This window comes from Tauraco erythrolophus, chromosome Z (assembly GCF_009769465.1).
Source record: "Tauraco erythrolophus isolate bTauEry1 chromosome Z, bTauEry1.pri, whole genome shotgun sequence".
Classification (NCBI taxonomy): Eukaryota; Metazoa; Chordata; class Aves; order Musophagiformes; family Musophagidae; genus Tauraco; species Tauraco erythrolophus.
Window position 1 is genome coordinate 62,159,595 of NC_141496.1, and position 142,506 is coordinate 62,302,100.

Sequence of the window (142,506 nt, forward strand, 5' to 3'; positions counted from 1 at the left end):
TGCAAAGAGAGGTTAACTGTTTAAATTTCCAGACGTACTGTATTAAAAGATACTTTTGTGGTTGAGTTTGTGCACTCTGAGAAACGAGTACCTCTGTGGCACTGGCACACTCACCGGCCATGCTGTGTCCTCCTCTTTTGCTCCAACACGGAGTACACAGGGTGATTTTGAACTACTGCTTGGATGCTCTGAGGAGCAGCAAGCTGTCAGAAGAGCACATCTGACTGCGCACATGGAAAAATTAATGCTGGTGAATGAGGATGGATTGCACTGTGCTCTGCATCTCGGCTGCCTGAGGTGGAGTGGAGCTGTCTTGCTGTCTCTCCCTTTGGATTTCTGAGTCCTGCTTCCCAAAGCTGAGCGAAGCCAGGGCATGCTCCGGAGCTGTCAGGTGTGGCGTGACGGATGTCTGGGTTTCCAGTCCCAGGGAAAGGAAAACCAAAGGGGTGTGAGGCATTATGCTAAGTCCCTAGCTCGGCAGGAGGAAACTGGATGTCCTGTGACCCGCACTTGAAAGCTGGGTAGTTCAAGTTATCATAACCTACAGCTGCAGGGAGGAGATTACCACATCCTCGACTTGGTAAACAACAGAGTTGTTTGAAGGCCAAGGGTTTAGTGCAAATAATCGCTAACACACAGGCTGTTTGTTTATTGTTTTTTAAAGGTGCAGAACTAAGCACTTAGAAGTTAGGAAATGCCGCAGTTAAGGCAGTAAATACTTCCCTGGTTGTGGGCTGTTGGCCGGAGCTGAGAACTGTGCCAACGTGAGTGCACAAGTATTTCGGGGCCTGGTGATGCTGGCAGCCCCGTTGACGGTATCTGGCCACTTCAGATGCAATGTCCAAGTGGAGACCGGTCACAAGTGGCGTCCCTCAGGGGTCCGTGTTGGGCCCGGCCCTCTTCAACATCTTTGTCGGTGACGTGGACAGTGGCATGGAGTGCACCCTCAGCAAGTTCGCCGATGACACCAAGCTGTGTGGTGCCGTCGACACGCTGGAAGGGAGGGATGCCATCCAGAGGGACCTTGACAGGCTGGAGAGGTGGGCCCGTACCAACCTCATGAAGTTTAACCAGGCCAAATGCAAGGTCCTACATCTGGGTCGTGGCAATCCCAGGCATAAATACAGACTGGGTGGTGATTGGATCGAGAGCAGCCCTGAGGAGAAGGACTTGGGAGTACTGGTGGACGAGAAGCTCAATATGAGTCGGCAATGTGCTCTTGTGGCCCAGAAGGCCAACCGCGTCCTGGGCTGCATCAAGAGGAGCGTGGCCAGCAGGTCGAGGGAGGTGATTCTCCCCCTGTACTCTGCCCTCGTGAGACCTCACTTGGAGTACTGCGTCCAGTTCTGGAGTCCCCAACATAAGAAGGACATGGACCAGTTGGAGAGGGTCCAGAGGAGGGCCACGAAGATGATAAGAGGGCTGGAGCACCTTTCCTATGAGGACAGGCTGAAAGAGTTGGGGCTGTTCAGCCTGGAGAAGAGGAGGCTCCGGGGTGACCTTATAGCGGTCTTCCAGTACCTCAAGGGGGCCTACAGGAAAGATGGGGAGAGGCTGTTCAGGAGGGCCAGTTATGATAGGACAAGGGGTAATGGTTTTAAAATAGAGGGAGGTAGGTTCAGGTTGGATATTAGGAAAAAATTTTTTACTATGAGAGTGGTAGAACACTGGAACAGGTTGCCCAGAGGGGTGGTGGATGCTCCATCCCTGGAGACGTTCAAGGCCAGGTTGGACAAGGCCCTGAGCAACCTGATCTAGTTGGAGATATCCCTGTTCCTTGCAGGGGGGTTGGACTAGATGACCTTTGAAGGTCCCTTCCAGCCCTAACCATTCTATGATTCTATGTGGTGCGGGCTGAGCTAAGCTGAAGCTGGCAAGGCTCAGAAACGCTTTCCCAGAGGCACCCTGGCCCTTCCCTTCCATCAGGCAGATGGAAAATGATGCGTCCAGGTCAGTGGGCAGGACAGGAGAAGCTCAGCCAGCTGACTTGGCCAGCTGTAGGTGGGTATGGTGGGGCACAGCTGCATTTTATGCTTGTTGTCACTGTGGGCTCCTCTGCTCTCCTGGGCTTCAGCCCCATCGCCTGGTGAGACGGGCAGCACGCCAACACAAGCCCTCCATCGTGCCGTAGCCTTGATTAATCTCTGAAGCTTTGCAAAGGAAAAGGTGCATGTTATCCTGGTGCTGGAGATGGCTTGATAATGAACATAGAGAAGACGTTTAATTTTAATTATGTGGGTAGATGCAGTTCTGGCCTGGTGTCGCACTGGAAAAGTGTAACACAGGGTACAGCGTTTTTCCTTTTCGCAGTTCACCGCTTTAACAAGTGCCTTCTGCTCTAGACTCCCCTGTTGTTTATGTAACTGTGTCCAGCTTCCTGAGGAAGGGAATCTCATTCACTGTACGAGCTTGCTGAAAAGTTACCATCTGATGTCCAGCTGCACCTTCAGCCGCAAATACTCAGGAGCCTGGGAGATGCACGTGTCCTTCTGTGCCCTATTTTTGTTTTAGCTGGGTGCGTAACTCCATATCCCGCTCCTGGGGTGCTTTGAGAACTGCTTAGCAAGCTTTCTTGTAGCCTGTCTAATTGGTCCCGAACCCTGAAATGCAGTAAAGGACATCCTTTTTCGCAGATGTGCCTAGTTTCTTCAGCAGCTGCTGCAAAGATCCAGAGTTTCTAAGATCTATGTGTAGTAGCATGGTGTTTTTCAAGCCATTGCTGCTTGCTCAAGGTTTGGCAATGTATTTTTTATCTGAAGAGATCTTCCTATTTGAAGGACTTTTTGAGGGTTTTAAAAATATTCTTTAAATATGTAACATTAAATTAATTAAACAGGTGGATTCAGAGAGGCTGTGAAGTCTTTGTAGATGCTGCAAGTGTGAAAGCAGCTGTGGGCTGTCATTGCTCCAGAAATTTGCTCCTTCAGTTGAAGGCTCTTGGGGAGCTTTTAAAGTAATTCTTGCTATCACTGTGTGTATCTGCACTTAGAAACTATCACCTGTGAGCCACTGCCTTTCTAAATCACAGTAGTGGAAAAATAGTAAATTTCAGATTTTATTTTTTTTGATCCGTCTTTTGAATCTTAGGTTTAAGACTTTAAGATAAGTCCAAAGATAAGTCTTAAACCAAAGTTTGAGATTTTCACAGCCACGTCACTCCAGGGGGTGAGGCTTTAAGGAAGAAAAGTGCATGAAATATAGTAAGTCTCACGCCCACTTTTACATCAGGATAAAGAGCCCTGATACTCCCTTTGTATTCCCTCCGGTTCCCGCTCACGCTAGCAGCTGTTTCGCTCTACCCTTTTGCTTTCCAGGGTAATGACTCTTGGGACCGAGCTATCTCACTGACCATCTGTGGCCTGTACAGCAATTTGTAGTGGATAATCCCTCACACTAAACCCTCCCAGCACGTGCTGCGTGTTAGTTTTGGACTTTGTCCTGTTCCGAGCTCGCTGCAGGCCTGTGAGTCACTGTGGCAAGGTACCATCCTTCCCACAGCCAGGGAAAAGGTGTGGGGCTACCCCAGAGGACTCTTAGTTCGGTGCAGTGGGGGTCACCCAAGTGCTCTCCAGCCCTGCTCACCACTGGGAAATAGTTAAAATCTGCGGAGGAAGAAAAATACATGACCAAGTCACAGCATTGCTTACTTAAGGCTTTCCAACAGGAACAGGGTTAGAAGATTTGCAAACCAGCCTCCCCCCCGCCCTGCCCCCGGCCTAAACAGACACGCAGTGGCCAGGCTATTTTACAGGCTGTTTTGGTCATTGCTTTTTAACGGACAGGATTTACACTCTTAACCTAGCAGCTTTTCTCACTCTGTTTTTCAAGCTGTGACAACTCGGGCATCACGTCACCACCCGACTCCAGGCGGTGGGACCTGGCTAGCAGGACGAATTTACTTAGTGTGGGCATGGCTGTCCTGTGGCAGATGGAAGATTCGAAGGTTCACCTAACACAGCCTCTGGTTGCCCCAAAACCCTAGAGTTTAGGGAACTGTGCAAGAGCAGCAGCAAGCAGTACTTCTCTCGTGACTTCTTCCAGCGTGCAGTGGCGAGCCATGAGCGTGGGATTTCCCGGGCGACACACCATCCCTGGGTGCTTGCAGGGGGATTATTTTCTTCCCTGAAGCGGTCAGTTTAATTTCTGGGTAACCCTGAGCCACCGGCTGCCACGCTGTCGCCTGGCTGTTCAAGCTGCCGGCACACGCTGCTGGGTCTGTGTCAGACCTCCCGCTGATGGCAGCAGGGACCCCCTCCGGTCGTCTGTTTTTGGGGTGAGGGATCTCAGCCAACACAATCGCTTTTTCTGCCTAGGGTCTGCTGTACCTCTGGTCCTCCACCTTCCCTGCGTGTTCGCTAAGGCAGCAGAGGCATTTAGCCAGGGTTTATTTTCTAGGCAACTCTCCCCTACCTCTTCCCTCTGCTCCCTCCCCGCCTTTGCTCAGCTTGTCGGTTTCCACCAACTCGTTGTTTTTACGTGATGCTGGTGTAACTTTGCAGGGATGAAGGCCTGGCTCCGCTTCCCCCAGCAAGCAAACTGCCTGAAAGCCTGGAGCGGCTGCAAGCTGCAGAAAACTCCGCGCCCACTCTGGCACAGACGTTTGCAGTCCAGTTACAAAAACACGGTCCTTGCATTATGCTAATCCCCCGCCTTTGGCTAATGAAAGACCTCTGCCGGCCAGGCAGGACCGATCGCGGCACGGAGAATGACATCATTTGGAAAAAGGGCTGCTGCGCAAGGCTGCCAGGGATTTGCAGCATCCCTCCCCTCTCATAGCGGGAGGCCGCTCTGTCTCGGTGTGCGCCGGCACTGCTTTATAATAATCAAAATAGTTTTAGTTACCCCAGAAGTTGTAACTTGAGGGAGCGCAGGACAAGGAGACACGCGTGATCCCCTGTCTCTGGCAGGCTGCAATAATGATACAATGCTGTAACTCCTGCGCTTTGCTCGTTAAGCTCTGTCACCTAGAGATTCGTTTCCTCTTAACGCACGCACTGTTTTCTCCTGCCCTAATTCGCCTTTTATAAAAAATGGCAAGAAACGCCGGTCCCAAGAAAGCGTAACTGGTGTGACGCTGCATGCAGGCTCACCCACGTGCTGCTTGCGATCGGCGCAAGGAGCTGCGGGGAAATAAAATGCAAGATGACTGGGTTGCTTGCTTTGTGAAACCTTCCGGCTCCGTCATGCCAAAACGCCGTCGGGCGCCCGGCACTCTGAAACCAGCACACGACTCTCAGCATCGCCGTTCTTCCCGTTTCTTCCCTTACGGACGCGGTTATAATAAAGGGCAGCTAAGCACAGGCATCTCCTTAGCATGCCGTCAGGCAGCCTTGCTGGAGGAAATTTTTTTTCCCCCCTGCAAGCTGCCAAGGTGGACTCCTTAGCTCCTGCGATAGACTGAATGAGACTGCAGTTCCCCCATCAGTTTCATAATACTGAGAAAGCATCCATTTACATCATTGTGTGCAGTGCAGGGCAGCAGCTGCCAGGAAATTTGAAACTATTTTGATTCCAGTTGACTAGAACAGCAGCAATTGAATTAGCTGGTTTCGCTATAGATAAACTGATGATCTGTGCATTTTATTTCTTTGACCAATGGGTAACTGCTGGAGCTACAGTAACCTCTGTGAGTAAGGAGACTGTTCAAGAAAATATATCTAATTTCTCGAGCTAGCTTATATATATATATATATATATACTGTCTAGAGAGAGACACTCACACCATTGTTTTGTGAAATGTAGCTGTAAACAAAATGTCTGTCTATGCTTGTAACTTGTGTTTTGCTTCCTAGAATTTCCTTTTATTATGCTGTAGACAAGCTTGCTTGACATAGCATGGTTATTTACCTATGAAATAGCATATCTATGCCTGATTTAAGTAATGAATTCTTTCAACGTCTAGTCATCAGAAAAGGCTGCCAACTGCTGTTAGGTTATATTTGCCCAGTCTCAGTTTTCTAGCCACTCACCCCCTTTCTATTTTAGCTTTTTCTCTCTCCATTTAATTATTTTTTCCTTTTTGGCTTTCTTGAAAGAAGCCACCTTCAATGCAAAGTAGAAATCGGTGTTACCTGAGAGTGTGTGTCCTTTCTTTGTTTGTTTGGTGATGGGTGTTTTTTTTCCCTGCTCATCTTCAGTGCGGTCCTTAAATTTTGTTGTTGCCTTTCTAGCCTTGTTTGTAATGCAGTCATATTGGGGGATGGGGTCGGACAGGATATGCCAGTAGCTGCAGCAAGACATGATGCTGTGGTGGTGGATGGGAATAAGGGAGGAGTTTCCCTTAAAGAGCTCAAGCTCCTCCAAGGTCTGGTACCCGAAATAGCTCTCTGAGCAAAGGGAAAGGCTTTGCACCTTTTGGGAGCAGGGGAGAGGGGGCAATCGGTGGTGGTTTACCGCAAGGAGTGCAGACCTGGGCAGTCGTGTGCATGGTGGTACTTAAAGTAATGGGGACAGGCTGCTGCTTTGGTGCCATGTGTGATTATTTTATTAATTGGGCAGTGACTTAGGTGATATTCCTGCAGGGTGCCGTGAAGGCGAGAACCCCGCTGACTTGTGCTCGCATACACCAGCGGCAGCAGTGATCCTTCCAGAGCAGGGCTGCAGGAAAGACCTTACATTTCTGCTGTGAAAGTGCTCATCTCTTGCCTGCGTGAAATATGGCTTGCAAGCACAGCAGAGAGGAGTACCTGTGTGCACTCTCCCTCCTCCTGCATGTCTCTCTGTGCCCCGTGTATGCGTGTATGTGCTCTGTGTGTGTACCTCTTCTGGAGCTGGCTGTGCGTGCCAGAGGGTAAAGTTTGCTTGGGATGAAGTTCAAGAGGAGAAGTAAAGCAGAAACTTGCTGGGAGTTGCTCACGGCCGTCGGCAGCGGCCGTCGGCGGCAGATGGGGACACGCAGCAGGGCGTTGGGCATTCGCTGCCAGAAATAAGGCTGCCTCTGTTCCCCTTGTGTCGGTTCAGAAGCTAAGATAGCAATTAGCAGAAACGAGCCTGGCCCCTTGGCAGGGTCTGTGTGCAGTGCCTTGTCAGGGCTTGGCCTCCAGCACGCGTTGGCTGCGTCCCAGCCCCATGGTGAGCCAGGGGGGCAACGCTCCGGGCTTCCTTCCAAGGAGGCAAGGTGTGTGGGTTGGAGGGAGGCAAGGGGGGTCCCAGCTCCCAGGGTGTTACGTATCGCCTTCCTTCGGGATGCGGCCAGAGCATGCAGCCCAGGCAGTGAGTGGCATGGCCAAGCGCTGCCCCGTGGTGCTGGGGGCATGAGGTGATCCCAGCTGGGGCACCTCCGGATTGCAGGTCTGCATGGTGGGAGTCGCTGTAGGTGGAGCTGCGTCCAGCGAGAAGGGTTTACCTTAGCATCTGCAGTGATGGCTGCCTGTCAGCAGTTCTTCTCTTTTGAAAAAACCCCATCTTTGGACAAGTGCTGAGAGAGCAGCAAGCACTAGTGCCGCTGCATTAGAGCAGACCAGGGCTGCGGGGTGGGGAACTGCGGCCTTTTGCTGGCTTGGGCTGGTCCTGGTGCAGATGTACGGACGTTGCAGCCACACAGGATTGTCCTCATCTGCGAGTCCATCCTGGTGGAAATGTGTCCCAATGGCAACCTGGCACCTGTGCCATGGAGAGAGTGGGCTTGGGATGCACCCAAGCACTGCGTGGCAGAATTGTGTGCAAAGGGAACTGTTTGTCTGGGGCTTCGGGCACTTAGAAAAAGCACCATGCCTGGAAACACTCATCTGAGGACAGAGACCTCACTGTCTTCTTCAAAGTCTTCCTGTGCACCCACGCCTGTGTGTTGGAAACCCTGCCCTGAAGGCAGGCTGATGATACAGAAATGGACAGGGCGTCCATGCTCCTCACAGCTCCCTGGGACCTTGCAGCAGAGAAAAGGTCCCTGCTTTGTCCAGTCGCTGTCCTCAACAGCAACCAACTCATCGAGGTGGTACGTGACCCACTGACAGTTTATTATGAAGTGATGAAATCGACAGCATGGCGATATCTGGAGAACCTACTGGGGAAGAGGCTGTGGTTTGGCATGGTCTGAGTCTGTCACTTTGATCCTCCAGCACACACAATGTGCAGTATTTACCCGGTGGATAGATGTACTGGATAACGAGCTGGCAGGTGTGAGCTGCTGCTCCTCTTTACAAACCGTGGGCAGATAGATAGCCACGTTAGTGCAGTGCTGAGCTCGCATTGACTTATTCTCCCTTTCACCTGGAGCTCAGCCTGTCATTAACCACAGCCACATGGCTTCCTCCTCAGAAACAGCTTGTGGCCAGCCTGCTCAGAGTGGAGTCAGGGATTGGTTTGCAATGCAGCACCTAGAGATGCACCTCAAGTGTGGCAAAGCATCCAAATACAAGTTGGTGTCTGGTTTCAGAGCTGTTACCCCTGATATTTTTTGGAGTAGGTGTTTGGATCTGGCCCCTCCCTTGTTTGTTTTAAAACACTTTTATATTTCAGGCCATTTTTTTCAGAAAGGTGCACCAAATGCAGCTGTTGCTGTTTTTTTGTTTTGTTTTTTCAAAACGCTTGGTTCCTCCCTGGGCTGTAATATAAGGTGGCCAAGTATCTGTCATTGTGTCATCTGTGAGGTCCCTCTGAGGACAGCTGATTCTCTGTTAGCCCACAACAATGGGAGCCACTGGGTGCTGGGCTCTTGGAAAATGGGACTATCCGTTTTCACTCCTGCTTTGTTTACATTAGTTGGAAAAGAAGCATGAGGAGGAGAGAGGTAGCAAGCTTTTCATGCAGTGGTGAATTTGCTGCAACAGAAAACGTGAACTGCTCGGTATGTGTACATGACTGCAACATGACCTTCAGTTACCTGAGCTGTTAAAGGAAGAGAGTAGTGCCAGCAGAAGGTTGAATTGCTCATTAATTGCTTTGTAATTTAGCTAATTGGTTTGTCAAGGCTGTGGAATATACGGGGCGTGGCTGGTTATCTTCCCAGTGTTTCACTTTTACAAGTGAAAATGACCTAAACCCACTTTTTTTTAAATAAAACCAACACGTGTGGGGCATGCTGCAGATGGATGTCAGACCTCTGAATATCTGCTTTCTTTAGACTTTGTGCCTGGCCAGTGGCCTCAAACTGTTCATGGGCCACTGAGACCCTTTCTGAAGTGTAGCAGACATTTCTGGCATTCCCTCCCTGGCAGTGCACACTCCCAAAGTAGGGCTGCCCAAAAACTCCTGTGTAAAAGGACCAGCTCTGGATAACTGCAGCGTGAGAGCTTGCAGAAGTGAGGTAAATGGAACGGTATTTTCTCTGCAGGGGAGAGCGTAGTTGCTCTCTTAGGAAAGGGCTGGGAAGGGAGGTCAGGCTTTTCGCTTCTGCGTGTGGTAGATAAACCCGCGCTTTCTTTTCTTCTTTGCAGGTAGTGGCCATGGAAGCAGCACGTTGCTCCCTCATACCATCATCAATGAATTTCCAGAGTATGGCACTGTAGAGCCCAGCGGAGGCGCACCGAGGGCTTCATCGCCGTGCCAGGCAGAGCCTGTGACACGCAGTCCAGAAAGGCGGGACGGTCACCACCGGGTACCAGGCAGGCCACTTCCTCAGTGTGCGGCTCCTGCGGATGGTTCCAGACCTGATGCTGGGGCCGTGCAGCCGTGTGCCCTAGAAGAAGGTTTGCAACCTGCGGGTAACCTGCCAGAGATCATGAAAATCTCTCGGTGGCTGGAAGCAGCAAAGGTGGAAGAGAGAGCAAATACTTCTCTTGATTCAGAGACGCAAATGGAAAAAAAGAGCGTTACTGGCAGCCGAAATGTGCAGGCAGCCAGAGAACCAGTTCCAGCAGGCCAAGAAAAACCCTCAGACATGCCTCTTCCATCTGAACGAACAGCTGAGGGAAAAATGCGTTTGATTGTAGAGAAAGATCCGGCTGCAAGATGGACTGGAGAAAAGCAGTCTGAGTCCTTGCAAGCCATCAGTAATAAAGCCGAGGAGGTCCACGCAGCGCAGGAGACAAGCTGTCATAGACCATCTGTGACAAACCTGGAAGCAGCCAGCAGAGTGGAGGGGTGGGCGCGTTTTGAGGAGTTTTCAGTGTACAGTCAAGGCAAAATGCAAATGGGTCCTGAGAGGAGGCTCTCTAAAGAGGCAGCTGTGAGCAAACATGTAGAGTTTCAAGGGGTGGAGATTTTATGGCTGCAAAAAGCTGAGGAGCAGAGAAAGAAGAAGCAGTTGCTGCTGGAGACTGTGTCTGTGGAGAGGAAGGCGTTCCCCAAAACATCCGGCCACCCTGTGCCACTGATGGTCTCCCCAGGCTTGGTCTCCTCGCCAGACAATGCTTGGAACGAAGTCTGTGAGGACCTGAGGGTGGGACCTGCTGCCTCTGGAGCCACTCCACTGGCGCTGCTCGATGACAGCGGGGAGGATGAAGTTTTTGTGAAGGACAAGAAGAACCGTGGTGAGGAGGAGACGGCTGTGCTAACGAGAGGCCAGGGAAGGTGAGATGGCGCGTGGGGTAGCGCAGGGGTCAGATTGAATTTCTCTCATCCCAAGCATGGGACTTGTGCCTACTGCTTCAGGAGCTAATGACAAGCAACCAATGTTTGCCTGCTGCCTGCGGGGTGGTGGCAATGGCAGCAGTTCGTGCCTGGTGGTGGCTGGTGCATGGAGTTGGGACCAAACCTCGTCCACACCACCTTGCTGAAGTTTGAAGCCCATCAAAGATTTGGAAATGTAAAAATGTCTCTTGCTGTTTGCAGAGTAATGGCTGTGTGATGAAGCACCTGCAGCAGGTGTAGTTGGGATCCGGATGGGGTATGTGATTAAATATAGGCAGCAGGCAGGCCTGGCCATATGCGCCTGGCCAGATTTTCTGGTTTCCCGCACAGCCTGTGCAAAAACGACGCGAGCACCTCTGAGAGATGGGATAATAAAGATGTTTCACCCAGGGCCTTGTACCTTATAAGAGGGTGAATGCTATGATGTGCTTTCTATATTATCTATCTGTGTTTATATAATTTTAGCTATGTATATCGCAAAAATTGCACACTGCTTTTTACAAGAGCACCCCGATTTGCTCACTTTTCTTTCCCATTCACATCTTTGACAAAGCAAAGGGTCCCACCAGTGTGCTCCGAGCAAACCGTGCCTGCTCTGAGATGGCGGGGTGTTTGCTGCTGGAACGACAGGATCTGAGCGAGTGAGGTGCTCCTGCCTCTGCACCTCAGGATCTGCGGAGCTTTGCTTTGGCTGGCATGTGGGATCACTTGGTTGGGCAGCCCTGACACCCGGCACGTGCTATAAGTAGCCCCACGGTATTTGGTGCGGCAGAGAAGAAAACTCTCCACAGGGGGATGCGACACCTTCCCCTGTGCACCCCCAAGCTGGCCAAGTCTTCTCTGTTCAAATCTGGTTCTCAGGCTCTGGATTTTTAATTGCATTTGCTTCTTCTTGTGTTTTGGAGGGATTTCCTCCAACCTTTTGCCGAAGACCCCAGCCCTTACGACTGCAGAGCGAACAAACTGTCCCCCGGAGGCAGAGGCTCCACCTGGGTGCACATGTCCGACCATGGCAATGGTGCTGGCAAAGACCTCGTGTTTGTGAGGGCTCTTCTCCTTTGCACACAAGCAGCTGATGTTATCTTTTAGGCAATATTAGGCTTTCCCTCCGCCCCCCTCTTTTACCCAGAGGACTGTTTCCTTTTATGTCCCCAGAGAGGGAGATGATGCCAGTCATGAACAGAGGTGGTGCAAGGAGAAGCTGGCATTTTAGCTGCAGTGTCCTCTCCTGCACGAAGCTATGTTGACCTTTCTGTTCGTAAAGGTGGAAGGTGAGGAGGTTCACCCAGAGGTCTAGACCTTGCCCCTGAGCTGAAATGAGCTGTTTCTGATTAATTTACAGGATGATGGAGGAGGGGGAAGCAGCCACGGCAGGATATGAAGATGTCCTTGGGCAGAGGCACTCCGACATCTCCACTGATCTGTACAGCTCACAGTTTGAAAACATCCTAGACAATGCATCTTTATACTACAGCGCGGAGTCGCTGGAGACGTTGTACTCGGAGCCCGATAGCTACTTCAGCTTTGAGATGCCACTCACTCCCATGATCCAGCAGCGCATGAAGGAGGGCAGCCAGTTTTTAGATCGAACGTCAGCCCTGGGGCAGCCAGATGTCCTGCAGCTTCCCCCAGATGGGGAGGTGAAGGGCTGCAGTGAAGGCATCACCAATGGTTTAAGGGATGTAAGCGAAACACTCTTCAGAGGAGACGTCACCGAAGTTCCCCGTTTGGAAAGGTAAAAGCAGCGGGTGAACTTTCTGTGTGCCCGCTGATTTTTCCCTGGTGTCTCTTTACTTCAGCAGAGTGTCACAGAGTGTAGTTTTGCCTCTTTCAGCACTGCGTGTTTTCTACACAGAATAATTACCAGCATAACAGAGTGAGCTGCAGGAGAGAAGTGAGACGTCCAAACCTGCTGTTCGTTAGAAAATTGCAAATTTACTTAACGAAGGCTTTGTAGGTGATACTTCTGTTGCTAAAAGGCTAGCCGGTATTGTCACATCCCTGGGACCTGTCCCTGGAGGAGTGTTACTGGTTACGGATGTATGGGTGAACCTTGTTCAGCTGTAGTTATACATGGATTTGTTAGCAGCAGGTTTGGGAACAATAACACCCTGTGCACACGGACGAGTTTTCCAAGCGCAGTTTGTGATTTGGATGTTGAAGGTGTGTTTCTGGGCACGGCTTTTCTTCTCTTGAGGTCAGTGGGAGTTCTGCTGGTGACTTAAGTCAGCTGGGACGAGGTTTTTGCTCCCACCAGATTCCCAGGGTTAGAGACTGTTAGCTGCTGCTTTTGTTTGTGCACTAGTTACTGATTGAGAGAGAGTGTTGCAAAAATGTTGATAATTTCCATTTAGATAAAGGGAGCTATAAGAAAACCTATTAAGAGAAGAGTCATGCGAGAAGCAAAAACTAGGCTAAATGGTCAGAAAATACTGTGTAGTTGTAGAAACTCACTCTATGAGCAAACTTTCCTCATCGAGTGTTGTCAAGGAGGGTGAGGAGAGTGAAAGGCAGCGACAGGCAAAGTGGAGGATCGAGCCAAAAGTAGTAATCTGCGGAGGGGTGAGGGACCTTGTGAGTGACAAAGATGCCTCAGTCTCCATCCTCCAGGGACAGGACGTTGTCTAAGAGTCCTTAGGCTATTCCCTTAGATGGGACTATTCTAGTCTGAGTTTTCCTGGGAGTCAGTAGTGGGATGTCCTTTATGTGTTTTATTCCTTTTGTGCTAGTATGAAAGAAGTCCTTTAAGCAGAAGTAGTTTTGCCAACTTTACGGGTTAAGGTACAGTTTGCCCTTAAAAGAACAGGCAGAAGGACTTACTAGTTTAGAATGTTTTTTTCCATCAATCCTACTGGAAAAAAAGATGTTTAAATCTTGTACAACCCTGAGCCAACAGGCAATAAGTGACTGCTGATCTGCTATGACAGGTATGGAGCGAGAAACTGAGGTCAGTCCTGACACTTGCAGCTCCTTACTTGTACTGAGACCAGAGGTTTCGTAAAACTGGGCAGTGGACGACAGGCACAGCACGTACAGACCCTGATTCTGTTACCCTGTAGTTGCAGCATCTAGTATCTAAAAAGTACTGTCAAGTAAGGCCCACAGCAGCACATCAAGATAGAAATTAACACTAAGACAAGGTGTGCTTAGATAATGCTTAGAGACATGTTAGGTGCTTGTCTAGAGTGGATTTCATTAGGAATTAAGTTAATTTTAGTTTAAATTTGCAGCCATAGTGATAAACCAGAAGGGTATTTTTAAATTATTCTTTTTTTCCCCCGTAATAAAAAAAGAAGAAATGTCCCCAACTGTGGGTTTGTTGAGAAGCTCTGCCATTGTAGTCTGCAGGGCTCTGTTATGAGCCCCGAGGGCTCGCTCTGTTAAGGTAGGTGCCAATAAAAAGTGTAGCTGCAGCAATACAGCCAGCCATGGATGTGCCCAACAGGGTAGTCCTCCGGACAAGAACCATGCTAACCACCCCCCCACCCCCGGTATTCGAATATCATGTTCTATTGCACCAGGGTGCTGGTGACCAGTGGATGATGTGTACTATGTTATTGGGGCTGGCGATGTGAGGGTGATGATTGGCTGTGAGTGAGGAGCACTGCGTGCGTGCTGGGGGCTGCGCGGGATCCATCTGCAGAGGGGTCAAGGTGGTGCGTCACTGTGATGCACAGGTGAGCTGGGAATAGCCGCCTGAGCCATGGGTACCATTTCTGAGAGTTTACATGTGTGGTTGTGGAAGCAATCCCAGACTTGTTTTTTCAACTGAAAGTCCACACATACGATACGTGTTGTGGTAGCCACCGCGGCACCTTTGTGCCTTCTGCTCTAGGTCCTTGTTTCCTACGGTGCCGCAAGCCTGCGCTTGCGTTGGGGCCGTGGTCTCCCATGCACAGCACCTGCCCGCCGCCGCGGAGCACCGAGGGGCACCGGCTGAAGCGGTCCGGCCCCCGCCGGCGCACGAGGAGGGCGAAGCAAGCCCACCGGGCTCCCCGCCAGACCCGGGCAGCGCTCCCCGGCCCTGCATCCCCGCAGCCGCCGGCGGGAGCCCGCGGGCAGCAGCTTGCCTGCCGTGTCTGGCAGAGCCACCGGAGGTCCCCGCGCCCGCTGCGGCGGCTCCCGCCGCTCCCTCTGCCCGCCCTGCGGCTTGGAGCCACGGGAGGGCGGGGGCAAGCAGGGGGACAGCGGGAGGACCCGTTGCTCTCGGGACGGGGGCGGGCGTGGGGTCTCAGCGTGTGAACAGCGGCAAGCGCAAAGCGAAGTGAGGGAATTTGGGATGCGGAGGGGGCTTGGGAAGCCAAGCAGCGCGACATCGCAATGTGGCACAAGAAGCAGCGAACCCTCCCTCTTCCAGGATCCGTGCTGCCAATCCAAGTGAACAAAAACCGAAAGCGAAATCCTCAGCAGCTCCCTGCGCCGCGGTATTCCGGTGACATGAAAAAAAAAAAAAAAAAAAAGCGTGGGAAAGCGTATGGGGAGAAAGTACACTTCCAAATACCAGCAGTAATTTATGGGGGAACAGAGCGTGAAATACTGGCAGTTCTTCACGGTCCGGTACAGAAGGGGAGGGTGGATGTGAGAGCAAAGAGTTAATGGTTTACACTTGAATATTGAAAGCCCTGTGCTAATTAGGAAAAGGAGGAGCAGGTGCTCCCCGTGGCCATGCCGTCCTGGAAGCAAGTAGCTGAGCACCATGGCACCTTTTGCATCTCTCTGGCGGGGTCCTGAGCCCAACTGGCAGGCGGACCATAGAGGCAGACATAGAGTGTGAGGTTTTAATGAGTAACAGCAAGGAAACCTAGTCTTGTAATGAATAAGCAGGAGAGTAACATCCTTCTCTGCTCTTAGGAAATCGCTGGCTCTGGGAGGGGTCAGCTGTGGTATGTGAAGGCCAGTCACATGCTTTCAGAACTGGAAAAAAAAAAAGGAGAAAAAAAAATGATTAGAGGCTTGTGGACTGCAAGTTCCTATGGGCTCCTGGGTGTCTGGATGTTTCATCCGTGCTGTCCTCCCTGTCCAGCTGCTGGCCATGGTTAAACGCAGTAAGTCTTGGTGAGAGCTGAGTGACATGTCCTCTCTGACAGCCACCCACCCTGCTTCCTTAGGGCAGGGGGATGTCAGCTGGCCCTGGGGTTTTCTTGCGGGACAGGTTGGCTTGCTTTTGCAAGTAGTTCTTTCCTGGCACAGCTGAGGTGCCCTTAGTGTCTGGCCGGTGGAGTAGGGATGTTTGGGGAGAAGGGCATGCAGCTTGCCTGCCTTTGGGAATGGTTCCAGCTCTGGGTGTCTTTTGAGGGGGTTAATCTCTTTCCTAGGTATATAATGATCATCTCTCTGGGGGAAAAATACAATTTCTGGAGCTGAAGTAGCCTTAAGTTTCCCCAGGTGAGGGTGGAAGAACTGGGGGAAGAGTGGGAGCGTGTGAGGTTTCAGAGTGGAGGGACAGCCTCGCTGTGTATCAGGGCACCGTGGGGTCCCCATGAAATGTGCTGAGCCACAGGTTGCCGGCATAATGAAGCTTTGCAGTAGCAGTAAAGATATTGCCTCTGAGCTGTGTTTGGTCCTCTTGCCTCTGTGTTATCCCCGCAGAGGTGTGCGGTCTCCGCTGTCATCCCTGCACCCCAGGTACTGTGCTCCTCCCTTCTCCTGCTAGTGGGTTGTATTGAGACAGAGCAAGGCTCCACCTCGGTGTATGGGAACTTAGTCTTACTCGCAAAGGCGGTAAAGAAGGATGTTTGCAAGGCATCGAGCCTGAGTTTAAATCACCTGAACTAGGTGTATTCGTTTACATCAAATCAGAGTGGGAGGAAGGGGGCATATTTCCAAAGCAGTTAATATATACCTGAGGGAAAAGTGAGTTATCTTTGCTGTGTATACAGTGAGCGACAGAGCATCAGTGTGTCTAAAGGCAACGTATGAAGTTCTCTCAGTGATGATCTCCATCTTTTTTTTTTCTACTTTCAGACTTTAAAGACAGAATTTCTTTCAATCTTTTTCTTTATTCTTTGTAGCAGACATCCCATTCCCTCTTCCCTTGTATGCTACAGACAGAACAAGAGGTTAAAAAAACCCAAAAAACTTCTGGCATTTCTTTTCCTGAATTGTGTTGGAAGGTGTGGTCTCTGTTGGTAGGACATCGCCCAAGATTTTTCTAAGTCCAGAGACAAAAAAAAAAAAAAATCTGTATTGCAGCTCCTAATCCTCAAAAATGTTAAATATTTGCCACCTGCCATCAACTTCAAAGAATTGCTGATGCTCAGCAAATTCTATAAGTCCTGTTATTTTGTTTTATTTTCCTAGAGATGCGAACGCAAATTTAGTCACGTATATATTCTTTTGTGATTCAAGGGGGGAAGAGAACAAACTCCCTAAAGCAATCTGGTGATTCTCAGAGTAAATGCACAAGGATGTAGACTGCAGTTCCCAGTGGCTGCCAGGTTACTCTTAATGGTTTGTGCCTCTCACAGTAGTTACTGTGGTTGTTTTCTTTCTTCTGCATATGGGCCGTTTCCAGCAGTTTCTTAGTTGACGCTCTGTGTATTCCTTCTTTGAGACAATAAACTTTGTTGACAGATAAACCTAGTTTTGATCCCTTTCTCTGGGTTGATTCTCTAAGCCTCCTACGAAGTTCATCAGTATCCTGCATGCCAGTTTTACTCCTGGTTTTCAGTTAGCGCTCTGGTGTTTTTGTCCAAGGTACCTTGTATTTGATTTTCAATGTAGATGTGAGACTCAGTACTTACGTGTCGAACACATAACCTTTATTCATTCATTTTATTAGTATGCCCCAACAGCAGTCTTGTAGAACTTTTTTGCCCTTTCAAGACTCACCTTACGACCTGATTGAATTTTTTCATTTAGTCTGAAATCTGCAGAGATCCCTGAGTTCCAGAGCGGACTTTTTTTGGCCTTTGGACATACCTCAGCTCGTGACAAACTCTGGGACCTAGGAGAGGTCTGTCTGAAGGTGATACTTCGTATTTGCTGCTGTCTGTATTCCCAGGATAAGGAAAGTTACTCAGAGAAATGCCACTGGTTGTTGTCTTAGAAGAGCAAATGGCTCAAGTGCATCTGCAGCCTGGTGAGCTGGCAAATGCGTGCTGGAGACCTTTTGCCTGCACATGGGCTACCGCATCTGTCAGTTGTAAGCACAATATGCTGGCATGGCTATGTTAAATTTGGGTAAAGACGAAGTGGCATAATCTGCAGGAGTAAGTTTCTGAAACCAGTGGTGTTTTGGTAGCTGATGATTTGCCCCTTTATGGCACAGCTTAGTAACTTTGAGAATGTTAAACCGTGCTTATCGTCTCAATATTCCCTGCAGGAAGGTGGCGTCACTTTATCAAGGCTCTGGAAATACAGTGTGTAAGTTTGCCTTTGCTCTGGCTAACGAGGTGCTTGCGACACCAGTTTAGTGAGAGTTTGTAAAACTGCTTTTAGTTCCTAAATAAACTGTTGTTTTAGGGAAAAAAGGGCTGCTGACTTTTCGCCTCTTCAGTTCCCAGCCTCCCCTGAAAATAAAACAAACAAAGCAAAAATCCAGGAGCTGACAGAGACAGAAAAGAAAATGAAAAAAAAAAAAAAAGAAAAAAAAAAATGGAGCAGCTGATCAGTTCACTGCACAAAGCGCCTCAGTATAAAGCTGTCAGCAGCTCAGCTTCTAAGCTGGCATCTGTTGGCATACCTCCATTAAAGTCAAAGCCATTTAGGTCAGGAAGCCTTCATTCACCGAAACCGAGGCATCGCTGCCAGCTCCAAGTCAGTCCTGTAGTGCAGCCTGCCATCTCATCCATTTGCCACGACTGGCTGCCAGTCAAGCCCCTCTCCACGTTACTGTTGGTTAACTGTCTTCTTCCTCCATCCGTCTGTCTGTTGGGATAGAGAGAGGCAGAGCTTGGCAGCTGGCAGGGCGGCGTGGAGTCATGTATAGCTTCGGATGTGATGCGGGAGCACCAGTGGAGAAGAACAGGGCACGTAGCGTGCAGACTCCTTGCTAGCACAGCTGGGTGAGCTGTGGGTTGGTCGGTGGTTGTTTTTCCTTTATTGCGGAAGTCTGTCTTTTATTATTATTAACTATTCTTTTTGAGGACAGGCGGTTCGTTTCGCTGCACGGTTGCAATGTAAAGCTCTTGTGCGATACTACTGCCAGTGCTGAAACGCTCCGTCTGCGTGTCTGCAGGGGAGCCTTTACCAAAAGGTGTAAACATTTTATGCATCCGTTTTGCTCCCTGCCGGGGAGGACTAGCTGTGCCATTAATATACACTCCCTGGGCCAGTCTCCAAACAGTTAAACCAAGTGAGGGGGAAAGCACTCTGCTGGCTTCCCCCTTCTGCTCCTGTCTCAGCGGACCCTGCAGGAGCCCTATGGGGAAATGTCATGCTGGTGAGGAGCTAGAGGATGGCTCTTGGCACCTGCAGCATGCGAGGGACGGATGGGCTCAGGGGAGAGAGCAGGAGAGCTCCCAAAACACTCAGGGGGATGAGCGTTTTCTGAGCAAGGTTATGGGCATGCAGTGCCTTCTCTGGGTCTGGCTTTTGTGCCTGTCTCAGGGCATGTGGACCAGATCCTGAGTGTGGGACTATCCTGGTGTATCCAAAAGACTGGTCTACATGGCAGTGCATCTGTCAGAAATATGCATTTTGGGGGGAGCCCTTGGATACCCTCTGTGGCGAGGGGCAGGTTTTTGCTTTCCAGGCATGGGGGCATTGATGTGGTGAGAGTCCCTTTGTCATTGCTAATCCCCACCACAGGGATGTAAGGAGCCTGAGGTCGAAAGCGAGTCAAACCTGAAGTATTTTTAGCAGAATGTTTGAACTTCAGGTGGCAATAGGCCAGCGTGTCTGTGTAATAAAGGACACACTGTCTCTCGGAAGGGCTGCAATCCTGTCCCTGCGTGTGGCGGGACTTCTTGTCCTAATGCTGTGATCCCATAACGATAGCGTTTGCGTTCGCTGTAATGCAAGCCTACCAGAAATGGCATTTTCTGAACACTTTAGCTGTTAGCTCCCTAGTTACGATCGGCAGGAATTCTTTTAATCAAAGAAAAAGGCAGATGATTACAGGGAGCAAGAGGTTATTTTTAAGCGGCAGCACACATTTCAGCCCCTGAAATTGACTTTGCATATGCATTTTGCTGATAACCAATAGGTGATTACAGGGCTTGTTTGTTTATTTTCTTACTTTTCTCCTCTCTGTGTGACATGACAAGGCTGAGGTACTTTTTAATGGATCCTCGGTGGGTACTCAGGATTGTAGAAACCGTCCTCCCTTCATGTGTCCTGGCTGACGCCGTGCTCATGAGACACCCACTGAATCGAGTTGCAGCAAAGTGCAGCTGTGTCGGTCCTCAAAGAGGGATCTACTTCAAAGTGTGTCTTTGAAGAGAATCCATACGTAGGACTTCAAAGCTGATTAAACCATTCAGAGTAAAATAGCACAGTGAGTCATCTGCTAGGAAAGGGCATTATTTTTATTTTTATTTTTATTATTTTTCTTCCCTTCCTGCAGTTGTATCTTGGAAGAGCCCTGGAGCTGGAGGTAACTGGCAAGGTAAATCGTTGCTGGACGTGATTTTGTGCTTGCTCTCTCCTGGCCCTGAAGAAGCTGGTTCAGAGCTGCAGCAAAGCTGCAGCAGAGCTGCTCCCAGCCCATCTGTGTGGTCGGTCGTTTGTAGCAGGAACTGACTCACTGCGTCCTGCTGCTGCTGGGATTTCTTCGCTTTCTCCTGTGGGGCTGCTCCTTTCAGAGCCAGGCTGCTCAAGCATGGCTTTTCAGCTCCCTTGAAACAAAATTAAGCCTGTGCCACCGATCCTTTCTGTTCAGCTCTGAAATGCGGAAGGGTGTCACTGGCTGAGCATCCACATCTCTCTGAAGGGTTGTAGGGCAGAGATTTGTTCCTTTGGGGCAGGACTTTTTGCAGAGGGAAGTCTGCTTCCCTCACCTCCACCATCCCGCAGTCCAAGCTGATGTCAGGGGCATCTGAGTGCTTCTGTCTTTCTGATATCCCTGCCATGCTGCGCGGTGAGAACCGCTGCTGAGGGACTGTTCAATTAGAAATAGAGTGTGCTTTTCACAGCCAGAGCTGCTGGTGTTGTTTGAGGGGATGGTGTCCTCTGTTTCAGAACCAGGAGGAGAAGGCGGCTCAGAGTGAAGGCATTTAAAACAACAGAGCCGGCACAGTGCTGCAGAGGGTGATGATCAGCTCCAGCATGGCTCCCCTGGGGATGCTGTACCCCTCCTGAAAACAACATTTGTTCTGGCCCTGGCTTCAGTGCGCCAGAATGCCTCTCCACCCTTCCTTGTTTTTAATCATTGCTGCGGTTTGCTCTGATGGACTTTGCTGGGAAACGCCTGACTTAGCCTGCCTTGAAGTAAAGCTGATGTCGAAGGCGTGCGGACTTATTTGAGAGAACTTTATTTGCCTCCTGTTTCCTCCTCCTCTCTTTTGAAAAAGAGACAGGGAGATCCCAGACCTATCTCATCCAAGCCCTCCCTGAAACTGATGCACCCAGTGCACTCCAGATGTGCACACCGGGTGGATTAGTGTTCCCCAGGGAAGGGTCTCATGTGCATCCAGAGAGACTGTGTGCCATGGAGCTTATGCTACGCTGGCAAAAGCTGCAGGCGGTGGCAAGCTGGAATTGCTGACGTGGCTGGGCTGAGGACAGCATTTAGGCTGAGTTGTCACACTCTGCCACTCAGTGTCAACTCTGAACATCTTCTCCTTGTGAGCGGCTGGATCTTGCTCCGTGCCAGGTCTCAGCTATTGTGCTGGATCTGAGCTATTCTCCCATAAAGCAAAACGCTAAGGTGCTTTTCTTCCTTGGGACAAAACGGATAATTTTTTCCCGATGGATTAGCTAAAAGATGAAGAGCACCCCAAGGTTTAAGTCACCTGAAACTGCACTTACTCATGCCAAGGTTTCCAGTTGCAGGCTAGTAGACTGGGAGAGTGGACCACTGAGCTATGAGGTGCCTGTATCTTTACCGTTGTGTTACTGGCATTGCTCTGTTTTTGTCTGGAAGTTGCAGCTGTTGCCCAACCATATGTTGCCGCAGAGGGTTTCAATTTTGGTGAAACCCAGAATGGGGTGAGGAGGAACAAGTAAATCCAGAATATTCTCAGGCAGATGAAGCATGCTAAGTGCTGAGCACGACACGATTGAGATAACGTGGCGCTGAGAGCTAAATCACTGTAGACTTGGTTGATAATGGAATAAGCCAAGAAAACAGTATACAATGTTTCAGACTCTGCTTAGCTGTTACACTGCGTTACAGGAAACCAGCTTTACAGATGTTAACAGTCTGCCCATGTTTCATCCCTGAGCGTGGAGGGGCAGCTGCTGCTGTTAGAGGGTATTGAATTTACCATAGCAGCTGTTTATCAAATTGCTGTTATTTCTGCTGGATACGGTGGTCACAGCCTCTGTGCATTTTCTGTGAACCTGGGGATGCTTTGGCAGAACGAGGGAGGATGTGTCAGGAGTGTGTTGCTGGGGATAGAAATAAGAAGGTCTAAGGACCTGATTTCTGGCCACAGCTCGTGCACTGTGAGACCAAAGGCGTCTGTCTTTTTGTAGCTTCTGTTTTCTGTGTTTTCTGAAAGCAGAGATTGATGTAAGAGTCTGTGGATGAAAATCAGCAGCCGTTGCTGTACAGGCGATTACCAGTAGTATCGTTACAGTCCCTTTTGGCCTTGAATACAGGATTAGGGGGAATATAATCTATTACATTTTCAGCCTACTTTTGTCTGCGGAGGTTTCTCATTTTTATGTGATAAAGAGTAAAGCTGTGTGAGAAATCCGTGTCCAGTCTTGCTCTGCATCACAAAGCCCTTTGTTGGCTCTGTTTAGCTGGTGGACTCTTTACATGTAGAAGCTGTAGACTGCAGAAGACAGACCTATTTGCAGCCTTAGTTGCTCCTAGCCCTTGATTAGAGTCCCTTATAAGCACATTACAGAGGGAGGCAAGTATTACTGTGTTGAGCTGCTGGGGAAAGTGAGGCACGAAAGGAAAATCGTGTACCCGGAGAGACTCGGAGGTAAGAAGAAATGTCAGCCTTTCTGCTGAGTAGCAACCCCCAGACCTTGCTAAAATGACCTGTCCAGAAGGCAACTTGCAGTCGTTGTGCACAGGGTGTCCATATTTCCTAAGCCTTCAGTGACGTGGGCGCTGAGTCTTCTCACCACCTAAAAAACTTGAGAACTGAAGTCTCACTTCAATGTTAACAATCAGATGTTTTCCCTGAACAAGAGGCTTACATTACAGGCAACCTGTGTTGTTGAATTGATTGCCTTACAATTATTAAGTAATAAGCTAATTAACTGTCAGAGTAACTGAAGGAAGCATCCCTTATTCTTTGACCTGATACATGTATGGGGACCCTCCCCATCAGGATGAAGTTTTATACTGGGGAGATTGGAAGATGAGGTTTCTTATGCAGCCCCGTTGGGTAGTTTTGGTGAGCATGTGAAAGAGCACCCTCTCCTTCTTGCTGGGTGTTCCTCCTTGACATCCCAGCCGCTGCTCCGAGAGGCAAAACAGAAGCTGGGAGCTGCCGTGCTGTTTATTTGACTAAGTGGCAGATGCTGGCACTGCCTTTCTTTCTAAACTCATGGTGGTTTGCGGTAACATTGACTCTCGTAGTGCACTGGTTCCTAGCAGGGTGCAGATGTTTCTTGTCAGCTTTGGCCATCTTTCAGAGCTATAAATATTGCCTTTAATAAAGAGCAGTGGTGAAACAGGGCTGTGATTTATGAGCTAGGCTCTGCAAGTTGGCATGGCTTTCAAAGCAGCATTTGTACGTGCAAGGCTCTGTAGATGTGTTAGCTCACCTAGTTATCCTTTGCTCTTGTCCATCGTTAGAGCTGGGAGTTTGAAACCAGCCGTGCCTGATTTGAATGGACAAGGCGTTGCGTGGGGCATGTGTCAGAGGACTCTGGAATTTGCTTTCTTCACAAGTTTGGAGTAGACCAGATTTAGAGAATTTCGGACATTGGCTAGTGCATTTGGAGAAGGCAGAGGAGGCATTTCCCACAATAATGGTATCAGGAAGGGCTTTTTTTTTCCTAGGGTCTGGTGGTCAGTGATGTTAATACCGTTGAAATTGTATTTACAGTATTAATGCCCTACTAGAGGACTGAGACTGAGCCCCTTTTGTTATGCCACCTTATTATTTATACTGAAATGCAAAATCTAGTCCCCAATACCTGTAGGAACAGTTTGGATGTCTGTTTTACCCAGACACTTAATTTAAAAAGCTATGCCCACCGTGTGGATGTGTGATACTTTAGATGTTCTAGCAGCCGTAGGAGGATGGCAACAGGTCAAATGGGTAAATCTCCTTCCCATAGGACCACCGCACACCTTCTTCTCTTAAACCATGCGTAGGAAGAGAGGTAGGGCACAGGTGATGATCTGTGTGGAAGGAGGCATACAGAATAGCAAAGATCTTTATTTTAAACTCACGTTGTATGAAAATCTCATCTTTAAAGGGTTAATAAGTGTCTAGCAGACATTTCAGTAAACGGCTAGATAATTGTTACTGGAGCTCTGCGATCGGTTGTCCTAACCATGGCTTGTCAAGCCCAAAGATTACAGTGGTGTATGAAACTGTGGTACATTGAATTGTTGTGTTTAAAATCATCTTTAACTCATTCCACTCGTATCTGCCCTGTGCATGACCCCTGCTGATCATCCATTAGCCCTGTGTAAACAAGGATTTAGTGGAATTTCTGTATATATTTTTTTTTTTTTAATAGAAATGCTGTCTCACACACAGACCTGAGATTTTGCAAGAAAATTCACGGCAGTGTCAGGGAAAAGCTTTTCCAAAGTTAAAAGCCTGCTTGTGTGCAGGGGTGTGTATGTGGGGGTGCGCTTTCTCATTTGGAGAGCTCTTGCCTCTTTGAGGAAAGAAGGAGAGCAGGCACACAGCTCAGCCAGAGCTTTCTTACTGTAGTAGAGGTGGGAGGAATCTATAAATGCTTGATTTATGTAAAGTGCCCTGGGATTGCCATGCTGAACATCCTGTCTTTGAGCAGCTGGAGAGGGAAATTATTGCCACTGTGAGGGAGCAGGGGGAAAGCAAGGAGTTCTCCAAGCCGGCCTGGGTGCCTTGTGTCTCTCTCCCATTCCCCAAACTGGATTCCTTGCTCCGAGTCTTGCTTTTTCTAGTGGTGCCTCCTCGTGGGATGCCTGCTGCTCATGGCACGGAAGCCGCTGAGGCTTCTGTGCATGTTATTTTAGATTTGTGGAGTTGTATTGTTTCTAGGACAACTGGGGAAGAATGAGGAAGGGGCTTGTGCCGAGTCAGCTTGGAGCTACTGAACACCCTGGCTTGCTCGCTGCCTTTTCTCCTGGAAAATGGCTAACGGCCTACTTTTACGGGGACCTCTTCAAGCCAAGCAAGTGATTGGGTTAAAAAAATGCTGGTGCAGGAAGCAAATGGGGAGGTAGTGTTGTCAGGTGCAGCTGTAGGCTGATGATGGCAAACAGCTCTCTCTGAAGTGAGCACAAGTTGTGGACATTCAGCACACTCAGAAGGTGAGTGCAGAGCAGAATGTGTTTTTGGGCTGGAAAAGCCCATATTTGGGTCTCCGTGTTTAACTCTCTTAACCTCTGATGACTGCTAAATAAATGTCCCTGTTCTACACAGCTCATTCAATTAACTGGAATTTGCTGTATTGTGTAATCTTGCCTCTGTAACATTAATTACCTTCTATTCTAAGAGGAATTAAATCCTTCTTGAAACCGTAACGTCATCTCATTTTTCTTCTTTCCGTATTCTTTCCATCTCATAGCAATGCTGAACTGCAGAATATGGTGTTAGGCTCCAGTGCTGCCATGGGGAGCAATGAACTTCAGGAGAAAGGTGCCACTGGAGCCCTTGGCCACGATCTCAGCAATGGCAGCAGCAGCAATTTGGAAGCAGCCAGGCGCCTGGCTAAGCGCCTCTACCATCTGGACAGATTCAAACGCTCCGATGTGGCAAAGCATTTGGGTAAAAAGTACGTGCTGATACGAGGCCTTTGGCCACGTTGTTGTTCTTGCTGGTGTTCTGGAGGGGTTCACTCTCAAATGATAACCTTTACTTATTTATTTGTTTGTTTAAAGCAACGAATTCAGCAAGCTTGTGGCCGAAGAATACCTTAAGTTTTTTGACTTCACAGGCATGACGCTGGACTCCTCGCTCAGGTACCTGCCCGCTTGCAGACCTTGTGTTCTTGTTTTAGTAACGGAGCTGTTTACTATGTTGTCCTGATTGAAGTGGTTGCGCTGTGGGGGCTTAAGAGGGTGAAGAGAGGGCTGTAATGCGTTTTTGGGATGGAGCTTTTCTCTTCTGTTTGGCTTGGCGTGCTGCCATACTCCAGAGTGCTATTGGAGCGGTGGCATTTCCTGGAGAGGGAAATCTTTGGGTGGACCTGCTTAGAGGTGGTCCTTGATGCAGAGATGGAGAAAAATGACCAGTCACTTGGTAAGCAAGAGACTTGTAGTCTGCCAGGTGCTGCCGGGGAATGAAGGTGTCACAGCTGAGCCGCACAGACATTTTGGCTCATGCCTTTTTAGAACTTGCTCTGCCCAGCTGCTGTGCACAAAGTCAGGACCAGGGTTTGATGTGGCTCGGCAGCCCTCCTTGCCGTGTCCCTCTGAGGCACCCAAAAATGTGCAGAACAGCAAAAGCTTCCACATGGAAAACGCCGTTGAGAGTTTGGTAGCTGCCAGCGTGGGTGTTTGAAAACCCAGACCTTCAATTTTCCTTCCTTTTTACACTGGAATTAGGCCTCAACAATGTTTGTTTTCAGTATTTCTTTTTCTTAGGAGGCAAAACATCAAGTTTGTGTAGCAGTGGCCTGTTAGCATGGTTGCTGGTGTTCTGGTATTTAAAGAGATTTAAAGTGAGTTTAAATCGTCCGGCTGAGGTTACTTAAGTGCGTTATTGTTTTTTTCTAACAATACAAAACCAGGAGGTCTGCAAGCACTTGCCAGCCCCCATGGAAATGCAGTTCCAGGAGGCTGACTCCAGGAGACCGTGGCAGACCCTAAGGAAAGCCCAGAGTCCTGCCTTCTGAAGGCAGTGGAAAGGAAACCTGCCAGCAGAAGAGTGAACCGCCTGCTCCCATGGCAGAGGGATCGGAGCCGAGCTGGAGCACCCACTCGGCACCGGGTGGGAGCTGCCAGGGCGGTGAGAGGTGTGCTGCTCGTTCCCGGTTTCAGCCGCCCTGAAGCACGATGCTAAATATACCCGTCTTTTAAATTGTGAAATCCAACACCTAATTGCTTTGTGGCACATATTTAGGAGGTCTCTGCTCCCGGTAGATCTCCCGTTAATATTAATAGTCATGACCTTCTCTAAAATATGCCCTGGCTCCTGTGGGGCTTAGACACGCCAGGGGTTTGCTGAGGTTTCAGGAGCAGCCGCAGAGACTGCTGGTTGCGCGCCCTGAGCGTGGAGCAGAGGCCGGGGACAGAGAGCATCGTCCTGGAGCAGCCGAGAGAGGTCCCGGGAGGGCTGCAGAGAGCGAGACCTGACGGCCCTGTTGCTGCTGGCTCGCTGGTGAGCTGCAGTTTGCTGAGTGTTTCAGAGCTAGTGGCAGCAGCCCAGACCCATGCTACCCCCATCATCCTGCTCTGCTTCCGCACCCGGGACCCATGTCGCCCACACATCTCCTGAGTGCATCTCTCGTGTCCTCCGCAGGAGAGGAGGAGGTGGGACTGCTGCTCCAGCCCCTCTCCGAGTCTGTCCTCATTCTGCCAGTGGGCAGAGACGTGCTCCCCTGGCCCTCGGCCGCAGCATCGTGCTCTCAGGGCGAGGAACCTGCCTTGTTTGTTTACCAAATGTTGTTTCATCTGTTGCCTCTCCGAGGTAGCTTCCAGCAGGGTAGAGGTGCTGAAGAGGAGGAGAGGGTATAGGTCAGTGGTACCTGGCGTGGGCAGGGGGTGTCACTGGAAGGAGCCCAAGCTGCAGGCGGAGGAAAGATGACTGGTTGTCAAAATGTCCCACGGGGGCATTGGGTAGGAAGGGAAGAGAAACTCTGCGAAGACTCAGTTGTATCTACTTGTGAATTGGGTTATTTGCAGTAAGCTACATGTGAAATTAAGTTATTACCAGGCAGATCGCACTCCGTATGGATGTGAGATCATCGAGTACAGCCCGTCTCTGACCTTAGATCGAAGAGGGAAAATTAACGTTTATTTGTCCAGGCTAGGTAGATGTGAATGTTCCAGCAACATGTTCCATGCCTGTCAGATCTGGTGTTAGTTTCAGTCTCGTGGGGTATTTAAAACTTGTGTGTTAGGCACTCATTCTGTATGCCGTCTTGCTTCGGTCCCGGAAGGCTTGTTTTTTCAGGCTTTTCTTAGAAGCACCCTAACAAATGAGTGCAGGCTGATACTGCTGAGGTCATCTCTTGGCTCCAGGATGTGGGGATTTTGGGAAGTGCAGAAGTTCTTTGGCTGCAGGGTGAGTTTTTCTAGCAGGAAGAATAGTGGTGTGGTTAAGAGGCGGGGTGGTTAGGTGTCAGATGAAGAGTGGAAGGGGTGTGTGTGTGTCCCACCTGTTTGCACAAGCTGGCTGGCTGCATCTAACCAGTGCGCCCAGGTGTGCACCAACCCTGCGCCCTGGGCTGGCGTGAGCAGGAGCCCACCCAGGTTGGGAGCCCAGGCCAGGTTGCTCCTCCCGCTGTTGAAGCTCAGTGGGAGACATTGCGACTCTTCTGCCCTCTTCCCCAGATGTTTTCTGCGACTGGTGTGGTCCTGGCCACTCTGATAGGTGAACCTCCAGAAGAAGGACTCTAGGTTTGTTGTGACCTCTGAGTCTGCTGTGCACCTGCTTGACTTTGCCACCTGGAGTAGCTCCTCTGATTTGGATGGGAAAACTAATGAGCGTTAGGTTAAAAGGTGTAGGGGTGACAGACAATTAGAAAAGGACAGAGAACACCCTGGGTGTCTGTCATGCATAAACACCTGGTCCAGTTACTTCCCCTAAGAAAAAAAAAATATTAAGAATAAGAACAACTCTTTCAAATGGTGTAAATTGCTTATTAGTTTGTGTATTCTGTGGCTTGAGCTAGTGGTAATTTAACTCCTGCTTCATTTACTATAGCGTTGGGATTAACTGCGTACGGGATAATAGCCTGTTTTCCTAGAAAGGCTTCTTGGAACCAAATGTCTGGCGTGTGCTTATGTACTTCTTACTGTGAAGTGTGCTTTGCTCTGTGCACTGAGGCAAAAGGAGATTTATGACTTTAATTTCACCTTTTTCTGCTCTTGTTTTAGGAGTTTCTTTAAAGCCTTTTCACTTATTGGAGAAACTCAGGAACGAGAGAGAGTTTTAATCCACTTCTCCAGCCGATACTACCAGTGCAACCCAAACACCATTTCTTCTCAAGGTAACTTTGTTTCTGATACGAAAATCTTTGGTTGTCTCCCTCTTCCTTCGTTTTCACCTTCAATAGCATGTATGGCGCGTGTCTGGAAACAGAAGGTGTGTAACTGCCGTGCCACGCTTTAGAGACTGCCTGTGGTGAGCATTGAAACCTCCACGTTCTCCGCACATAATCATGACAAGGCAGTGAAAAATCTGTATTTACCCCCAGTCAGGAAAGGTGCTTAGGCCTCCTTAGTGTGAATCCTCAGTTGTAGCATCTACAGATTTGAATGTCCTCAGTTGTGGTTTCTGATCCTGCTGGCCTCGAGCATGTGTGGGTACCCGTATGCTAGCTGCATGCACGTGAAAGAGAATAGGTCCCATCTCAGGTAGAAGAGAAGCTTCCGTGCTCCGTTCAGTGCCGGTGTCCCTACACACACTGGCAGCAGGCATGTCAGTTCTTGCCAGTTGTGGGGGTGAATTTTGGGCACTGTATCCAGACCCTGGCATGGTTTCATCTTGGCTAGCTAACATCAGTCAGAGTGTTGCCTCCTTGCTAATGATTTCAGTCATTTTGGAAACGGATGAGGGAAACAAACAAGCACACGGATGGAACCTGAGAAGGCTGGCACTGGGGAAGAGGGCAAAGTATCTGCTGGCATAGCTGTTCCGTTCAGCCAGCCGTGCCGGTGGAGGCACGCGGCCCTGCGGCTGCGGCGTGGGCTGATCACACGTGGAGGAAGGGAGGAGGGCGAGAATGGACGTAAGCATGGGCTAAGCTGTGCCTCTAGTCTAAAGCATAAGGGAAAAGGAGCTGCTACGCTTAGAGGTGCTGCCACACATCTTCACCCCTTTCTTTGTGACCTGCCCCCGTTGCAGTGGTGTGGTGTTTGTCCACTTTGTACCTGTTCAGCTTTACCTTACAGCTGGCATGCCAGGGAGGGGAACAGGTAGCAGTAAGATAGGATCTGCTCCCATGCTATCTCTGTCCTCTTCCTAGTGCCTTTCTTGTTTCAGGACACCACAGGCAGTCAGGTAGAATGTCAGTCAGGTGTCATGTCCAGACTGAAATAATGATTTGCACGTCGATGTGGCAACCTTACTCTGGTCCAGGGTGTGGGAGGGACCTTGCCACTTCTGTGCCTGAGTAAGCATTTAGATTAAAATGAGTCCTGTAGACTTTGCCCAGGTTTCTACATAATTTCCATGCTTTATTTCTACTGTCAGTAGCCGAGTGCTACACTGCAGAAATACGATGGTCGTTCCTTGCAATGGAAATCTAGGCTTGTGTTTGCCTTTCTCTTTTCTCCTTCCCCTTCTTCATTCTCTGGATGCATTTGCAGTTTGGAAAAGAGAGGGCAGGCTACTCTAGAGAAATGCATAGACCTGAACTGGAGCACCACGGCCCTAGATTCAAGCTGCTTCAAACTAACTACTAATAGTGATAATAGTTCTTCTCTCATTTCATACTCTGCTACAGCTTGGCCACATTGCTTGGGTGCTACGGCCTGTACAAACACTGTAAGAAAAACATGGTCCTTACCTTGAGGAGCATCTTTTTGTAACGGCTTCGTCTTGCACAGATTCAAGCCTGTGATAGTCACACTGATTGTGAGATACATCTATCCTCATCCTCCATTCCTCTTCCTTCACAGCACAGAGGGACCTGTGCATGGTCATTATCCGATCTCAGCTATGAAGGTTTTTATGTACATCTTCCTGCAGTGTGTGCATGTCTCATAAATGACTCCGTGTCTTTATGACACCCCTGTGAGAGAAGGGAAGGTGACACCATGTGTTTATGAAGAAGAAATGGAGTTTATGGAGAAAATATTTTTTCTACTAAGTTCCTAACATTTGAAAACTGGCTAGAGGCATTTGGCTTTTCAGAGGTGATAAATGACACCCTGGGCACTGTCACCATCGTCTGGATTTGTGCACAGCCAGTACATTTTGGGTTTTGAAAGGGGTGGCTGGAAAATAAGGAATATGAAATTGGTGTCCACTTTTGCAAATGACAGTCTACACTCACTTTCCCAAGTCTGACACAGTGTCTCCAAGGATGGAGCTAGGGATACAGTCTGCCTCTTGTGGCTCATTATTGAGAGCCGTTGCTACAGGACCGCCTTAGGAATTGCTGGAGCACTCTCTACCCAGTATGGAGCCAAGGCAGCATAAACAGCTCACTGAAGTTCTCCAAAATTTGGTCTGATTGAGCCCTGAATGAGGATGGGGCAAGAGGGGGAGGAAAACAGGATACTGTGCAGTATCCACTCTGCACACAAGAATGGGAGTATTCTACTCTTCCCTTTCTGTGCTGAAATAAGTGAAGAAGAGGGAGCTGATTCAGGCTGTGGTATTGATATTAGTAAGCAAAGGGTGACAGTGTGGTTTCCTGTCTAGTTTGCCTCATCCATGGGTGCTGCAAGATAGTTTTGACAGTCATTAAAAGATGAAAGAAAAGCTGTTCTGGCTTGGCAGCTGCGGGATGACCTCACTGTTCGTTTATCTAATTATGTGTATTTCTTGATAAAACAGATTCTCATTAAGGGAACAGACTCAGTTAGGTTATGAGGCTCAGTTTCAGCTGTTCTTAAAGGTTCACTTGTGGGTTTGCGTGTGACTCTGGTTATGTCTCTTTCTGCAGATGGAGTTCACTGTCTCACGTGTGCCATGATGCTCCTGAACACAGACCTGCATGGCCACGTGAGTATGCACAGCTTTGTGTAGATGGCTACCATTGACACTGGACTTGGAGGGGGTGGTCTTCTGGCAGCAGAGTCCCCTGTCTGGTGACCTGCTCCTAAAGCACCCTTGCAGATAGCAAACAGTGAGAATGCTGCACTGCCAGGCTGTCATCCTGGGCAGGGCTTTCCAGCGTGCCCAGATCAGTCATCTGTAAGGCTGGCATTGTGCCTGCCATAAGGTGTGAAGATGCTCCTTGTCCTCAGGTCCCTGTCTTTCTGATGTGCTTCCCACCCTTCCTTGGTTACAGCAGCTGACCCTGGCTGGGAAGCTGTGGTTGGGATTGGCTCCCCCTTTCCAGTGTGTAAAAACATTTGAGAAGGCAGAAGAAAGAAGAGAGGTGAAGAGGTGCTAGGAAGGTCACAAGGGGAACGTGATGTTTGCAGGCATTCGGTTGCAGGGGGTGGATCTGGTGGAACCAGAGTTCTGCTCAGCCAGGGTAATGACGGGTGTGCCTGGAGCCAAGAATGCAGAGGGAGGATGTGGGCATCTTGAGCACTGTGTTCCCCCACTGCCTGCCCTGGGGGAAATAGTATTCCAGTTTGAGCCTTTTTAGTCACACTGGTACAGGGTGCCAGCAGCCCTAGGACATGTATTTCAGCACCCGTGGCACAATATGCCTGCTATGCACGGTATTGCCATGCTGATGGGAGGCTTCCTTAGTCCTGGAGTCAGGATGGAGAGGGAAAAACGCTGAGAGAATGACACAATAATATGCAGGAGTGGTGGCTTCAGCCACATGGCTTTGGGGCTTCTCTCTGGCTGAGATCCTCCACGGCCCTGCCTAGAGCTCTTCCATGAGAGCCTCAACTGGGAGCTCTTACGCAGCAAGGGTGGTGGGTCAGGCTACAGGATATGGAGGCACCCTGTGTCTGTCTCCAAGGGCTGCTTGGCCCCTGTGGATACAGCTCTGTGGTGGGTGCAGGTGATGAAGCCGAGGCTTGTGTGTGTTTCCCTAGGGGTTTTAAAATCCACCTCCCGTTAGTTGAGTGCCTTTGTCTGGAAATTGCAGAAGCAGGAGGTAGAAAGACGTTGGGCAGAGGATTTTGCAGGAGGGTGAGCAGACGTGCAGACACGTGCTCCTGTGTGCCTCTTGGTGTGCAGTGCTTCTCTTGAGCACACTTGAGGCTGCCTGTGCAGGTATCCCGCTCCCCAGAACAATGAGCAGCCTGGAGCACCTGCTTTCCAGCCTGCCTGGCCTTGCAGTCCAGGGAGAGAGACTAAATGGTTGTGCGTCAGCCTGATAGCATTTCCCCTTGCTCCCTGCGATGCTTCAGTGGCCCCCACTGTCTTCATTAGGGACTGGAGTAAACGATCTGGCTCTGACCCATTGTTGTGGATGGTGATTTGCATCTGAAGCTGGGGGGACTCTGGCTGTTGCAGTGTGTAACTTAAGTTGGGAGACTTACCCTACTGGCAGTCATTACTGTGTTGTTACATGTACACAGCTGTAACGTTTGACAGACTCCTGCATGTGTCTCCTCTCTCCCTTTCTCTCTCTCTCTCTCCCCCCAGCCCCCCACCCCACCAACTTTCCTGTAATTTTGTTCTTCCTCTTATTGCTTTGCATTTTTCCACATAGGTGGTAAGTTGGGCATTTTTTACTTGGAATGCAGCCCCTTGCAGATACGCACTAATTGCCTGTTTCCTAACAAAGATAATGCTCTGACCCATCCATAGCATGATTCTCCTGGAGCAGGAAGCACATGAATCACAGGGCTTGTCAACACTCAGCTCCTTTTGTTGCTAATGTACTGATCTTAAGTGTGGACTCTTTTATTTCATAATAAGCTCAACTGCTTGTAGGGCTGTGGCGCTGCTGCTCTGCCTTCAGTTCACACTTTCCCTTAGCTCTTTTAGCCAAACTCTAACTTATGCCTTTACTTATCCCTGTCTTGCCACATTTCGTCATCTTTGTAACTAAATCATTTTTGCTAGCTGTGTTTGGGAGATGCATACTCACTTCTCTGCAGGGAGGTCATCACTCAGACTGTGATGCGAGAGACTTTTAAGGTATCTCTAGACTGCCAGGCACATCTTCTGGAACCTGTGTGGCACTGTGTGGAGATGTTAGCTTTGGATTTGGAGCAAAACAGCCATTCCCCTGCAATGCCAGCTAGCTGAGTGCGTGAAATGAGCCACACTGGTCAGCCATGTGAAGGAAACAAACAGAAGCAGGCTGAATTCTGTCTCAGGAAGGAAGGGAAGCATTTGCAAGTCCAGTAGAACAGCCCCAGCCTGCACCCAAAGACTGCAGCTGTGAGCAGTGTTCTGCAGGCTTAGCAACCAGAGAGCCAGGGTTGCAGCCAGATTGTGTTGTCAGGAGCCTTCCTGATGTGGGAAGCTGTGCATCGTGTGCCTCTCCAGAAGTATCTCCTCTCTTGTGCAAGGCAGTGTTCCTGCCTGCCCTCTTTCTGCTGGTCTGTGCTGGCCACAGGCTGAGGGATCTTCCTTGTGACTAGTTGAGACTGACGGTCAAGGTTTGCTGGTTTTCCATCTCTCCATGATCATGCATTCTGGAGGGGAAGCAGAGGATGTGCAGACTGTGTTGTCACGTAACTAGAACATTGAATGGCCGGTATTACCGACTGGTGCTCTTCTTTGGACTACACTCCTGTGTTAATTTGGGCTCTTGCTCCAAGCCCAAGTCACTGTCTGTGCACAATGCTTTTCCACTGTGTTTCTGCAGCCATGGCATACCCTGACCATGGAGAAGTTGTCTTCACCCCCTTTTCCTGACTGGCAGCAGTGGCATCCCCAAAGATACCGTAGTCATCACAGGGACCTGTTTTCCCTCTGCTGTTACCCTGTCTCACAGCTCATCCCGGGCTGCTTGCTTCCCTTTCCTCATATCTCTCTGGGCTCCTTTTTCACCAGCTCAGCATTGTCGTTGCTGCCCGCTCACAGTGCTCCCTTGCATGCCAAGCATGGGACTCCTAGCAGCCAGGGGACTGAGTACAGACACCTTCTCTGAGGGATGATGGAGACTGAGATCCACAAGCAGTTTAGGGCAGCCTCAAGCCTCCAAATGAAGCAGTTTGGGTCCTTCACGAACATAGCCATTTCTTTCCTGTATGTGGCTCAGTTGGGCAACTTTCAGTCTGAGAATTATACAGAAAGAGAGAAAAAAGAGCAATCTCATGGAAATGTCAAGGCAGCCTCAGCCTGTGAATCAGAAAAGGTAATGGCTGCTCCTGGGCTTCTTACTCCAATTCAGGGCAGTTGCTACTGGAAGGGAGTGTTGGAAATGGTAAGAGAAAGGTCTGGAAAGGGCCTCAGTCGACTGCTTTTGAATGGCCCACAGCAGGATCAAGAAGAGCTTTTCTGTCAGAGGCTGATAGAACCTCTGGAGACATGGAGGTGTAAGGCACCATGCAGATATGAGGGAGCTTCATCATCACCCTCTTCATTACCCTCCAGTGTTTAGCTGTTTTTATTTTGAGATGGATGTATGGGAGTTGGGGTCCAAACACACGTTCTCTTTTCTAACTCTATTCACACAAGGATGCTTGTCTCTGAGCAATCTTGGGAATGCCATCTTGGTGCTGCCTGCCTTGAGCTTAAATGAGAGCAGGGAGATGCAATTCATCTGATGTTGCTTATTTATGTCATTTTGGAAAGCAGCATGAATATGATGCTCTGTTTCTGTGCCATCCCTTCCAGAACATTGGGAAAAAGATGACCTGCCAGGAGTTCATTGCTAACCTCCAGGGGATGAACGATGGCAAAGACTTCCCGAAAGGGCTGTTGAAGGTAAGGAATGAACTGTAGAACATGGGTTTTGTTTTTAGTGAGAAGTGTTTCAAAAGAGAACACCCTGCTTGCATTTTTTGAACCTTGGCTGTCAAACAGGACAAGCAATGGGCGTGTTTCTCCTGCCAGAACGTACATAATATACAGTCTTTACTCTGTTGTTTTCCCTCTTTCTTTCACTTGGTTGTGATCGAGACTGTCTACAGCGTGGAGGGGCGAGACCAAACTCCAGTAGGGCCAGGTCCAGAGCCATGTGTCTTCCAAGCTCATGCGCTCATGCCATCCCAGAGTGCTATCTCCTGATTAAAGTGGACAGAAGCAGCCAGTTGGTTGTGACTATTGAATATGTAAGGGCTAATCCTGAGCTCTGTGTATCTGGAAGGCGTGTGTGTTTTTTCATCAAAGGTGCTTTGGGGTTTTCACATTAGAGCAGGAGATGTAATTTCAGATTAGAATGTGTTGTCTGGCACAGGCTGCTTTGCTTCAGGTTTTGTTCATTAAGTTTGTGCTAGGAGTTAAATCTGAAGAACAGGGAAAGAGGCTGAGCAGAACAAATCTTGTTTCATTGTCAATAATAATGAGAATGTTTCACTTCTTTTATTTGTCTGATTGCTGGCACGAAACAGCAGTCTGTTTGAAAGAAGACAGGAGCGCATACGCTAGAGTTCATAATTTATTTTTTCTTGGTAATGGAAGTAAAAATGAGAGGTTGCTGCATCTGAGAGCTGACCCAAAGCCTACCTAAGTAAATCAAAAGAACAGCCGTCTCTTCCGTTGGTTTTGTGTCAGGCCCGTTGCGAAATGCAGATGTACCTGCACGGTTACAAGTAGCAGACTTTGTTTTCTAGTATTGGTAGTTCCTTCAGCCTCTTTGAGGAGCTTTCTGTTGGGCCCTCCTTCCTCAGTTCTTAGTAGGGAGTTAGGAATATAAACTCAACCCCCTTGTTTTTAGATTTAATATCTTTTTTTTTTTTTTTTAAATCTGGATACAGAGTATTCCTCTGTCAGCAGCAACACTTATAAATTTTTTTTCCTAAGGAATCTCATTTCTCACTCTGCCGTAGAGAGATGTGTTGAGATTAATTTGCAGGCTAATTACAGCCCTTATTGAATAAATAGGTCTCCAGACTCTGTTTAAATAACCTTCTGAGTGTACTGAGGAGAGACTTCCACTGGTGCTCACCTGCTGTTTATTTTCCTGCTGACAGAATTACGCAGTCGGGGCTGTATCTTGGTGTTCAGTGCTGACCTGCTAATGCTAAGGCTGCCTGGCTCTTCGCCAGCCCCTCCTAAGGCAAGGACCAGCGCTCAGGATTTTTCGGACGTAGCAGGATGAAAGAAGCCCAGCGTCGGCGTCCGGCCTCGTTGGAGGCTTTCTGCCCTTTTCCGCCTGCTGCCCTGGGGACAGAGGCAACATCCAGCTTCCGTCTCTCGTCTGACGATTTGCCGATGATCTGCCCCTTGTTTTTTGTTTGTTTGTTTTTAATTTACCAGCGGAAGGGAGCGGCGCGAGGGGCAGTAACTGCATTTCAGTAGCTGCATCCCCGCTCCGCCGCCGGGTTACGGAGGCTCCGCAGAAATTAGACCTGCCTGAGGCTCCTAAACCAAACTCGCAGAGCCCTCTTGCAGCGCGGTGCCGAGGGACGCCGGGCTGGCCGCGGCGGTGCCCACGGTGCCGTCTCCACCGGGTGGCAGTGTGCCCCCGCGGGAGCGGGGCCCGGGTGCCCGCCGGCGCGCCCGCCGGGAAGCGCGCCGGCTTTTCTGCCGCTCCGCTCTCTCTGCGCCCCCCTGCGCGAAGCCCTGCAGCTCTGCCGAGCCCCGGAGCACAGCTGAGCGGTGCTGGAGAGGGGGGAGATCTTCTGTCTCGGCAGGTGGCTTTCGCCCAGGGCTTGGGGAGCTCCGCGGCGTTTAATGTGGACTCGATTCGCAGAGCCAGGGGTGCAAACGCTGCTTGGGCTCTCCAGGACAGTCAGCAGGCAGGCAGAATTCACGCGTTACCTTCAGGTGATCCCACCACCCTGAGTGCTACTGAAGCGCGGAGTGTGACCCTCAGCGTTTGAAGTGGCCCTTCAAGGGGCAAACATGAGCATGTGAGGAGGGACGCTTCTGCCTTCTGTGTGATCAGCCTCAGAAGACTTCCCACTTGAGATCTGATCGCTCCTTTCCATTCCCATGGGGAAGCTATCTCTTTGTTTTGTTATTTTTTTTCCTGACAATAAGGAGGCTTTGGTAAACATCATGAGGCTTTCAGGACATGATTCTCAGTGTGTCACTGACTGTGCTTTGAGAACAGAGATTTTGCTCTGGCTGGAGATGGAAATGAGAAACGCTCATATGGACTTGCTCACATTGTGTCTTTCTGTCTCTTCATTAACGCTGAAGAGAGTTTCGCTTTTGTACACCCGTCCGCGCAAAAATTAATCTTTTTCTTCTTTGTTGTTCCTTTTGTCAGATCTGAGGTTGCTTTTAAAGTTGAGACCCATAAAGACAAATATGCCAAACTGCGATTAAAAGCATGATTCTCCCCATGGGATCTGCTTGCAGTATTCATATATTCAGTACTTTACCAGGAAGGAAGATAGGTGGACCTTCCCTTTTATTTCAGCTTAGCTCTGGTTAGACTGTCTGTCACACATCTCATAAATCTGCCAACAGCTGCTTGTAAAGACTAGATGTGGAAACAGTAGCCTAATTTCCGGTTATGTACTGTCAGTGCACGCTGACCTGAGAGTGGTAGTTTATACTTACTGCAAGGTTCCTGTATGCCTTCAAACTGGGGCAAGTTCCTTGTAAATGAGATCCAGCATCCCAAGCTGTGACTGTCTTCTCTGGTGTAAATCAGGAGCATCTATCTCTGTGGGTCTGGCTGGTGTAGAAGGTGAGTCAGGTCTGTCAAATCCAGGCAGATTAAAGTTACTGGAAGTGGAGTTTTTCAAAGGCAAGAAAACTTTCTGAAACTCTCATTCTTTGAGTCTGAGCTGTCACACTCCAAGCACACAAATAATTTTAATGTTGTATCAAGCTGTGATCAGGCAAGGTGATCCTGGGTTTCAGCTTTGATCTTATACTCTCCTGTAGCAGAGGTCCCTTTGTCCTGATGAGTTGAAGCCCTGGAAGGAGTGCTAAACACAAAGAGTTGTGACTGCCCGTGTTCTGGTTAGTGCAGCAGTACTCTGCTGTGGATGGGCTCAGTGCTCGCTACTAAGACTGATAGTGAATTACGCAGTTACCAGCATTTACAAGTGGAGATGACTGACAGGTTCACTGGGACTGAGAGAGACAAAGGAACCCAGCTGCAGCCTTCATCTCTTCCGAGCGAATCTACCTGACATCCTAGATCAGTTGCCAGCAGGTACTGCTGTGGCTGGTGAGGGAGCTGGAGGAGAGATGCAGCACCACGCATGAGCGAGGAAGAGCTGAGCTCATCAGAAGCAGTTAAAACAGCCAAGTCCAACCTGTGAGTAGTTAGCCTGAGAGTCACAACCAGAGCATTGTTCATTTATTCCTGTTGAAAGGGACGGTCACAGCTAGGGTCTACCTGCTTGAAAGGGAAACCAAATCAGTCTGAGGCAATGTCAGGAACCTCATGACTGCAGTGTAGAAGCAGTTTATCTGCAGGTTGGTTCCTTCCATCTGTGCTCGCACTAGCTTTAATCTGGTGCAGTGATACTGTCTTCACTGACGATACTCTGGGTTTGTGTTATGTGACTGTGCCCTTCTTTTAAGCTGGACTTCATGAGATTGTCTGGAATGAGACGAGGAGAAGATTGGCTTGGAAAGAGCCTAATTTTGGCCATGCATGCTTGCTTCATTTGCTATAGGCAGTGCGGTCCCCACAAATGAAGTGCTGGTACAGCGCTGGTCACTGTCTTCCTCTTGTCACCTGTGGCAAGGTGCATGAGACTCTGCTCAAGCAAGGTGGCAGTGCTGAGGCTTTTCTTATGCAAGGAGAGAAAATCATAGAATCATAGAATAGTTTGGGTTGGAAGGGACCTTAAAGATCATCTAGTTCCAACCCCCCTGCCATGGGCAGGGACACCTTCCACTAGACCAGGTAGCTCAAAGCCTCAACCAACCTGGCCTTGACCATTTCCAAGGATGGGGCATTAACAACTTCTCTGGGCAACCTGTTCCGGTGCCTCACCACCCTTGTTGTAAGAAATTTCTGCCTTATATCTAATTGGTATCTACCCTCTTTCAGTTTAAAGGCATTACCTCTTGTCCTATAACTACACATCCTTGTGAAAAGTCCCTCTCCAGCTTTCTTGTAGGCCTCCTTCAGTTACTGGAAGACTGCTATAAGATCTCCCCAGAGCCTTCTCTTCTCCAGGCTGAATAGCCCCAACTCTCTCAGCCTGTCTTCACAGAAGAGGTGCTCCAGCCCTTGGATCACCTTTGTGGCCCTCTTCTGGACCCACTCCAACAGCTCCATGTCCTTCTTGTGTTGAGGACCCCAGAGCTGAATGCGGTACTCTGGTGGGGTCTCATGAGGACAGAGTAGCGGGGCAGAATCACCTCCCTCAACCTGCTGGCCACGCTTCTTTTGATGCAGCCCAGGATACGGTTGGCTTTCTGGGCTGCCAGCACCCATTGCCGGCTCATGTTGAGCTTCTCATCAACCAGCACTCCCAAGTCCTTCTCCTCAGGGCTGCGCTCAATTCATTCTCTGCCCAGCCTATATTTGTGCATGGGATTGCCCCGACCCACATGCAGGACCTTGCACTTGGCCTTGTTGAACTTCATGAGGTTCTCACAGGCCCACCTCTCCAGCCTGTCAGGGTCTGTCTGGATGGCATCCCTTCCCTCCAGTGTGTCAACCACACCACACAGCTTGGTGTCGTCAGCAAACTTGCTGAGGGTGCACTCGATCCCACTGTCCATGTTGGCAACAAAGATGTTAAACAACACTGGCCCCAATACCGAACCCTGAGGAATGCCACTCGTCACCAGCCTCCACCTGGACATTGAACCGTTGACCACAACTCTTTGAGTGTGACCATCCAGCCAATTCCTTATCCACCGAGTGGTCCATCTGTCAAGTCCATGTCTCTCCGATTTAGAGACAAGGATGTCGTGCGGGACAGTGTCAAATGCTTTGCACAAGTCCAGGTAGATGGTGTCAGTTGCTCCTCCCTTATCCACCAACACTGTAACCCCGTCATGCAGGGTTACAAAATGTCTACGCTCACCCACAGACAGCCTGCAAGGAGTCACGTCGGAGGAAAGGACCCCTGCTTTTGTTAGACAGCGCCTTGGGAAGAGTACTCTGTCGTTAGGCAGTGTGCCAAGCACCATCTGCCCGTATTGTCCTGCGTAAGTAAATGTCCTCTGCATCTGCAGTGTCCGAGGAACCTCATTCATGGAGTCGAGGGCTTCACCCCACCTCTGACGCGGGCTGACTCTGGTTGCCCTGTAACATGAACACTGGGTGTGAGAGGGTCATACCTGGCTGTGTGTCTTCTGGTAGGATGTGGTAGCTCCTTGCTGACCCATTGTTCTGTCAGGGAGCCTCTGCATCATGCTGAGGGACCTGGGATGCTGTATGGGAACTTGGCTAGAGCCATCCTGGCAGGGGCTGCTGATGGAGATAAGACGCTAGTCCTTCATAAAAATCTGCGTTTTCTCAAAGGCTGTTTTCTGGCTAGGCCTTATCTCCTGGGGAAGCACTGTAACAAAGTGACCAAATTAAGTGGGAGTTGCTGATCCTGAACTCCTCTGAAGAACCAGTCCTCTTTAATTTCCTAAACAATCTGAATTCTTGATTAAGATTGCTGGGATACGCAATTTCCTATAGAAGCTGCTAGGTAGGGTTTATCTCATTCTGCTGTCAGTTCCCTGCACTTTAATTAAAGATTTTTAAATTTTTTTTTTCATACTCTCTGCTTCCTCTCTCCTTTTTTTTTTCTTTTTTTTTCCTTTCCTTTCTTTGCCCCCTTTAAAAGCTCCCCACAGCAAACGCTCAATTTAAAGAGAATCACTGGCACCTTGCTTCATCCATTCCAATAATTTCAGGTATTTAGCAGGCAGAAGGGACTGAGCATCAGGTGGCTAACTTCCCGCCACTTCCCGTGTATGCAGAGGGAAGCACACTAATCTATCTGCTGTGTACACCCTAATTGCTCTCATCTGCAGTCTCCACACTTCCTCCATTTCATGGCTGAGGCTCTTCACCAAGGAGTTCCCACCTTCCTGCTACTGCTGAATGAATACAGGGGACTGATGAATGCGGGGAGATGGGAGCGTGTGGCAGTGTGCCAGATGGGTCCCAGGAGGACGGCGTTGGCTGCTGGAGCACTCTGTGGCTGCGGGCAGAGGAGGGGGCCAGAGGGAACCAAGTGTCTCTGCTCCACTAAAGAAACCAGAGCTCTGCTAAGCAGGAAGAGAGCTTTTCTCCTTGTTTCTCCCCATAATTAAATTTTTTCCTGTTAAAAATCTTTCTGTTGAGATAATGTTTCTGGGGCAGCCTTTTCTTATCTGTTTGAAATGAAAAGTTCTGTTGCTGAAGGCCCCTTCCAGCAGCTGGGAGACAACAGAGTCTAATCTGGCAGTATAAAAGTGAAGGAACGTGGGATAAAATCTTTCATCCTTGTCTTAAGCAGTTGTTTGCAAAAGCATACTTTCCTTTCACTCTCTGAAGAGCCACAGAGCCATGGTGACTGGAGGGAACACCTGGCTTGTCTTTGCTCTCCTCCATCTTCAGCGAGGACCTTACTGCTGGGATGACCATTGTTTCCTTTGGCTTGCCATTTTTTGGGTGGTGGTGTTTGTCCTGGCTAAGAGTAATAACCAGTTAAAGCACACCTGTGCAGAACTGTGAATTAAACCAGGTTATGGTGGTGCGTGCATTGCTTTGTGTCCCATGAGTAACAGATCCTGACCGCCCCGCTGAAATGCAAATGTGTTTTCTTTTTCTGTTCCTGGAACTTACTTACAATTCATATAAAGAGAAAAATCTGAAATCTATGCATTGCTCTCAAGTCAAATAAGCCCAGGTATTATGTCGAGGAGAGCAACACAATATAATAGCAAAAGCCTAATACTCTCCATCAACTCTCTGTCCCTGACCAGGGAAGGCAGAAAAGGCTTAAAACATAAAATTTTGTAATGGTGATGCAGGAATAAGGATTACTCTGTGTGGTCTAGGGATGGTACTAGGAATTGCTTATCTTGCTAGGAAGCAGCTGTTACAGGCCAGGCCTGTTTCTGCTTTCGTGACCTGCAATTCTCTGAATTATTTTGGTCCTCCAACCTTTCATGTCTTTGCTTTCCAATTGTTATTCAAAAGATCTCACCTAGCCCACCAGGCTTTTGTGTCAGCAAGGAGTGAAACCCAAGGAGAGTCAGTTAAGAATTTCCGTTACTACTAGCTGCAATTATGTGGCTCAATACCAGGCTCCTAATGAATGTTTGGGGGTTTGATTTTCATTTGTGGAGGCATGGACTCCGTAGTGTCTTGTCCAGGTTGATCAGGCAAGTGAATCATTTCATGTTTAGCTTCTCCAGCTTGTCAAATAGTCAAAGCTGTCAGTAGTCCGGTTTTAACTGAAACGCTTAACAGCTCCCGAGGACGAATGTCACTGTTCAGAGCTTCCCATTTCTTATGCTGTCATTGTGGAGGATATAGGCTGGTAGTCTCCAGGAATGATGCACTCTGCCACTTTAAAGGAGGAATTTTGGGCTCTTTTCGAGCTGGGAAATCTCTAATACAATGTCACACATACATTTTGGTCCCTATGACATATTACTCCCACCTCCATGTAGGTAGAAAACAAATTCTGAAAAACATTCTTTGATCTTCCACCCACTGATCTGCTTGAAATTTAAGTTCTGTGCTGCAACTCAAGGGAAGGAGGAGTAGGAATATAATTTATACCATATTTAAAAAAAAAAAAGAGGAGAGGAGAAAAACATTACTTCCACCAGTTTTAGAATTATTGCTGTATAAATCTTTGGCATTCCTTCCTTCTCTTTGTCACTACACTTTTCAAATGACATTGAACTATTCTCTGTCTGACCCAGTTACACTGTTTTCTTTTAAGCTAGGTTGCTCCTTAAATTTTGATTCTTTTTTTTTTCCTCCTTTCCTGTGATGTTGGATGGAACATTTAGTTTCCTTCCGAGGTCATACTTCCTTAAGTGATGAAGGATTTGTAAGATCCTGATACTAACATGGGACAAATCCCAGCCACCTGTTTTCTCCCCTACTGACAGATAGGTTCTGGCAAGAGTGGTGAGGGTTAGACAGGATTATGCCTGCTTTTGGGCCAAGTCTGGAGCTGGCCATCACTCCATATATACCTGCATTTGTGGAGGAAAGGGATTTCAAAGGTTATGCCTGTTTTAACCCCTGGAGCTGCTGCTTCAATGGGGCAACACGTGCAAGTGACACCCACATGAAACCTGTGTGGTTCTCAGAGCGGCCTGGATTCTTTTTTCCCCTTCTTTTTTCCCCTTCTTTTTTCCCCTTCTTTTTTCCCCTTCTTTTTTCCCCTTCTTTTTTCCCCTCCTTTTTTCCCCTCCTTTTTTCCCCTCCTTTTTTTCCCCTCCTTTTTTCCCCTCCTTTTTTCCCCTCCTTTTTTCCCCTCCTTTTTTCCCCTCCTTTTTTCCCCTCCTTTTTTCCCCTCCTTTTTTCCCCTCCTTTTTTCCCCTCCTTTTTTCCCCTCCTTTTTCCCCTCCTTTTTTCCCCTCCTTTTTTCCCCTCCTTTTTTTCCCCTCCTTTTTTCCCCTCCTTTTTTCCCCTCCTTTTTTCCCCTCCTTTTTTCCCCTCCTTTTTTCCCCTCCTTTTTTCCCCTCCTTTTTTCCCCTCCTTTTTTCCCCTCCTTTTTTCCCCTCCTTTTTTCCCCTCCTTTTTCCCCCTCCTTTTTCCCCCTCCTTTTTCCCCCTCCTTTTTCCCCCTCCTTTTTCCCCCTCCTTTTTCCCCCTCCTTTTTCCCCCTCCTTTTTCCCCCTCCTTTTTCCCCCTCCTTTTCCCCCCTCCTTTTCCCCCCTCCTTTTCCCCCCTCCTTTTCCCCCCTCCTTTTCCCCCCTCCTTTTCCCCCCTCCTTTTCCCCCCTCCTTTTCCCCCCTCCTTTTCCCCCCTCCTTTTCCCCCCTCCTTTTCCCCCCTCGTTGTCCCCCCTCCTTTTCCCCCGTCCTTTTCCCCCTCCTTTTTCCCCCTCCTTTTTCCCCCTCCTTTTTCCCCCTCCTTTTTCCCCCTCCTTTTTCCCCCTCCTTTTTCCCCTCCTTTTTCCCCCTCCTTTTTCCCCCTCCTTTTTCCCCCTCCTTTTTCCCCCTCCTTTTTCCCCCTCCTTTTTCCCCCTCCTTTTTCCCCCTCCTTTTTCCCCCTCCTTTTTCCCCCTCCTTTTTCCCCCTCCTTTTTCCCCCTCCTTTTTCCCCCTCCTTTTTCCCCCTCCTTTTTCCCCCTCCTTTTTCCCCCTCCTTTTTCCCCCTCCTTTTTCCCCCTCCTTTTTCCCCCTCCTTTTCCCTTCCCCTTTTTCTTTTTCTTGTTATTGTGTACCCGTGTGAATTAGAGGGAGGCATTGAAGAGTGATTGTTCTTCTTGTTTTATGCACATCTCTGGGGGAGTGCTGGGTGGTGAGGGGTTTATTTTGGTGTTGTTGACTCTAAGCATGCTTACTGCAGGGACAGAGGTAGGGGTTGTTTGCAGCTGATCTGAGAGAGTTGGTAGGCTTTGCACCAATGTTGGGTTCACCTCGCTGTGGGTTTATGTCACAGCCATGCAGAATTTTAGGGGTTTGGTGCTTTTATGGATTAGTTTCAGGTGCTGCTGTTTGTGTGGTACCTTTGGCAGCTTTAACTTAAGGAACTCGGTGGTCTGTGTTAGTTGGTGCCTACTATGTGGCTCACTTAATTTCTGTCAGCCCCATTGGCTCCTAAACAGAGGAATGCAAGAGGAGAAACTTTTTCCCCTGAAGACTATAGTGACTTGCCAGGAAACGCAACAGCTACTCTGTGACACAGAGCTGATTTTGGATATGCTGCGAGGAAAAGGAAGATGGTTAATGGCATCTCTTCACTTGCAGTGCTAATCAGGATAAAGGGGGCATGACTTCTCTGCATCCCTGTTATTACCAAAGAGCTTGTTTTCATTAAAACTGTGGTCTCCCACCATTCTCAGCAGCGCACTTATCTTAGGAGTGGTTTCTTTTGGTTCAAGATGCAGCATGGGTCCCAGAGAGGTGCAGTGATACCAGGATTGATTTGATGTTCCACCAGCCAATATGGTTTTGTCGCTCTGCTCACTTTTAAGGGATTACTGATGTAAAAAGTCAGTACTAAAGACTTGTGTCTGTGACCACAAGCCAGCTGGCTGTGGACCTGCTTTTAGCCTGCTTCTCATGTAAAATAAACCATACTGACTTTAGTTTTTTTCATGGGGTCATAGGAACAATGCCGATGTTTTCCTGGTGCTGAGTTGGTGTGCTTTGCTTCATGGTTGAGGTGGTCTAAAAGACGTGCTTATGCAGCTACAATAGCCTAGTTGACATGGGATAGCTTTCTGGGCTATGGTAATTTGACCGATTTCCATTGTATGGATTACTTTCTATATTGTAAGAGAAATCAGAGTAATCTACAGGGATTCCTTCAGAGCCTATAGCATAGGTGTATGTACTACAATATAAACCGTAAGAAAAGGATATTTCTTTCTCGAAGACATCAACAGATGTTTTCTGCTGGAAAATTCAGATTGAGATAAAACCCAGCATCTCTGTAAATGTCTGATAATAATGTACTGAGGTTAGTGGAGTATAGGAGTCTCCCATGGGGAAAGCTAGGTGGATAATTTTCGTTAATAATTTTGAAATTTTCTGTCAATACCTGTCATTCTCCCACCATACCTGCTGTTACCCTGTTAGGGTTCCTATTGACCTGGCTGCTTATGTGTGTAGAAATTAAGTGGTTGCTTTAGTGTTTCTGCTGTTTACAGGGACGGCAGTTGAAAACATTTAGATATCTTGATTGTCCACTCCCCCTGGTCAGCCGATCTCAGAAACCATTATCTTAATACCACAGGAATGTCAGTTCAGTAATGTTGCCGTTGATCAGTTGAGCTCTAGTTCTGTAGCTGTCGTTTATGAGTAGCTTATCCAGCAGAATTAACTTTCCTCTGCCTGTTTGTTTTGGGGAGAAAAAAACAAGGATGAAGGAAGAAGGAGAGAAATCTTACGAAAGATTTAATGTTGTTTATTTAACAAACAGCATTTAATAGCAGCATTAAATAGTTCCACTTTTCTGTGCTACACAAATACATTACTGGCTCTTGAGAGTACATTTGAAGTAATTGACGCGTGTGTGTTTATGTATTTTGTTGGCTTTTGTTGTTGGTATTTTTGTCGCTGGGATCAGGCTTAAATGATGCTAATGGATTCTTGCGGCTTTGTGTGAGGATGTTGGAGTTCTTCAGACACAATAACTTGGTCCTTGGGTTTGGTCCCTAAAAAACAGTATTGATTTCGCTTTGAATTCCCCAGCTTTTCTTCTTATGTTGTTGATTTGCTGAATGATGTTAGGAGGACCAAGCAAGGACTGGGTATGTTTGGCCTACCAGGGTAGCTTGACTGGTGGGAGGAAGAGATGGGAAGGAGCTTATTCACAGTAAGTTGGAATGGCTGCCTGTTTCCTCTTTGGGTGATATAGTCTGCCATAGTGCCTGTGACAGGTGAAAAGCTTTTGGGTTGCTTTAAAAGGGTAAGATGAAGGAATATCAGAGACTCCGCTTTTCCCGTTGCGCATCTGTTTCAGCCCAAAGCTTCAAATTCTGCTGCTGGTTTATGATTTGCTCCTTAGAGATGCTGGTAGGGAAGGTCCATAAATAGGGTCACCGTCCTTTCGGTCACCCCGGTGGTGTCACTGAGCTGTTCAGACTAAATCCTGACTGAATATCTGCATTCTGCCCCTTTCCCACCACCGCTTTGCTGGTCTCTCATCAAGGGGAAGACTATGGCTTCTCCACACACCTGGACAGTCCCCTGGGTGTGGACAGCTTTGATTTTTCTGGTATTGCACAGCCACATCAGCCCCTCCTTAAAAAAATCCCTTCTATTCCTCTATTTATGTTAACAACCCACTTCTCCCTCAGAAAGCCCTGTTGCTCAGTTACAGACAGAAGTCAATCCTGTGCGCATGCTGATTTCTAAGATGGTGGGACTTGTCTAACGTTGAAGAGTGGTCTTTCCCCAGAAGAAGACAGCCCTGTGTACACAGGGCTGCTGGATCAGTCAGGTGTAAAGACCGTATTATCACTTGCAGATGAAAATCAGGGGCACTGATGAAATCTGAGCTGAATCCCTGAGCTGAAGACATTTAAGACTTCAAAAGCACGATCTCAGGAGGCTCTCTCTTTTGGAGAGTCTAGCTGGGAGAAAAGTGTTTTCCATACTCTGTTGGGAGGACGGGAATTAAAAAATTGAACAAGATGCAGCCTTGGCGTTTTGGACCGCTGCTTGATTACAGCTCAACCAGACCCATTCCCTTGTGAATTAAGATTCTTGTCCTGCCTGAGGATCTGCTAACCTTAGCTCAGAGGATGCTAGGTGAAGAACTCCTGCACTTAGGCAGCAGCGGTCCTGCTACACTGTGGGGAAAGGACGAGAAATGTTGCTGTGATTCAGTCTAGCTTGTGTTTAATAATGAAATTGCTCTGCATAATTCACATTGGCCTAGGTCTGCGTGTGATATTTAGGGAATATAATTATTTCAGATGTGTTGAGGGTGCTTGGGGAGGTGGCCTTATAAATCCGAGAGCAAGAATAATCTACTAGGCAGGGGACTGGTAGGATAGAGAGTGATTTGTGGCCATTTACGTAGCACCTGTCGGGACCTGCTGCTTAGCTCATCTGGAGCTGTTTGATTGCAGTGAAAATTTCCTCTAAGAAGAGATTTTCTTTGAAAAGCTCTTCCACTAGCAGTTGATAATTTCAGATGGGTTAAGTAACATAAAACCTTTTCTGGGAAGTGGCACAAGTAACGTAGAGCATGCAATTGCTTGTTGCCAGAGAAAAAGGGTCCTCTGTTGCTTCAGGTACCCCCTAGCAATCACAGGTTTGTGCAAAAAGGCTGAAGCATGTCTGAAGTTTAATTCAAATGTGTGAGGTTGCTAGACCTGACTGTCGTGAAAATGAGAATGCATTTTGCTTCTTTGCCAGGTAGGAAAAGTCTATACCTCTAGCAGGACAGAGGCAGGATCTGTGGGGAATCAGAAGTTTGTTACCCTAGGAACAGTTTTTGTATTTTATGTTGATATTTAGGTCCCTTGTTCCCTGCTCTGCTGACCCTTGGTCCTTCAGTATGGTCCACACCGATTGCAGTCTGTGGGCAGGATTTGCATCTGTATCATCCTTGGGGGTAACACAAGCAAAGGGTGACTGCTGACCGAAGGGCTGCTGCGTACTGGGGAGGCAGCAGTGTCTTTTTACCAGCAAAAACACATCTAGGACAATAATGTGGCTCTCTAGACATTTGCCCACTGAGGATGTAAACCTCTGATTGCAAGAGGCTGGGAAGGTGTAAGCAGGGGAAAAGCTCACTCAATCCATCTGGTTCTTACCTACGCCTGGGTGCTGTCACACATATGATGTAGGGTGAGCAAACTGTCGCTCTGCCGTAACATGGCTCGTCTGACACTGAACAGGACTCAGGCGTGAACAGGGGCTGGAGCCCGTTCACCCAGCCTTTGGCTGCCCAATGCGTTTCAGTGCGAGACATTCACGCCAGTGTGTCAGGGCAGCGACCCCTCGTCCCTGGCTGCGTGCACAGACTTGCAGCTCCCTGTGCGTTGTGGTGGGAGTGGGACGAGAGGCTCTGGTGTCCTCCCAGACTGTGACCCCACTGCTGCTGGTCTTGCCCTGCCTGCTGGGCTGGAGGCATGAGGCAAGTTGCTGAACCCAGTGCTACCCTGTGGTGGAGTCCCTGTGCCGCACAGTCTTCCAGCTTCTGGTGATCCCTCTGCACAAGCTGTTTGCCTCTTCTGAGTTTGGGATGATGTCCCTGTTGTCCACTTCTGCCTCTGCACTTTCATGAGCTACTCCACCTGCCCCAGCATGTGCGGGCAGCTGCCACGACCCCGTGCTGAGCAGAGAAGAGACTCTCTCTTTCGTTGGAGCAGGTTGCCATGGCAATGCACAGTCTGCTATGCTCTGGGTCTCCAGGAGCCAGAAATGGTGGTGCTTTTGCAACATTGAGGTAAACATCTCTTTTTTCCCTTATATAGCGCATCCACCCCTGATAAGAGCGCCAGCTGCCATCGACGCCGGCCTGCGCTCGCCTCCTGTGCGGGGGAGAGCAGCAGTAGGCACCGGGAGCACGCCTGACCCGCCGAGCTGGGCTCCCATGGGTTGGAGTTGTGCCTGCAGCACGCGTGGGCTGCGGCGGTGGCCCTCCTGTGGCTGGGCTGCGTGGGTTGTTTCCCACTAGGGAGGAACAGCATGCCACTCGGGAGCGGCATCACTCGCTGGGTCAGCTGCTAGAGTGTGCGGTTTTGCTCGTGAAGGGATACAGCTGCAGCTTTCCTGGATGCCAAGGAGGCAGGGAAATGGGTCTCCGGCTGCTCACTCACAACTCTGCCACTGGTGTGCACTGGTTGCCTTGGGAAAGTCACTTCTTTTCCCCTAAGCCCCTCTTAGAGCGTGAGAGTGGTCTTGCTCTCTCTTGCCCCCTGGGAGGGCACCCCAAGGGCTCTGGCTAACGAGTGCAAACACTTGAGTTGTGGAAATTTGCTGGAGCATCTCTCTGGGGCTTGCCAGAACTTTGTGATGGTGCTGTGGGCTTTCGCTCGTTTCTGCAGTGCTTTGGGAATCCATTGATATTTCTCACATCCAGAAGCCTGTAGCTGACAGGTGATTGAAGACTCTTTTTGTGGTGTCCTTTGTTATTGCAGGCAGTAATGAGCATGGCAGGCTGTTGCAGGCAGGGAAGTGTGGCCGTGTGAACTGAAAATGAATCTCTTGCTTGATCTGCTGGCATTTGTTCCAGCATCTTTCTCTCCACCTCTCTCCCTCTCGCTGTTGGTGTGTGTATGAAGGGGGAGTCGATGATGGAGAGGGGAGTGGAGCAGGGGAGGAGTTTCTATCAGCCTCTTCTTTTTCTTTTTTTTCTTTCTTTTTTTTTTTTTCCCCTCTGTCCAGTGACGTGAGCAATGCTTGGAACAATCAGGCTGGCTCCAAACAGTGTGCCTGAAGATGCTGGAGAAAACAGCCTAGTGCGCTTTAAGCAAACAGTGATTGCTTGAGCCTGGGCTCTCCAGACATAACCTTTTCCAGTTCCTCTGCTGGGGGTTGGAAAGTGCCGTTAGCTTTCTTCTCCCCCATCCCATACGCTCACTTTTGGAAATGATCGGAGTTAACAGTGTTCAGAGCACCAGCAAAGTCCGGGTGAGAGCCACAGGTTCGGTGAAATACTCCCGAGAAGAATCTCTCTGGCGGCAGTCTCATCGGTCAAAATCTATGAAAATCTCCAACTCCTCTGAGTTTTCTACTAAAGAAAGCAAGGTAAATAACTAAATATTCATAGTGTTTCTGTTTGCTAGGAGTGGAGGTGGTGGTGCTGAAGAGATTATGCTCTGCAGGAATTGAGGGCTCTGGATGATCTGCAGTGATCACAGAATTGCTGTCAGGTCAGGAAAAAAATATCTGTAGGCTTGAGGAGAGACTTGAAGGTGAAAAAGGTCTGGTGCGTTATAGTGATTTGGTCTTATAAGAATGCCCTGTGACTGAGCTTGATGCAATAGTAAACAGTGAAAACTTGCTAGTGAGAATGCTAATAGGAGCTCTGCTTTCGGGAAAGGTGGCGGAGTTGGCAAGTAATGCCCTTGGGATTATCTGTTTAGTGCGAATGATTTTCTGTAGAAAAATAGTTTTTGCTCCTTCTCTGCGGCTCTCTGGTTTAGTAGGTGTGGGTGCTAGGTAAAAATACCATCTCACTTGCATGCAAGATAAAGTATTACTGTCAAGTATTTGTTAGGAAGGCGTCACTTGTGCATTTATAGGAATACATTAGTGTATTGTAGCAGTTGGTAGCACAGGCTATGCCCAGCTGCTACAGTGGCTGTGTGCAGCATCTCCTTGCCCAGCCCAGCCCAATTGCTCGATTCCTAGGCAAACAACCCCCACTCCATGCAGTATCGCTTCTTTCCTCGTTCCTCGCTCTGGCTCGATAACTGAGGCGCACCCAGGAACCCCTGGCAAGAGCTTTAATAGCCGTCTCCCTCTCGAGGGTGCTCTGTGTCACCAAGGACTGGGTGAACTTTATGCAGTGACCGAATGTGCCTCTGATTTCATTCCTGCTGGAAAATGATTCTGCTTTGGGATTAGAAGATAGAACCGTTTGCAAAGAAAAGTGTGTTGAATGAGGGTGAAACATTTCAGAGCATCAGCCAAAGGCATTTAACCATGTCGTGTGTGTGTGTGGATGCAAACAAGCAGGCACATGCATGGATCTTCCTGTACTGTCCCTTCCCTAAATCTCATATTTGTTCTGAGGGAAACCTCCTCTGGTGAAACCTCCTGGCAAAAAGATCCCAATGCTGCACAGTAGTTCTTAGCAGATCACTCTGTGCCAGCTTACAGGTTGTAAGGTATTTCAGAGCCTCAGCCGCAGAGCTTTAATCACAGAGTAATGCAAATAGAAATAAATGAAGTATTTTATTCAGTCCGGTTCCAGGAACCTCCGTTTTCAGGGCCTTATTGACCATAATTAAGAAACTGTACTGCTAAGGTTGTGGCAGACAAATAGGATGGCCATCGTTCTCAGACTGTTGCTGATGCAGTATCTGCTACTCCAGCAAATGCCAAAGTAAAGGCTGCATCTTGCAAGTGCTCTGGGACTCTGCTCTTGTGATCTCCTTCACCCTAGGCATGGAATAATTGCACGGTATTCAGAGAGAGGATTTATGTATGAAAAGTCCCACATACAGCAGAAACTCAAGTCTTTTGACATTGGGTGAATCACTTAATCTCTGTACCTCTATTCCTTGTCCACTGTGTATGCATGGTGTAATGCCCTTAGGGCAGGGACTTTCTCCCAGGGGTGGTGTCTGACACAGTTAGTTAGCTACTGCAGTAATGAACACTCTGTGTTAATCCCTCTGTGGGATTCACGTTTCTACCTCCTGGGTGCTGTAGGCTGTTCTGTGAGAGATACACCCACTTCTCCTCCTGCCTTGCTCAGTAAGTTGGGAAACATATTGCAGCTTTCGTTTTGTTTGTAGTACTGTTTCCTTATTTCATACAACGGTATTTATTTCTGTGGAGCATCTAAGACCTGTAAAAGCTGTGTTACAGAGGGCTGAGAAGATCCCTACATGCCCGTCAGTGACGCCTGCCCAGTTGACAAGATGACAAGTGGCTCTGCCACTAGTTGGTCTTGTGATTTTGGGCAGCCCTGTTCTTTCCATATGTCTGTTCCCCCTTCTGTTCTTTGTCTGCCCATCTCTTTTGCTGAGATATCACTGATGTAGAGAACTGATTTATATTTGAGCTTTAGCTCTTTTGTTGTGTTGGTGGAAGAGACCTGAAAGTTGTTGCCAATATATAGCCTTGCAAAGGAGGTCTTTTTGTCTCTGTAAGTCTGTGTGTGTGTGCTTGTACTTCAGCTCTAACGAAACATCTGAAGTTCTCAGCTGGGCTTTCTGGACAGTGGTGCCATGTAGATCCCCTCAGTCTCAAGCAGGGCTACATTTGTAGGCTTGTCCTCTTCCATATTTCTGTGGGTGTGTTTCCCCCTCTGTGTCTGGCCTGCCTTGTATTTTACTGCTCCCCGTACAAAGTAATTACAATGCTCAAGACCTGTTTCTGCGACTGTTTCAGCTGACTCAGGGCAGGAGATACATTTAACCTATTTGTGCCTCAGAAACATACTCCTCTGACACTTTGCACTTGTGTGACTCAGCCTATTTTGCTGAGCTAGAGAGTATTATATATCCGTATGCTCTAGCCAGTATGAACAAGGCACCAATGTGGTGCCTGCTTATGAGGTCTGTCTGCTGCCAGTGTCAAAGCAGCTAGTAGCCCAAGGACCCATCATCTCCTTGAAAACCATCAGGTAGTGCCTCTGCGCGCACGTGTATACACACATGCCCCTGTACATATACAGGCTCCACTAGGTGATGTGCCCCAGATGCATACTCTAGGCAGGTATCACAGCCTCAGGCCAGCAGGGCAACCCGCCAGAAGAATACTGTGAATGGATGTACCGTTTTTCCGGGGAGAGGGGGCTGAAACCCAGGCTGCACACAAGGTGAGTCAGAGGACCCTTAGGATGGTCTGTGTGACCCAGCGTGCGCAGCAGCCTCTCCTTCCTGGCAGACTGTGTTTTCCCGCAGCCGTGGACTGAATTGCAGAGTATCCGTGCCTGTCCTGCCTGCAAATGCACAGGGCCAATAAAACAGTTTCTGAAATAGGCTGTGTAGGTGCTCCACTATCAAGAAACACTTCTCTAGCCTTTTCTTGGTTCACTCGTAATAATTCAGTATGCTGCTTTTACCAGTAACACTGATGAAACACTCCAGCAAGTACAGAACAAATCTTTTCTAGCAACCCCCATGTATCAATTTTACAGGGGATGCATTTCTTGTGTTGCATTAATTTCTTGGCTCTCAGGAGCCCCAGCTAACCATCCTTTTCTGGTTTATGATGATACATCTGGCACAATCTTTCCTTCCTTTTTTCTTTCTCCCCTTCACCCCCTTCTCCATATAAACCAGATTTTTAACAGAGGAGTTTCTCTTAGACATGTTCTCCTCCAGTTGGTGACGCACTTGAAATTCCCTGGGTGAAATGATCTCCTTTCCTTCCCCCTAAAACATTCCTATCATCAACCCTATCTCCACCCACACCAAAACAACATTCATCGGTTCCATATGCTGCTGAAGAGCTCTGTGCTGTTTTATGAATAATGTATGCCGGCTTGTTAGAAGAACGTTTGTTGTACAAACCAGTGGAATTTGAAGTTGAGAGTGATATCAGCAGACATGCCGTGCTGTGCACTAACCCACGGGCTTCTGGGGGTACTACTCTGGCATCCTTGCTGCATCCTCGTCAGAAGGGGGAAAACGTGTGAGACATCAGGGGCATGTGGGCTTTGTGCCTGGGCAAGGAGCTACAGGCGCTCAGTGATCAGAGCCCTTATCCTTGCCTTGCCAGGTGTTACAGATTTGTGCAAGAGGAGAGGAGAAAATTTCAAAATCTGAATTTTAGGGGAGCGTGGCAAATAGGAGATGGTGAAGCAGTGTAGATCTGTATGAAATCAACAATTCTGGGGGAGGGTCAGCCTTCCTAAACAGCAAACTAGGAGTGGTATATAGCAATGTATCGCACCCCATCCAAACCTGGCAGAAGGCAATGACACAGAGACACAGCTGGGTCCAAAGGACGGGCACATTAACACCTGTCAGGACTGCATGCAAACACCTGTGATGTCTGGTATCTGTTGCCTCTGTAACCTGTTTTATTTTTGTAGGATTCTACTACTTTTGTTGTTCTTCTCCCCTCCAATAAGCCATATAAGGTAGGAGCTGGGTCTGGTGCTTAACTGAGCGCTGTGGTCCCAGGGGCAGAGCTGATGGGCAGGTGCTAAGTGACTGGGGAAGATGCTGAACTTCTGACTGACCATTTCTGACTGCAAAGACTGAGCACGTCTTTGCCCAGAGGTGTAACTGTGGCTTCTTTGGCTGCCTGGGATAAATCGTGCAGCTACCAGCTGGAGGTGAAGAAGAAATGTCCCCAGGCAGGGCTTCTTCTGACAATGGCTGCAGGGGAGGGTGGTGGGGCCTGGGTCAGAGAGCATAAGTGCATCCCTGTCCTGTAATGGTCAGATGGTCATTCCCCAAACAACCACTACAGAAGTCAGGGTGGAACTGAGTGTGAGCAGAGAGCCTGGGAAACAAAAACTGGAGAAGGCAGTCTGGGTCATCCCTTCTGGCCCTCTGAACTTGGTTTTGGTTTTGCCTGTTTACCTGCTCACGGCAGGCGTTTCTGGCTCTTTCTCTTTTGTGCCCAGAGCAGGTACAAGAAATACCTGCAGTGTATTCGTTTCTCTCTGGGCAGGCTTTTCTGGATGGGCTACTGTGCACAGAAAGTCGGTATTCTGCTTCAGGAGCCAGCCCTATGTCGCCTTTGGAGGGAAGGGCTCGCACAGTGCTCCCGGGACCTCTTGCACCTTGCTGGACAGGTCTTGGGTACCCTGTGCCTACTTGTAACCTAGATGATTTACTGAGATTGATATCTGGGTAATTCATTAAGTCTTCGTCCCTGTGTGCACACCTGGTCGTGCCTTTCTTTTGTTCACTGCTTCTGCGTGCAGAGGCTGAGTCACAGCATATCTGGCAGTCGGCAGGTGCCGAGAGCAGCCTTTTTAAATGGGTCCAATGGTTTGTGCCTGTGACAAGGTTTTGAGGGAGATTAGGATGGTGAGTGACCTTTTTTCTTGGCAGCTTTGTAAAATGAACAGGAGTTTTCAGAAGCACTCCCTGCATAGTTTTGCTTCTCTTTCCAATTGGAATAAAAGTACCAACTAGTGAGAGCTTGCAAAAATCTGGATTTTTGGTTGACCTACCTGCTTACCAAAGGGGAAAAAAAAAAAAAAAAAAAAAAAGCTATAAGGAGTTGATTTTTGCAGTCTGGGTAACAGAGTTTAAGAGTTGAAGCAGGGAAGTTGGATACTGCTGAGTCGTTGGTAGCTGGAGGTTTGAATCCTGCCTACAGTAGCCTTTGGTGCCAAAAGGGAGAGAAAGTCTCTCTCCTTTCCAAGTGGTATCGGTCCAGCATAGAAGATGAGACCCGTGCAGTATTCATTCTGGCATTCCCTGCTGTGGTCTAGCCTCCAGTTTTCTGGCTTAGAAAACAGATTTGCCAAGCGCTTCCCAGGCTAGCAGGTAAGAAGCTGTGATTGTTGTCAAACTGTAAGAGTGCTCTAAAGCAGAACTTTTCTTTTTTTTCATTTCCCAGAGACAAAACATGAGTTAATAAAACCTGTCCTTGCAGCCAGTTAAGTACGGTGAAAGTCGTGTCCCCACCATAATCTCTGATCAGCTTTGTTGCAATTTAGTGAAGCATTTAAGTGCTTGTCTCCAAGTTTGTTTGATTTAATCATACTCTGGAGAAATGTCTGCTGAAAAGAGCTGCCATCTGAATCAGGGCCTTGGGAAACAGCCATGAAATAAATGATAGAGCAGGTGCTGGGCTGTACACGTCTGCTACTGGTTGCAAAACATGGGAGGAGGAAATTTTTCTTCTCCAGATCATGCAAGAGCCTAGTAGACATCAGGAAAATGTTGAAGTGTAAGTGGCTTTGGAGAAGGAACGTAAAGCACCTCTAAAAGGCTGGTGAGTACGGAGCCAAGTGCACAGCCTGGCAGCAGTCTCTGCCAGAGAGGTGAGTCGAGTGGCAGGCGTGAGAACTCCTGCATCTCCATCCCTTGAGAGGTCTACTCATTGAGGTCTCGCTGAATGTGCTTGGTAGACACACTGAACGTGCCCTCTATACAGCTGCCCAGGCTGTTGGATTCACTCTAGGATTTTTTTTTTTTTTCATTTTTGTAAATAGCAGAGGCTTTCTAAGAGGCTATATTTGATGCTTTATGGAGGACACTGTGTCCTTTGTCAGATGTATGCCATATGACTGGATTGGTGTCTGTTACTCCCTAAAGAGGGAAGATGGAGTCTGGCTCATTAGTAAAGATCGGGACAAACACATGTCACTTTCCACAAGGCAAAAGCCTGGGGCATTTGTTGTTCCCACACCAATCTGGAGCGCTGCTTTGTATGTCCTGCTCTTTGGCTGTAGTGATCCCTAGAGACTTCCTTAGCAGCAAAATCTCATAAAAAGCAGTACTGCGTAGGGCAGGTGTTCGTTTTCAGAGGTCATGACCCAATCTTGTAGGCATTTGGGCCAGAGAGCAGCAAGAGGCGTTTCTGATACCCTAGGCCAGGTTTTTGCTGCATTTCAGATGCTCAGGCAACCAGCTGGGGGGAAAAATGCTGCTTCTGGAAAAATGAGGAGGCAACTGGGGGACAAAAATGCAGCCTCTTTGCCTTATATTTGGAAGTAGTTTTCTGGCTCAAATGTAAGAGAATATTTTAATCATAGTAGGAAGAGAAGGACAAGTCAAAGAAAAAGAAGGGAGCTTTGGCCAAATTGAAACATAGTGGCTTTTAATAGAAAATACTGGGTGACCCCAGGGAATTATTGTCATAATCAGCTTGTGCAGAAAAATGGGAGTGCATGTAATGCTGCTGAACTGCTGGCTGCATGGTAGGAGAGATGTTAGCCCTTTCTTTTGCTTGCTTTCTGCAGAGTCTTAAAATCTCTTGATAGCTCTCACCTGAAAATTAAGCAGAGTGCCTACAAACTGCAAGCAATGCCCTTTCCTTCACCTTTGGCTGTTTGCCTTTGGATCAGAGCTCCTCATACAAGTTTGCAGAAGACAGGATATATAGAAATAGACAGTGAAAACTCCAGAGTTGGAAATATTTAATTGTATTGCTGTAAGTAGCACAGCAGAGCCCTGTTAGTGGTGGGGACCTCTCTTTCCTAGCTCAGTATAAGTAGGGTGTGGGATGATTCCTCTTGATGGTCATGTCTGTTCTGTTGCTCTGAGAAACTTACTTCTGTTGTACACTATGACTAAAAGTTGCTGCATGTGTAGCATCAGTGTGAGGAGAGTTGTACAAGTATGTTTGACCTGCTTGTGTGTGGTTCAATCGAGACAGATTTTCACACAGCTGAATATTAAGGATCTTCAAATAAACTGCAAGATTCAGAAAGGAGCCAGTGGATCACAGGATAAGCAGTGAGATATGCTTATGGGATTCTCATTGCAAGTTCAACAGTGGCGTATGCGCAAGACTAGTTTCAGCTCTTCAGTTTTCCAAATTATTTTTGGTTTGGGTCAGAGTTAAGGCTATTTAAATGCTAATGTTTCTGTTGAGCGTGTCATAGCTATTATAGTATGTGATTTTCAGACTTGTTCATACTTGATGTGCTACTTTTTGGTAATCATGTGCATCAACAGTTCTTCTACACATTAACATATTTCGAGGCTGTGTAGGAGTTATGTGCCAGAGGGAGTAAATCTAGCTATGTATATAAGGTAAATTACAAATGTGCATTATAAGTGCGAGAATCAGGGACATTCCATACCAAAATACTTCACTTGAGTCAAGAGGCCTATTTGAAGAACTCCATTAGCTTGTAGTAATAGCAGGCATTTGTCCATTGTATGCATCAGCTACTGGAGGGCTGAAATCAAACTCATTTATCCAAGTGACGTACCTACTTCCTCTAAAAGGAAATCCATCTCACCTGTCTGATATCCATCCAGACTTAAGTCAGCCTCCAGACCCTTTTCTTTTTGGGCTGGTATCAACAACAGAATTGCAACCTTTGGTGTCAAACCTACTGGCATATTTCCTACGAGTTGAAAGAGTAAGGATGTTAGCAGACAGCCGTCCAAGACATTGATCTTCAAGCACAAAAGCTGCTTATTATTTGTTTTATGTTTTGCACTTAGAACGTGTTTATGTTTGTATGTGTAACTGGGAAAGCATTCACATGTCTGTAAGGCTCAGGGGCTTTGGATAGCTATTCTGGCATAATTTTACACGTAAGCCCATATGGTGAATCTTGGACCCATTGAAGTCAGTGACAAAACATCTCACTGACTATCCGGAATTAAATTTGACCTTGAATTTCAAGGCTGTAGTTTTAAGGCTTTCGCAAACTTAACAAAGTTATTTTAAAAAAAAAACCCAAACCACAAATCCCAAAAACCTGCTTTAGAAAATGACTGAAGTCTTAAACCCCTGCATTCTGATATTTTTTTCTTAGATGAGATTTCTGCTCAAGACTTTAGTGTTACGATGAGCAGACATCGTACTTCCTTGATCAGAGACAGCTCACTTGCTGGTATTAGTTAGGTAATTTTCCTCAGCATATTAATGTATGTGTAGCAGGAGTCAAACAATAATACCATCTCATTTCTCATTCTCTCTCTCATTTGCAGGCCCTCTACAATTCAATCAAGAATGAGAAGCTGGAATGGGCAGTGTAAGTATACTGCGTAGAAATTAGGAATTTAAAAATAGTAGCTGTGTAGTAATTTGTTTATACATCCTATGTCACCATCTGAGTGGGCTCCAAAGCCTGTAGAAGATAGCCAGTGTACATAATGAGTTTGCTTTTCTGTTAATGAATGACCTGGCAATACTGCCTCATCTGTTTCTCCAGCAAGGGGAGTTGTTAATGATAGGAGCCAACTGCATTTGTAAGGAAAGAGGACGTTTCATTTAGTTGGAAACTTCAGCCTGAAAAGGGAGAAATTAAATCCTCTTTTGTTCTATGACTGCATAAATAAAACAGAAGTTGACTTCTTCCTTTATCCTTCAGTACATTGTGTCAGAACTGCTGAATAGAAACACACGTGTTGGATTGAGTTTCCTGCTGTTGGTTTATTGTCTTGGTTTGTCTCCTGATTAACTATGGATAACTTGACAACAACCTAATATGAAAGATGATAAATTGGACAAAGTCTGATATCCCCCCCCATCCTTAGCTGCTTTCTACAGGCTAACACTTGTTAACTACGGAAATACTGCAGACAAGAAAGAGCTTCAATTTCTGATTGTGTTAAACTGACATTTCTTTGTGCTTAGGTTTCATGTGGTCTAGGTATGCCAGCAAAGAGGAGAAGGGTCTGCTTTAGATTTTGCCGCTTGCAGAACAGTGGATTTTGGTGTAAAATAAAGAATGGTGTCTTTTATCTATTCAGACTGTACAAGATGTTTACCTATGTGGATTTTCATATCTGAAACCTCACTTTCTTAAGAACAATGTATGTCTGGAATGCATGCTCCTGCACCTTTTGTACTAGAAGTCCTAACAATTGCCATCAGTCTTGCAGGCCCATTGGCTTCTGATCGTACTTGTTCTAAGTTCGTCATCTGGAAATGAGTTTCTTGTCACGGTGTGCAGCCTCACTGACAAGGGGTGCTGGTCCCAAGTGGGATTGCAGCCCCTGTTCAGAAGTGTTTTAGATAATGTCAGAGTAGTGAGCAAGGTGTGCTGCTAAGGGGAATCACCAAGAAGTTCCATCTCTCATATGCCTCATAAGAAGCACAGTGGGAGACATTTTCCCAGACCGTGTCTTGGACCTGGAATACACTGTGTGAATCTTACGTGCCACAACACCAGAATTGTTTGCGAGACACTCTCTCATGGGTACTTTAGACCCAGCAGAATCCATTGTGTGACTTTCTCGATGTCACAATTTTCCTCCAGCTCTTGCCAAGAGACCATGCTTTGTCTGATACACTTGAGCAGCCTCCAGTTGGGGTCTGGCTCATGACTGGCTCTGCTCTCATTAGCTTCAGTCAAGGTGATTTATGAAATAGCTTGCTCCTGTGCAGGTAGTAACTGCTTCAGCATTTACATAGTCCAGTCTGTGTCCCTTGCTAATGAATTGTTTAGGGAAAAATTGCAAGCAGGCTGAAAAAGGGAAAAATCAGAAACGTCCTTAATATAAAGCTTTGGGATGTGGGTGTCAAGCCACCTTCTCCCAGCAGAATGGTCAAAGTGGGCAATTTCCCATTCCAATCTGAAACTCAGACAGGTAGCTGGAACTGATTTGACAATTACTTTCCCAGCTGAGAAACAAAGCTCATTCTGGGCATAGTCAAAGAGGTTGTGCCTTTGCCTTCAGGGCTGAGAGTGCTGACTGGAAGAGGGAGTGTAAAGATGTCTCTCCTCACTTTTACAGAGACATGTGATTAGCATAAAGTTATCGCCCGAAGGAGCCCCAGGACTGTCTGAAATAGGGGGAGGAGGCACATGACTCTCACGCTCTGCTGCCGTGATTGCCAGAGAAAGGTGCATAGGAAAGGGACATGGTCAGTTTTGCTGTGATGGGACTGAGGAAGATCCTGTCTCCTTTCCAAAGAGTATCTCTTTGCTTCTCTGATCCACTTGGCAGGGGAAGAAGTGGGAGGTAAGGCAAGAGTGGAAATAGGGCTGCAAACCCCAGCATAAGCTCCCTCGTTACACTGGCATGTTGAAGGAATGCCTTTCCTCCAGCCAGAATGAGGATCTAAGACTCTTTCTTACGAGCCAAGGAACAGTTTAAGAGCTGCTCTGACAGTACATTATTCAGTGGATTAATGACTGGCAGTAAGTCCAAAGCAGTGGAGGGGAACAGTGATGCATAAGGTGGGGGAAGACTGCTGCATGACCCTTACCTTACTAGTTGTGAGCTAGGTGCGTCATCATCCTAAATGGTTTGCTGTCCGTTTGCAGTAGAATTACAGTCTGATCAAAAGCCCACAGGAGGAAAAGGCTACCATTGACTCCAATTTTGTAGTCAGGAGAAATGGCACCTTAATCAGCCGATGTGCTCCAGAGACCTTCAGTGGGAGTATTCATTTGTCCTTTATGAACAAGGGAGCATGAATACAGGTCTGGAAGAGAGAATTCCATCCCAGATCTTTTTCTGCGGTAGTTCCAGGTTCAAGTCCTCCAAAAGGTTAAAAATGAATCATGTACCATGATCTGTAAAATAAACAGATCTGACCTGAAATTTACCCTGTACTGGTGAATGTGGGATTCTGAGTGCACATTCCTACACTGCACTGCATCCGCCAAATTTATTGGTTACTTTTCACAGTAGAACTGCCAGAAGATGTTCTGCCATTTACTTGGCTTGCCATTTACTTTTCTTGTCGTTTCCTCTTGCCTGCCACGTTGTTCAGTGTCCTGGGAGAGAAGAGAAAAGCAGTATGGGAAAACTAACCATCAGAAGTATAATTATTCTTGTTTTTGTCCTATTCTATATTTCCTCTCTACTTCTTAAAGTTCTAGATCTCTCATGTCTGTTGGAGTGTGGTTCATTTCTTTGAACAGTAAGTGAAGCTCTAAGATAGTGATCGGACCTCACTGAAGTCTTTGGCAAAAGTTCCTACTGACTGCAGTGAAGCCACCTACTGTTTCATCCAGTTAGTCCGATGCATCCTGTTTTCAGTGTGCTGAGGTCACTGAAACCACCCCCGGAGTGCATGTAGCCCCACTAATTGTGTGGTAATTTCTCATGCTGCTTAAATTTCCCTGAGGGACTTGATATTTCCATGAGATTTTTTCATACACAAATAGTAAACCCTTCTTCTTCAACCCTGACAACACCCATAAGGTGAAATGAATTCAAGATCCTGTGAACATGAGCTTTGAGATTAAAAGAGTTGAGTTTGTGCAGTCAGAAAAGGGAGCACTGAGGAGGGGGACCTGAGTGTATTTTTTTCAGTGTGTTAAAGGCTGTCGCAGAGGAGAAGGTTGTGAATTATTCTTCATACCCATTGTGGATGGGCTTAAATTTGAAACAAGGGAAATTTGGGTTTAACATTTAAAAAAGCTTTCTAGCAATAAGTCTTTTAAACCAGGGCATAGGTTTGCCTGGATGAGCTATGGAAATGCTTTTGCTGGAGGTTTTTGTGAACTGGTTATTCTGTCCAGAATGGATTAGGAAGAGTGGGTCCAGCCTTAGAGGTAAAGAGATGGATTAGCTGACTTCTTTACATCCCTTCAGTCACATTGTCTATAATATTATGGCCCAGGTTTTGTAGATATTTCTCATCCTTTGGCTTTTGCACTGATCTTTGTCAGCTTTAAGGTGAAGAAGAGAAATTAATTTGATTTCAAAGGCACCAAAGCGGAATATGTTTTGTTTGCATGATGTCTACTTGGAAATGTGGTAGCTATTATTCTCTATTGTTTGTAATAGTATGCCTACTTCCTGTTGAAGGTGATATGAATAATCAAATCATCATCTTAAAATAGGCTGGATGGTCTTCTAGACTTAACATACGAAATCCCAAAGCGCTGCTTACAAAATTGCAAAAAAAACAAATGGATGCATTTGAGCCAGTTGTATCCTGAAAGCTTTCTCTCAGCAAGACAGTGTAGTTTTCAAGAGAATCACTTGAATATTGACTAGATGATGATAGAGTTTTCTTTCTAGAAAAGTTTAGACTTGGCCATGGTATATTCTTTTTTGTTTTTCTGGACTGCCCTGAAAAATCATCTCCTTCCAGCTAAACCAAAATAGGTCTTTGAGACAGCAATGGGCTGCTGCCACATCCTTTCTGTCTTTCCTGCGGCAGACTGTGACGCTGAGACTGGGGTGGTTATAAAGACGTCTGCGCTGAAGCTCACCTTTTCTAGGTCAAACCAAGAAATCTCTCCTCGTTATAATTAACTGTTCATCTCCCAAGTTGTAGGATGTTTCCTGTTTGCAACTTCATGATTGGTTTTAGAAAGGGGTCAGGTGGTAATCACCTGGCTCTCCTTTCTTCTCTCTTCCCTTTGGGAAAGATGCCAAAACTTGACTGGTTTCTCAGGTCAATTTCCTAATACAGATGCTATCAGTTCCACAGATTCATATAATTATATGTTACAAATGTGAATATTATAACAAATACAAATTTTAAATGCCAATTTTTAAATGGATAAACCCAGCCTTTTGCCCTGTCATGCAAGTTTTTTATTTGAACAAATGCAGAAATGAAGCAGACTTTTAAAAATTAAGGGCTTGACCCTGTCTTTCCAGCTTAGCAACTTCGAAATTTTCCAAGGCAGAGCCTCAAATCAGACCATAGAGCACACAGAAATGTTTTTATTGCTCAGAGAACCGGATGGTGGTTTTGTCTCAGAAGACAAAAATGGGACTTTCTTGTAGAAGGTCTTTTTGGGAAGATGCAAAAATATATTTCTTCACCAAAATGGCAACATCTGCATTTTTGCATGTTTTTCAAATCTATGTGTTTAAGAATGAGAGGCAGACTCTTTCTGGTTGTCAGTGATCACACATTTGGGAAGGAAAACATTGCTGTTTCGATGCCGTGTCTTCAAGTGATATAACAGGCAGATCTGGCTTTGGTGTGCTGGTTCTCATGGCAGCCAGTGCCCTGGTTATTGCTCTGTCTGCAGGTCCTTTTCCAAAGAGACAAGCTAAGGGAGGTAGAACTGAAGCTCTTTACTTTGGGAAACTTTGCAAAAACCACATGCTGTAAGCAGAGTCTTGGAGAAGCTCTACAGGTGGTAGCCTTTTCCTGTCACCAGTACCCTGCAAAGCAGACACCAGTAGGTCCACCTTTCCGTGGATGGAAAGTGGGACCTACAAGAGGGTTCATGGCCATAAGCCCCTTACAGTCTTTAGAGAGGGGTCACCAGAGGAATCGCTTCCAGATGTAGAGCCAGTAATGATCTCTCTGCTGATCGAAAACAGAAAATCTCTTAAGACTCCTGCAAGCCTAAGTGGACCCTCATGATGATGTTTTGCTCCTGAAAGGTGTGTTGGAACCAGCATGGGGATTCTTCCCCAAAGACACAAGGATTGTGCTATTTCCTGTACCAGATGGAAAGGAGAGGCACAGAGCCTGCCCCTGACATGGACCTGAGCTCTGCCTGTGCTCGTACTAGATCCGAACATACATTCATGACTCTGAACATACCTGCACACAGACACCACCCGCTGACTCTTACCCTCGCATCACTGGAGGCCTTCCCACTGGGAATGTTAATCATAGAATCATAGAATGGTAAGGGTTGGAGGGGACCTCAAAGATCATCTAGTTCCAAACCCCCTGCCATAGGCAGGGACACCCTCCACTACACGAGGTTGCTCAAAGCCTCATCCACCCTGGCCTTGAGCACTTCCAGGGATGGGACATCCACAGCTTCTCTAGGCAACCTGTTCCAGTGCCTTACCACCCTCAGAGTGAAGAATTTCTTCCTTGTATCTAATTGAAATCTCCCCTCTTTCAGTTTAAAGCCATTTCCCCTTGTCCTATCACTACATACCGTTGTAAAAAGTCCCTCTCCAGCTTTCCTGTAGGCCCCCTTAAGTACTGGAAGGCTGCAATAAGATCACCCTGGAGCCTTCTCTTCTCCAGGCTGAACAGCCCCAACTCTCTCAGCCTGTCTTCATAGCAGAGGTGCTCCAGCCCTCAGATCATCTTCGTGGCCCTCCTCTGGACCCACTCCAACAGCTCCATGTCCTTCTTGTGTTGGAGACTCCAGAGCTGAACACAGTACTGCAGGTGGGGTCTCACAAGAGCAGAGTAGAGGGGCAGAATCACTTCCCTCAACCTGCTGGCCACACTGCTTTTGATGCAACCCAGGATACAGTTGGCTTTCTGGGCTGCCAGCGCACATTGCCGGCTCATGTTGAGCTTTTCATCCACCAGCACTCCCAAGTCCTTTTCCTCAGGGCTGCTCTCAACCCATTCTCCGCCCAGCCTGTACTTATGCTTGGGATTGCCCTGACCCACATGCAGGACCTTGCACTTGGCCTTGTTGAACTTCATGAGGTTCTCACAGGCCCACCTCTCCAGCCTGTGCACTTGATCCCACTGTCCTTGTCACCAACAAAGATGTTAAATAGCACTGGCCCCAGCACTGACCCCTGAGGGACACCACTCGCCACTGGCCTCCACTTGAACGTTGAACCGTTGACCACAACTCTTTCAGTGCGAACATCCAGCCAATTCTTTATCCACTGAGTGGTCCATCTATCAAAACCATGTCTTTCCAGATTAGAGACAAGGATGTCATGTGGGACAGTATCAAATGCTTTGGATAAGTCCAGGTAGACAATGTCAGTTGCCCTTCCCCTATCCATCAATGCTGTGACCTCATCATAGAAGGCCACCAGATTAGTCAGGCAGGATTTGCCCTTAGTGAAGCCATGTTGGCTGTCACCAATCACCTCCTTATTTTCTATGTGCCTTAGCATAGTCGCCAGGAGGATCTGCTCCATGATCTTGCCAGGCACGGAGGTGAGACTGACTGGCCTGTAGTTCCCTGGGTCTTCTTTTTTCCCCTTTTTAAAGATGGGGGCTATGTTTCTCCTTTTCCAGTCAGTGGGAAGTTCACTAGATTGCCGCGACTTCTGAAATATGATGGAGAGTGGCTTAGCAACTTCATCCGCTAGTTCCCTCAGGACCCACGGATGCACCTCATCAGGTCCCATGGACTTGTCCACCTTCAGGTTCTCTAGATGGTCTCAGACCTGATCTTCAGAATGTTATGGGATTCTAATCATCTGTGGGAGCCATCTGAAGATGAGGAAGTAGTTGCACCCCTCACAGGGTAGGGTATCGAACAAAGATCAGTTTTCAAATCCAAAGGCCAGCTGAATTTTCTGCAGCTCTTCCTTCCTGCAACCATACCCTAAAGGCTGGTGAGGAGTAATCTCATATTGTTACATCCTTGTTTAAGCCTGTGCAGTTTATGTAGGCAAAGGCTAACACCTGAACCATTTTGCTACTTTGAAACTCCTGACAATCACCTGGCTTCCTTCTTAAGCTAAACCACTGAAGCAACATGGAGTATTTGAGAAAGGGACTTCCAGATCCCCTGGTTTTATTTCCTCTGGTGTTTCATATTCAATATCGAGATAGAGGCTCCTTTTAGTTCTGTTTTCTCAGCTGTTCATCCATTTCTCATTCTCTGTAATGAGTCCCCCTTGCCTCTCTGGTTCCCTTCATGGCATCTTACAGACTAGCTCGTACATCTTGACCTCGTGCATCTTGTCAGTGCACTCAGCTCTCACAAGTGCCTGAGGCCTCTGAATCTCAAGGATGTCCCATTCTCCATGACAGATTAAAGGACCAATTAAAGGTTTGTTCAATGCTACCAGCAGTCATGACAGCAGATGCTATTTTGTCCTTGTCTGTGCCCTGTCTGCATTTGTTTTTTGAGGAATTCCTGTTTAATAGCTGCCCTAGAGATACTGAGTTTGAGAGCACAACCCCCCACACTAGTGACGTCTGGGATCACACCGCCTGTGGCTGCTTGGATAAAGGCACTGGTACATTCCCACAGGACAGTTGATCAGTATAAGATAATTTGCTCCCATAGCTTCAAAGGAGATAGCTTTTAAAAAAAAAAAAGCTAAGCCATTTACCGCAGTAGATCTCTGCTGACAAGGAGAAATCCACTGTGTCCTTGGCTGAGATCCCAGAATTCACAAGGCACTTCTATGTGACAAATCAGCCTGAGTGCTTGTGCCCTATGAGAAATTTTAGACTAGGTTGGGTACCACAGACTTGCATTGAGAGCATTTGCTCCTGGAATGGACACATACCTAAGAAATGTGTGTCACACAATGGTCCAGACTTGCCAGCAGCTAGTAATAAGTGCGGTAGACACAGGAAGAGTGGGGACGATCAACATTGTCAGAAATTCCTACACTTTTTCAGTTGGCAGAGGGCTTCAACCAAAGCATGCATGAAAAAAATCCTTATTGCTTTGATCAAACAAAGAGTTTTTTCCAGATCTTTCTGTTCTGGAGTGGGAAAACATGTATCAATAGGCTGAAAGATGCAAGCACTGCCCCTGTCTTTCAGGCATTAGGTCTTCAGGTAGAAGTTTAGTTCTTCATAATCAGGAGACCTTGTAAGACAACACCATGAAGGTATGGTGCACCACCTTGGCTGTATCTCTACAAATAAATAAAATGTCTGGCACCTTGCTAGACCTTATCTGATACAAGCCTTCAAACATATGCATGTGGTTGAAAGGTCTGCCTGAGCTTGCTCTCTGCTGGTGATCTGGGTCAAGGGAGATGCAGCAGCTTGAAGTCCACTCCTACTACTAGCCATCACTATGTTCAGGTGGTAATGATGTTTAATCAGGTACTGGTCTTAGGAGAAACATTGCTACCATGGCTTTCAATGACAGCCTTCATCCTCCCTGACACACCTTTCCCAGTCACCTGGAAGGCAATGTGTGGGAACTTCAAAGAACACAGGGCTGCTCTGTAATCTGAAAGTAGCTGTGGTCCTCCAAATGGGCCATCCACCCAGATTCAGTGGCCTGTTGTTCTCTGAAAACCATCATCCTAGTCTTGTGATGGACATCCTCGCTTTTCTAGGTTGTTTGGTCTTTTTGCCTTTGGCTGTGACGAGCAAAAAGGCATTTATTAGTCAGGCACTGCTTGTGACTTGCTGAAATGGGTTGCATTGTTGTCCCCAAGAGCTGTGTTGAATACATCGCCCTAATAAGTAGCATTCTGAGCAACGTTTTGTTTCTAAATACAGATAACATAATTCACCTAGTGTAGTTTTTATTTTTAAATTACTATTTTTACGCTAGTCTGCAGAGAAGAATAAAGAAAAGGAGGTAGAGTCTGTGTTTCATATGCTAAGTTAAGGGGTAAGCCACAGTGATCTGTGGTAATCTAATTCTTTTCATCTACATGTAAACTCATGAGAAATCGGAGATTTTTCAGGAGGGCCCAGCAGGTAAATATTTCCCCTTTTAACACTCAAATAAGTGGAATTAAAAAGAGGTCAAGTTGGAGGACACAGAAATCTTGCCTTCTGAGACTGTAAAAGGAAAACTTGGGCTTTTTTGAAAATCTGGCTTTTATGTCCTTTGCTGGTGAAGTAGGTGAACTGAAGCTTTGCTATAATCTGGCTGTGTTTTGGTACGTCTAGATTTCTCTCTAAATAGGGTCCACTATGAAGAGAGAGGTATGTTTTGACAAGGAGTGTGCAAGAATTACTGAAGTGAAACTTAACTGGTCAGTTTCTCATTCATGCTTGGTTTTCACTGCTTTTTAAGGGATGAAGAAGAGAAAAAAAAGTCTCACTCAGATGGTACAGATGAAAAGGATAATGGGAGCCAGACGAAGGCTGTCAGTCGAATTGGCAACTCAAATAATCCATTCCTGGACATCCCTCATGACCCCAATGCTGTTGTGTATAAAACTGGATTTCTGGCTCGGAAAATCCATGCGGATATGGATGGAAAGAAAAGTGAGTATCTTGCACTCTTAACGTCTCATTTTCTTGTTATCTCTGCATAATGCCACTTACAATGAGCCCGTGTGCTTCTGAAGGCAAATAGTGCTGCTTCATTAGGGGAAATTGCAGCAATAACAAACAACGTAGCAATTGGATTATCACACTCTCACTATTAGGCCAGGATTTACAATGTTCAGTCCCATTTGCAGCAGCTCTAATGCATGAGCATAATGAGTAATGTGATACAGCAGAGCAATGTGAATTTTTTGTGCTGAAAGAAAATGAATCTCATGGTTTACAGAAGAGAAAACAATTTCAAGTGAATTACAGTAGCTGTTCCGTAGTAGTTTGGTAATTCTCCTTTTCCTTATGTGACGCTAGAATTGTTTCAAATCTCCCCTCCCCTCCGGGTCTGTCTTTAAAGAAAGGCTGTTCTTTATCGCTGCTTGGAAGATGCTGTAACCGTTCCCTTCCCTGCTTTTCCCAGCCTCGGGTCATGTATCCAATGAAGGGCAGCAGCTTTTGGTAACAGCCAGGTTTATGCCATGCAGTTCCTCCCTACCCCTTTTTTGTAATAGTCCTAATGTGTCTCTTACTTTAGTTATCCTCTTTCCTTCTCGTCCTACTTCCATTTGTGCTGCACTAATTATCGAAGGCCTCTGATTCGCCTGTGTGTGTTTTGTTGTTTGGATATCTTCATTTGTTTGTTTTCTATTGATCTTGGAAGCAGCAGAGGCTACTCAGAGCATCTGTATTTTCCCCAGTCATTACTGATGATCACCTACGCATGGTTCACACTGTTGGGCTAAATCCTGAAGGCAAAGTCTGACTGCGTGATGAGTTTCCAGTAACTGCAGCTCTCTTCTAGCTGGGCTAAGCTCTTTGGTGTTGGCATGTTTTGATGGTGTATTTTAGAAGATACAATTGGAGGTTGGTGTTTTCAAGCTCGAGGCTGACAGCTGGACAACTAAATCCAAACAGAGATGTTGAAATCAAACTGACCTCATTCTTTGTGATGACTGGATGCTCTGAATAGGTTCCTCTTTATTAAACTTCTGTTTATTTAGTCTTAGTAAGTAATTGTGTCTAGTTGCCTCTATTAAATTATTTCTTCGAGTAATCAGAATTGCTCATTATTCAGCACACTGGATCCTGGCATTTTAGGGATAATCATTTAATGGGTAATGTAATTAGAGCCATGTTTTCAGAAGTTCCTGTACATCTTAGAGGTCTGTCTCTTATTGTCATGCAGCTCTTGAAAAAGTTACAGTTTGACTTTCTAGTTGCAAATAAAATGAAACTCATTTTATTAAAGATAGTTAGACCTTTTCATATTTCAGTTCCTAATGGAGTTGTTGCAGGGCAGAGATCAGCTTGTGTGAGATTGCTAATGAAGTGATATGCTAGCATGCTGTATGTATTTTCTCAGGAAAGGAGTACTGAGGGCTAAAGCACTTAGGCAGTCTAGAGGAGAAGGATGTAACAGGGGCCAATAGCTGGAAGCTGAACTGAACAAATGCCAATTAGATAAAAGGCCAGTCGTGTGAGATGAGAGTGATTAACCTCTGGAGCAAGGGACTAATAACCTCTTCACCATCACTTGCTTTCTTCAGATCAGAATGGGATGCCTTTCTGAGGGTGATGCTTTAGTCATGCACGAGTTATTAATTCCAGTACAGAGACAAGTGAATGCTGGTCAGTGGTACATGGTTGGAGAAGGAGCTTAGATCATAGAATCATAGATGTAGGCTTCTAGTCTCTGGTGCTGTGACCATACAGCCTGTGTGTTCTCACCCTCTGTGGCAGCTGAATTTCAAACTGGAGCCTTCATGCTGAATCCTCTTTTTTTTAACTCGCTGACCCCCCCCCTCCTCGTTTCTAGGGATTTGTAGGCTGGATATGTTGTCTCTATTACATTCTTCAACCTCTAACTGACTCTGGGTTTCCTGAGGGGTGGTTTGTCTTTTTTTCCTTAGGATTTCCTTTGTCTCCCCTCTCCTTTCTCTTCTCCGGCTTCCCCTGTGGCTGCAGGAAGAGGAGAAGGGACCAGGAAGCCATCTGACCACTCAGTGCCAGCTGGGGTGTGCAGGGGAAGGATGCTCTCGAGAAGCAGTGTTTTCTGCGCAGCGTCCCGTGGGTGCGGAGCAGTGCCTGCCAGCCTGCTGTGGCATGGGGAAAGGGTGTTTCCTTCTGAAACCTGCCACAGCGCAGAGCTGAGACCTAGCTGTGCAGGGGTAGTGTCCGCCTACCTGCAAGGGCACAAAGACTGGATCTCTCCGGCCTGCTTTCTGCATTGCTGCTGTTCCCTTCTGATCCAGTCCAGTGCTGTCGTCAGGGCTGTTCTATTGCTCTCTCACGCAGCAGGTGTGCGCAGGCACTGTGCTGAGTTGCATTGTCCTTTGAAAAGGAGAGTACAAAGGAGGTTTAACGCAGGACTAATGTAGCTCTCCTGTTGCCTAGACAAAGTGTAAAAATGGATCCGAGTTAAATGGGTTTTCATTTGTTTTCTTTGCAGCTCCCCGGGGAAAGCGAGGCTGGAAAACCTTTTATGCTGTGCTGAAGGGAACAGTCCTGTACTTGCAGAAGGTAGGGGAAATCACTGTCTTGTGGAAACTAATTAGAGAGAGATAAAGCAGCAAGCATCCTCTCTGCTCTCACAGCCCACCTCCAGGCTCCTTTCCCTCTGACACACAGTGTAGCTGCTCTTTCTGTCCCCCACCCTGTTTACATACACATTGAGGCATGAATCCTTTCATTGGCACCCTCCAGCTTTTCACACTTTCAAATCCACTTCAGTTGACCCCATCCACATGTGCACCCTATCAATTCCAGTTTAAACCATTGCTGTCACTCACGGCTGAAAAAATAGCCAGCTTCACCAGCAAAGACAGCATCATCTCTCTGTGTCTTGTACGCGTTCCTCTAGGTTGCTTTTAACATCGCATCTCTTACGTATGCCTTCCCCTCCTGTAAGGCTGTCCTCCTTTCCCATCTTTTCATAGCATACTTTTCTGCAATGCCTGCAAGACCAGCTGCAAAACAATTGAGTGGCAGCTTGGCCTTGGTAGGAACCTGCAGCTTCTGCTCCACAGCAAAATTAAGGGATAAAATCATACTTTTGTTTTTTTCCCCCAAAGCAAGATGAGACACCAGTTTCTAGCAAACTTTGTTCCCTGACAGCAAGAAGTCTAAAAAAAAAGTCAGCTGAAACCCTTCAAGTCTTTTGGCACAAGCTTAAATATATTGTAGCACAGTTTTAACTCTACTCTTGGAACGTGAAATGTAACATATGAGTGAGAATTGTCAAAATCAAATAAATAGTAGCAGCTAAGTAGATTGTTAAGGCTTTTTGCCTCCCAACATAGGTGAAATATTCATTAACTAAGTGGTATTTATACAGACTGCTCTGTATTGTAGAAGTCTGCTCCTTTGAAAGCCTTTTTACATTTCTACTGTGTTTTGCAACTATCGGAAGCACAAGTTGAAGTGCATACTGTTGTTTCCTCTTTCCCTGCTGTGGCTTTCTGAAGTTGTTGGTTTCATTGGAGCCAGCCTGGATAGTCTCTGAGAAGAGAGAGAGAGGTTTGGATTGAATCCTTACAGCATGAGGTTTACAAGTTGCATGCTCTGGGTGTGGTACCTTTTTGAGAGGGCTGAAATCCTGAAACAGACAAAACAATCTGCAGTTAGGATGGAAGATTTGGTCTGAAAGCTGGATGTGACATGCTCAAAGCCAGTGCAAGAGGCTAGAACCAAGTCTGCTGAATCACAGCTGAGCCTTCCCTCTGATCCTCTTGCTGGCAGCGGGTTCAGATTTTACTAAAGCGGCCTTCATGGCACTGTGGGTTTGTACTTGCTCTTTCCTGGGTGAAATGGAGTCACTTGCTTTGATTTCTGAAATAAGTCGTCTTTAGTGTTCACCTGAAAAGACAGTGGTTCCCTAAGAAGTAAGAAGGCTCCTTGTCCATAACACATTAATTAATTTCTTATTTGATCTTTGAAGGGAGATTAATAAGCTTTCGAGAGGAAGAAATGGAGACACTGTCTATTGTAGAGACTTAATTAAATACTGTCATGAGTATCATGGCATATTAGTTTAAAACAAACATATTAGTTTGACAAAATGTAGAGATGCTGGCGTAGCATGCAAATTTTCTACAGAATGGTGCTCTCCTCACTGTCACCCTCCATCCTGTGGAGACCAAGAGAGTAATTTCACATCTGACTGCGTCTTTGCAGAACGAAATGCATTGCTGAAGTTCTTGTTTTTATTTGCTTGTTATTTGTGTGTCTTGCACTTGTCACAGCACTTGAATTCAGTTATTACAGGGTGGTTACTCTGCAGAGCTGCACTCTCGCACTTGGTCCTGAAGACACTTGCACTGAAGCCATCTCACTGTAGCGCAGTGGCAAGCAAGGCTTTTACTTCAGTGCAGTAAAAGGTTGACGGGGGGCCTAATGGGAAGTGACTCGTTCGCAGCGAGATGGGGCAGCTGTGGCCTCCCCAGGGCACCTCCGGCCCCTGCTCAGCCACAGTGCCTCATGCTGCAGCTATGAAACATCCTCTAGTTTCTCTTCAGCTCCAGAAGGTCCAGCAGGGCTTTGGTTCAGCCCTGAAATAAACTTTGCTCTGTTAGGGACATGGTACCATGGAAGTTGAGGGTGCCAGGGTTTTGAAATACACAGCTAGACTAAGCTGTTGTAGTAAAAGTTGCTGAGCTGTTGTTTCCTTTTGCAATATACCAGGAGACTGAAATTATCCTAATTTCAGAAAGTTCAGGAGCGTTGTGGAACAGCTTGATTTCTTTGTAGAAATGCATAGCTCTGGCAGTAGTCATGGGCAAAGGATTTCCTTGCCTTTGTTTGTCTTCTCTCCTGATTATGGAGTGCTGTAGGGCAGGGTGCATTCACATATGCACACACACATTTTCCCTCTTTGTCTCATTATCTGTATGTTATCCGTATATCTGTGGAGGTAACATCTGTGATGATGGTTTCATTGCACTGACTTGCAAGGGGAGCAAGCAGGGGAGAGAGAAATCTTACTGTTCTAGGTGCTGTGTACACATGAACACATGTACAGACCTCTGCACTATTGCTTTCTGTGTTTGTTCCCTCAAGACACTACTGTAATATAAATACTAATTGTTTGCAGCAGCTGTGATTCCCGAAGTGGGCAGTGTGATCCCAGTTCTGCTGTCGTTCTGGCTGCATACCAGTCCAGTTCTCCTTGTTTTGCTGTCGAAGTCCATGTATGAGAGTGGTTTTGTAAATGGTGGTCACTTGAGGTTTACAGGGGAGCATATCTGGACAGCCTTGTCTCCATGCCCGCATTTATTTATTTTTTTTCAATTGGAACTGTTCCAGTGCTAATTCCTGTGCTGCATATGGTTTTATTTTTAAATGAGTGATTTAAGAGAGCGGGTTTCTGAATTAGTGAGCACAGAGGCCACCAGAGGGGCTCAGTGGAAGCGTTCACAATTAGCCAACTACACATGCCTGCACAGTATTATATTAAATGAGAGGTTTGACATGTTTGAGATGTTGGCCCTGTCTCTGGGCATCCTCAGGCCAAGGTTAATTTCCTGCCCTCTGTTCATAGCGAGAGGAAATTGCAAAGTAGGAGCTTGACAGAACGTCTGTTCACTAGACTGACATGGGATGTGATGTGCGTACAGACGAGAGGTTTATAAGGAGAGGACATAAGGCTGACCTCGCTTCCTTGCTAAAAATTGCTTCCAGGGAAGCAGCACAGGACATGGACCTTTGTGTTTTGTTCAGACTCTTCTGTGAGGTTTGCAACATCTTCGCTCTTTGATGTGGCACTTTATAATCTTGTGGGCTTTCAGGTATTTTTATGTAACTTTTCTCAAATGCATTACCTCTATTAAAATATTAAAAAAGGAGAGAAAGGCCAGAAGGATGTAAAGTGTTCGGTGACGAGACTTTCTGAAAGAGAATTTTGCAGCTGTCACATGCAACTGAGCGGAGATATCCACCCACAGTACATTGGCTGATAAAAAGCCAAATGCCATTCTCTGGTCTATCAAAAACGGATTTAGAAACATGCTGACTCTGGGTCAGCAGGATGTGGGAAAGTCATTCTCCAGGAGTCTGAGAAAGATGAATTCAGCATGTCATTGCGTTGTGTGCAGCACTCGCATCAACCTTCAGTTGATAGAGAGGTCACAGTTCCTTTCTGGGTCCTCATATATTTCTTACTGCTGTCTTGGTCTAACTTTAGTGTCAGACGAGGAGCCTTCCATTTCAGCTCAACCTCCACGCTGACACCAGCACATCAGAGCACGTGCTGTCCTTGATGACATAGGAGATATGGATGTTCCTGCCCACCTAGTATTCTCTGCCAGTTGAAAAGAGTTGGAGGCCTTAGAGGAGGAATTTTGATAGCACGTTCATGTCCTTCCAGCTTTCTATGAGGCTGGCCAAGTACGTGGAGACATTTCCGGTATGCTGATCAGTGCCTTTGGAGAAGATGGCAAAGCCCCAGCTGTCAAGGTAGATTGCAGCCAACTGATCCGGTGGGATTAGCTAGGATTGTCATGAACACTTGCTGTTGGTATGGAGAAGTTCTCAGCCAGGGCTGCTTCTGGCACTGCCCAAATGTGGAGTTCTTCTGGAACAGGTTTAGACATCAGAGCCGGTTGTGGACGTTGGATGCATCTCACAGAGGAAGCTGGGAGGCGACAGGTGAGGCGATAGCTGACACTGTCTCCAGGCAGTAACTTTAGGAAAGCCAGAATATCATGTTTCTGAGGCCTATGTTCATTTCCTGGCCCTGAAGTTTTCCCAGTCTCCCTGGACAGTGGAGCCAGTCATTTCCCCCCAAACTACCACAAAATACATCAGCTGTTGAACCCATGAAGGAAGGGGCTTGACCTGTGGGCTTGCTTCCTTCATCTTCAAGATGGGGCTTGGACAGCCTCCTCCAGTTCTTATCCTTCAGCTGGGGACTTTCTCAAATCTTCCTTGAAGAAGGTTTAGAGAGTGTCTTAGGCAGGGATAGGCAAAGTCCATCATGATGTGGAGATCTCTCAAAAGTTTGCTGGGACTCAAGCTATGAAAAGGGAAGGACATTTGTCTTTGCTCACTACCAGACCTTGAAAACCCCTTATGTCACAGGTGTTTAGGCTGAAGGCTAACCTTCCATCGTCTTTGATCATCTGTGCACCAGTGCTCTGCCTTTCCACTAGGCCTGCCAGATCTGTGATGGGTTGCGCCCTTGTCTGGCCCCAAGTAAAGGTGGTGCTGCGACATTGCTGTTTAGCTGCGTCTCCTCAGGTGAGGTGTCTGAGCAGCAGCGACTAAGGGACCTGCACTAACTGGACTGCTGTGAGGATGGATGAGGTGCGGCAGAGGAGCAGAATGCTTCGTCCTTCCTTCTGGGACGTGTTCACCACAGCTGGTGACTCTTCATCCATTGATCCTGGAGAGCCCCGACCAAATCCAGCCTGGCCGAGAGTGCAGATGCCTTTGGCAGTAGTGTAGTTGCCTCTGGCTGCAACCCTGGTCTGTGTGCTGCCAGAGGAGCCCTGTAAGCCAATGAATGCCCGTTGACCAGCTCTTCTCCAGGGTGGGTGCCTCCCTGGGTGTTTAAGCTAGTGCTGTCCCTGCACTCTCTTGCCTGCTAAACCCCGTCTCATAACTCTTGTATTCAAGTGGAGAGATCAATAGTTACCATGCCTGCAGGGAATTGTTCCTCTGTTTTGCAGCCGTCACACTCCCTCCCTTGGTGGGGGTTTCAGATGAGACCGATTTCTGCCATGTACTAAGGGGGAGAAATTCAGTTGATTGCAGACTGCTTTGGCTTCTCCAGAGACTTTGCTTGTGCAGCATTGCTGGCAAGTGACTTTTCTTTGAAAAAGCTCCTGGCTTTCCCAAGCCATTTATTGTCAGGTGGGCTTTAAACTGAACTTGTAGCTACGCCATGATTGTGCCCTCATCCAGCTTCTTTCACTCAGGAGATCAAAGACAGCTCACAGGCTGACGCTTGCAACACAGAGGAGTTTGACTCCCTGCGTTTGTCATCTGGTGTTAGGGGTGTTGTGTCAGAAACCTGGACAGCGCTGCGCTTGCCATTGGCAGGCCCTGAGCAGAGAGATTTAAAGGAGGTTGCCCTATTTGCTTTGTGGAGTCTGATAAGGAGGCTTCTCCACTCTGTGGACCTGCCTAGGAGGGCATAAAAAGGTAGATGTTGGAGAAAAATAAAAATCGATCTGTGGAGGCTGAGAACCCAAGCAGGAACCAGCAGCTGAGCAGTGGAGGTGGCGAGCTGGCCATGAAGGGTTTCTGAAATGAAGACAAATAGTCCACAGCTGTTGTGATAGACAAGTACTCCCTGTTTACCTCTCTTCTTGTCAAACAGGTAGTGGAACTCTTTCTCTCTCTTGCTAAGAGATCAATAAAGAGAAAGAATGAGAAAGGAAAGGACGTTAAAGGTAGTGGAAGCCGCAAGTGCTCAAGTCAGGTTGCATTCAGTTCATATACTTTAATGCTCTTTGTGACTACGGAACAAGGTTTTTCCCTGGGTTAAGGATAAAAGGAGTAGCACGTAGAGAAATAAGATGCCATTTTTCCCCTGTTAACTCCTGCAGGATGAATATAAGCCAGAAAAGGCTTTGTCGGAGGAAGATCTGAAGAATGCAGTCAGTGTGCATCATGCGCTGGCATCCAAGGCAACAGACTATGAGAAGAAACCCAATGTCCTCAAGCTTAAAACAGCAGATTGGAGGGTCCTGCTTTTCCAAGCCCAGTAAGTGCTCTCTTCTGATTTGTGCCAATCTTTGAGGAAGGAAAGCAGTGCTGAAGGAGGGGCAAATTCATGCCTGGACAGGTTAAAGCAGAGGCTTAAGAGGTTCAATCTGTTTATTTGATCAGAAATAAGATTAAGTAGTGATTTGATTAGAGTGCACAAGTAGTTCATGAGAAAGAAACATCAGGTTTTAAGAGGCTTTTTAATCTAGCTAAGAAGGGCATAACAAGATGCAGCAGCTGGAAGCTGAAGCTGCAGGAAATTCAATTTGGAAACAAGGCACAAACTTTTAACAGTCAGAGTGATTAATCATTGAAACAAATGACCAAAGGCAGTCTTGGATTGCCTGTCTCCTGATGTCATCAGGTCCTAGCCAGATGTCTTTTAGAAGATACGCTTTGGTCAGAAACAAAGTTACTACTTAATACAAGAATAATTTGATTAAGTTCTTCAGGCTGTGATATCCAGAAAGGACAGATGACCTGCCTTTTTCTTCTGACATTAAAAACTGGTGCATCAGTCTTGTGCATGAACCCTTTTCTACTGAGATCTACATGAAACCTCCTAGAGATCTGTGGTGTCCAGTGCAGCTGAGAACTTAGGACGTATGTCTGAATCAGGGCATTGGTTGGCTCTATTGCCTGTGTCATTTGGATTGGATTAGGAAAAGATGTGTGCCAGGGTGAGTTACGGACCTAATAATGAATCAGCCTGTGACCGAGATACCTGACACTAACCGCTTGCAAAGACAGACCAGAAGACTTAGCAGACTCAAAGACTTGTCCAGTTCTGATTATTCCCGCTTTTAAAATGCTATTGCAGGGCTGGGAAGCAGGTAGAGGAGGCTGAGTCAACAGGTGCTTAACATGTATTTCTTCCCAGGAGCCAAGAAGAAATGCAGACCTGGATCAACAAGATTAATTGTGTGGCTGCCGTTTTCTCTGCACCACCCTTTCCAGCAGCAATTGGCTCTCAGAAGAAGTTCAGTCGCCCACTCTTGCCAGCCACCACAACGAAGCTATCTCAGGTGAGCTGTTTTTACACAGAGGGTATGTGATGGCGATTTCTCTGACTGGCTGGAGACTGGATGGTGGTCCTTAGCATTGTTTTGTGGCTGTCTCCACTAGCATCCCTAGCAGAAGGAGGCTTGCATGGTAAATCTCTGCTTGTTTCCTGATGTGGGATTTGAAGCGAGGTGAGAGAAGGAGCAAACTTGAATATAATTGTCTTGTATGGTTGAAGAAAAGAAACAATCACAAGTGTTCCTAGTAACAGATACAGAGTTTTCATCCCCCAGTTATGGCTCTGCAGAGGATATTTCAGATACTGTGTGACTGGTGTTTTTTGAATTTGAGTGTTTATTGCCACTCATATCAGAAGAAATGTACGTACTGCTGGTCTTTGGCTTATTGAGGTGATGAAAGGTGAAAGCTGATGCATCAAGCAAGCATCAGTTATATTTCTTCCACAATACTTTTCCAGACTCCAACCTGTATCAGCTCAGGGGTTTCCTGTTTAATGTTTATTTATAAACTATCTCCTAAATGAACATCTTTGGTCTCCCCTTGTGATCACGTAAGCTTTTAGCTTCCACAACATCCTGCGGCAGGGAGTTTCACAGCTCTACTACTTCTTGCACAAAAACCACCAACTTCTGCTTGTTTCAGGCTGGCTGCATCTGATGCTTGCGCCCAAAGCTCTGTGTACTTTGGGAGCTGTGATGCATGCCTGCAATTCCTCCTGCACTGGCAGGAACACAAGATTGATTGTGTTGATCAGGTTGACAGAGTGGCAGAGGTGATAGATCTCAATCCTAGGTGTATACTTCACAAGTAACCTCCTGTAGCTTTTAAAGTCATCTGCCCATGCTGGATTGCTTCTTAAATGCATTTTTTTTTGCCATCTTCACAGCTTAGCAACACTCCTTAGAAACCACTATCTCATAATCTGCATTTCTCTAAGGGGGTGGGTTTCTTATGTTGTCCCTGCTTTTTTTCCTCTCCATGGCAGTAACCTTTCTTCTTACAATTTGGTGACCGACTTTCCGTCTTCTATTCTGGGTTAAAGTTTAAAACATGTCTCATACAGAACAATACTCACTTGTCTCATCTTTGTGGCTTTACCTTTTGCTTAGGCATACCTTCTTTAAAATACTGTATGGGGCTTCAGTGATTTACTCCCAATCGCCTCATCGTCGTTCTGTGTGATTGTTCCATTTAGCACATTGTTTCCTAGTCTCATTGTTTCTGCTTAATCTGGAAAGGGAAAAAATAGAACACAGCCCTGTGGTTTGTGTCTCGAAGAAGAGGAGACAGGAAAAGTGGAATAAGATAATCTGTTTCAGCTAAAGGCAGAAGAATGTTAAGTGTTTAAAGCAGATAAATTCAAAGGCAAGCAGAAACACGTCTGCTTTTATCTGTCAGTGTGGAAAAGCTGCCAGCAGGCTGCTTCTCATTTGGCAGATAGAAAAGTACAAATTGTCAAATCCCTGTGGTTGCTGTTTAGGATTTTGTGGGCCAAATCATGATGGACAGTACTTCTTCAAAGGGCATGTTCCTGGTCAGGCAGAAGTCAGGATGCAGTAAGAACCTAACATAGGTGAGGGAGAGAGGTTGGACGTGACCAGTTGTGCAGGATCATTGTACCAAGTTTGCTTTCAAAAAGCATCACTGTCTGATCTTGGTTAGTCCAACCAATGAGCGATGTGACAAAGCTATATGTAAGAAATAACCAGTCTAGAAAAGATCAGCTAGGGTTTTATTTTTTTCCTTTTTTTTCTGAGAATGCGCATGCACACACAAAAGCTCCAAAGGACTGCTGCCCTAGAAATTACAAGTGCCAAATTAGTAGCTACTCAAAGACCTCTTGTCATCAGGCAGGAGAACCTGTAGAGTTCCTGTAGAACTCTCTGCAACAGGATGTCACTGGGACCAGGGATGCAGTACAACGTGAAAAGTGATTGGGCACTAATAGAGAGAACAAACAGATCCAGGGTAGTTACTAACAGCAACAAGAATTTTTGACAGCCAATAGCGAGTGGTTTGAGCCCTACCATGTATAGGCGGAGGCAAATTATCCCACATGTTTCTTTCTTCAGTTCTCTTGCAAAAGAGTTGAAGCACAAGATTAGCTGAGGCTCAACTATCATCCTATGTAGAAGTTTTCCCCCTTTCCGTTCTTTTCCGCAGCATCATCTCAGTGAGCGGAGAGGCTCAGTGCCTGGTGTGACTCACAGTGCAGTGCAGGCATGTCCGAAGTAGGCTTGAAGCTGCAAGCTGTGCAGCTGTGCCCTCCTCTGAGGGAGCTGAGCTGGGTACTTCCTGCTGTTATGACTCTGGCAAAGTCACTGAGATCTGCATGATCATGTCTGTATTTTGGACTTACCTAATTCAAACATAATTTCAGATCCAAGCCTAGAAATGGCCAGAAGGCCATGCTGCAGGAGCTGGAAACCTTCTGAGCTGAGGGAAGGTTAGCTGACAGATGGACTGGAGGAAGTGAGTGGGCCTGGGATTATGATAAAGGAAATTGCCTAGAAAGGGGGAGTAGCAGCTCCTCACTTTCTCCAACTGCACTGCGGGATAAAAGCTGGTAGCAGCTCAGCAAAATTAGATACTTTTTGGGGATTGGGCAGCCCTTCCTCTTCTGGGTGCATTGTGTTGTCCTGAACAAATGGAAACTGCAGACCAGAGAGCGTTTGGCAGTGCGGAAATGGAAGGAAGGGCCCTGACTCCAAGTCCTTTCTGTCCTGAAAGGAACTACTTTTACATTGCAAAGACCTGAGGCAGAGTCTTCGCCTGTCTTGTTCTGCCCTTGGTCTGACTGCATACACAACAGCCTTAATTAATTTGCCAAAAGATGTATGAAAGCAGAGGTGTCATGTTGTCAGTAATGCTCTACAGCAAGCTGCTTCCGTTGCTCTCAGCAAGGCGAGGGATGACAGGTTTGCTCTCCTTCCCGGTGGCATCTGCTAGCTGCTGAGCTTTTCTGCAAACTTGGCCACTTTGCTTGGTGTCTTTGAGAGAGCTGTTGGGGACAGAGGTCTAGGATAACAGACCTGATCAATCAAATTAAAATTAGTTAAAGAAGGAGAGACAGAAAGAGAGAAAGAAAAGGAACTACTTAGTATTACTGTACAGGGTTCTTTCTATTTTCCTTTGCTTATCGAATACTTTAGATTCTGTCACTTAAATGCCTAATGTTTTTCTGAAGGATGAACAGCTGAAGTCCCATGAAGCTAAGCTGAAGCAGATCTCCACTGAGCTTGCTGAACATCGCTCCTATCCTCCTGACAAGAAGCTCAAAGGCAAGGAAGTAGACGATTACAAACTGAAGGACCACTATCTGGAGTTTGAAGTATGTATGGGAAACATTATTACTTTTACTTTTTGGGTGTAGATGGGGCAGCTGTTCTTATGCTTGGGGTGCAGTCCTAAATTTCTGCATTTTTCACCTTACTTCACCAAGGACTATGTTCATGTTAGACAGATATGTCACAGCAGTCCCAGAAGCTCCTGGCTCCTTTCTGCTAAGAACTTCCTGTGACCTTAGCCATGAATTTAGCAACTCGTCTGTAAAATGGAGGATAAAAATGTGACCCTCTGTCCTTACCTGATGTAGCTATTTGAAGAGATGATGAGGTCTTCAGACAGGAACTGTCTTGTGTTGTAAGACTATGTATTGCGTAGTGTGTTGGCCCCCCAGTCTTTACGGAATGCCTGCATTCTGCAGTAACGCAGATCATGAAAATTGTCTTCAATTGATATGTTCTGAAGCAGCTGCTCTTCTAAATTACTGTTGTAGGCATGCCTCATCAGAACCATTTGTGTTGTGTTCCAGTGAGCTGGATGTCAGGACAAGCAGGAAAAGGGTAGAATTAAAGGTCACAGGACTAAGTGATGCAACCTAGGCATCTGCATTAGGAGATTCTGAGTATCTGACAGCAGCTTTTATCCATCATGGTGTCTGCCACATTGTAGAGCTCTTGTGGGAAGGGGTTGGCAACACAGCCAGGTGCCTGGTATTTTTCATGACTGCATCTTTGAGCTTTTTCCCCAGAACTGTGAGTCGATGTTTCCTTTGGTCTGAAAGAATCCTGCTTTAGATAGGCACTGCCTGGCAAGGAAAATCCATAATCTGAAGAAGAGAAAGAGCAGATAAGACAAAAGTCAGAGAGACTACCAGAGGAGATGCTGGAGGCAACACAAGCCTCCAGAACTGAAGTAAGCCTCCTGCCTTGTGTTGTATGAGTTTCTTTTGGAGGAGCTCTTTTTACTCCTAGGCTTGACTGGTTGTGTACTTTTGTTTTTGCGGAAGGTTGTAACCGCTGTGTTGGGTTTGACTTCACTGTAGCTCTGGGCTGCATGGCATACGGTGAGCTTGAGATGTTCTGCACAGATATTTTGCTGCTGTTTTGTAAAGGGAACACAGTTAGCCAGTTTGTTCTTCCACATCCCACATACTTGAAATGATCTGACCAATGACCAAATGATCAAGTGGTGGACAAGGGCAGACAAGCAAAGGGTACACAATGGTGTGAACAGGAGAGACTACATAATCCATAAAACAAGGCTGAAGTGAGGTGATGGGATAGCTCACATGACTTCATGAGTGCTTTCATGAATGGATACAGGCTTTTTAGAAAGAACAGACAGGGATGGCAAGGAGGGGGAGTCACCCTTTATGTGAGTGAGTAGCTGACACACATGAAAGTTTGCCTAAGGAAGGGTGATGAGCCAGCTGAGAACTTGTGGGTCAGGATTAGTGGGTTTACCAAGATGGGTGTAGTTGTGACGGCTGTCTGCTAGGCCTTTTTCAAAAAAATGGGAAGAAACCTTTTGTTTGCAGACCTTGGTCCTCATGAGGAGCTTCAGCCACCTCTATATCTGCTGGAGGGACAACACAGCAGGGCACAATCAATCCAGGACATTTCTTGAGTGAATTGACAGCAACTTCCTAACACAGGTGACCGAGGAGCAGACAAGGAAATGGATTTTGCTGGACCTCTCACTTATAAACTAGGAAGAACTGGTTGGGGATATGAAGGTCAGGGGCAACCATGGCAGCAATGACCACGAGATGTTGGACTTCGTGATCCTGAAAGGAGGGGTCAAAGTAAAAAGTAGAATCACAACCCTGGACTTCAGGAGAGCTGACTTTGGCCTGTTCAGGGCACTACTTGGAAGAATCCTTGGAAGATACAATCTTGACAGAAAGAGGGCTTTGGGAGAGCTGGTCACTTTTCAAGGGTCACCTCCTTTAAGCTCAGAAATGGTTCACCCTGACAAGCAAGAAACCAAGCAAAGAGGTCTGAAGGCCTTCATGGATGAACAAGTTGCTCCTGGCAAAACTCCACCATAAAAAGGAACTGTGCAGGAGGTGGAAGCAGTGGCAGGTGACTCCGGAGGAATAGAGATACCTGTCCAAGCATGTAGGATTGCATTTAGGAAAGTCAAAGCCCATGTGGAGTTGAATGTGGAAAAAGACGTGAAGGGGAAGAAGAAGGTTTTCTACAGGTATGTTAACAGCAGGACAGCTAGGGAACATATGGGCCCTAGCAGGGGCAGAGGACCGGATCACAAACAACAGGGAAACGCCAGGGTAGTCAATGTCATCTTTGCCTGGGTCTGTACAGGTAAGACCAGCCTTCAGCAGTCACAAATACATGAGCCCAGTGGGAAAATCTGGAACAAGGAAGACTTACCCTTGGTGAAGGATGATAATGTTAGGGAATTTTAAACTGGACATACACAAGTCCATACGATCTGATGGGTTGCACTCATGAGTGCGGAGGGAGCTGGATGATGTCATTGCAAGGCTACTCTCGATTACCTTTGAAAGGTCATGGTGATCAAAGGAAGTCTCTGAGGACTGGAGGAAAGCAACTGTCATTCCTGTCTTCAAGAAAAGCAAGAAGAAAGGTCCAGGGAGCTACAGGCTGGTTAGCTGCTTCTCTGTCCATGGGAAGGTGATGGAGCAAATTCTCTTGGAAATCACTTCGAAACACATTCAAGACAAGAAGGTGATTGTGAGTAATCGGCATGGTTTTAGGAAAGGGAAATCATGCCTGACCAACATGATAGCCTTTTACAATGAGATGTCTGGTGTGATGGATGAAGAGAGAGACAGTGGATGTTGTTTGTTCTTGACTTTAACAAGGATTTTGACATTGTCTCCTCTAACACCCTTGTAGACAAGCCGATAAAGCATAGACTAGGAAATCAACAGTAAGGTGGTTTGGAAACTGGCTGAACAATTGAGATCAAAGGGTTGTGATCAATGGCACAATGTCACTTTTAAACACAGCACTCATGTACAGAGCAAGCCACACACTTTGACTCTGTAGGGCGTCTTGTGCAATGTGGGAGGGCAAAGAGTTTCTTGGCTTTGGGTCCTTGACACAAAGTTTATTTTCTATCACTTTTAGAAGCATAATGAGTGAAATACAGGCTGATGGAGAAGTAGATTGTTGTGGGTTTTTTTCTGTTTTCTGTCAGTTTTGTCACGGCAGTCTTTAGAGAAATATTCCTCAGGTACCTCAGTACAAAGCAGAATCTTCGTTGCACCAAGTTGGTGGCACCAGCTTCAGTTGCATGTGGGAGTTGGTGATTCAAGGTGCTGCTATGCAATGCTGTGTTACCTTCACACTTGGCACAGATTTCGCAGGCTGTGTTGAACCATCAATAAAAAGAAAATAAAAGGTGAGCTATATGAAAAATCCTGAATGGAAACTTTCCCCTGGTTTTGGGGTTTCCTCACCTTCCCTTCAGAAAAAAAAACTGCCAAGGTCAAGCAGGAGCTGATGACAGACCTTGCTGCATGGAGTCAAAGCCGAAAGGCAAGAGGCAAGTGAGGCAGTATTTTGTACTTGGCTCTTTCAGACTGAAACTACAGACCAGACCGTACATCCATGTACAAAGGGCCATGCTGATCCATCTCCAGAAGCACACCAAAAGGACCTGTGAGTCTCAAAGGAAGCAGCATAGTCCCATTAGGAGGCAAGAAGCCAGATTGCTTTTCTGTAGGCCCTTATAATTCCTTTTTGTTCACCCACCGGTGTTCCCTTCATTCTTATTCCTGATGAAAGACGTGTAAGATGGTGTTTCCTTCTGAGAAGAGGTGAACTAGGAGACGCCTGGTCCTTGTTCAGGACTGCAGCCAGGAGTGTTTCTTCTTGCTGGTGTCTTTGCTTGAAGACACCAAGGAAGGAAAGTTTATCTTTTCTTGCTGTCTGAAGAAGTACTGCTCCAGATGATGGTTGCTCATTGCAGCAAATTTATGGTTTGAGAGAGGTGTTTTGAGTGCTGTCGGGTGAGAGGTGAAGCCAGAAATTTGATGGGTGGCTACCTCATCTCCTCTTTATTATGTGCATTCGGTCTTCAGAGATAATGTTGCAGAAGCTTTTGACTGATTTTAACTTTTATGGTTTTACTTTCTTGACTGAATTTTCCAGTTTAAGTTCTTTTAAGGAAGTATTTCCACTAGCTTTAATACCTAGCTTTAAATGTCAGATGAGTAGAAGAGCAAGTTTGTTGTACTTGAAATCAAAATAGAAGCTGCCAAATGCATTGCATAATTGCGATAGAAATCATGGGCCCACGAAGTCCAGAGCAAAATGGCCACTGGCAGACATGCAGGGCAGAAACTGGTCCTGGATTTCCATTCTGATGGGTGGCTCTTTTTCCCCTGGCACGGTTTACTGGACCAACAAAATGCAGAAGCCCGTATGGTGGTAAAGTCTCTCTCCCTTGATGAATATTATGCTGATCCCAGGCTTAGAGCACTGGCTTGCCTTCTCTTTTGCAGAGGTGTCCCGTTCGTGCTGTGATGAATCATTCATCAGCCCAGTGCATCATCGACAGGGTTCTGCTCACTGTTTCTCCATTTCCTTTTTTATTGAATGACACATCTTACCTGCTTCATGTGTTTATCTCTTCCATTGTGGAGCTGGAGCTCCAGATATGGAATTGATAAGAAAGCTTCTTTATTTAATTTTTAGGTGGATTCTTTTATGATGCTTCTCTATAAGTTTTTGTTTATTCAAAGGACTCTTTGGAAACCCAGTCACATTCTCTTCTTCCCCGCCCCCCCCTTTTATATTCCACACTTCAAAGCAGTTACCAAGCTTTTTGACTTCCTGCCCTCGAATAAGTGTTATTACCAGAACTTTGTTATTTTATTATAAATTGTTTTGTTAAACACTTTTTCCTCTGTCAGGAACATAGTAGTTTGGCAGCTGTTTTGCCACTTTGAAATATAAATTAACAATTAGTACAGATGTTTACATCCTCCTTCCCTCGTCCCCAGCCCACTGAGATCACCTTAATTACAGTGCCTGCACCACACCTTTAGTGGGTACGTCAGGTACAGGTTATTAAACAAATCCCAGGAAGTGGGTTGCTCTCTTCTCAGAACCTCCTGCCCCAGCTTCTGTTTTTGAGGTATTGCAGTGATCTTCTGTTAAGGTACCCTCATTTTGTTGGTTGACGAGATAGTCTGTGCAGACAGTTGTTACTGTGGCACACAGAGCAAACTCTTCCCGTTGGAGAGGGAAAGCTCTGCTCCAGACAAGGAACAGGACAAGTGGGTCTGGGGCACAGTAAAGTGAACTTTTTCCAGTTGAAAAGTACAAGCATCTGGACATTCATCATTCACCATGAGTGCCCCTGTCAGGAGAACATGCTGTGCTGCTGTCGCAGACCTCTCCCATCTGCTCCTTTTTGTTAAGGTCTGGCCTTGCAGAGAGCATCCTCTCATGGGCTCAGTGGTGGCCAGGCTGGTACAGTCTGAGCTTAGCAGGACCCTAGTTTGGTTTCTTCACTATGGACTGAAGCAAGGAGAGCAGGACCTGCTGGTGGGAGTGGAGGGTCGCAGGAGAGAGCTGTAGCCAACCAGAGCAGGACTTTTGTTGTCCCATAGTTTGCTGCACTTTATCCCCATCTCTTTGTGGGGCCCTTAACATCTCAATATGTGTGAGCACAGAATATGACTCAACGTGACTAAGGTCAGCAAGCTCTCTGCTTGGTGTTGTTACTTGGAAATCACCATGCGCTCCAACCAGCTGGGTGCCACCATTCAGCAGAGCCAGGATTTGTGTGCTGCAGAACTGAGTGCCCCTAATTGCACAGAACCCCCGGGCTCAGCCTGCCTGAAACCCTTTTTGTACAGTGTAATTTACATTAGCCACTATTGTTCCTGTCCACATCAGGCACCATTGTTCGCATTCATATCAGGCTCCTGGCTTTCAAGGCCAGCAGAAACCATTAAGCTACCCAGACGGTCTCTCAAGTGCTTCTGCAGAATTTCTTCCAGTCTGATTCGGCCCTTTCTTTTCATTTCCTAGAAAAATCGCTATGAGATTTACGTTGGCCTCCTGAAAGAAGGGGTGAAGGAGCTGCTAAGCGGAGGAGAGAACGATGCGCCAGGACTGAAGAAATCCCACTCGAGTCCCTCATTAAATCAGGAGTCTCCAGTTAGTGCCAAGGTGAAACGCAACGTCTCGGAGAGGAAGGACTACAGGCCAGAAACACCCAGCATTAAGCAGAAGGTCACTTAGGGTGGAGGTGACAACTAGGGGAACAGCCATGCAGCAAAGTACCGGTGGTCAAAATTTTTTCATTTAATAACCTGTCATTCACGAAAAATAAGTGCATCTGCCTGAATGGGGTGTTAGTGACATTTTCTATTGTATATTTTGCTGTTTCTGTGCAGATTGTGGGAGATGTCTTTGCTCCTGCTTTGCTTTGCTTTGCTTTGTTAATTTATCATTTAGCAATTGAAGCATCGGGACTTTTTTGTGTTGTTCTGTTTCTAAAGGAGCTGGGGGAGGGGTAGAGTGCTGTGACATATATTCTGTCTCTTCCCCGTTTATCTCCTCCCATCGGCACGTGGCTTTCATCTCTCAAGTCACTTGTCACTTTATTTACGTGGTGGGTGGGAAAAGTAACTGGACAAATGCTGCAGTGCTGTGAATGCAAGCTGTAGCTGTGAGAAGAGCTGTGCAAACGGGCAGCTGCGGAAGGCTGGCTAGAGCCTAGGGTGCTGGGAACAATGGTTTCCTGACAATGCAGAGCATGTTGGTACTGGTACTTAGCAGCAGGTGCTACAGTAAATAGTCACTGTTGCTTATTGTTACTGCATTGACCCTGGACCCATGAGCACGAAGGAACGAAACTTGGAAACCTCTGGCAATGCTGGGAAGACAGCATTGGAATAATTTGTTTGCTTCCTTCCAAGCAAAGAGTCTTCTGAGTTAGCAGGCTGGGGGTATCCAAAGCCGTGCTGTCTCTGCAGTCAAGGAGATTAGGGATTACCCAGTCTGAATGACAAGTGGGCTTTAAATTTATTTTTGAAGGAGGCTGCTGTAGATGTCAGCCATTAGCGTTGTATTTTAAAGACAACGGGCATCTGTGTAGTTTTTAACTGTACGCTCTCACTTAGCTGCTATATAGAGCCTTATGGTATATCGTTCCCTGATGCTTCCTCTTCCAGGAGTTTCCTTGTTGGTGTGCACAGATAGGTTTTGGCAATTTCTCTGCTAGTGACAAAGCACTTTGTCTTTTCTCTTCAGCAAGGGGTTCTCCTCAGCTCTCCATTTTCCTGCTTTAGCTCACATATAGGTGGAAGAGGCTGCTGCAGACCAGAGAAGGGGACGGATGTGTCCTTGCTGTGGGCCAGGGTTTGATGCCATCCTGTCTACTCCATACCCGGAGGCCAGCACAAGGTAGCCTCAGCTTTGGCAGATCCTACCCTCCACCCGCAGGGAAGCAGCCTGCCTTGCAGCTCCTGCATACCCTGCGCCAGGCTTTCAGAGGGGAGCACAGGACAGGGAGAGACCACCATGGGTAGAGCTTTCCGTACCTGAAAGCCTCCTGTTTGTGCCACAAACTCTTGGGGTGGCCAGCAGTCTTCAGGCACAGGGAGTAGAAAGATGATGTAGAAATCACCTTCCTGCTTCCCAGCCACTCCCGCCCGGGCAGCAGCGTGGCTCTGCAGAGAGTGCTGGCTTACCTGTTACTTAACACCCTGGGTTTTGTTCTCAGGTTTGGTACTGACCTGCTGGATGAGCTCGGGCAGGTCTCTCCCGTTTTGCCTCACCCTTCTCCTGTGCAGAGTAGTACAACCAAACTGGCATCTCCCGCAGAGCACCTTGGGATGGCCAGTTGAAAATTGTTCATTGCTGTTATTTTTGTTGTGCCTGGCACAGGACAACCTTCTTGATGGATATAATTCTTAACGCATAAAGAAATGTCATGATCGATGCAAGGACCATTTAGAATTGCGCTGGTGTTTCCAGCCCAAGTAGTCGAAGGGCCACACATCAAAAAAATTACCACCTGAGGGGATTTGTGCTCTGCCAGACTCCCCAAAGGGTCCAAGTCAATTAATCTAGCTTATTGAACTGCCAGTTCAGTGGGCAGGACAGGGAGCAATCAAAGAGAGAAGGACCTTAAGAGGCACCACATGACTTGCCTCCCTCACTGAGGACCACCGTGCAACAGCTTTCCCAGTGTTGTGCTCAAAGTTGGCTGTAATGAAGATGTTGCACTCTCAGATGCTGGGAAGTGTTGGAACAAATCGATCCTCACAGTTGCAGCCCAGCAGCAGAATCAGATGGGACTCTTTCCCCATGTGAAGTTGGGACATGCACACACCTGGCATCTGCCACTGAGAGTGGTCACTCCGTGCTAGAAGTCAAGAGGTTGGCCCCTAACCCTGACAATGTTGCTAAAAACTGCAGAGTCCTGAGTGGAGACCGTTAGCAATTCCTGAGCCAGCAGAGCCAAACATTCAGTTTTCTTCCTGAAGAAGAGAGATGCCTTCTGCTGCCAGAGCCTCAGTGATGTGGTGCAGCATGCTGTGTTAGGAGACTCAGTGTGGACAGGTGCGTGATAGTGCTCATTGGGATGGATTGTTTGAATTAATCAAGTGTGGTAGATCAACCGCTCATGGAGGGGAAACAAGGCCAGGAGATCCCTGCAGCTGTTCATCATGCTCTAGTGGTTTAAAACAAACAAGCAGAAGAGAGAGAAGAAAAAATTCGGGGAATGCCAAAAGCACATTTGAGAATAAAACTTGTCCTGTCTTAGATAACGGCATTAGGAAGCATGCAGCAGACACAAAAAAATATGTGCAGATTTGTAGATGGCCTCTACTTGGCTGTCAGGGCGGGGTTGTCTAGATGAGCTTTTTGAAGGCAGGCTGGAACATGCCCAGCAAACCTCTTGTGATTATGGAGTGCAGTCCTTTAAAAGGCAAAGAGGTGACATTTAACTTTTTTTCCTGGCTTTTAAAATATTCTGGTTGCTGTAGACTGCAGTTAAATTGCTGAGCTCAAAAAGAAATGATTCCTGTAAAATGCATTTCCCAGCTTTGACACAGAAACTGGATAACTCCCCTTCAAAGTCATTGCAGAGGAGATGATTTGAAGCAATAGGACAAGTCAAAAAGTGAACTGCAAAAATGATTTTTTTTTTATTTTTCATTATTTATTCTCTATTTCCATGTACACTTGTAAACGGATTAGAGTATATTTTTAAAGTCTCATCTGGTCTTAGCAAATGCAGTTTTTCACTGCGTTTTTTAGTCATTAAACAGTTGTTGAGCTTGGAGCACTCTTGGTGAGACTGCTGAGGCGTGCAGATTAGTTCACTGAAAATTTGTCAGGTTCTGCTCGAGTTTTAATTAACGCCATTTTGCTTCGTTGCATTACAAATTCTAGGCATCCCAGTCACCCATGTGAAAACACACATTTCGGAGGCCAAGAGAAAAAGGTGATCCTGTTGTGAATACCTAAGGCTCCTGGACTTCCTTGGGAATAGGATCATCTACTAAGCAGTACTGTAATTGGCTTTTTTCCCTGCCTTGATATTATTGTGAAAGGTGGGGGCAGGTTCTCAGGACATCTTAGCCGTGCATCTTCTTGGGTGGCACCACTGGGAGTCTGGCCAGGTAGCCTTGCTTGGTACCTGGTACTCTGCCTTTCTTTGCTGAAATGTTTGCCCTTAGCAGCGATCAGTGCTTGACCTCAGTGCCTCAGGAGCTCCTGTTGCAGTACGTAAGGATACTCTGCTTGTTTCCAGCCCTCCTATGGGACCCACCGTGCACCTGAACTTGGTATCAGCGGAGCAGCCTTTAGCTTTCCAGGGGTGCTCAGCGCGAGCAGCCCTCAACTGGCAGACCACCGCAGACCACTGCGAGCGTGTGTGTGTGTGCAAGCCAGCCTTTTAGTCCATGATGCAGGGAGATGTCATCCTTCCTTGTCATCCTCCCTGCTGTAGCTTGCAACCATCGCTCAGGCAAAGCCTCTGCCTGCGTGTTAAGAGAGAGGATGCAAGGAGAGGAGCGGGATGGGGCCAACATATCCCCTCTCAAGGTGCAGACAGAGGTCCTGGAGGAATCCATCCTGCTCTGAAGTGTTGCTAGTTGCTCACCCTCCAGGGGCTGGACCGTCTCCTCTCCCCAGCTGAGGGAGGACAGACCTGAGAGAACCTCACTGGGTGTGCACCCGACAGCAGAGTGGCGAGGGAGAAGGACAAATTGCCTTTCCCTCTCCATTCAGGAACCAAATCAGGTGAGATACTCTGAAAGTATCTAAAGTGAAAACTGCACTCTCCTCCATGAGTCAGCAGGATGCAGGGGTCTGGTTGAGATGGTTTTCGTTCTGCAGCGGCTGCGAAAGAGACTCTCTGGGCCGGCTGTGTGTTTGTGTGCGTCTTGCAGATAAATCACGCATGGACCAGTGAACATGACTACAGCTTTTAAATCCAGTATTTATGTTGTGTCTTTAATTGATGTAGAGAGATAAGTCAGCCAGCAGAGTGATTAATGCAGCAGAGCTGTGGGGGAACTCTGTTCAGCTGTGACGCCGACACAGACAGTTTTTCATCTGTAGCCAGCCACTTATTAATGGTTATCAGAAGCTTTCTAAGGGCTTGTAACAGCTCATCCCTTAAGTGCTTTCCCTCTGATCCTACCTGCTCCCAGGATGCCATCTGTCCACGTCTGGAGGCTCTCCTGGAGAGCAGTGCTCAGCACAGCCCTGCTTTGAGCAGCACTAGCAGACTTTCAGAGACTGGAATTGTTTGTTGACTTTTCACAGCTCCAGTGCCTTCTGGTAGCAAGGCTGGTTGTTCTTCTGGTTTGAAACAGCCAATATTTTTGTCTTTCTCCTGTGGAGGAGCAACGTTCTTGCATGATTAGAGCAGTGATGAAGTGGTTGTGGCAGTGGAGAAAGTCGAAGGTGGCAGGGTTATGGGCTTCTGGAGGCATTGCATGGCAACGTTCTTCTTGAAAGCGAGGAAGGCTTTTCTCTGCAGATGGCATACCGCTTACCGTGTCTGCATTCTCCATCCCTGAATCAATTTTGGCCTTATCACAGTTAGTCTGACAGCTCCTCCTCCTTTTCTGTCAAGTTGCTCCTGTCTGTCATCTTAGCACCTCAGCTGCTTCTGTATAACAGGTCTCTTTCCTTACATGCTTGCAGAAATCCAGAAAATTTGACTATCCCATCTTGCCTTGAGAAAACCTGCTCTGAAGCAGCGTGGCGTTGAATGGATAACCCTGTGAACAGCTTTTTCATTCTGCTTGTTGGTAGCCTGTGTTTCCAGCCACAGTTATAGTTGGGAGGTGTGAGACGGAGTTTCAAACTGCCGTGGTCCTCTAGCATTGTGCTGCAGGGATACAAGGTTGGTTCCCCCCTCCCACACTCAGACCAGACACTTGTGGCATTCCTAGGCTCTTTCCCAAAAGTCTTGGGGGCAGAGGCGTCCCATGCTGTGGGGGAACTTTGAAACACTGTTTTGCAAGGAGTTGGGTTCTTTCCAAATCAGGCCACACATTTTGCAGCCTTTTAGGGAGCTGTGTAAAAAAAGTATAATAATAATGCCATTTTCAACCAGTGTCCTCCAAGCACAGAGAGATGGTATCCAGGTTGTCGGAAACGCTGGCTTTTTTTTGCAGACGCAAAGGCAGTAGACACACCTTATCTCAAGCAATCTTCCAGCTTGCTGCTTATTTAAACTTTCCCCAGGCTCTGGCATGTCGCATCTGCTCTGAGAGGGCAGTTGTGAACTCCACATTTCTCCCCAGAGCACGACCAGAGCTCCCCAGCATGTGTTCCCAACACATGATATCTAGGCTGCCTAGAGGGGCAAGCCAAAGAAACTGTCTCAGAATTTCTTTGAAAGAGCTGGTCTCCAGCTTGTGCTTTTTAGAAGATATTTTTAGTGCATGTGGAAGCACAGAATCGTAGAATGATTTGGGTTGGAACAGGCCTTAAAGATCATCTAGTTCTAGCCCCTAGAAGCACTATGCCTGGCCTCTCCCTCTCCCTCTCCTCTCTCCCAGAAGCATAGGTGTAGTATAATGAGCTGCTTCACCCGGAGCTTCACCATATGGGACCTGAACATTTGCTCCAGCAAGAAAAGCCTTTCTCAGCCTCCAGAGACATGATGTCACCTAAGCTGAGCACCAGCACACAGGACAACAATACTGTTGGAAGATAGTCAGAAAGCCACTGCCACCCTCCATGGCTGGTCACCTGCTGGGGCCTCTGTGCTCAAGCATTGCCCTCGGTGCTGGGGGTGATTAGAAATGCTGGCTTCCTTTTCCACCTACACTGTGCTGTTTGAGGAACTGTTCCCACCACCTGCTGCTTTTCTCCCTTGTGACAGCAGCACCCTCATCCAGGGGTGCCACAGTCCCGTTGTTAGAAGGCTGGTTTAAATAAGAGCAAGGAGGACAGGTCCCAGGGAAACGTGTTCAGATGCCATCTGGGACTATCTGCTTTCCTCTTGGCAGCATCCAGTTGAACAGTGAAAGGAGGCTGGCTCAGTGCTGCCTGAGAGAAGGTACCTAGCTTGCCTGTTTTGTTAGCTGCATTGACGGCTGTTTTTTAATTATTTATTAGAACACTTCCCTTAGCAAATGCAAGCAACAGCTTTCCCAAAGGCTGCACCATTGACCCGACTTTGTTCCCATGGTCAGAAGGAGTAAATTTGTGCCAGCCCAAAGCATTCTGTCCTCCCCTTTGAACATGAACTGTCCGTAAAAATTATAAATGTTTAAACAATGAGGGGCCTTCTGTAGCATCTGCTGTTAAACCTGTGCCAGGAATCAGCTCTAGGGTACAGGCCAGAGGTTTATTTGGACTGAGAAAAAGTACATCACTTAGCACTTTAGTCCTTGCATTGCTACGAACTACAAGGGCAGCATTTTTCTCTGACATAGACCATTGTAATTAGTAGCCACTCTATAGCAGTGGTCCTGTATGTAACTCACCTAAATGAGACCAGCACAGCAAGTGAATATCCTGGTGTAACCACAGAGCAGCTAGCCAAGCTGCCCTGGAGACGTGTTTGACGCAAAATCCTCTGACTCCCCTGAGCCTCTTGCTGGGAGAAGGGAGATCGATGATATCCAGTCTGTGTCATTGCACAGGGCAAACTCTTATCTGTGATATAAGTCTTAAATCACCTACACACTTAAGAAAACCTCATGCTCAGTGCTGTCAAATTCTGAAAGACTGTAGGATGAGAACAGGGGTGGGTTGTGAGGGGTTTTTTTAATTTGTACATATTCATGACAACTATGTCCTCTTACTCGAGGCTGGGATTATAACTTGGCTAAAAGAACAGAGTTTTCTGGCAGTTTGAGAACTTTAAAATCACTACTTTTTGCGTGAGGTACAATCTGAGGCTTACATTACTTGGTGAACATGTTTAAGTGATGCCTATAGATGTGTGTATGTATTTCATAGGTATACTATGGCTTCTGTGACTCAGCGCTCCAAAGCCCGCTGTTCTTTTCTGAGGCTTGTTTTGGTGAAAGCACTTCAGCAGCTGCAAACTTTGTTAGGATGCTCATTGTTCTAGTTCTTCTCAAATTAGGTTAAACAGTCATCAGAGCTTTCACAGATTTAAGGTATCCCTTGAGCTGCCTTGATCTCCGTGTGTTGTCCACCAGGGGCTGCCTGTTTTTCTGTGTGTTGAAAGCAAAGGCATGTATTTGAGAGTCTTAGCAAGGATTACTAGGTGGGATTTTCTGCTAGCTTGACACTGGGCATACTCCCTGTTGATGTCAGCCGATGCCTGCACCAGGAGCATCTGTGCTGACTTCTTATGAAAATCACACTCTGGGGATCTAATACACAGCTTTACTTCTGAAAACGTTGACCTTGCTCTGTGAAAATTAAGCAAGGGGACATGATGTCCAAAAGTGTCCAAGCAGGACAGGTGCCTGTGATGTCTCCTGCAGATACAGCCGTACATCAGTGGTGAGGGTTTCTTTCTGCAACTGTACAGATTTCCAGAAGAATGTTTGGCTCATCAGCAGGGAAAAGAAGAGCAGCAGGGCTGAAATATGTCTCTCAGACATCTTGTATGCCTCCCCGAGGTTTCTCTTGGGAGGTTTAAACAACCGTTTAACAAGTTGCTGATCTAAATAAAAAGACGTAAGGAAACCCAGTGGGTTTTTCCTATTGCGTTCTAGTCAGGGCAACACTAACATTATCTGCATTATCCCTGGAAAGGGAAGCCTGAGGGTGGGTTTCGTACCTGAAGTCATAAAACTCTTGTCATGCAGTTACCTTGAAGCACTTGAGCAACCTCAGTGAAGCCATGCCTTTGTACTTCACTGGACCATGGCCAGAGTGATTGTGTCTTGCAGGACTGAGACGTGAGTGGACTGTAGCTCGGGATGAAAAGAAGAGGGACATCCCCATCACCTTGCTTTGGGCAAGCTGTAATCCTTTTTCAGGCACTGAGCTTCTCCCTTAGGTTACTTGCCTGCCATGGTGATGGAGCGGGAAGGTGAGGGACAGCACCGTCACACTTAAGAGTCGCAGTTACGGAGTGTCATTTGCCCTCCACCTGCCCTGTTGCAGTGTTGTTTTCCCTTAGGCTGAGAAAGGGACCGAATTTTCAGTTACTGTGGTGTGGTACCCATATGGGAAGAGTAACTCTTGATAGTAGTGTAGTAGTGCAGAAAAATATTTTGCACACGCGTGGACACACAACCTGTGCATCTCTTGTGTGCAGACCTAACCTTACAGGGCCTGACAACAGTCCTTGCAAGACCTTTCCTCTGGGTGGCCTCCTATCCCTTTTGCCAAGTGTAGGAACCTTCTTTCTAATAACCTTGAACTCAGTCTACTCTCATCACTGAATTGCTGGAGTGTTTTTCGTGCAACACACTAGAGACGCTGTCCCGGTCTTACTGCTTTGTGGTAACTTCTTGGTCTGCTGTGAAGCAGCATTGAGGTGATCACTAAACCTTTTCCAGCAGCGTGAAACGTGCTGCTCTGACTTGTGGGGCGGTCATTGTCTCAGGTTTGAGGCTGTCCTACCAGAAGGACACCCCGTTTTGTCCCTGAGGACGTGCATGGCCGGAAAAGCATAATCCTCAATAGTCTGGGTCAGAGCTGTGCAGACTGGTTCAAGGGAGATGTTTCCACGTGCTGCTGATGTCCATAAGGACTCAAACATATACTTGCTCACACAGAGATGCTTTCCTGAAGCAGAGTTGTCACTCTTTTCTACAGGTACCACAGGATGCCCTCCCTTATTCTGCTTCATGTAACTGGTACTAGAATGATCATTTCCTGATAAATGAAGGCACTTAATCAGTCCTCTTCACCTTGGAAGAAGGACTTTTGGGGATATTGTTATATCATTTAAAATAATATTTTGGATTTTAAGTTTACATTGCTTTATTTTTCACTTGAGGTGACTGTATATAAATATTTTCCTCTATTTTATCATTGCTGATAAAGTAAGCCTACGGTATACAGACAAATAATTTGCCTTTGATGTATTGAAACTGTGAGATATAAAGTAGACTTCTCTCTTGTGTCCATGTTCCTGACTATAACTCTGTTCCTCTGTGTTTTTATAAGTTGGAATAAATGTTGCTTACGGGCAACAGAGAGCCTGCAAGCTTCCCGATAATTTTTATGTAATTGAAATCAAGCAACCCTAGTGAAGGATCTCACGTATGTATAATGATATATGTATATGTACAAACTTTAGAAAGAAATAAACCAAATGTATTTCATCTTCTGCAGTTGAATATTTTCTGTTGGAGCCTTTACTGTCGCTTCCTCCGAGTAAGAACGTGAAAGTGACTTTATCAGCTCCTACAGCAGCCTTTGTCTGTCCTCCTCGGGGAAGATGCAGACCATTTAGCTGGTGCAGCCCTTTCCTCATTGCACCCTTCTGACTTCTGCAGTCAGTGGTTTCAAGGTTTCCGGAGCTGGTGTACTGTCTGCCTTACAGAAACAAAGACTGGACCCAAACGCCTCTTCTGCCGGGGCAGGGGACCATGCAGCCCCACACAAATATATAAAAATAAGCACAAGGAGGTGTGTGGCCAGGGTAACCAGCGGAGCCAGGGGTACTGCTTGCACACCAGTCCTGTGTGAGGGCAGCTGGAGCATGTCTCCCTTCCTTTAGCACCTCTGCAGCAGGTGGCTTCCCCTCTGGGCTGTTACAGCGTGCGTAGCCTGCAGAGTTACCACTACTTAGCTGTGAAGAGACACCTAGAAGAGAAATAACTGATTAAAAATGGGTTTACCAGCACCTGGGTTGGAAGAGGGAGGCTGCAGCAAGCAGCTGTTCAGAAATGATTGGAAGTTGACTTCAAAATTTTTATGAGGTGGTTTGTTTGAGGGCACTGTCAAGGTTGGGAATCATTGTTGGCCTGATGGATGGGAAGCAGGGACCCATGAGAGGCAGAAGTCAGAAAATAAAGAAGAAGGAGGAGTGTAGAAAGACAAGAGGTGGGGGTAAGAAAACGACAACCATCCAAAGTGAGAGGAAACAGGCTGTACAACACACAGAAAGCAGCCTTGTGCTTGCAGATCTTGGGTTGGACATGGCTCAGCATGGGAAAACAGGTTACTGTGTGGAGAGTGCGTAAAAGGGCAAATGAAGAGGACATGTCCAGTACCAGGTGGGGCATGGATGAGCTTTACAACAGGGCTGGGAGCTTGTATTTGGAGACAACAGTAGGGAAGACACGTTTTTTCTTACCAAGATCTCTATGAATGCTTGACCATCTTGAGATGATTGTTTCTTTGTATTTTGCCTCCTAGAGACTCAGCATATTGCCTTTGGATTAATAGCAAGATCTCAAGCACCTGAGATAGCTACATGCTTTTTTTTCTCACACTATGCCATGGGATGTCAGATTTTTTTGTTGCTGTTCCATCTTGGTTACTTCAGAGCACTTGGGATTTTTGGTTCCAATGCATGCTCCTGGATTAGTATGTCTTTTTTGAAAAGACTAAACAAAGTGGTGGTGAAGATGGGTGGGAGTGTTTTACGAAGATTTATTAAATGCCTCCTCTAAGCCCAAATGAATGTTTAACTGTGCCTGAATGTTAATGTCAGTACTGCTCACCAAATCCTTTCCTATTTTGTGTTTCTAGCTGACAAAGTCAACGCTGAGCATTTTCTGGTGATTTTCTGCCTGGAATCATCAGTCGTGTCACGTTGCTCACAATGCATTAAACTAGAACAAAACGACAGAACAGGTGCAAAGTGAAAGACAGATCCATTTATATTCTCTTCATTGTCCATTTTCAGTTCAAGTTTCCAAGCGGAGAATATAATTATCAAGGGACCCTGAAAGGACTAGGATGCGTACGCAAGTGAAACCTCCACAGAATCTACACACTTCTTTGGCTATTTATAAGTAATGCAGCATAAGAAAGTGACTTAGCCCTAAAGTAAAGCACAGCTTGGTCTGAAATTGTCATGAGTATCTGTAGGTCAGAAATGGAAAGAAAGTTCTTACCGAACAGAGGATGAACCAGGCTTTCATCTGTCAGGCATCGCATGTTCCATCTCTTTCTTTCCCTGGAAGACATGAACTGCTGCACAACAGCTAGCCATGATGCCGGTTTTGCTGTCATGGTCATGTTCGTTTTAGGGCGTCTCTTCTGGTCCCGTTCCACAGCTGGTTTTTGGGTAGATCAGGCACATAGATGATGTGGGTCTTAGTTTTGCTGGTCTGCTCTTGGCAGTAAGACGCAAAGACGAAAAACTTAACTGGGATGAGGTGGAGAAATCAAAGCTAAGTAGACTGATTTGCCTTGGAGAATCTGTGAGGTAATGTGTTGCTATTACGAAATGCAAATTTGTGGAGAGGTTTTGGCCCCCTGTACCCAGGCAGAGTGTATCAGTAATAACATATAAGGCTGAGATCACCCCAGCAACAACTTTGGAAACAACAGACTTCAGTAGACCTGTTGCTGAATTGGGCCAGCGAGGCAAAAGAAACAAGGCATGTGTCGTGTCTTAGGGAGGAGCTAGGGCAGAGCAAAGGAGGTACAAGTCTGGCAAAAAGGTTGTTCCAGAAATAGAAACAGTGATGAATAAGGTAGAAAATCATCTAAAGAACAAAGGACAGGGGACTCTTCTGAAAGGGGGAGTGCAGGTGCTTACAGACGTGATGCTGGCTTGCAAACCCAAGCCAGTGGGACTCCCCGTCAGGCTGTCTGCCAGGTCTGTGTCTGGTAAACTTGGTGTGAGAAGGTGGGCTGCCGAGGGAGAGATTTCCACCCTGGTGACCCACCCAAGCATTCATGTAAGTGAATAGTAGATGTGTGTGATTTGTAAGATTTAAGAGTGTTAGATTAACAGCTTTATAATTGTGTGTAATAAGGTGGAAAATAGTATAATTGCAGGTTAGTAGTAGTGGTGTTTTATTTGTTAATCAGTATATTGATTACTTAGTAAATTGACCAGTTTCTTAGTAATCTGTTCCTTAATCACTAAACACTGTAGTTTCCCAAATCAGTTACATCGCGATCTTGCAATCTAAATGGAAGGAGTTGCTTCCTGAAATAACAGTTACATGGGGAGAAAGGGTCCAGGACAGTTCCTACCTAGTCTTAGAATCATAGAATGGTTTGGGTTGGAAGGGACCTTAAAGATCATCTAGTTCCAACCCCCCTGCCATAGGGCTTGCTTCAGCCACAACAAGTTTAATGACTTAGACAACTGCAAGGATGTTTGTAGGAATATTTGAAAATATTTGAATTATGCAGGAGCTCTGCCAGTGACCACAAGCCACAAACTAAAAAGGACCAGTCTTGAGAATGCAAAAATAACAGTGAAAAGGACATATTGGGAAAGCAAGGTCTGTGAACTAAAATCTCAGGGACAGACTTTTATCACGCACAAGCATTATTTTCTCAAAGAACAGACACTACTTGTCTGCACGTGTAAAGGCACTGGTGGGCCTTTATCTGTGCAGTCTAGAAATGTAGGTGAAATGTGCTGTACAGATGGCTAGAAGACTGCAGAAGAAAGCAGAATATAGCACCGAGGACTGAAAACTCTGTGGAAAACAAGATGGCAAGGAGAGCTTGCCCAAGGGGCGAGCAACCAGGAACTGTTTGAAAGCTGGAGGCAAGTAGAAAACTGAACAAGACTGTAAAAAAAAAAGCATGGGAGGCAACTGAACAGCATACAGGTTCAGTTATCACTTGCAAAAATCCATTAACAAAAAAGGGGCAGCCACCTGTGAAGGTTGCCTAATGTGTCCCTCTGTCCAAGTGCTTTTTTGGTGCAAAGGTCTCATTCCCCCAGTGTTTGCAGAGGCACTTTGTCAGGGCTGCCATGGGGTCAGGGGAGCATGCTGTGTGCTAGCCTTCAGGGAAATCTGCTCCGAGTTAGCCAAGATACATATTCCTTCCTGTGCTTTGTAGCTTGGAAGACAGCAGCATCCCTGGGTCTGTGTGCTGTCTGCTGAATGGGGAATGATTTTGCTGGAAAGGGCAGGTAAAAAATCCCCAAACCAAGATGAAGCTTATTTTCTCCTCACTGCTATACAGAGATTGTTCAAAATACATGGGTTCAGGTGGGAGGGTGCGTGGGTGTTTGTTTTCCTCTCCCCTCTGCCCCCCAAAAATGTCTTTGACCAAAAATCTGCCTCACCTTTTGATACTGAGCTCAGAAGTGCGCAGTAGAGATTCTCTGTCACCTCTTTCGGAAGGTGAATATTTTTAGTCGGCTTGAGCAATGTCCTCCTCTCTGCCCAGGTGTCCAGTGTGAAAAAGTGTACTTTCTCTTTTCAGGGTAATTCCCATCAGGACTTGTTAACCCAGATGTGTGTCTCTGGGCTCTTGTTGTGGGTACAGTCTTCAGCACAGATGCATGCCCTGTCATTTGAGAAGCAGTGGTTTTGATCAAGGTGATGACGGGGATACTGCTGTAAGGATGGATGTGGAGAATGCTCCTGCCAACCCAGAAGTGCAAGTGTGATACCCAGCTCTTGGTGCACATTGCTTCCTTTCCCATCCCATCCCATCCCATTCCATCCCATCCCATCCCATCCCATCCCATCCCATCCCATCCCATCCCATCCCATCCCATCCCATCCCATCCCATCCCATCCCATCCCATCCCATCTGAGGCTGAACTGTGCTGGGCACCCGACAAGTAGAAGTACTGAGACGAGGGGATGGAGCCAAGGCCATTACTAGCATAATTACCATGTGTAATTGGTACACATGTGTACATTGGTACACACAACGGTATTACGTCGGTGTAATAAAGACACCAGTTACTGCACCCTTGGCTTCTCCCAAAGAGATGCCTGCCAGAGCAGGAATTTGCAGTGAGCTGTGCCTGGGGTGGGAATACTGTCACATCCTGCTGGGACAGTTTTGTGGGGGCCTTGCAGCCAGCCAATGACAGGAAGCATGGTGTAAAACCCAAGTCCCTATTACCACAGCCATACCCACGCTGCGTTTCTCAGGCAACTGAGGTGTGGGCGGCAGTTAGAGGTTGTAATTGTTTCGGGGGGAAAAAAAAAGCCCATACACACACACATTTTAAAAAAAAAAAAAAAAAGAAAGAAGTGCTCTTTCTGTTTTGCTGCAATTTCTGACTGCACTTTAGACAAATTGTCAGAATCCGCATTCCCATTGGCAGGGAGCCAGGCTCCCAAGCACGCTGATTAAACTGTGTGTGGGCAAGATGTAGGCAGATGATGGGGACCTGGTACAGTGAAACCTTGGAGAGCTTTGTTTTCCTTTGCTGCTGCTTTCTTTTTCTCTCCAAACTCCTTACAGGCTAGTTTTCCAACTATCCCTCATTCGATCGGTTTCGGGGCCCAAACCTCCAACTTCGGGAGCTGAGAAGACCTGTGAAGCCACAGAAGCAGCTGCTCGTGGTACGCAACCCCCAGCTGCTTGTTCATCTGTGGGTGAGCAGGTACCTTCTGAGTGCAGTGAAGGTACTGCAGAGACTGAAAATGTTGGGCTACAGCAACATAAAGGGAATTTTTGCAGGTAGATGGGAAATCCTCTTCTGTGAAGCCTGCAAGGCACGTGCTCCTGGTCCAGCTTCAGCCTCCTCTGGAGCTCCACCTGCAATGGCCCTTCTGAGGACCGTGGCTTTGCTTCAGTGAGCTACACTGCCTTTCTCCAGCCTGGGGCACTCGGCTGCCTTGGGCTGACACCACAGGGAGCTGGCCTGGAAGCACGAGAGCTGGAGATTTTGAGACATTGGCTTTCTAGTCAATCCGCTGCTGGGATCTTGCAGCTGCAGCATTTTGGCTGCCTTGCGGGTGAAGAGTGGGGACCATTGCATCGTTCCCAGGATATGTGTCTGCCTGTTATGATGGGCACCCTTGGTTTATACTGACTTGCTTTTTCACTAACTTCTCATCTGGTCTCTCATCATTTCTCTTAGGGCTTGTCAGAGCACAGTCGGGAAGGTAAGATGGGTTGACCAGCCTTTGGAGCCACAGCATGCACTGGCTGGAGACACCTTTCAGGAACATAATGGCTGAGCTCCACTGTAACTCGAGGTCACTCCACTTCCACATGGGAGCTGATATCATCACAGAGGGCTTGACTGGATAGCTACACCTTAAGTGAGGTGACTCTGCTTTAAAATGAGTGAACTGCGCTGCACTGAACACCTATGCGGGCATCCTGATTCATGCACCCTAGCTTCCAGAGCAAGGCAAGCCAAATCTCTTTTGCAAATTGCACAGCAATTTGATCCACATGTTCAGCTCATTCCTCTTGAACTTTCCAAGAGGTCTGGCACAAAATAGTCCCTAGGCTGGGGACTGGGCCTCTTGCCATGCTTGTGATTCACCAGGTGTGTCCTGATGTTCAGCTCAGCATGCCATTGGATGGTGGGGGCTCCTTGCCTGGTGTTAGGAGCTGCAGGAGTCCCACGGGGACTCATGCCAACCGTGTAGCCTGAACCTCAGCCCCTCATGACGGCAGAGAAGGGCCTGGTCCTCCAAGCAAGAGCTACATGGAGGCTGAGGTGCCAGCTCCAGCACACCCCTGCCACAATCCACCTGTGCCCAGGAGCCAGGGAGGTTTCACCCTCAGCTTTCCCCGGCGCAGGCTGAGGCCAGGGCTGCAGGCGTGCACACCAGCCTGCTTGTACTATTTAAACTGTGGTCTCCAGGGCAGGGGCTGCAGCCATGTACATTCGATAGTAATAAATATTAATCCTTGTGATTTGCAAACTGCTTGGCTTTCAGAGACTGGTATTACTTTAATGCAAAACACAAAAGGGCTGGCGCGATGTTTTATGGGCTCTGGGGACAGTTTAACTTGTTCGAATGTGTACTTGGCTTTGAGTCACAGATGTGATCAATCACAGGAGCAGTCTTTTCCCTCTGACTCAAGAAGGCTGATTCCTTGAATTTAAGGGGTTTAAATATCCACCCAATTCAAGCATTAAGGAGTTTGACTTGAAAAATTCTCAATACTGAAACCACAGTGGAGGCAACTGACCCCAGCTCTGGCAAGGTCAAGGAAAGATCACTCAGGTGCTAAAGGCAGAGGACTTCTGCTGGCTTTCATCAGGTGAGAATTGAGCTTTGTGGGCAACAAACTGTAGATTCACTGGGGTGCCAAACCTATAAAACTTACCCTGTAAATTTGCTGTGATCCATCTCTCATTTAAATGGCTTTAAAAAAAATGAAGAAAATCAAATCCATCTCCATGTAATGGGATTTTTAGGTTTGTCGTTCCACTCTTGGAAACTCTGATTTTGCCAAAAGATGTTAAAATGGGAAGGGAGAAAAAAAAAAAAAATATGCCCCTGCTTGTCCATTCAGGTACCTTCTGTTGAAGTACAATTTTTATTCCACATTTCCTCAGCAGGTGTGCCTTGAGGCCTGGTGAGTTTCTGCAGTCCTTGCACTGTCCCACCTCGAATGGTGAAATGCTGCTACGGTTATTGCTGTTCCTCTTTTGGCTGTGACAGGTGTGAGAAAACACCAAATTTATTTGGTTGCTCGTATTACTTCCAGCATTGTCTCACTGCAGTATGTCATCCCTTGCTTATCTGTGCCCCTCAAGAGTTTTTATGGATGTGTTAACTGACCACATTGTATTGTATTCTCTCCATCATGTTGTTTCCCTCTAAGTGAAAAAAAGCTCAAGTAACTTGGTCACCCAGGAATTTATGAGCACGTACAGAAGATGAAAGCCCTCTCCCAGAAAAGGCAGCATATCACTTTGTGTCACACTCCCTTTTTAGCTGCCTCGAGTACTTTGACAGCTTCACCTCCTTTATGAAGATCATCCCTTCTTTGTCTTATCCTTCATTCTTGCTCTTAGCTTGTTTAATTCTGAATCACCAGAAGAGAAAACTTCGCAACTGGTCAAACCTCTGCAGTTAGGACTAACACCTCTAGCACACATGCTGCTCTCTTAGCTTAGTGCGGAACCCCAGTTTCAGACCGAGCAGTAGAACTGGACAGGTGTCACTCGTGGTCACTCGTGCTACAGCAATCACCTGAGTTCAGAGTACTGCTCTGCTAAGCAATGTGTAAGCCTACCGTGCCTCCAAACTGTGGCTTTGATCCAAAGGATTATACCCACGCTGAAATTCAGAGGTAAGAGGTTTATTGGACTTTTCGCCATTAAATGCTAATAAGGTCAGGATGCATGGGCTAGCTGCAGAGCATGAAGATTTGCAGACAAAATAGTTTGGAAAGACAGACAAACAAAGACAAAGAAACGGGCACACTGTGGCCATTTGCCCATGGTCAGAACATTGTTACTGTTAACTGTTCTTAAAGCTGTTGTTACGCACAGTAAACAAAAATAGGGGCTACTTGGATTGAGGGTGGAGGTTAGCTCTGCCCTGGCAGTGGCTTCCATCCTGCCAGGTGAGAAAAGGAAAGCACAACTTCAAAAAAAAATCTAAGGACTAGCTCCTGTTTTCTGGCTAAAGCACAGCATAAATTTTACAGGATTGGCCAAGTCTCCTTATTAATTTCACTCTGTAAGCAATCATAAAACATTTAGTTTTAGTATGAAATATTCAAGTTCTTCTCTGATTGTTTTTGAATTCTTTATGTATAATTTAAAGAATTCGCTAACACAGAAATTATTAAACATGGATATGTCAGATTACAACAAAGCTGAAGAGGAGGGACAAGGATTCTGAAAACTGAAGAATTTACCGGAACGATAACAAAATATTTTGAGTGCAAGGTTTTTCTTGGGTAATGAAAACAAGAAATAGTCCCTGATTTTAAGGATAGAAATGACCTTATTGATAATGTGTTAGAACCAGCACAGCTCAGTCTGTGAAGCACTGGATGGGGTTATTATTGCTGGCCCTAAGCTGTCATCACACCGAATAAGTTGCCTGACTTTGCTGTGCACTTTAGTGTGGTGAGTCCCAGCTTTTGCAAAGGGTGCTCCAGAAAATGTCACCCTGTGGTTCCCACACATTTGAGATAGGAAAGCCCTCATAGAAAGATTTCAAGGGATCCACCTTGTGCCTATGTAAATTGCTTTCCACTCAAAAAAAAATGTGCCATGCTTGCTGTGACGTTGGATCCCTGACGTGCGCCATGTAGCTGTAAGGTATTTGTACCCGTGTCAAAAACAACACAAGAACTCCAACGGGATGAAAGTGCGTTGTTCCGATCTCTCCCGGTGCTGTATACTTATTGGCCTTCTACGTGCGTCCCCAGACTGCCTCCCTTGAAAATGGAGGATGGCGAGGCCAGGGTGCAGAGGCAGCACTTTCAAGCCGAAAGCCCCCTTTGCTCCTTTGTGGACCTGAGCTACACCTGAAACCCAAAGACTTTTCCAAGTCAGATTTCCTCTCTCACTCGTCCCAAAATGCTGCTGCCCCAGTTCTGTGTGTGCATGTCCCCAGGAACATCCAGGTCTTCTGCTGCCCCACAGCATGCCGACATGTAGCACTCCGCTCCGAAACCCTGAGCTACAACAGGGTGCAACGCCGCTTCGCTACCACGCTCCTCATCATTTGCCTGTTGGCTTTCCTGGCTACCTGGACTCTCTCTGCCAGTGCACGGCTGCAACACCCTCTTGCTAAGATGTTGCCTGGTCTCATTTTAGCCCAGATTATCGAGGTGCATCCTTCTTGATTCTCCAGCTACCCATCCCCAAATTGCTCCGTGTTAGCTCTCCCACTAGTGGCAGGCACCCTCCCACCTGCCCTGAGCTGCGTAAGGCTGTTGGAAAATCTCCTCCATACTCAGCTGGCAGGGGGGGAGAGGGGTACATGACTGGCACTGTGCACAGGGCACAGAAAATCCCCTGCCAGCCTTCTGCCTGTGGCTGCGGCTGGAGGAATCGGAGAGGTCACCAGAGCAGTGAGCAATGCTCCTCAGAGGCAGAGGATGAGCTCATGTCCCATCTGGGCAGCCACATGGGCCTGTCTGGCATGGCAGGGATGAGGGATGGGTGGCTGCGGTCATGGATGCCCTTGAGGAGGGAGGGGAAAAAGTGGGAGCCTCACAACCATGCGAAACCAGAGCTCAAAATGTGCTGCCAGCTTGCAAAAACCCCTGTCACAGCCCAGGGGAAGGTGGTGCTGTGGGAGAGAGGCAAGGGAAATCTGCTGCTGGAGGGCTTGAAAGACAGTGGGCTGAAGGGCTGAGAAGTGAGAGAGAGCCAAAACTCGGTGCTGTGAAGAAGCCTGTCTCGGAGGAGCCTGGCAAGTGCTGCTGGCTGCCAGAGGATGAGGGAGCGTGCAGCGAGGGAGGCTCACGAGGAGCCTGGGGACAAGGGCAACCAGAGGACGCATGGGAGAAGCACCGGCATCTCTGTCCCTTGCCCCAGGCCTTGACCTCAAGGCCTTCTGCTGGTGCCAGTGTCAGCAAATCATGAGCCGTTACTCAGAGCCCAGAAACAGATCCCGCATCACTTCAAGCTTCCCGCCTGATAGTCTGAGTTGTGCCACAGGGTGGTGATGGGGTTGGCAAGATAAGAGAGGGGGCAGAAATTGCTAGATGGAGCTTGATGTTCCTCTTTGGCCAAAAAAAGTTGCTGTTATGCTTATTCACCCTTTCCAAGGCTATTAGTAGGCTGTAGGCGTATAGGGTTTCAAGAAAAGTGTTATCCGTTTAAAAGGCAGATAAAAAAATCAGCAACCAGCTAGGCTTCTGAATAGAAATAAGAATTTCTGGAGACCCAAACACCTATTTATTATTACTGAGAAGCCAAGTACTTCTGAAAAACCTGGCTCTTTGTTGCTTCTTGTAGTTTCAAATCTGATGCAGTTGCAGGTGGAGACAGTTCAGTGGTGGGAGCGTTCGCATGGATTACTAGTAGCACAATAGACGCAGGAGCAGAGGGAACAGTTTGTGCGTTGCATCACAGCAGCTAAGAAAGGCATATGTGAAATACCACCCTCCCATCAGCCACGCAGGCATACATCTCAATTCTTTCTTCCCCAGCTGGCACCTGCTTCAGGGGGCAGCGAGGAATGGAGTGCTGTGTAGGGAATGCAATCACTGATTGCAGAGGAAAGAGCAGTCCTGGGTGAAGCGGTTATCATTCAAGCCTTGTGCCCACTCCAGAAGAGCCAGGACTTAACATTCTTCCTGAGCAAAGAGAAAGGAAGGATGGAATGGGGCAAACCACTGTGCATTTTAAACAGCTTTGATTCTGAGTTGGAGTTTTATGTTAAATACTATGATTCATCTCTATTTATTTTGTTAAGCAGTGAGCAAGCAGAAAGTCTAGCAGCTGAAATGATGTGCCTGAAAGACTCCTGGCAGGCAATCCATCAAACAAGTATTGATTAGTACTGCCACAGGAGCCATTTTGCACAGTAAGACCTTTATTCTTTACTCTGACAAATGCTCACTTAGATGTAAATTAGCTGAAGGTGTCCTTCTCTCACACTGTGGGGCTGAATTGGGAATTAAGGTTTGCTCTCCTGAGAGCAGCAGTGTGGAAAGCATAGCAAGAGCCATGAGGAAGAAAACACAGCTCAGATTTCAGTGCTCCAGGAAGTGTTTTTACCTTTTAAAAAAGGAGGAGAGAAGATAAAACCAAAAATTCCCCCACAGGGAGATGGCATGGTATAACTGAAAAGTGGTCTACTGGGCTGAAAGGGCCGAATGGAGGCTTGCTGGTAACAGTGCTACTGAACAGCCTCGCCTCACTCATCTCCCATGGAGCATAATGTGAAGGAAATCAAAGGTGAGAGACGTACAATGGAGGTGCTGTTATACCATTTAGTCTTGCAATACATGTAGAAACTTCCCTGAGTTGTCCCAATAGTGTGCATGTCAGTACAATTGATGAGCCAAGCTGTTCCCTCCCAGAAGGCATCTAAAGATACTGCCCTTGGTTCCTCCCACCAATGGTTAGTTCCTCTTCAATTTTACAAACATTTCTAAACTCAGTGCAAATGTCTGACTTCAGTTTCCAGTCCTTGGTTCTGATTGTAGCTTCCTCTGCTTGACAGCCTTTCAGGATCCAGAATTTTCTCTCTCACAGAAGTATTTTTGCGTTGCAGTCATGGTCTATTTATTTTCTTCTTGAAGAGCTAAAGAGATTGAGGTCTTCACTTCTCTGAATATCGGGCATCTGGGCATCTGATCTCATCCTACCTCAAATGCCCATTCTGTTTTTCTCTATGCCTCTACTCATGGGCATTTCAAGCACCATTACAGGACAATGTGCTCAGATGCAGTATTACACCTTTGGTTTCCTTCACATGGGGTGCAGAAACACAATCACACCTCTTGTCCTGTCCCTTGCTTCTCTGCAGAGACTTTGCAAAGGCACTGATCATAACACCTGGTGCCGATAGCCAGAACAGAGCATTGCATTCTTTCTGTTCACTATGGTGGTCTCTGGATGGATTTGTTCAGGATGGATGACCTGTCAGGCTTTAAGATCGCTGAGCATCTTTTTGCCCTTGGCTATGAAAATAGGTGGTGATGTTATTTCTGTTGTCACCATATTGAATTAATTGTTCAGTTTTCCTGGAAGAAATGAGCTATGCAGGTCTTGTTCTTGCATCATAACTGAAACCTTCTCCCAAACTCATGAAAAATACATGGTGGTGAAACAATCAGTATGCGCCCATGCTTGGCTATGTGTAAAGGCTGGAAGAGTGGCACCGTGCTGGTTGTGCCTGGAGAGGTCTCTACATGCATGATTTTCAGTCTCTTGATAGCTTGCAGCTGATGCCATCTCCCTCTTGGAATTAATTAGGTGTTGACAGATCAACAGTGAGTTCCTGAACTGGGCAGGACTGCAGATGACTGCACAAGATGCTGTGCTCAGCCCGTCAGCAGCTCAGCACTCCCACAAACATCAAGCCAAGAACGTGGTGTATTGGGAAGTCTCACAGATGAACACGGGTTAGTAGCCTTTTGAGTACAACAGCTGCGCAGAGGTAATATCTGGGGAATGTCCTGGGGTTTTGTCTCCGCAATGCTGTAATGAAGCAGGCAGTGCTTAAATGTCTGCAGCCTGTGGCCAAATGCTGACAAGAGTCACTGCCTGCCCTGGGGATGGGTGCGTGGCAGGTAAGTTGCCCCGAGGCCTGGATGGTGACTCTGAGAGGAAGGCTCTGCTGCAGCTCAGTTGAGTGTCAGCCCTACTAGGTTGCCACATGGGCAGTGAAAAGGCGGGGGAAGGGAGGGGGGAGTGTCTTTCTGCTCCTCTTCCCCCTGCTCCTCTTCCCCCTGCATCCAGGGAGAGCTTTCAGCTCTTTCTCAGGTGTCATGCTGTCTCCATTGCCCATGGAGGTCTTGGTCTGAGGCTCCTCCTGTACTGTACTCCCTTAGTCCTTGTCCTGGCAAGATGCAAACACCTTACTATCCCATGATCTCTGTATGATATGGATTTAGTTTGGGTTTAGGTGGCTTAAGACATGACTGTAGTCAGCTGCCCAGTCCATCTCTTGGAAAGGTGTTGCTGGACCTGAAACGAAGCAGTACATCCATGTTTCATCAGAGCGTGGTTCAGCTTGCACCACCAATGCACCTGAAGTTGCATTAAAACAACTAGGCTATGAGGTACACATCGTATTATGTCCCAGAGTGTTAGATCATGCAGGAAATAATGTGGCAGAGAAGGAAAATGAACCACTCTTTTCTAAACTACTGCCAAAATTCACTTTCTATCTTGGAGAAAATTCTTGATTACAGTGATTACAATGCTTTGGCTGCGCTGATTCTGAATAACTTCAACTCCTTTGACTTCTATGCCATTTTAACCCTAGCCAAAGCTAAAACTGTATAAAGCCTGTGCCTAAACGCATTTTGAACTGAGGCTAGTGTGAAATATAACCATCTTAGCAAAGCTGTGACTTGCACTCTTTCAGACTTTATGGGTTTCGTTTGTTTTTTATTTTTTTTTTCCTTTGCAACTAATAGTTCCAGGAACAGGTGGCAGAGGAGAGGGTGAATGCATCTATAGAGATGTGTTCTGTCTCAGCCATTTAAACAGCAATTAGTTGTAATCTCTTCTAATTTATTAACTTGTGCAGGGTCTGGTATCACAACATACTAGTGAGAGCTGGACAGGGAATTCAACAGCAACAAACTTTTTGCCAAGAAAGGTTGGACCAGACGATCCTTGAGGTCCCTTCCAACCTGGTATTCTATGATTCTGTGAAACTATCTGTTTAATTATTATTTAATTAAGTGTTCAGCTTACTATATTGTAGTGATAATACAATGTGAGGACACTCCACTGCGTAAAGTGATGTGACCTGACCTATTTAACTCTGTGTTTATAGTCACTGGTGACTCTCAGTATGTCTCTGTGGTTCTTGGGGACCATTTTTACTTCACAGCTCAGGTATTGACTTCTCCTATTAGGGGCAGGCAAAAAAATCATGGAGAGGTGCAAGGCAGGATCCAACCAGAGCACTGAAAGAGGAAGACCTGTAACTATGAACCATGGGTGTCTAATTCCATGATTAAGTTTGCAAAAAAGGGGTCTGACATATACACCAGTTGCAAGGACTGACAGCAGCTGGTAGGGTGTCGTACACCACGTGCTGCTCTGCTTTGCCTCCATGGTACTGCCTTTTCACCACCGCTCAGTGCCTTTCTTTGCTATATGCGTTTCTGGGGCCCCTCCTCGCAACACCTCGGGTTTTTTCCTGCTACATGTGGATGCCAGCAACCATTAGCAAGATGATCTAGGGCTGTCTAAAATGCAGCAGGAAGGATTTTTCGAGGACCTAGCAGCACCTTTACTGATTTTTATAGCTGTAGAATTGGCCAGCCAACAAAAATGGTGCAAGGAGAGTGTGGAGGGGAGCCAACATAAAAGTTGGAGCAGCCCTTAAAGATATATGATCCTATGATTCACCAGCAGTGCCATTCAGGCTGTGAGCTCTCATTGCTTACCATATGGAAACCTTTTAGGAAGTGAGACCTCACACCTGATGGTGGTGGTACATCATCATGGGCTGCTGCCTTTGTCCAGCTGTTTTAGACATCACTGACAATGTCACCCTGCTGGTGACAGCGACAGAAGGCAACTGGATCTGGAGGCATTGGAAGGATGGTGGCCACCCAAAGGGCTTGCTGGGAGTAAGGAACTCCAGAGTGCAGTGACCACTGATGATGAGCCTCTGATTGAGAGGGGCAAATGCAGGCCAGTCCTCTTAGGTGCTGCAGGCACTGCTCTGCTGTGTTCACCTCTGCAACAGCCTGGTCACAATCCCAGAGTCACTGCAGCCCCTTTCCCTGTCTGTTTCCAGCTATCCCAGGTGTCTGCAGGCTGCATGGTGCTGCCTGCTTCTGAGCCTGGGACAGAGACAGAGGGTACAGCAGGGCAGCACGAATATCCCTTGTTTTAATCCACCCGCTGAAAGCCCTGCTCTGTGACAACATTGAACAAAGGAGGCAGAGAGCAGCATCTCCTGGGAGATGGGAAGCAGGCAAAGAAGCAGCTCTTTTTCCAGACCTGACACTCGTTTTCTTGCATTAAAGACTGGCCAGATTTCTCCATGCTTTCACTCAGCCACGTTGCTAGAAGTCAGACGCAGGAAGGCAGGAGCTGGCCAAGACCCATGGTACACTGAACCTTATGTCTGACTCCAGCTGTGACAAGGAATGAGTGCTGCAGAGGAAGATGTAAGTCTTCAAGTGGTTTCTGGCTCAGTCAGAGATGCCCGGAGTCTGCAAGGCTGGCCCTGGGCTGTGTTACACTTCTGCTTCCACTGTGCTCCTTCTCTCCTGCAGCACTTGTCCAGAGAAACCCAGGAGCACAGCAGAGGCAGTGAACTTTGTCTCATCTAGCTTGTGTAGCAAGCGTGACTGCCAATGCCTTTAGCAGGACCCATCCTGTTCCTATGTCCACATACGTACTGTGTGTATGTCCCTGCTACAACGCAACTATCCCTGCCCTGAGGCATGAAGGAGGACAGGAAAGGAAACCTCATCAAACCAAGGGGAAAGCCCTTCTCGAGTGGAGCCAGGGACACAGGGCTGGTTCTGGGGTGAGTGCCTGGGGCAATACCTATGCTTATAAGAACTGGGGCTGACAAAATGACCACAGCTACCCTTTATAGGGTCAAGGACGTGCAGGCTGGTGGCTGCTGAAAGAAAGGCAGGAGGTCTACTTTCCCAGGTCTTTTGGTGCAATGCCAGCTCTGGCATCCTCCTTTGCCTTGCCAGCGGACACAGATGACCTTCTCTGGCTTGGGTCCTGGCAGTGTTCTCACAGGGTTTTACTTTCACAGCTCCTTGGAGACCAGTGTACTCTCCGGCAGAGAGCAGGAGGAGGCTTTGCAGATGCACGCTGCAGCACCCTAGATCCTCTTCGGGACTTTGGAAGGAGCAGGGCTGGGTGATCATCAACACACTGGAAATGCTCTTCACTGATGCATCACCTCTTGTCTAAGTGCTTACCTCAGTGCTCTCAACCTCTGGAGATGGGATTGGGGAAACCCAAACAAACAGTGGTAGTTGCCTCAAGGATATTCTGTACTAGGGGCTTCCTTAGTTACAGGCTTTGTTATTGCTCTTTGTGTGTTTTAAGCCTATTATTTGCAAATATTTCTTCATCCATGTGTTATTATGAGAGTGGAATTACCCAGCTGCCTATCCGCCAAGTCATTCAGTATTTGAGGCATAGCCTTAAACTTCCATTTATGACTTCTTCTGAAATGAAATCCTGATCCTTCAATCCTTGAAGCTGCATGAGATTCCTCAGAGGCTTTTCCTACAACCAGTTTGCACTCACCCACAAATATTGCTAGGCAAGGGTGTAATTTCACCTAATCACTGCATGTTCACCTTCCAAGGAAGTTCAGGTGCTGCCCTGGCATGCAGGCTGCACATCAACACCAGGTCTAGTTGTTGCTTTCCTCACTATTCATTCTCAAATGGTGAAAGAAAGTGAGTCAGCTGCTAAATGTTTCCTACAGAGCTTAACCGAGTAACACTTGTGAGGAGCAAAGCTCTAGTTTGCCTCCACCTCGCTTTGAGCTGCAAAAGACCATTTGAAGAACAGTGTCAGCCTTCTCCTTTATGATCTTTCCATCGGACCAACCCACTCGAGTAGCCGAATCTTCCATTTTGGTGCCAGCAGGTGGCATTGCTTACTCTCCTAAATGCCTGAAAGCTAAGCAAAACATACAGCCTTGCCTTCAGAGGTACCCTGTTGGAAAGTCTCACAACCTTTCCCAACACTGCAACAGCATCCAAATCCAGTGTCTAAATTTAGGCTGGAAATCAGTCTGGTTTCTAACCACCAGAGGAATGAAGTGAGCGCTTCCCTGCTGGAATTACAGGGACAGAGAAACTAAGTAGTTTTATGCTGTAAAATGATGAATTTGTGAACAGAGTGGCATGGTCTAGTTACCTGTGATATTAAAGAACTGCAGTCCATGACCTTGTCATTTCTACCGTGATGTGCTAATGCAGTCTGCTTAATGGAGCTGGGCCACTGGCAATTACAGCATCGTCTTGCGCTGGGTTGCAACTACAGTTGCAATCATGTTGTGTTGCTTCATGGCACAGACTTCCAAAGATGTGGCTGCACCATTTCTCTTCCCAATGGACAGCCATTTCCTGTTCTGGAAATAAAGCACATGGGACACCATCTCTCTATCTTAAAAAGACTGGAGAAATTTTTCCAAGTGGATGTTGAAAGTTCCTGGGTTTCACTGCAAATCAACTTTGCTGAGAATCAGCACTCCAGGAAAGGGAACTTGGCAGGCTAGGGTCGGTTATGGTGCCATCACAGGAGGCGACAGTCTACAGCCTACTGGGAGAGGGGGGGCATATGAGGAGACACAGCAACACAAGCAAGCAACACAAAGGCAATTGGAAGTCTAAGTGGTGAACTCCCTGCAATGTTGTCCTGCATCCAAGAAAAAATACACAGACACATACATGACTCCAAGGAAAACCTCAGGGCCTCTAGACTCTTTGTGAGCAAGGAGTCTCCTGGAGGACTCTCCCAGCACTCAGCACCACTGGATTAGACTTATGAGCAGAAGATATATCCTTGGCCAACTCATGGGGGGACTACTGAAATGGACAGGGTACATTAAGTGAGATGCTCAAGATTACCCTTGACATCTGTCTCTGAAGCAAGGGGCTAACCATCTTGCTGCTCATTCTGACTCAGGGAAGTGGAGGTCTAAGAACAAGTTTTTATCCAATCTACTCTGTGTCATCACAGCCCAGATCAATGGCAAAGGTGTCCCATTGCAACAGCTAATGTTTTATGCCTTGAGCATGATAATGAGAGCCCCTGTGATTCACCTGCTTCCTCTGAGGTGATGTTCTGGGCATAGGACAGCCTGTACAAAAAGGCTGAGCAGCTCTCTCAAGGACAACTAGGTCCAAGTCAGCCCTGGCCCACTGCACAGGACAGTCATGGAGTGTGGTGAAAGTTTTGTGAGCTGACCAAAGCCCATGGTTTTCCCTGCGTCAGACTGATCTACTTCTTGCTGTCAGGGTGATACACTGCACACGCCAATGCTCTAGCTCCAGTACCCCGGATGACTCTACCTTTCTTTGCACAGCAAGTAGACCACTGTTTTCTCAGCTATGCATGGCATTTGACACAGATACGGGATACACGTGAGTCATCATGCGAGCTCTCCATGGCAAAGGCAAACAGTGATCTTCTCCTATCATGTGTTGTCCTCATCTTCTGATTAGGAAAGGCTTGTTGGAGTGCATGTCCCTTCCTTCAGGAGTTGAAACAGGCTTGATGGACCAGGCCCTGCATGCTCTCGCCTGTGCAGTGGGAATCCTTGATCAGCACCACTGAGATGTCATCCTAGGCCTTGATGGGTAAGAGTGCGGCTTACCTGGCATGGGAACCTAACCCATGTGGAAGACATTCCATCAGCAAGACCCCAGGACACAGACATTGACTTTAGGCCTTTTCCCTCTTCACCCACACCTGAAAGGTCCTATGTTCTACCTCACACCTCAAACTGCTGACCAGAGCTGATGATTTCAGCCCCTGAACACCAGCTGTGCAGCAAAAGCAAGGTCTGGAGAATACATTTCCTTATCAGATGACCATTATTAAATATCTTTCAGTTTGTGTCATAATATTCATTTGTCCTAGACTGAAGACGCCTGAATGAAGAATATAATTAGCATCAGACGATATTCACTGTGAATTAAAAGACTTTCAATTCCATTGTATGTTAATTCTATAGATCCTACTTAGATTACACTTTCATGATTTATTTTTAAATTGTGGCAAAGCACTGAGGTCTATTCTTCTTGGAAAATGACGTGTGACAAGATGTGGGATGTTCTCCTGGGTGGAGTCAGATTGTCTTCTCACATAGCGACTTCACCATTTTTGATTGCAGACTCTTACAAAAAATTTGGGGGTGATTCTGGTTCCTAAGCATATATACTCAGCACTGTTTTAGACGTTCCTGGGGTGTACAAATCCTCCTCACAGAATAGGCGGATCTGGTATGACATCAGCGGGACCACAGGGTTTCCAGACTGTTGACTGCAAGGTGCAGCATTGGTGGCTGATCTCTTTGTTAAGCAATGTAGATTGTTTCTTGCATATTCATGAATCAATGTAAAAATAGTGGTGTTCTCTAACACTGGAGGAGTTACGGAGTAATTAGGCTCTTGAGCTAACAGCCGTCTCATCACCTGCTTATTCTGTTTCATGCCCAGAACATCTCAGCCAGAATGGACTTGCATAAGAAAGGGAAAAGAGAACAGGAAGGGCTTCTATGATAGGAAATCATGGGTTAAAATAAACTAGTGAATGTACAGCTTGTCCACTTTGACAATAAGAAATCACATACCCTTCTGTCACTTGTGCAATCAAGGAGCTGACAGCCAAGTAGAAGGCAGTCCATGCTTCAGTAGAACAATATTTTCTTTGGTAAAAGATACCTCTGCTTTCTTTTCTTCTGCAATTAGAAAATCCCAGTCCTCCACCTGTGGCCATGATGGCCTTGACTACAAATTTCATATGTCAGGCTGACCTGAATTGGCCTCTTCCTTCGATTGAGAGAGTCCTCCAGGGAGCAGCAGCAGCACAAAACGCATGGTGTCTCCTCCTCAGACTTGAGCCTTGCTCTGCTGTTGACAGACCTTCCTCAATTCTGCTTTTCGTCTCGCAGTGTATATCATCACTGCCATGATATCCATGCATTGGGACTGAATTAGCCCTGAAGCAGCCTGCTTGGGTACATACTGTGGCATTGCTGTGGTAGCCAAGAGCTGAGAACGGTTCAACTGCCTGAGCATGGGTGGCTGGTGAACGTGGAGGTTCTGGTCCTCCCAGTGGGCCATTCACCCACAGGTGTACTGCTTCTAAGAGCATTTCGGGCTCTGTTACAGGAACCCCATTGGTTGTGTTCACTGTGGTATGGGAAGGAGGACAACAACAAAGGAAGAAAATACGACTCCTCTTACTTGCTCACACTGCACATACTTGTGTGTCTTGACTTCAGAGAAGGAGGATCTTTCCTGAATAATATAAAAATAACTTTTTTAAAGAAAATGACACTGTGTTGTCTTTCCTTCTACTCAGGACAAGAAAAGCCTAGGATTTAGTACCAGAACAGATCACCTGTCCAGAAGCTTTTGGGAGATTTTGGATGCTGTCGCTGACAAGGGTGCAGCATTCTAATCTCTGGAAAAGGAGAGCCACAGTGGAGGAAGTGGCAATGCAAAGTCTCTGAAGGCTGATGGTGCTGGAGAGGCATGTTGGCACTTCCCTCTGGCACAGGCGTCCAGAGGGATTGAGAAGGCATGTGAGCAAGTGTCAGGGTGTTTATTTGTTTCTAAGTGTCTGTAGGGCCTGCAAAGCCCCATCAGGACGGGGAGGCTGTGCCCAGGATATATAGCCCCTTAGGAGAGCATTTGGGGCTCGAAAGCTAAACAAACCACCCAGGAGCACAAGAGGGCATAAAATGACAAATTGTTCAAACATTGCATGCATCCCTGAAAAGCCATGCAATGACTGGATTAGCAGGCAATGGATATCTCTTCATTAACGAGGAGACAGAGTAATAAGCTGGCCAAAACATGCCACAAACAGCATGGCCTCGTGTTTCTTTGCAGGTGTAGTCAATGAATCCTAGAACTCTTTTCTTCTGTTTATACCCTGTAAGCAAGCACCAGAATTACCTGAGGTGTGCCAGATGCTGCTAGTTGTGCTAGGCTGGAACTTGGAGCCTCTGCCTGAGAACGGGGTCCCGCGTTCTAGAACTGTCATGTCCTAGTACATAGTGAAAGAGCTTTTCAGCTTCCATGAGGTCCAGCGTTGCTTGAGCACAAAACCAGATACCAGACACCCAGCTTCTTATCAAACTGTTCCATGAGCAGGTTTGAACTGGGTTTCAGGAGTTTTCTCCTCCAGTTCAGGAGCAAGACCTTCCAAGGCCATATCAGTTGTTGGTAAGGAGTTGCCATGGCTGTGTTTGGGTAGGAGCTGTGCACATTCAAAGCAGTGCGAGAATGCACATTGAATATGCCTGTGATTGCTCTAGGAGACTAGAAATACCGATTGGCTAAGATCCTCAGCTGTGTAGTGCTGCGGACCTCAATGTGTCTCCTGCAGAGTTTGGCAGATGAAAGACCCAAGGGAGGAAACTGAGGCATAGCAAAGTGTTTAGGCACTTTTGATGTTGTTTGTGGTCCCAGAGTGTAAGTAACCATTACAAGACCTTTTGTCCGTGACAAACATTAGCTGACCTCAAAGTGCCACATTTTTGAGTGACTGCATGTCTTTCAGATGAAGTTTGAAATTGGCATTTCCCCTATGCCTTCCTTTCTCCTTCCAGGAATCGTGTCATATGGTCTTTTAGCACCTCTTTAGGACCACATAACTGTGTTTCATATCTTGGGGGCCGCAATTTCTTTCACAGCTTGTCACAAAAATGTATTGACTCACAGTCCACATCTATTCCTACCTGCAGACCTGAAATGCCCATGCCCGAGGCCTGCAGGGAATGCATCTGAGAAAAGATATGAGACAAAACTACTCCAGATAGTTTTACAATCCCAGTATTGAACATGATATTTGAAGTGAAGGTGGGAATGGGGATTACTTACTTCAGGACAGGGATTACTTTCTTCAGGTATCTTTAAAATTTAAACTGTGTTTTATCCGCAGTGTAATAAGCTATCTAGAGTCAATTTGCTGATGGTGAGAATCTGACGGCTGAAAGAGAGCTACAGGTTAAAGGTATTGATCATTCCCATTGGAAAAAATTCTCCTTTAGCAAGTGATCTTTCCTGAGGCAAAAGCATATTAAGAAATATTTTTGAACTTCTTAGCTTGCATTTAATTTCAGTAAATAATGAAGAAAATTTAAAATAGCTCAAGACTAGCAATATGTTTCATAATTTGCGTAATACTGTCTTTTCCTAACTGTACACTGGGGATGAATGGTAGGAGTTTATGTCCTATTGCATAATTAACCAATTCATGCTGTTCTTTCCTTATTTTTCACAACAGTTTGGATATTTCTGTAGCACAATGATGGTCTTCTGTCCGGAGATTTTTGTTCCTTCCTTTGCATTTCACTGTTTGTGATACAGATTTATGGAAATAATCCCACTCTCCTTATCTCTAACTTTCTCTGTTTTGCCAGTAGCCCCCAGGAGGCTTCCTCCTTTATCTTTTGTATTTAAGGATGTGTGCTTTGGAGCTGCAAATTCTTTATCCCTTTTTCAGTATTTCCCCTGCCCTCACCTGATGTACCGTAAATGTCCTTGGGCTCCTCTCCTTGCTGAGAGCAAGGAAAGGCAGAAATGGAGCTTCCAGAACTATGTATATTTTTAATTCTCATGTCTGAAGACCCAACCTAGAACATGTCGGAACTCCCATGCTTTTCCAGCAGACAGTTCTCTCTGTAATGGCTTGTTGTCTGCTTTTGATGCTGTCTACTAATGCCAAGTTATTCCAGAACAGTTAAGGGATTTGGGTGCCCAGTTTAGAAATAAATGAGTGTCAAGTGTTCCTCTTAGAAACTTTGGAATCTCTTGGCCACGGCATGAGATCTGCATCTTGACATCCTTTTTCGAAGAGCATGCCGTGGGAGCACTCTCTGAGTTGGATCAGGCCCTAAAACTGTTTTTTTTCTTGTTCGTCAAATCCTGTATGTAATCCAAGAAAAAACAACTGGAACTTTCCTCTGTCTGAATTAGCTGAACAGCTCTTAGAGGTTGTGTTTGACTTTCTGAGGGTGGAACTGTATTCTTGAGGGATAAGAAGCAAGGGAAAATGTAGAAAGCAACTGCCAAAAGTTGGTGGTAGGGACTTGAGTAGGTGGAGGGATAGCAACAGCAGCATCTTTGTCCCAGAGAGTTGTTCCAGTTGACTCTCTTGGGATTTACAGGGCTGAACATGTGACTGGGAAGGGCTGCAATCCTGGCTGTCTGCCATGGCACTCTGCGACTTGTAGCAGCTTAAAATGGTGAGTGCTGCCCCTTTACCAGGGTAAAAGCAGGAGAAATATGCAAGACATGATACTTACACCCTCTTTTTCTGCTAATTTCTTAGCAGACTTCAGTGTGTGCTGGGTCTTCACTCAACCAAAAGTCTTATGAAGGTGATGTGTTTCCAGTTAGGATGCACCTAAATGCTTCAGTGTGCTAACTCTGTGTTGGATGAGGGCATTTAAGCGTAAGCACTTCATGCACATTGGAGGCCTTGCTTGCAATCCATGACAAGGTTTCACAAACAAGGTATCAGATAATCAAGTTAGTTTCCAGCACAACATCCTTTTTCTTCTGTATTTTCATGTGCAGAGACAGATAAAACACTTGACACAACTAAAATGCACAAACCCAAGCAATGAAAGAGAAGACTCAGAAGGTGGTGAGTAGTTTTACAATGAACTGTTTTCAGTTGTCAGTGTGCATGTCAACCTTGCATCAAATACCTGTCCCCAAAGCTGCACCAACTCCCAGATTCACCACAGAGGGATTGTGTTTGCAGGTTGTAGATAAACATCTGCTGTGGATGTTGAGTTGCATTTAGCAACCACTTGGCTGGGCTGGTTGCAAGGCAAGCTCAGTTCATGCAATTTCAGCTGTGTACTCCCTCCAGGGCATTGTGTCAGACAGGAAAGGCCTCTAACTTTTAAAAAGGTCGTGGCCGGACTCCCAAGGGACTTAGATTGCTCTTCTCTATCCTTGGGGAAGAGGTTAATTTTCCAATAGGTTCATGTGGGTGTAGAGAGAGAAAGGGTGGTGTAAGATTTTGGAACAAAACATTAGGCTGGGTTTAAGCAAGTTTGAGGCTAGAGGGGAATAGGTCTGATTTTCCCCTTGGGTTGTTAGGCAGTGATTGGTTGAGATGGTTTACTCAAGTGCAAAGACCCTTAAGCTCAAGTTTAATTTTAGTGAGTTGAGAGAGAAAGCCATGTTCTCAAGCGAGAACAAGGCAGAAAAATGATCAACACAAGAAAAAGATTTAGAAAATCTGCAATACAGACCTGTATGAGGATAGCTGAAAGACGGGGCTTGTCACATGAGACCTCATCAGTAGAAGAGCACTAGCAGCATCTACTTCAGTTCTAGAGTTCGCCAATTTGATTGGTAGGTTGGGTAGCAGTGTGAGAATGAAAAGACACTAAAAAAAAAGAGGACTGTTCAGAAAAACAAATTAATAACTGATTTTATAATTTACACACTTTTGTTCTCAGCAGGATTTTTAGTTATAGCAAGAACTAATTTTTTTTTGTCATAAAATACTGTCTCCTGGTTTGACCACATATCCTGAAGTTTTAAAAGGCCAGAAGTCTTTCCAGCTTGTGCAGTCATAACACACAAAGCTAGTGAACTGAAATCATAGATGGGAGGCCTCCTTTGTGCTTTTCAGAGATTTCAAGTATTATTCAGCATAGAAAGTAGCAAACTTCTGCATGAATCTGCTGTATTTTTGCAGAGTTGGCGGGGGTCCTGGAGTTGCTGGAACTTCAGAATCTGTTTTCACTACACTTCTTACATGGGCTGCTGTATATGCCTTGGTACTTTGCATTTTGGGTTGTTGTGTTACAGGAGTGCTACAAGCAACATGGACCAATGGATGGACCAGGCCACACCACTGTCTGGCCAGCCCAAAATTTTACTGGGAGAACAGGTGCTTAAGGGAAGGCTGGCAGATACAGCATACACATGACTAACGCTAGTTAGCCAGCTGACACAAAGGAATACGTGCCTTCAGGCACCATGCATGGGATTCATCAGCTGTTACACACTTCACACCTCCCCAGAGGTCATGCCTTCCTAGGCCTTTGTCCGTGTAAATTTCACATGTGGTTTCAGGAGGCAAGAGTCCTGTTCCTCCAAACTGCTTCCTTTCTTCAGTGCCTGGGGCGACTCAGCCTATAGAGGTTTTGAAAACCTAGCTTTTGCAATGCACGCTGTGATCCTCAGATGACAGGTGGTAAGGTAAGACATCATTGCTGTAAGTCTCTCGCTCTCTATGCCAGCATCCAACCATGGTAAAAAGTTTGGGGAAGGAGATTTCTCACTGAGTGTGAGCAGCAGGAGTAACTAAGCACAGATACAGACATTGACATATTTCAGCAGGCCTCCAGTAGGTAACTAATACTACCCCCTGCTCAAGTCAATCAATGTTCCCAGCCCTGTGCTTCAACAGGACCAAAATCTACTGATAGGTTGGGCTGGGAGGAACGAGCCAGTGCCTTTGCAAACCCTATCAGGATAAGCAGTGATCATCCTCTTTGAGGAGGTACCAGATTTTGTTTCCACACATGTAAACCCTTCATTGTAGAGGAGGGTCATCTGGCTAGGAAAAAGCCATCTAAAAAAAGGCCTCATTTCACTGTAAGGAAACCTTAGGCTTTACTGCCAGCTATTGAAAAGTTACTAGTAGCTGATAAGGGCTGATTTACTGTTACCTAGTATGTTATTCCAGAAGAAAATACCTTTCCAGATCGAGCAAATCCAGCAATTACATAGATGCCAAACTATGAAAAATCATTTATGTTTTTAATGTATTTGCATTTTCAGATTCAGTTTCTAGATTTTTTAATTCATGCTGTTATTATAAAGCTCAGGAAATTATTTTTGGGGGATGAAAATGTTTCATTTTCAACAAAAAATATAATTTAAAAATGGTATGGGTTGTTTTTTTTTTTTTCTTCAGGAAAATTAAAATTGGAAAGCGAAAGGATATTAGAAGCTCAGAGGCAGAGATTTAAAATGTCCAGGTAAATTTAAGACTAAATATATCATATACATATAGACCTGTTCTTGCCTGTAGGAGCACGGCCAACTGACCTCTTTTGGTTCTAATGCACGGCAAGGCAAATAGGAAGTGTTGGTCCTGCTGCCTTCATTCAGAGCACGAACCATACACATATATGCATAGATCTGTATGCATAGACCAGCCAGTGTGGGCAAGTCCTAAAGCAACAGCCCCGATATGTCCCATCTGCAGCAAGTCACCGGTGTCTGGGAGCATGTCTGATTAATTACATTTGTGATACTGAGTTTCTCTGCACAAGCACAAGGGATTTTCTGCAGACATCCCGAAAACACACAACAAGAAGTATAGCAGTGGGTTACCATTAAGAGTGATATTTTTCTGCCAGGATGAGGCAAGCTGGCATGTTTGTAGTATACTTCTCTGGCTAGTACTGTTACAGTGAAAGGCAAGGAGCTATGTATCTCACCCCGCCAGCTGGACCAAGTTTATAGCTGCTTAGCACCTCTGAGTCCAGCAATTGCACAGGGCACAGAGCAGCTGAATTGCTCTTTGTGGATTTAATATGAGATATTTGAATGTAAAGTGGTTGGATGCAAGAGGAGATTCAGTGAAACAAGAAAACTTACAGCTGAAATACCTCTCCGAGGCCAAACACGACTACTTATTAAAACCGTCAGTGATCAATAACTACTCATTAAATCAAAAAATGTTCAATATTCATAGATTTCATAGATTTCTAGGTTGGAAAAGACCTTAGAGATCATCCAGTCCAACCGTCCCTAATCTCCCATTAAACCATATCCTTAAGTAGTTCATCCACCCTTTTCTTAAACACATCCAGGGATGGGGACTCAACTACCTCCCTGGGCAGCCTATTCAAGTGGCTGACAACCCTTTCAGAGAAGAAATACTTCCTAACATCCAACCTGAATCTGCCCTGACTAAGCTTATACTATTTCCTCTTGTTCTATCACTCAACACTAATGTAAAGAGTCCTTCCCCTACCTCCCCACCATCCCTTCTCAAGTATTTGTAGGCTGTAATCAGGTCTCCCCTCAGCCTCCTCTTCTCCAGGCTAAACAGCCCCAACTCCCTCAGCTGCTCCTCATAAGTTTTATTTTCCAGCCCCTTGACCAGTTTAGTCGCCCTTCTTTGGACTCGCTCCAGGAGCTCAATATCTCTCTTAAAGCGAGGGGCCCAAAACTGGACACAATATTCCAGGTGCGGCCTCACCAGTGCCGAGTACAGGGCGAGGATCACTTCCCTGTTCCTGCTGGTCACACTATTCTTGATACACGCCAGTATCCCATTGGCCTTCTTGGCCACCTGGGCACACTGCTGGCTCACATCAAGCCAGTAGTCAACCAACACCCCCAGGTCCTTCTCCACCAGGCAGCTCTCCAGCCGCTCCTCCCCGAGCCTATAGCGATGCTTGGGGTTTTTATACCCCAAGTGAAGGACTCTGCACTTGGCCTTATTAAAGCTCATGCCATTGGCCTCAGCCCAACGATCCAGTCTGTTCAAATCCCTCTGAAGGGCCTCCCTACCCTCGAGCAGATCGACACAGCCTCCCAGCTTGGTGTCGTCCGCAAATTTACTGAGGGTACATTCAATCCCCTCATCCAGATCATTGATAAAGATGTTAAACAGAACTGGACCCAGCACTGAGCCCTGGGGAACCCCACTGGTGACCGGCCTCCAGCTGGATTTAGCCCCATTTACCACCACTCTTTGGGCCCGGCCATCCAGCCAGTTTTTAACCCAAAGGAGGGTGTGCCTATCCAGGCCAGCAGTTATCAGTTTCTCAACTAGGACACTATGAGAAACTGTATCAAAGGCTTTACTGAGGTCAAGGAAAACTACATCCACAGCCCTTCCCTCGTCAACCAGGCGGGTCGCCCTGTCATAGAAGGTGATGAGGTTTGATTGGCAAGACCTGCCTTTCATAAACCCATGTTGACTGGGCCTGATCACCTGGTTAACCTGTATGTGCTCATTAATAGCACTCAAGATAACCTGTTCCATGACTTTGCCCGTCACTGAGGTCAGACTGACAGGCCTGTAGTTCCCCGGATCCTCCTTCTGCCCTTTTTTGTAAACCGGGGTAACATCCGCCAGCCTCCAGTCCAGCAGAACTTCCCCAGTGAGCCAAGACTGCCCAAAGATAATGGACAGGGGTTTGGCAATGACATCCGCCAGCTCTCTCAGGACTCTCGGGTGGATACCATCAGGCCCCATAGACTTGTGGGCATCCAGCCGAAGAAGCAGATCCTTGACCCATTTCTCTTGGATCACAGGAGCTTCGATTTGCTCTCCCTCCCTGCTCTCAGACACCAAAGGCCAGCTCACCTGGGAACTACTAACCTTATTATTAAAGACTGAGGCAAAGAAGGCATTAAGGACCTCAGCCTTGTCCTCATCCCTAGTGACTAACGAACCCCGTGTCCAGTAGGGGCTGGAGGTAATCTTTAGCCCTCCTTTTGTTGTTAATGTATTTATAGAAGGACTTTTTGTTGTCCTTTACGGAGCAGGCTAGTCCAAGTTCCAGTTGGGCCTTTGCCCCCCTGATTATCTCCCTACATGCCCTAACTTCCTCCCTGTATTGATTCCTGGTTGCCTGCCCATTCTTCCAAGACTTATAGACATCCCTTTTTCTTTTGAGATGTTCCCAAATCTCCTTTGTCATCCAAGCCAGTTTTCTACCCCAGCGGCTCAATTTCTGGCACACAGGGACAGCTCGCTCCTGTGCCTCCAGAATTTCCTTTTTGAGTAGTAACCAGCTATGGCATCCTATTGTTATTACCCAGCTGGCATGAATTGAATATAATTAATTAACTAAGTTATAGACCCTGCCTACAAAAGGCGGGCCATTTCCTCCTGGCTGTGGAAGATGCAATGGCATCCTTGGAGCTGCAGCCCAGGCTCGTGAGCAGCAACTGGCGACCCTGACGTGATACATCTGAAGAGACCCTGAGGACCCTGACTCCCCAGCCAGATACAAAAGAGCCGGAGCCAGAGCTGGAGTGAGAGTCCTTCGGTAAAGAAAGTAAAGCTGCAAGCCCCGATGTGGTATTCGTGGGAGGGAAGTGTGCTGGAGTTGGAATGAATGGACTGGGTGTCTGCTTACTGCAAAGCCTTCTTGAAAACACCTTTGAAAACAAAAAACCGTAAAACAAAAAGGGGGAATTATGGCATCCTATTATTATTACCCAGCTGGCATGAATTGAATATAATTAACAAATTAACTGAGTTATAGACCCTGCCTACAAAAGGTGGGCCATTTCCTACTGGCTGTGGAAGATGCAATGGCATCCTTGGAGCTGCAGCCCAGGCTGGTGAGCAACAACCAGCCCTCCTGTGCCCCCTTATGCTTGAGAGCTGTCTCCCACTGGACTTTATTAACCAGACTTCTAAACAGTCCAAAGTCAGTTCTCCCAAAGTCCAGCTTGGCTGTTTTAGTGTTCCCCTTCCTAACTTCACCTAGAATTGAGAATTCTATTATCTCATGGTCACTATGCCCCAGGCGTCCTCCAACCATCACATCTCCCACGAGACCTTCTCTGTTCACAAACAGCAGGTCTAGGAGAGCACCTTCTCTAGACAGTTCACTGACCAGTTGTGATAGGAAGTTGTCTTCCACACACTGTAGGAATTGCCTAGACTGTTTCCTGACTGTCGTGTTATACTTCCAACAGACATCAGGTAGGTTAAAGTCACCCACAAGGATAAGGGCTAGTGAGCGCGAGACTTCCCCCAGTTGTTTAAAAAATAGTTCATCAGCCTCACTGTCCTGATAGGGTGGCCTGTAGCAGATTCCCACTACAATATGCGCCTTCATAGGCTCCCCTTTGATTTTTACCCACAGACCCTCCACCAAGTCATCCCCAACATTAAACTCTAAGCAGTTTAGACCTTCCCTTACATACAGGGCAACCCCGCCACCCCTCCTACCTCTCCTATCCCTCCTGAAGAGCTTGTAGCCATCCATGGTAGCACTCCAGTTATACGAGTCATCCCACCATGTTTCTGTGATGGCAACTATGTCATAGTTTCCCCGGTTAACAAGGGCTTCCAGTTCCTCTTGTTTATTGCCCATACTGCGTGCGTTTGTATAGAAGCACTTAAGTTGGGCTCTCGACCCCATCGCACCCCTAGGGGGGGTAGCTTTAATTCCTGAGCCGTTATTTATGGGATTTTCTTTTACCTCAAGGCAACTTGTGTGTTGCCCCTTACTAGAGATATCACCCCCTACTATCACTGAGGCGGCAGGCCAAAGGTACCTGCCTACACTCCTCTCGTCAGACACTGGAGGGCCGTCCTCGGCTGTTATTCCTCCAAGTCTGGCAATGCCCCCCACCCCCTTCACATCTAGTTTAAAGCCCTATTGACAATCCCAGCTAGTTCTGCAGCAAGAAGCCTTTTTCCCCATGGAGACAAATACACCCCATCCCTGGATAGAAAGTCTGGCCTTGAGAAGGTCAGCCCATGGTTAAAGAACCCTAGGTTGTGTTCCTCACACCACTTATGTAGCCAATTATTTAAATCCTCGCTCTTTGTTTTCCATCCCGTGTCATGTCCCGAAGTCAGTATGATAGAGGAGAATATCAGTTGGGCCCCCGATCCCTTCACCATTCTCCCAAAACCCTGACATCCCGCTTAATTGCCCGAATGTTTCTTTTCCTAAAGTCATCATTACCAACTTAGAAAATAAGAAGGGGAGAGTAATCTGTGGGCCTGACTATAGACGGGAGTTTTTTAATCACATCCCTAATTGTTGCCCCAGGAAGGGAGAGGACCTCCCTATGTAAAGGGTCAGGTCTACAAATCTGGCCCTCCACACCCCTCAAAAGGGAGTCGCCTAAACCAATCACCCGCCTTTTCTTCTTAACTGAGGATGTCTTAATGGTATGTGTGGACCTTGGGAAGGATACTAGCATGTGTGTGTTGTCATCCTCCCTGGGGGTCGGTTCCGCTTGCAGAGCTTCATATCTGTTATGCAACGGAACCTGGGAGGTAGATGTGGGAGCAGAAGGGGCAGGCTTGCCGCACTGGGCAGGGACCTGCTGCCATTCCTCAAAAAATATTCAATACTCAAATTTGATTGCAAGAGCTGGGTGGTCGTTCCCTTTTCGATTTTTCTAAAAACAAATTTGAAGGGAAGTTTCAAACCAGAAGGTTTTAAAAAGCGGTACTTGGCTTTAAAAAGTGTCAAAACAAAAACTTAGGGTGGCATTATTTTTTAATCTCGAGCAATTTAGTTAATTCAGCACAAAATTGCAAAATACTGTGATTGAGTCATAACATAAGTTTTCAAAGCCAAGAACTATTTAGGTCAAAAATGCTTTCCTGAGCTCTGCTTCTGCCTCGAAAGAGAAGACTGCAGCTATTTCATCGTGAATTATCCACGGAGCACTGAGTCCTTCCTTTACCATGCCTAATCAGCCCCAAATTTGCCTTAATCCATTAGCTTTGTTTGCTGTGTTGTCTGTCTCTGCTTTATCTTGGGAAGGAATAAAGGTGACAGACCAGAACCAAACAGGGCAGCGACTGTCCACTTCAGTCGCCTGCAAAGCAACTCACAGGGTAGTTCTCTCCTCTAATCAGGGTCCTGTGACATCCCTGAAACACACGCAAAAAAGAATTTTCTTACATTTCCCTTGTGAAAGCAAAACTCTTATATAGGAGCCATTTTTCTTCCCGTGTCCACAGGTGGAAGCTCCTTCAACGTTAATTCTTTCTTTTACAAAGCTTTCTTCTCTCTAGGCTGTTAAAGAAAGTAAATACACAAGCCAAAACAACAACAACAAAAAATCCCAGCTTGGCTGAAATGACAAACCACAGTACGCAGATATGAACTGTTGAAGGAGTCAGAGGGTGGCTTTCCACTAGTTTGCTGACAAACATAAATAAATGATAAAACAATTATTCAGTAAAACTGACATCAACAAGCAAGAGAAAATCGGGGCAGTTTGTGAACTGTTCACTAATCCTAAAAGCGGTTGAAGCTCTCGGGAATGAGTGCAAGTCTTGTGGAAGCAGGTAGTTTATTTAAGACTCCTCTTCCAGTCGTGCAATTGCTTACAACTCACAGCTTGCATTACAGAAGGGTAAATGTTTAGCCTTCATGGCCACAGAGAAGAGTTTGACCATGAGAATGTTAAACCTAGAAGACCAGAAGGCAAATAAAAAATCCCCCAGCATTTGTCTTTTGAAACAAAAAAAAAGCAAGTCTAGCAGTTTTTAAGCTAGGCTGAGTAGCGTTCATTCTTTCTGCTGCGTGTATTTCCTACAGCTTCTTCTCAGGCCTGTCAGTTCAACTCTCCATTCTCCAGCCACAACATTTGTAGAAAATCAGAGGGTTAAAACATATGTATGCAATGGATGCACCCTTGCTTTTCCATGTGGTGGAAGAGGTATGCGTGGGCTCGGTTCATGCGCGGCCCACCTCTCCTTTGGGGAAGGGCAGTGTCATCCCATTCCCAGTATTTCCTCATGTTTCTGCAGTGGTGCTTATGATGGGTTTAGGTGGCATTTCTAAGACTTGAATTTAGAGTCACATCTAGGTCAGGACTTCTGCCAAAGGGAGTCCTGCATTTTATCCTCCATGCTGTCTAAGCATTATGCAGACAAGCATTTCCAGAAGTATCCCATGACTGGTAAATGCAGATGTCCTCGGAAAAAGCTGTCTCTGTTAGGAGAAGCCTGGGCACATGGAAGAGACGGAAAATGCCTTTTGCATAACAACCTGTGCTGCTAGATGGGAAAGTGCTGTTTGGTCCTGGGCTGAAGGCAAGCTGAGGCATCCAGCTGGCGCTGAGCGGCAAGGCTGAGCACCAAGATGACTGAGGCTCTTTGGTGGTCTGTGGGAAATTTTGTGCAAACCAAAATTTTGTCAGGTTTACATCAAAATGGCCTCAGGAAAGCCTCAATGCTTAGAGGAAAATTGTAGAACAGGTGGAGAGTTAATAATTTCTTTTCCCTGGAGAGGAAAAGTCTAGCTCCAGGCAGCAACAAAGGCCTTGGTGCAGCATGGAAGTGCTGTTGGAGACGGCACTCAGCTGATGGTGTGCTCCCTTGCCCAGCAAAAGGTCAGCCCATCTCGCGGTCCCAGGGGTTTGACAGGAAGCTGGTGCGGGGGTCCACTCTCACCAGCAAAGCAGACACATTCCTGGGACCTTCCCGCTTGTCAGAGGGAATTTTCACTGCCTCCGTGTCCCCACCTAAACTGTGTGAGTCCACAACGCTGTATGCACTAGGAACTTCTCTGGCTGATTTTATTTTCCCAAGATCTTTAGGTCAAAAAATTTTTTATTTTGTCCCGGGTCAAAAAATTTTCCATGTTCCTACATGCAAGGCCCTGAAAGCCTTAGTTCTTATTCCAATATAAAATAATACCTAAGGATGTGAATGACTTTAAACATTACGACCCTAGAAAATCTGAGGCAGAAGTTTACTCAACAACAAAGCAACCGATTTTCCTTAAAAAACCCTGCATTCCCAGAGTTCTCATGGCATCAGACCCATTGGAAATCAAATTCACATGTCTCTAATTATTTAACAGGAATTCTTAAAATTCCCACAGGATAAGTAATTTGAAACAACCCGCAGAGCTATTTTGCCTGTTTCCCGGGGCAAATTCATGTCATAGTTTGGTTAGTTACAATGTTATCAGCTGCCTCAGAGAAACAGGCCATGCTAATACAACCATTACCTAATTCATGCCTGGAGTCTGATCCTAGGAGATTTCTCAGCCTTATAGTGATCCCTTGAATGGCCTCTTTATAACTTTAAACACAGCGACATTTACTGAGTTAGCTGCCATAGTAAGTAAACAGGAAGGTTTATAAGAATGGCCATTTTTGTTTGATGTCCTACCATCCACACAACTGCAGACTTGCGTATAAACACACACGACCACTTTTTCACCACTAGACACGGAAAAAAAAATTTTCCAAAGGATTTCAAGGACGCACTGGGACATGTGAACATGGAGAAGGCAAAGGCACTGGTGGAGCGTGATATCACCGGCATCCAGAGAAGATGGAGGCAGCAAATACTTCTGTTTTTCATTATTTATTCTGCTTTTATACACCTTAGGAAGACCAGCGAGCAGGGAGCCTGCCCTGCTGAAGGCGATCTGGGCTCTGGGTCTCTTTCTGCTCCTGACTTTGTACGTGGCCTTGAGGCAGTCCATTTCAATCTTTGGTGCCTCGGCTTCCTACTTTCTCTGTAAAGTGCTTACAGGTGGCCTTAGGAGCTGCAGAGGACAGGAGCTGCTGCCAGATGGTTTCCTCTTGAACAGCACTGGGGTCTCACTGATGTCCACCGCGGCCCCAGGGACACACCGGAGTACAGCAGGAGAGAGTCTGGAAGAAGATGGTGTCAGAGACCATCAAAATAGCCAATTTCCATCCGCTCTGGGTGTGCTCTGGCTGGTGGTGAGGACCTTGATGTGGACTGGCTGTATTTTCCGCTTCCAGGGCTGCCCTTGACATGCAGGGCTGGTGACCCTGGACTCCCGCAGGAGCTGGAACATGCCTTTTCTCTGGCGTGCCGCATGGCTATGTGACAAGCATATACCTTTCACATTAGAAGTGCCAGACAGAGCACTTTGGGACTTCAGAAACAGAAAAAAGCTCCCCTAGATTTATGGATGCCATGAGGAGACGACAATAATGGCGTCATTTAGGGCCCCGAATGCCAAGCTGATGTACTTCCATCACAGGCTCTCTCTGAATGAAAGGCCCCCAGGGAAAATGCCATTTTCCAACTTGGAGAATGCTGTCTATGGTATCTGAAGTCCTCCATGACCAAGGAATCAGGCCTGTCATTTTTCAGGCTCCTCCCATGGTATGCATGGTGATCGGGGCCGATTGATGAATGGTGAGATCGTATTGTTGCAGCCCCTGCCTTCCCTCTCCCCTTCTCCTCTTGTTCAGATCTCCTCTTTGTTGCCATGTGTTAATTTTGGCAGGAGCGTCTCTGGGACAGGGACCACAGCTGTACATGTTCCTAAAACGTGTCAGCAAACTTGTCAAGATAGTGAAGTAATGTGATGGAAGAAGTGGGTGGAAATAATACTACCACATTAATTATTTACATGTGGCAAATAGAATACACCACACAAGGAAATTTCACTGTGCAGACGCAAACTTGGCCTGTTTCCTGTTCATAGTTTGAAGGCAGATCACTAACTGAGTTCAAGCTTTGCTTGAAATCTTTTAAATCTCCATGAGACCTGAAAATTGATGCACGTAGAAGTTAGGAGCACAAAATCACTGCAGGATCCCTCTGTAGTTCCTGGTGGCACTGCACGAGTGTGCTTCGACCGCAGGCAGGCTGAACTGTCCTTTGGGAGCACGCCTCTCGCTCCAGGAGCACTTGGGTTGGATGTCCACAGCAGGAGTGTTGGGGCAGGAGGGAGTTTTTACTTACCAGTTGCGAAATCCCAGAGCAGCAGTGCTAACTCAGCCTAAACTTTAAGTGAAAATTAAAACAAATTCCCTTTGGGATAAGATGGAAATGTCAGCCCAAGGAGGAATCTGTTCTCAGTAAGTTGCGAGCGACCGAAGGAGATACAAGTTGGAATACAGCCTTGGCCGAACCACACACCATCTGTCAGCCTTGCAGAGCAAAATGAAGGAAAAGAAGAAAGCGTGTGATTATCCTCTCCCTCTCACTGGAGAGCCCAGAGAAGTGGTTTGTCTTCCCCGATACATTTCTTGAGACAGAAACGACTTACTCGCTTTCCCACATTGACAATGCCGTGCACTGGTCCCTCATCCTCCTTGCTCTGCTCTTAGCAATGAGGGACACAGGCTGCCCAGCTGGGACCTGAGCAACAAGGCTCTGCTCCCATGGTTAGAGAGCTGATGTGTTTAGCAAATCACAGAAGAACAAAAGGGCACAGGAGACGCTGAAGTCTCTCCGCCAGCCACCCTTCTGGCAAGGTGAAGGGGCTGGCTCCTGCCCATGCAGGCACCCGAGCACTGCTGGGACTGAGTGTTTCAGTCAGGCAAGAGCTCTTCGCTCTCCTTCACCCCCCTGCCCTTGCACATTTTCGTAACCTTGCAAAAGCTTCAGAAAACGTCATCTTTACCCTACTGCAGGCAGGGCTTGGGAGCCATGCGAGGGACAGTGAGGGCCACCACGCTTGGTCAGCACACCAGCCCCATGGCCAATGAGTGAGGAGCTGGACTACACTCCCCTACCCGCCACCCCAAAAGGGGTGCGGGAATGTCTTTCCTCTGGCATCGCGTTTTGAAAGATGTGTCTGGCGAGACAGCTAGCTGACTTTGGCAGGCTCTACCGGCAGCGTGATAATTAATTAAAGCGGAGTTGAGAAAATCGTAGTGCAAGCTTACTCCGCAGCCAGATCCACAGCTCACTAGCAGAGCAGGGCATCCTCCTCTAGCCTATATTCTCTTTATTTGAAGGAGTAGGCAGCTCACATTTTGCACTGAAAATAAGAGACCAAGATGAAAAGGAATGAATCCTTGTGCTAATCAGAGAGAGAGGACCTTGTCTGCAAGATAAGGAAACCTGCGGACAGAACAGCAAGTCATACCACAGCAATAGAAAGGATAAGCAAGGCGAGACAGCTAAAGGCTATTATACACCAGGAGGATCCCCTCCTCCCATTGCCAGTGTCACACTGAAGACTGGAGAAGCCTCTCTGCAAAATGGAAAAGTGAGCAGGAGGATCAGGTGCCTTGCCTGTGCAGTCAGAACTGCAGTTCCTGCACGGCCCTTGTATTCCTGTGCCTCCGGCTGAGCTCTTCCGGATCCCAACAACAGTGCAGTTGCACGGATTGTGTTCCTAAACAGACACCCAGGTGATTCCTGCTGTCACCTTTGCCAACCGCTGCACATGTAGGGAGATTCAGGATGACCAGGACATGGAATCATAGTATCATGGAACGGTTTGGGTTGGAAGGGACCTCAAAGATCATCTAGTTCCAACCCCCCTGTCATAGGCAGGGACACCCTCCAGTACACCAGGTTGCTCAAAGCCTCATCCAATCTGGCCTTGAACACTTCCAGGGATGGGGCATCTACAACTTCTCTGGGCAACCTGTTCCAGTGCCTCACCACCCTCAGAGTGAAAAATGTCTTCCTTATATCCAATCTAAATCTCCCCTCTTTCAGTTTAAATCCAATGCCCCTTCTCCTAGTCAGAAGGAGAGCAGAAGGTGGTTTTTTCCTATTTCTATGCAGATACTTTTGTTGGAAGACCCCTCATCCTTGGAGACCTCTCACCCTGGAAGACCTCTCATCCTCAGCTATCAAATCTTTTATATGAATAGCATTAAAGCAGCACAGGAATTTTTCAAAGTTAGTGTTAGTCTCTCTCTCTCTCTCTTCCCCTCCTCTCCTTTTGCCCTATATTTCAAGCTCTCTTTGGAGCATTGCTATGGAAATGAAATTTTGGGGTTGATTCCCCCCTTGCTTGCTATTTTGTGAGGCCAGTGAATTTACTCAGGCTTTAGCACAGCTGCAGCACGCAAACCAACGCTGCCCACGCTCTGCTGGACACACTTAGGGGCTTGTTTTGGCTTTAACCTTCCACATGGTCTGTGTGTGCAAGTACCAGCCTAGTTATGAAACTCCTCCCTCCATTCCTCCAGACTTCCCCTCTGTGCCTGTTAGAAATAATGTATTTTAGCTCTCACTCCGTTACCTTCCACCCATTTTGGAATCCTCAAGTACTATAAATCAGGCTCTATTTTACAGCGGGAGCTTTGCTTTCCCCTGTAGGATTATGTATTTTACAGAGGAAGCAAAACTCAAATCCGGTTAATGATTGCACTGAAGCACATTGAGTTGATGACATGAAGCTTCTTCTCCATCTGATCATGATTATCTGCAAGGGAATTAAAGTTTTTAAATGTTGAAAAATGTGCTGTGTCAGACTGGTGCAACAGCACATCGTTTAGTGTTCGCGGACATGTTCTGCCTTCATGAAGCCCCATCTATTTCAGATTATTTTGCAGCTGGGTTTACAACAGACTTAGGCAACTTGTTCGAGATCCGAGAAATCATAATTATCCCCCCCACCTTTCTTTCATCACTTGAGAGTTTTCTTTTAGAGTTTAGTTTGTAATTTGTTTTTTCTTGTTTTAGGTGAAGACTTTGCATAACTGTTTCAGATTATGTCTTAAAATAAGGCATGGGCATGAGAAGGAACAAAAAAATGATGCAAATGAGCATTTTCAGTATAACAAATCAGATTTTATTCTGAGTAGTTTCTAAATCTGCTTCCTACCCTTGGTATTGATGGGTATTGATGGGTATTGATGCCCTTGGATCTGTGTTGGGAATGAATTTAAAGTCCTATTACAGGCTGTGGATTAGCAGAGGTTAGTGGGAGTCAGCTGTCCGCTCAGGGCTGGCTTGCCAAGCATTGCCACTGCTCTTCTCTACCTGCTTAATCTGATCCTACCAGCAGTTAAAACTACCTGTCTTCCCACAGTTGTAACATAAGTTTTTGCTGTAGTAGCCATGGATGTAGCTGTGCAAACCAGGAGTCTTTATGCTCTGTTTTGCTCTGACTGAGTTGGTAGCATCATCTGTGACTAAAGTGGCCTGACAATCTCCGTTACAGCAGCTTGCTTTAAATTGTTTGTTCTTTGAGTTTGTCAAATGTTGCCTGCAGGGACTAGAATTTTCTAGTAAGGATGTCTGAACCTAGACAGAGTCAAGCTGATTTCTAGGGGGGAAATTACACTGTAGAGTTTCAGCTAAATTAGATCAAGAGAAAATGCATTGTTTAGTCCACACTTGAAGGGGGAAAAAAAAAAAAAAAGACATGAGAAAATTTTTGCTTTTGTTCTGATAAGAGTGTCTCAAACACCGGTCAGAGGATACACCCGATACTTAGCAAACTACAGCACAAACCGTATTTTTCCCTGCTCACACCACCACCCTTCTCTGAGGAGGAAGGCTGGTCTCCCTCCTTACTCCCAGCTTCTTTCACCTCCTATCCCCTGTCTCTGACTCCCACCCTCTCCCACTGCCTCACCCACTGCTTTAGCACCCCCTCCCTAACCCAAGCACCCTGATTGTCTCAGTTGGAAAGAAAGTCTCAGCACAGTCGGTTTGCACCCTCATTAAATTCTTCCAACGCCTTTTGGATATAAATAGGGGCTCGCAGTGGAGGAACTTCAAGTTGCATCCTGGGGGAGATGTATTCTCACTTACAGATCTTACTGGTCTTTTAACGAATCTGACGTTGCAAAGGCGACCCAGTTCTGCTACGCTCGAGCAACCTCTTATTGAATAGCCTCGCTAATAGGAACCAGGTATATTTTTTTCTCCTAAGGTACCTGGTCTGAGAAGAATCAGTTACCCTCAAAGCGAATCCCATTCACTTCACGTTCCAAACCCCAGGGAGTCCTCATTCCCTTTAAGTGTCATATAAGCTTTTTTATGGGGCCTTTGACAACATACTGGCCAGTGAAATGAAAACTGGTCCTGTTATTAGTTCAATATTTCTCTATCACAAATCTTTACATAACTGATCTTTCACCCAGTGGCCACTGACGCAAAGCTGCTAGCAAACCGTATTGCTGAGGGGAGGGCAGAGAGAGCTGAAAAGCTCAGAGAGGCAACTTTGCATTTCTTCAGAGTACAGATGCAATCTCCAGCGAATTAATTTATGCCTCAAACTTGTACCCTCTTGAGTTCTGGCAAAACAAGGTTTTGGCAAAGGTTTCTGAAGGGAAGAGCAGAAGGCTCCTTGCAGGCATTGACCTGAGAATGCAGTCATCAGTCGGTTCCTGGTGCAAAAGCATGGATCATAGAGCCATAGGGTGATAGAACGGTTAGGGTGGGAAGGGACTTTAAAGATCATCAAGTTCCAACCGCCCTGCCATGGGCAGGGACACCTGCCACTAGGTGAGGTCTCTCAAAGTCTCAATGGATGAGAAGGAAGACCTTATCTGAGGCGCAGCGGAGCTGGGCCGCCAAAGGCAGGGAGGACCACGGGGAGAGCGGCGGGGCCGCATCCTGGCTGTGCAAGCAGGGCTGGCGAGGGCACAGCTCGGAGGAGACAGGGCAGAGCTGGGGCAGGTGCGGGCGGGCAGAGGGAGCCGGGCCCGAGGGCTCGGAGCCGAGGGCTCTGCGCACACGGACGCACGCTGCCTCGGCTCCCGGGTCCCGGCCGTGCCGAGCCCGGCTGTGCCGTGCCGGACGGTGCCCGGCCGCGCTGAGCTCCGCTCCGCTCCGGTCCGGTCCGCTCCGTGCCCGGGCCCCCGCCGCCCCGGGACCCACCGGGGTCGCGGCGCCCCGCGGGAGGGGCGCGGCCCCTCACCCCGCCCGCCCTCGGGCAGCGCCGGCCCCGCCCCGCGGCGCGCGCCCAACGGGGGCACCCTCATTTGCATATTTGCATATTGGCGGCGACTTAAGGGCCCGGAGAGGCGGCGGCGGCACCGGCACCGCGTCGACTCGCTCGTCGGTCGCGGGGCGCTTCGAGGCCGCTCCGAGGGTGCTTCCTTGCCATCGCGTTATTTTTGCGCTACAGTCGTGTGGGTTGTTGTGTTGTGGGGTTTTTTTTGAGTGTGTGGTTTTTGTGTTTGTTCGTTTTTGTTTGTTGGGTTTTTTTTTTTTTTAAAGAAAGCAAAACAACCCAAAACTTTTTTTTTTTTTTAAATTTTTGCGCCGAAACTTTTCTGCTCCGCGGCGGAGCGCAGTGAGAGAGGAGGCGAGATGGGGAGGAAGGCGTTTCTGGCCGCTCTCAGCCTCTGCCTGTGCTGGGTGGCTGCTCCCGGCGCGGCTCCGACCGCCGCCGGCGGTAAGTCCCCGGCCCGGGGAGGGGGCGCTGGGCGGGGCGGGGGGCGGGTGGCCTGCTCGGAGTCCGGAGGACGGACGGGGAGGGGGGCTACAGCGGAGCTGCCGGGCATGACTGTCGCATTTGGGGGCGGGGGGATGCGCGGGGGAAATGTCGCCGGCGTGGCGAGGGAGGGGAGTTTGTAACTTTGCTTTGCAAGGCTCTGCCGGGACGCTGGGGATGCGGCGGGACCTGGGTGGCGTGGGGTGGCCTCGGAGGGCGCTGGAGAGCGGTGCTGGGGGGGGACCTGCATCCTGTCAGGGAATAGCGGAGCCGATTCCCTCCCCGGAGCGCAGTTACAACCTGCCGGGCTGATGGCACGGACTGTGGAGGTTTAGGATGTGGGTTTTTCTCCCCCGGGAGCAAGGTGGCTTCCAAGAGTTCCTCGCTGGAGGTGGACTGGCACAGCGGTAGCACCGCGGTAGGGTCTCTCGGCTCTCTGCAGAGCCACGGCCCTCCTTTCTGCTTGAGACTCGCCCATCCCTCACCCGTGCCATGGGAGCCCTGTGTTGCGGTTCTTGGTCCGAATTGTCTAAGGCAAGGCTGAGTTTCGTCAGTGTCATCATAATGCGCTTGGGTTGTAGTTAACGCCTTTAATGCAGCAGAATCCATTAGAAAAAGTGTGAACAGAGGGGTGTACTCTCACAGTGTCTGTATATGAATGTAAGCTTGTACTTACACTACACCCGTTGTACCTACGTTTGCACATAGGTGCCCTCCAGAGTAGAGAAAGTGGAACACGTGCAAAAGTTGTCTGCTACATGTACACTAATGCTCTCTTCGTTAATCACAACGTGATCGCAGCTTTAGTAAGCAAAGAGACTAGTTTTAGGAGACAGCTGCTCCTCAAACTTATGTTAGCAGTTCCCTGTCACAGTATGGGAGATTAGTGTATCTTTAAAAGTTCACAGCCTTAGACGAAAATGTGCCTGCAGCTCTTAGAGCTACTGTGTGGTAATAAAAAGGAATATGGAAACTGACACTTTTTTTTTTTTTTTTTTTTTTTACTGTGGATGCCTTTGTTATTTCCTTTCTGTACAAGGAAGCTGAAGGGGGGTATTCAAAAGTAAGAGGATGGGGTGCTAGGGCACAGCCAAAGGAATGTATTCTCTGTTTGAATCCAATCTTATGCCATCAGAGGCAATCAAAAGTAGTTTTCATCACAGTATCCGAGTTTTACACGGTAAAGTAACTATCTTCCCAGAGCAAGCTTTCATCCCTGTAGGAGCTGATTTGCAACAGAGTTACTAATAATTACATTATTTCTCCTTAGGGACCGGTTATATGGAAACAGGTTGTGTGATCGTCTTAAAACTATGCAAGTCTTCAGTCTCATACTATTTCTTGCACACCACAATAAAAAGATGTTTTGAAACCATGGAAAACACATGATCCAGCCCTCCAGGAATCCAGAGTATTTAATAAACACCATAGAAAAATATATTCTAGGTGAAGATAACATTGGTGTTCTAGGAAAAGATAAAAACATTGCTAGGAATACATTCTGATCTCTATTTTTACTGGTGTAAATTGAGAGTCAGGGGTTATAGCAGATTTTTACTGTTGTGTATTCAGCTGCTGGCTTTTGCAATGGCTGCATTTGGGATAGACCTGCCAGGGCAGCTGTGGCATGGCCTTTCCAGAAACAATGCCTTCCTGAGAAGGTACAGAGGTGAGGCTGCCAGGCATCAAAAGCGTGCTGGAGAATAGCATGAGCACGGGCACTCCTAAAAGTTTGCCGGAATCTCCTCCATGCAGGAAGTACTTGCATGGTGTGGCTGTCTCGTGCATCCTTACCTTCATATTACTGCAAAGTCTGACAGTGATTGTATTTTATTGTCTTGGGCTAATTCCAGAGATCCCAGAGAGACTGATGGACGGCAAGAGCTCTGCTGGATTGAGTTACAAGCCTCCCAGCTGCAGCTGACTAAGGATCTATTTGACAGGGGATGACTTGGAGCGGAGCGAGCACCCCTATGCACAGTGTGAGAGTAGCAGTTTGCCCTTGTTTTGCCAGCAGCGGGACTTGAGCTGGCAGGTCCCTGCTCAGCACCTGAACTTGGGCCCAGTTGCTTTTCAGAGGTGTTGCTCTTCCCATTGACTCTGCCTGGGAAGTGAAGGAGAACATACTCTCAGGGCTCTGCCATTAAGAAAGAGATAAATAAACTTGAAGTTGTAATTTCTTTTGCAGCAGAGTTAAATAGTAACCTGATTTATGAGGTAGGTTTCATGAGATTGCAACACACAGTAGTCCACTTCCAGGTTATAGCGTAGATCAAATTAAACGATAGCCGTTTCTGTGATACAGCCCCATTGTTACAGCTGACCACGAGTTTGCTTCAGAACTCATTTAGGAATTCAACATGACTGATTGATGGATGATCCTAATGCTGGTTATCAGCTCAGGGAAGAGTTATTCCAGTTAACTCCAGCTGGTTATGTAAATGTTTGATGTTACTTGCAGATGTTTGCTGCTGTGCGTGTGTGTGTGCATGTCTGTGCGCTTGAGTTTACACAGTCTCGCAGTATAATTTCTAATGATCTCTGCACCTAGCTAATAGTATTTCCATATCTCTGTACATAGAACTAGGAAATCATTGTTTATCAAAGATTCCCTTTTTAAAACTATAGTTCAGGCAAATGCATTGTTATATTTGGCATCCTGTGTCTGATACGGGCAGTTTAACTTTTGATTAATGTTCCAGATGCTGTTACTTCCTCAAAACTCACATTCTCCACTCAGCTGACCAGTGATAAACAGTTTTCTTCATCAAAATCAGTTGCCAGGTTGACTTGGGCTTCCTGTGAAGGAGACTTGAAGCTCAATTCTCTTGATTAATGTGTAAACTTCTGTTTGTACTGTGTCAGAATGCTTGAAGTCAGTGGGATGCTTTCAAAATTGATAGGAGTTCCTAACTGAATGGAGTTTCAGAAATTGCAAGTCCAAAGTGTCATGAATTTTAAACAGGAAAATGAAACTACTAATCTGTCCAGTTTCTAAGCATTTTTTCCCCACTAACTTCTGAGTTCTACAATATTCTCTATACCTTGACCTATAGGACAGCTTTTTTAAAATATTAAAACTGAGGTGTAAGAAAAGCATCAGAAAGTTTGCAGAGCGTGGTAAAATGCTGGAGTTTGGCAGTGTTGGCTGTTAGAAAAGCCAGCTCAGGTCTGAAATTGGTGGCTTAATTTTGAATTCCGCTCCCTTTCCCAGTTCTCTAAATAATCCCTTTGTAGGCCAGCCTTGTTAACTGTAAGTGCATAGCAGTAGCCAGAAAACTTCATTTTGTAGCAGGGGCTTGTATTTGCAAGTATGTGCCTGGAAGCTTTTGCAATACAGAGCACATGCCTTTATACCTCTGCCTAACTAAGCCTGGGAAAGTGTGATTTTTAGCAAAAGCATGGATTTGTTTTGTCTATACACTTTTACCTCCAGGTCTGCTTCTCTTCAAGGCCTTGTTTGGAAATGGACTTGCATTCTTGTCACTAAAAACTACTTCAATGGCTCAGTATGGATGCGCATGAACTTATTTATATCTAATTTCTGTATCTACATTATGTGAAACCTGATGCAAATTTGGGTAAATTTCTATCCACCGTTTCCATGCTGGTTTCCTCATTTCTGAGTTTTCCCTTGTTTAAACACATCATTAACTAACCAGTGGCGAGTGTGTACATTGACTGTCTCTGCATTTCTGTGGCTTTGTGTAAGGCTGTAAGAATGAGACCCAACTGTTTGACTAACTCAGTTAGGACATGATTCAAGGAGATTTCTCACTTTAAATCTAAGAGGAAAAGGTCTGTTGACATTTTAGTTCT

General features: G+C 47.0%; 2 protein-coding genes across 6 annotated transcripts in view; both read left to right on the forward strand.

Moving 5' to 3' along the window:
• Positions 1-5,595: 5,595 nt before the first annotated feature.
• On the forward strand, positions 5,596-88,957 carry PSD3 (pleckstrin and Sec7 domain containing 3). The gene is made up of 15 exons (XM_086629877.1): positions 5,596-5,630; positions 9,379-10,449; positions 11,852-12,244; positions 25,312-25,518; positions 25,625-25,705; positions 28,787-28,899; positions 31,525-31,583; positions 35,286-35,375; positions 59,369-59,412; positions 68,974-69,167; positions 71,671-71,741; positions 77,768-77,925; positions 78,808-78,952; positions 82,138-82,281; positions 88,268-88,957. Exons 1-15 carry the CDS (start codon positions 5,596-5,598, stop codon positions 88,478-88,480), a joined length of 3,018 nt encoding a protein of 1,005 aa, XP_086486003.1. The 3' UTR covers positions 88,481-88,957.
• A 49,333-nt stretch (positions 88,958-138,290) lies between these two features.
• The window catches only part of LPL (lipoprotein lipase), an 18,736-nt gene continuing 14,520 nt past the window's right edge, over positions 138,291-142,506 (forward strand). For 2 of the 5 annotated variants that reach the window (XM_086630077.1, XM_086630078.1), the window contains exons 1-2: positions 138,291-138,380; positions 138,548-138,648. In XM_086630077.1, the coding sequence (XP_086486203.1) occupies positions 138,564-138,648 (85 nt within the window). In that variant the 5' untranslated portion in view covers positions 138,291-138,380; positions 138,548-138,563. Of the gene's footprint in view, positions 138,649-142,506 lie in introns of all 5 variants that reach the window. The other 3 variants (XM_086630074.1, XM_086630075.1, XM_086630076.1) reach the window with 2 other exon arrangements.

What these genes read in the sequence shown, in the direction of transcription:
- PSD3 (XM_086629877.1), top strand. Translation starts at nt 5,596, where the DNA reads ATGGGTAACTGCTGGAGCTACAGTAACCTCTGTGA. An exon ending in CAGTCCTGTACTTGCAGAAG is followed by an intron (nt 71,742 to 77,767) that starts GTAGGGGAAATC and finishes TAACTCCTGCAG; the next exon opens with GATGAATATAAGCCAGAAAA. An exon ending in CCACAACGAAGCTATCTCAG is followed by an intron (nt 78,953 to 82,137) that starts GTGAGCTGTTTT and finishes GTTTTTCTGAAG; the next exon opens with GATGAACAGCTGAAGTCCCA.